The sequence below is a fragment of the Trachypithecus francoisi genome, unplaced genomic scaffold, assembly GCF_009764315.1.
Source record: "Trachypithecus francoisi isolate TF-2019V2 unplaced genomic scaffold, Tfra_2.0 Lachesis_group11, whole genome shotgun sequence".
NCBI lineage: Eukaryota > Metazoa > Chordata > Mammalia > Primates > Cercopithecidae > Trachypithecus > Trachypithecus francoisi.
Genome location: NW_022681456.1, coordinates 11471258 through 11605208, shown reverse-complemented (window position 1 = coordinate 11605208; position 133951 = coordinate 11471258). Strand labels below are relative to the sequence as shown.

Sequence of the window (133951 nt, the reverse complement as noted above, 5' to 3'; positions counted from 1 at the left end):
TTTTTTTTTTTTTTTTTTTTTTTTTTTGAGACGGAGTCTTGCTCTGTCGCCCGGGCTGGAGTGCAGTGGCCGGATCTCAGCTCACTGCAAGCTCCGCCTCCCGAGCTTCTCCGCCATTCTCCTGCCTCAGCCTCCCGAGTAGCTGGGACTACAGGCGCCCGCCACCTCGCCCGGCTAGTTTTTTGTATTTTTTAGTAGAGACGGGGTTTCACCGTGTTCGCCAGGATGGTCTCGATCTCCTGACCTCGTGATTCGCCCGTCTCGGCCTCCCACAGTGCTGGGATTACAGGCTTGAGCCACCGCGCCTGGCCGAGATCAGGAGTTCAACACCAGCCTGGCCAACATGGGGAAACCCTGTCTACTAAAAACACGAAAGTTTTAGCTGGGCATGGTGGCCCACACCTGTAATCCCAGCTACTCGGGAGGCTGAGACAGGAGAATTGCTTGAACCCTGGAGGGCAAGGCTGCAGTGAGCCAAGGTCACCCTGGGCAAAAGAGTGAGACCCTGTCAAAAAAAAGAAGAAGTCAGAGAGAGAGAGAGAGAGGGAGGGAGAGAGGGAGAGAGGGAGAGAGGGAGGGAGGGAGGGAGGGAGGGAGAGAGGGAGAGAGGGAGGGAGAGAGGGAGGGAGGGAGAGGGAGGCAGGGAGAGAGAGGGAGGGAGGGAGAGAGAGAGTAGGGAGAGAGGGAGAGGGAGGGAGAGGGGGAGGGGGAGGGAGAGGGAGAGAGAGAGAAAATAAAGGAAGAGAGAAAGAGGCCAGGCACGGTAGCTCACGCCAGTAATCCCAGCACTTTGGGAGGCCGAGGAGGGCGGATCACGAGGTCAGGAGATTGAGACCATCCTGGCTAACACGGTGAAACCCTGTCTCTACTAAAAATACAAAAAATTAGCTAGGTGCCGTGGCGGGCGCTTGTAGTCCCAGCTACTTGGGAGGCTAAGCCAGGAGAATGGCGTGAACCCGGGAGGCGGAGCTTGCAGTGAGCTGAGATCCGGCCACTGCACTCCAGCCTGGGCGACAGAGCAAAGACTCCGTCTCAAAAAAAAAAAAAGAAAGAAAGAAAGAAGGAAAGAAAGAAAGAGAAAGAAAGAAAAAAAAGAAAAGAAAAAAGAAACCAGAGTCTCCAGGCATGGTTGTGGATATGATACTTTGCCGTGGAGTGCCCAGCTTGCCTCATCTGCTTCCCAAGCTGTGTGCCCACAGGGCTGTGTCCTCCTGGAAGGACCACTTTTTCTACTTGGCACAAAGGTACCATCTAGGCTGGAGACAACCCCTGAGAGGACCTGCTCTTCTGGGGTGGGGATCCCTCTGCTGTACAGAAGCAGCTCTGGCTGCAGCAGACCATTCTGTCCATGCTATCCCAGGCTGCAGCCCCAAAACCGAGCACAGGCCCAGTGCACAGCACACGCTTGGCAAATCTCTGGGGACTACAGAAATGGGTAGGTGTCCTGTCATCCACCCCTTTGTCCTCAGATCCGTTCTTATTATTTTTATTTTTTATTTTTATGTATTTACTTATTTTATTATTTTTTGAGACAGAGTCTTGCTCTGTTACCCAGGCTGGAGTGCAGTGGCACAATCTCAGCTCACTGTAGCCTCTGCCTCATGTGTTTAAGCGATTCTCCCGCCTCAGCCTCCAGAGTAGTTGGGATTACAGATGCTGGTCACCATGCCCGGCTAATTTTTGTATTTTTAATAGAGGCGGGGTTTTACCATGTTGGCCAGGCTGGTCTCCAGCTCCTGACCTTAGGTGATCTTTCCGCCTCGGCCTCCCAAAGTGCTGCGATTATAGGCGTGAGCCACCGCACCCGGCCTTATTATTTTTATTTTTTGTTTTATTTATTTATTTTTATTTTTTGAGACAGAGTCTCACTTTGTCACCCAGGCTGGAATGTAGGTCAGCCGTTACCTGTGGGTCACATGGAGGGTGTCAGTTCTGGGCTCTCCCAGCTCTCTACCCAAACAGGTGAAGTGGCTTCAGTAACTCAGGGACTTACAGTCTACTGGGAGAGAGAAAGGTGCACCCGGCTGGGTGCGGTGGCTCAAGCCTGTAATCCCAGCACTTTGGGAGGCCGAGACGGGCAGATCACGAGGTCAGGAGATCGAGACCATCCTGGCTAACACGGTGAAACCCCGTCTTTACTAAAAAATACAAAAACTAGCCGGGCGAGGTGGCGGGCGCCTGTAGTCCCAGCTACTCGGGAGGCTGAGGCAGGAGAATGGCGTAAACCTGGGAGGCAGAGCTTGCAGTGAGCTGAGATCCGGCCACTGCACTCCAGCCTGGGCGACAGAGCGAGACTCCGTCTCAAAAAAAAAAAGAGAAAGGTGCACCCAATGAATTAAATATAAATAATGCGATAAAGCTGGGTGTGGGGGCTCGTGCCTGTAAACCCAGCACTTTGAGAGGCCTTACTTCAAGGCCACACAGACTTCGAGGTGATGTTTTTCCTTTTTTTTTTTTGGAGATGGAGTCTCGCTCTGTCACCAGGCTGGAGTGCAGTGACGTGATCTCGACTCACTGCAAGCTCCACCTCCTGGGTTCATGCCATTCTCCTGCCTCAGCCTCCCAAGTAGCTGGGACTACAGGCGCCTGCCACCATGCCTAAGTTTTTTGTAATTTTAGTAGAGACAGGGTTTCACCATGTTAGCCAGGATGGTCTCGATCTCCTGACCTCGTGATCCACCTGCCTCAGCCTCCCAAAGTGCTAGGATTACAGGCATGAGCCACCATGCCCGGTCAAAGTTTTTCCTTTTTTTCTTTTTGGTGATTTCTTATTCTGGTAGTATATACATAACATTAAAGTTACATTTTATTTTTGTCCCAGCTACAAACTTATATTTTAATCATTTTTAAGTGCACAGATCAGAGGCATTAAGTACATTGACAATGTTCTACAACCATCACCTCCATCCAGCTCCAGAACTTTTTCATCTTGCCAAACACTCAGTACCTATTCAACACTAACTCCCTGTTCCCCCTTCCTTTTCCTCAGCCCCTGGCACTCACCATTCTGCTTTTTTTTTTTTTTCTGAGACAGTTTCACTCTTGTTGCCCACACCGGAGTGCAGTGGCACATTCTCTGCTCACTGTAACCTCTGCTTCCCAGGTCCAAGCCCTTTTTCTGCCTCAGCCTCCTGGGTAGCTGGGATTATAGGTGACCGCCACCACGCCCAGCCAATTTTTGTATTTTTAGTAGAGATGGGGTTTCACCATGTTGGCCAAGCTGGTCTCGAACTCCTGACCTCAGGTGATCTACCTGCCTTGGCCTCCCAAAGTGCTGGGATAAGAGGCATGAGCCACCGTTCCTGGCCAGTGCTACACATTTTTTAAACAATCAGATCTTATGAGAACTCACTCTCCTGATGACAGCACCAAGAGGGATGGTATTAAACATGAGAAACCGCTCCCATGATCCACTCACCTCCCAGCAAGCCCCACCTCCAGCATTGCGGATTATATTTCAATATAAGATTTGGGCAAGGGCGCAGATCCAAACCATATCATAGAAGTAGGGTCTCATTCTGTTGCCCAGGCTGGAATGTAGTGGCGCGAACATGGCTCACTGCAGCCTCAAACTGGGCTCAAGTGATCTTCCTGCCTTGGCCTCCCGATAGCAGGGATTACAGGCACACACCACCACACCCAGCTAATTATCTTATTTTTTGTAAAGATAGGGGGTCTCACCGTGTTGCCCAGGATGATCTCAAACTCCTGGGCTCAAACGACCCTCCTGCCTTGGCCTCTCAAACTGCTGGGATTACAGGCATGAGCCCCCACACCCAGCCTCATTGCATCATTTATATTTAATTCATTGGGTTTACCTTTCTCTCTCCCAGTAGACTGTAATTGATGCATAGCAAACTTCCTCAGTATATCTTCCTGCTTTATACAAGGTTCTTTGGTTGCCAGTAGAGAAAGCATTTCATATTACCCCAAAAGAGAAATTTATTACTAGGATATAAGAGTCTTTCGTGGAGTCTAATAACAGGAAATTCAGCTGGAGTTTACAAGGAACTGGACTCTAGCGTTGGACACCTGTCTACAACAAAGCCTCTCTCTCTCTCCTCAGTCTTTCTTGTTCTGCGAATCAGTTTCTCATGCTCATGGTGGGAAGCAGCTGCTCCTTTTATCACCTCAGTTCCAATCACTCACAGAAACTAACTGGCTGTTTCTGAATTCCAATTCCTAAACCCTGATTGGCCCAGCTGGGTCTGGAGTCTGCCCCTGGCCAGTCATGCTGCTGCCACTGTGGTTCTTCTCATGAAATTTTCCTCTTCTCCTTAGGTGCCTAGCCAGCAGCCCCCGCCAGTCTTCAACCTGGTACAAACTGTCTCTTGGCTGGTGGCCTGTCCAGAGCCACCCTGCCACCTGTTGACGGGTGTCTCATGGCCTGGAACCTTCTCTCTCCCTTGACCAGGCTAAGACACAACCCCAAGCCTCAGTCCCAGCATGGTAAAGAGCTCGTTCGCAGCCCGTAATCAGACCCTGGCTCAGAGGAAGCCAGGACTGCCCCATTGAGAAGAATCTGGGGCAAATTAGGGCTCATCTGCATCTGCAGGCCAGCTGGAAGAGCAGGTTACACAAATCTATGAGATTATTCTCCCTATGGGGGTCAGAGTTGGGTAACATTAGTCACAACACCTGAGTAGGTGGTTCAGGCTGGCCCCTCCCAGATACTGACATACCAAGAACATCAGGCCTCGGGGCTCCTGTCCCAAATACCCTTCGGATAATCACTTTCAGAGTGGCAAGGATATGGCTGAGCGCCATATTCAAAGACCTTGTTTACAGCTTGGGGTAAGGAGTTGCCCTGTGTAGTCTGGGGCAAGAGGGACTCCCCTCAACGCCCACAGATAAATGTCCCCTCAATCAGCAAGGCATGGCCTTGTTGACCCTCTCCTGGGCACAGAACTTTAGCTCCTTCCTGGATGTTCAGCCTTGGCAGGCAGTCCTAAGATTTCCTTTTTTTTTTTTTTTTTTTCTTTTTTTTTTTTTTTTTTTTTTTTGAGGCAGAGTCTCGCTCTGTCGCCCGGACTGGAGTGCAGTGGCCAGATCTCAGCTCAGCTCACTGCAAGCTCCGCCTCCCGGGTTTACGCCATTCTCCTGCCTCAGGCTCCTGAGTAGCTGGGACTACAGGCGCCCGCCACCTCGCCGGCTCGTTTTTGTATTTTTAGTAGAGATGGGGTTTCACCGTGTTAGCCAGGATGGTCTCGATCTCCTGACCTCGTGATCCGCCCATCTCGGCCTCCCAAAGTGCTGGGATTACAGGCTTGAGCCACCGCGCCCGGCCTCTTTTTTTATACAGAGTCTCACTCTGTCACCCAGGCTGGAATGCAGTGATGTGATCTTGGCTCACTACAATCTCCACCTCCTGGGTTAAAGCAATTCTTGTGCCTTAGCCTCCCAAGTAGCTGGGACTATGGGCACTGCCACCACGCCCGGCTAATTTTGGATTTTTAGTAGAAACAGAGTTTCACCACGTTGGCCAGCCCGGTCTCCAACTCTTGATCTCAAGTGATTCGCCTGTGTCGGTCTCCCAAAGTGCTGGGATTACAGGCATGAGCCACAGCACATAATAGACAAAAGGTGGAAACAATCCAGATATCCATCAATAGATGAGCGGATAAACAGAATACACTCTGTCCATGCCATGGAATCTTATTTGGCTATAAAAAGGAATGAAGTTCTTTTTTTTTTGAGACCGAGTCTGGCTCTGTTGCCCAGGCTGGAGTGCAGTGGCGCCATCTCGGCTCACTGCAAACTCTGCCTCCGGGTTCACGCCATTCTCCTGCCTCAGCCTCCCGAGTAGCCTGGGACAACAGTTGCCCGCCACCACACTCAGCTAAGTTTTTTTTTTTTTTTTTTTTGTATTTTTAGTAGAGACAGGATTTCACCATGCTAGTCAGGCTGGTCTCGATCTCCTGACCTTGTGATCTGCCTGCCTAGGCCTCCCAAAGTGCTGGGAACACCCAGTCTTTTTTTTTTTTTTTTTTTTTTGGAGACGGAGTCTCACTCTGTTGCCCAGGCTGGAGTGCAGTGGCACAATCTCAGCTCACTGCAAGCTCTGCCTCCTGGGTTCACGCCATTCTCCTGCCTCAGCCTCCTGAGTAGCTGAGATTACAGGCACCCGCCACCATGCCTGGCTAATTTCTTTTTGTATTTTTAGTAGAGACGGGGTTTCATCATGTTAGCCAGGATGGTCTCCATCTCTTGACCTCGTGATACACCCGCCTCGGCCTCCCAAAGTGCTGGGATTACAGGCATGAGCCACCACGCCCGGCTTTTTTTTTTTTTTTTTCTAAGACAGAATCTCTCTTGCCCTTGCTGAAGTGCAGTGGTGCAATCTCGGCTCACTGCAACCTCCTCCTACCAGGTTCAAGAGATTCTCCCACTTCAGCCTTCAGAGTAGCTGGGATTACAGGTGTGTGCCACAACACCCAGCTAATTTTGTATTTTTAGTAAAGAGAAGGTTTCACTATGTTGACCAGGCTGGTCTCGAACTCCTAACCTTAAGTCATCTGCCCACCTTGGCCTCCCAAAGTGCTGGGATTACAGGCGTAAGCCACTGCACCCAGCCTAGGAATTAAGTTCTGATAGATGCTACAACATGGTGAACCTTAAAAATGTAATGCTGGGCCAGGCACTACTAAAAATACAAAAAAAAAAAAATTAGCTGGGCGTAGTGGCAGGCGCCTGTAGTCTCCGCTACTCGGGAGGCTGAGACAGAATGGCTTGAACCCGGGAGGCAGAGCTTGCAGATCGCGCCACTGCACTCCAGCCTGGGCAGCAAAGTGAGACTCCAACGCAAACAAAAAAAAAAGTAATGCTGGTGGCCGGGCGTGGTGGCTCACACCTGTGAACCCAGCACTTTGGGAGGCCGAGGCAGGTGGATCACCTGACGTCAGGAGTTTGAGACCAGCCTGGCCAACATGGTGATACCCCATCTCTACTAAAAATACAAAAAATTAGCCGGGTGTGGTGGCAGGCACGTGTAATCCCAGGTGCTCGGGAGGCTGAAGTGGGAGAATCTCTTGAACCCAGGAGGCGGAGGTTGCAATGAGCCAAGATCGCATCCCTGCACTCCAGCCTGGGCAACAAGAGCGAAATTCCGACTCAAACAAAGAAAAAAAAAAAAAACCCATAAAGCTAAGTGCGAGTGCATAAATGCTAAAAGGCCACACGGTATGTGATTCCATTCATTTGAAATGTCTGGCACAGGCGAAGACACAGAGACAGAAGGTAGATTAGTGCTTGTCAGGGACTGGAGAGGGAAGTGATAGCTCAGGAGTACAGGGTTTCTTTTGAAAATGTTCTCAATTTCACCATGCTGATGGTTGTATAACTCTGTGGACAGACTAAAAACCACTGAATTGTATACTTTATTTATTTATTTGAGATGGAGTTTCGCTCTGTCGCCCAGGCTGGAGTGCAGTGACGTGATCTCGGCTCACTACAACCTCTGCCTCCCGGGTTCAAGCGATTCTCCTGTCTCAGCCTCCCGAGTAGCTGGGACTACAGGTGCCAGCCACCACACCCAGCTAATTTTTGTATTTTCGGTAGAGACGGGGTATCACCACATTGGCCAGGCTGGTTGGTCTCAAACTCCTGACTTTGTGATCAGCCCGCCCTCAGCCTCCCAACGTGCTGGGATTACAGGCGTGAGCCACTGTGTCCGGCCAAAATTAACTCATTTACAGTGTACAGCCGGGCACGGTGGCTCACGCCTGTAATCCCAGCACTTTGGGAGGCCAAGGTGGGCGGATCACCTGAGGTCGGGAGTTCGAGACCAGCCTGACTAACATGGAGAAACCCCATCTCTACTAAAAATACAAAATTAGCCAGGCGTGGTGGTGCATGCCTGTAATCCCAGCTACTCCGGAGGCTGAGGCAGGAGAATCGCTTGAACCTGGGAGTCGGAGGTTGCGGTGAGCCGAGATCACGCCATTGCACTCCAGCCTGGGCAAGAAGAGCAAAACTCAGTCTCAAAAAAAAGAAAAAAAACAGAAAAAAAAAGAAAAAGTCTCTCATGCAGAATGGGCGCCCTCTAGGGGCTGTCAGGTGTCCAGAGCGAGTCACAGATCACTTTTTTTTTTTTTTTGGAGACTTCTGCTAAATTGAAAACCAGATAAATGTCAAAAGAAGGTAACATAGAATGGACTACATTTCGTTTAACTTTTTATGGAAGTGTAAAATGCATATAGAACAGTGGGGCCAGACATGGTGGCTCACCCCTGTAATCCCAGCACTTTGGGAGGCCCAAGTAGGAGGATTGCTTGAGGTTAGGAGCTCAGACCAGCCTGGGCAACATAGTGAGACCTCCATCTCAAAAAAAAAAAAAATTTAAAAATAGCCGGATGTGGTAGTGCATGCCTGTAGTCTCAGCTACTCAAGAGGTTGAGGCGAAATATCACTTGAACCCAGTAGGTCGAGAGGCCGAGGCCACAGTGAGTGGTGATCACACCACGGCACTTCAGCCTTGGTGACAGAGCAAGACCCTGTCTCAAAAGAAAAAAAAAAAAAAAAAAAAAAAAGAAAAGGGCCAGGATCAGTGGCTCACACCTCTAATCCCAACACTTTCAGAGGCCAGTGTAGGTGGATTGCTTGAGGCCAGGCATTTGAGACCAGCCTGGGCAACATGGCTAAATCTTGTCTCTATAAAAAAAATTTTTTTAATTAGCTAGGCAATGTGGAGAATGCCTATGGTCCCACCTCATCCAGAGGCTGAGGTGGGAGGATCACCCAAGCTCTAGGAAGTGAGGCTGCAGTGACCAATAATCATGCCTCTGCACACCAGCCTGGGTGGCAAAGTGAGACTCTGTCTCAAAAAAAAAAAAAAAAAAAAGAAAGGCCCGGCACGGTGGCTCAAGCCTGTAATCCCAGCACTTTGGGAGACCGAGACGGGTGGATCACAAGGTCAGGAGATCGAGACCATCCTGGCTAACACAGTGAAACTCCGTCTCTACTAAAAAAAAAAATACAAAAAACTAGCCGGGCGAGGTGGTGGGCGCCTGTAGTCCCAGCTACTCGGGAGGCTGAGGCAGGAGAATGGCGTGAACCCGGGAGGCGGAGCTTGCAGTGAGCTGAGATCCGGCCACTGCACTCCAGCCTGGGCGACAGAGCGAGACTCCGTCTCAACAACAACAACAACAACAAAAATGTGGAAATATCATAAGTGTACAGCTTGATAAATTTTATTTCTTGTTTTTTTTGGCGGGGGGGTGGGGGACAGAGTCTTGCTCTGTTGCCCAGGCTGGAGTGCAGTGGCGCGATCTCGGCTCACTGCAAGCTCCGCCTCCTGGGTTCACAACATTCTCCTGCCTCAGCCTCCCAAGTAGCTGGGACTACAGGTGTCCGCCACCTCACCCTGCTAATTTTTTGTATTTTTAGTGGAGACAGGGTTTCACCGTGTTAGCCAGGATGGTCTCAATCTCCTGACCTCGTGATCCGCCCGCCTCGGCTTCCCAAAGTGCTGGGATTACAGGCGTGAGCCACCGCACCCAGCCAATTAGCTTGATAAATTTTCACAAACTGAACACAGCATTTTGTCAAAACCAATAGTGTCTGGGACCGTCTCTCTTGAGAACAACGCCAAAAGTCTAAATTTGAGTCCTTCTCTATGTGTGAGTCCACTCCTGAGTCGACTTTGTATGCCCCCTTTTTCCCCCTCCTTTCCCCCCTTATTTTTCCAAAGGAAAATGAGGTGCCATCAATGAGGTGGCTATTTTTGTTTACTTATTTATGTATTTATATTATTATTTTTAGAGACAGGGGCTCACTCTGTTGCCCAGGGTGGAGTAAAGTGGCCTGATCATATCTCACTGCAGCTTTGAACTCCTGCCTCAGCCTCCCTTGTATTTATTTATTTATTTATTTGTGAGACAGAGTCTCACTTTGTCACCCAGGCTGGAGTACAGTGGTGTATTCATGGCTCACTGCAGCCTCAACCTCCTGGGCTCAAGTGATCCTCCCACCTCAGCCTCCCAAGGAACTGGGACACACACACTCGGCTAACTTTTGTATTTTTTGTAGAGACCAGGTTTCGTTGCATTGCCCAGGCGGGTCTCGATCTCGTAGGCTAGAGTGATCCTCCTGCCTCAGCCTCCCAAAGTGTTGAGATTACAGGTGTGAGCCATTGTGCCTGTATTTGTATCTCTTCCCTTGTATTTGAATTTAAATTTAAGTTAGATAAATGTAAAAATTCCTCAGTCACAGCAGCCATGTTCCAAGTGTTTTGTGGGCACATGCTGGACCATACAGGACAGACAGATGCAGATACTGTGGCACCCTTGCCAGTTCTACTGGACAGAGCTGCTCTAGGGACAAGTTTTCACTGTAACCTCAATTCCTTCTTTGGAGAGTTTCCTTTTGCTTCTCTCTCTCCCCCAACCCTCTTTCTCCAGAAAGAAAAAAAAAAAAAAAAAGATCAGGCTGGGTGCTGTGGCTCACGCCTATAATCCCAGCACTCCGGCCCGCCTGGTCTTGGCCTCTCAAAGTGCGACTTGAGCTCAGGAATTTGAGACCAGCCTGGCCAATATGGTGAAACCATGTCTCTACTAAAAATACAAAAATTAGCCAGGCATGGTAGCAGGCACCTGTAATCCCAGCTACTCCAGAGGCTGAGGCAGGAGAATTGCTTGAACTCACGAGGCAGAGGTTGTAGCGAGCCGAGATCGCACCATTGCACTCCAGCCTGGGCAACAGAGCAAGGCTCCGTTTCCAAAAAAAAAAAAAAAAAAGGTCAGCAACATGCTCTGGCAGAACCTAACATCACGTCTGCAGGATAAGCCGTGAAAATTACAGTGTTTGAAAATAGTTGTTAGGCAAAGAAATAAAGCTAATAAATCATCCCAAGGAAAAATGCAATGCATGGCCTCACTAGAATTAAATAAATGAAAATTAAAATAACCCTGCCATACTATTACATACTGTCTAGACTAGGAAGAATGTGTAAAAATGATGGCCTGCGATATTGGAAAAAGAGACACCATTACACGTGGCTAGCCATCCTCGCAATTAGGTAAATCTTCCTGAAGAACCATCTGGAACTGTTACAGGAACTATAAAACCATTTTCTGACTGAATAATTCTGCTTAATAACTATTTGTTCAACATATATAGCTGGCATGAGGCACAGTACTTGGCACTTCACATCTTTTTTTGTTTGTTTTTTGTTTTTCTTTGAGATGGAGTCTCGCTCTGTCGCCCAGGCTGGACGTGCAGTGGCACAATCTCAGCTCACTGCAAACGCTGCCTCCTGGGTTCAAGAGATTCTCCTGCCTCAGCTTCCTGACTTCGCACGTACTTTTTAAAGAATTTACTTTTCAGGCCGGGCGCGGTGGCTCAAGCCTGTAATCCCAGCACTTTGGGAGGCCGAGACGGGCGGATCACGAGGTCAGGAGATCGAGACCATCCTGGCTAACACGGTGAAACCCCGTCTCTCCTAAAAATAGAAAAAACTAGCCGGGCGAGGTGGCGGGCGCCTGTAGTCCCAGCTACTCCGGAGGCTGAGGCAGGAGAATGGCGTAAACCTGGGAGGCGGAGCTTGCAGTGAGCTGAGATCCGGCCACTGCACTCCAGCCCAGGCGACAGAGCAAGACTCCGTCTCAAAAAAAAAAAAAAAAAAAAAAGAATTTACTTTTCACAACAATCCTGTGAGATTGTTAGGTATTCTGATTCTTGTTTTAAAAAGCAGCAAACTGTCCAGGCGACGTGGCGCACGCCTGTAATCCCAGCACTTTGGGAGGCTGAGGTGGGAGGATCACTTGAGGTCAGGAGTTCAAGACCAGCCTGGCCAACACAGCAAACCCCATCTCTACTAAAAATACAAAAATTAGCTGGGCGTGGTGGCCGAGGCGGGTGGATCACTTGAGGTCAGGAGTTCACGACCAGTCTGGCCAACATAGTGGAACCTCGTCTCTACTAAAAATACAAAAATTAGTTGGGTGTGGTCGTGCATGCCTGTAATCCCAGCTTCTCAGGAGGTTGAGGCAGGAGAATCGCTTGAACCTGGGAGGTGGAGGTCTCAATGAGCCAAAATCATGCCGCTGCACGCCAGTCTGGGAGACAGAGTGATACCCTGTCTCAAACAATAAAATATAAAAATAAAAAGCAACCAACTGTTAGGTTCACAGAAGTTAGATTACATATCCACAGTAAAAGAGCAAGGAAGTGAAAGAGCCAAAATTCAGTCGCAGGCCTCTTAACCTGGGAAGACCTGCCCAGAATCCCACATTGCTTCCCATTCCAGAGAATTGCCTTCAGGCAGGTCATCCCAGTGCTTTGAGAGGCCAAGGCAGGAAAATCGCTTGAGGCCAGGAGTTCCAGTCTAGCTTGGGCAACAAGACCATGTCTCTATATAGTCCTGGCTACTTGGGAGGCTGAGGTAGGAGGATTGCTCGAGCCCATGAATTAGAGGCTGCAGTGAGCTATGCACTCCAGCCTGGCAGACACAGTGAGACACTATCTCAAAAGAAAAAAAGAAAAGAAAAAGAAAAAAGCCAGATGTGGTGATGTGCACCTGTGGTACAGCTACTCGGGAGGTTGAGGCAGGATCACTTGAGCCCAAGAGATGGAGGCTGCAGTGAGTTATGATCTCACCACTGTATTCCAGTCTGGACGGCAGAGTGAGACTGTCTCTTAAAAAATAATAATAAATAAAAATAATTTTAGAGAGGCCTGGGTCGGGCACAGTGGCTCACGCCTGTAATCCCAGCACTTTGGGAGGCCAAGGCGGGCAGACCATGAGGTCAGGAGTTTGAGACCAGCCTGGCCAACATGGTGAAAACTCGTCTCTACTTAAAAATACAAAAAAAATTAGCCGGGTGTGGTGGCAGGTGTCTGTAATGCCAGCTACTCAGGAGGCTGAGGCAGGAGAGACTCGCTTGAAGGTCTCGCTTGGAGGTGGAGGTGGAGGTTGCAGGGAGCCGAGATCGCGTCATTGCATGCCAGCCTACGCAACAAGAATGAAACTTCCTCTCAAAAAAATAAAAAAGGGGATTGCCACCAAAGGAATAGTACACTGGGGTGAAGGAATAAATTTATGCAAAAATATACATATGAACATAATGATTACATATTATTACAGGAGGCAAAATTGTAAAATGCACACAGCAATGTAAATTTGGTTTACATATAGTAGGTGCTCAATAAATGCTTAATATAAAAAAGCAATTCGGTTGTATCTACAGCTAACAATATACTATATGATACATTTTAAAAACTGTTGAGGGTAGATCTCATGTCAAGTATTCTTACCACAATAAAAGAAAATTATTTTTAGTTTGGGGTTTTAAAAATCCACAATTCGGAGGAAGAGGGCCCTGGCCCTTTAAAAGCCAGAGGCTGGTTATGAGAGAAAAGAGGCGGGTCCTGGAGTTGGTATAATAAACTTCTTGCCTTATTTAAATGAGCATGCGTGAAGGTCTCACCGGTTCCAGAGCCACGTTCCTGCACCCAATGCGCCTGCGCTTCCTGAAGCCAGACTGGGCCCTCGGCTCCGCCCGCCTATTTAGGTGGGCGGAGACAGTCGCGTGACTTCAGTGGACCCACAATCTCCCGCGCAATTAACCAGACACGCCTCTTTACACATGCGCATACGTCACCACTTGACAGCTTGCTGAAGGACGCCTGGAGTTGCGCCTGCGTTGTGGACGCTCCCGCCGGAAGTGGGCGGGATAGTGTTCCAATGCGGAAAGGGCGGTGAGAGCGCCGCGGAGGCGCGGGTGTCCGAGTGTGGGGTGGTAACCGTCCCCAATGTGCCGCAGTAAGGTTACTAGACCTAAAAATGTCACGACTGGGAATATGATCACAGAGGACTTACTCTTCAATTTAAAAAAGATTTGGGCCGGGCGCGGTGGCTCACACCTGTAATCCCAGTACTTTGGGAGGCCGAGGCTGGTGGATCACCTGAGGTCAGCGGTTCGAGACCAGCCTGGCCAACATGGTGAAACCTCCGTCTCTAACTAAACAAAATACAAAAATTAGCTGGGCGTGGTGGCGGGCGCCTGTAATCCTCGCTACTCGGGAGGGTGAGGCAGGAGAATCTCTTGAACCCAGTAGGTGGAGGTTGCAGTGAGCTGAGATTGCACCATTGCACTCCAGGCTGGGCGACAAGAGTGAAACTCCGTCTCAAAAAAAAAAAAAAAAAATCTGGCCGGGCGCAGTAGCTCACGCCTGTAATCCTAGCACTTTGGGAGACCGAGGCGGGCAGATCACCTGCGGTCGGGAGTTGGAGACCAGCCTGATCAACATGAAAAAACCCTGTCTCTACTAAAAATACAAAATTAGCCTGGCGTGGTGGCACATGCCTGTAATCCCAGCTACTCAGGAGGCTGAGGCAGGAGAATCGCTTGAACCCAGGAGACGGAGGTTGTGGTGAACCGAGATCACACCATTGCGCTCATTGCACTACAGCCTGGGCAACGAGAGCAAAACTCTGTCTCAAAAAAATAATAGTAATAATAAAATTTAAAAAAAGAGCCCTAAGCCAAGAATGGACCTGCTTTGAAAAGAATGAACTGCTTCGTATGTCCCTCATAAAAAGCATAGAAAAGTAATGAAAAATCAAACATGGAAGCCCTTTAAATGGACTTAAAATCTACACCTAGTTAATATGATATACCCCACGGGGCCACCTTCATGGGCAGGTGACCTGAGCGGTCACACATGGCCCTGCATTCAGAAGGGCCTTGTGCTTGGGTTAATACCCTCCTGTCACTATTTTGAAATTCTCCTCTGTTGCCCAGCCTGGAGTGCAATGGTGTGATCACGGCTTACTGCAACCTCCAACTTCCAGGTTCAACAGATTCTCTCACCTAAGCCTCTGAGTAGCTGGGATTACATGCATGTGCCACCATGCCTGGCTAATTTTTTTTTTTTTTTTTTTTTTTTTTTTTGAGATGGAGTCTCGCTCTGTCACCCAAGCTGGAGTGCAGTGGCCAGATCTCAGCTCACTGCAAGCTCCGCCTCCCGGGTTCACGCCATTCTCCTCCCTCAGCCTCCCGAGTAGCTGGGACTACAGGCGCCCGCCACCTCGCCCGCTAGTTTTTTGTATTTTTTAGTAGAGATGGGGTTTCACCGTGTTAGCTAGGATGGTCTCGATCTCCTGACCTTGTGATCCGCCCGTCTCGGCCTCCCAAAGTGCTGGGATTACAGGCTTGAGCCACCGCGCCCGGCCGCCTGGCTAATTTTTAATTTTTTAGTAGAAATGGGGTTTCACCATGGCCAGGCTGGTCTTAAACCCCTGACCTTAGGCCTCCTGACCTGATCCACCCGCCTCCGCCTCCCAAAGTGCTAGGATTACAGGTGTGTGCCCTTGCGCCCAGCCCATTTTCAAATTCTTCATAATTTTTTTTTTTCAGACATGGCCTCCCCCTGTTGGCCAGGCTTGAGTGCAGTGGTGCGATCACAGCTCACTGTAGCCTCGACTTTTTAGACTCAAGTGATCCTCTTGCCTCAGCCTCCTGAGTAGCTGGGACCACAGGTGTGTGCCACCATGCCCGTTAATTTTTATTTTTGTAGAGATGGGGTCTCACTATCTTGCCCAGGCTGGCCTTGAACTCCTGGGCTCAAGCGATCCTCCTGCCTCAGCCTCCCAAAGTGCTGGGATTACAGGTATGAGCCACTGTATCCAGCCTCCTGCTCTTAAATAGAGCCTCATGAGAGAAACACTCCCCTTTCCAGCTGTGGACATAGTTATGTGAGGATGTGATTGGGGCTGTGACAGGCTGAGAAATAAAGCCAACCTGCTGCAGATGGCAGAGAAAAAGAACTTGAGTCCTTAATGACATTCCTGAGCCATTCACAACACTATAAGGTCATTGGACCTATTGTTCTGTGACATAATACATTTTCCTTATTGGTTAAGCACTTTTTTTTTTTTTTGAGATGGAGTCTCGCTCTGTCGCCCAGGCTGGAGTGTAGTGGCCGGATCTCAGCTCACTGCAAGCTCTGCCTCCCGGGTTCCCGCCATTCTCCTGCCTCAGCCTCCCGAGTAGCTGGGACTACAGGTACCTGCCACCTTGCCCTGCTAGTTTTTTGTATTTTTTAATAGAGACGGGGTTTCACCAAGTTAGCCAGGATGGTCTCGATCTCCTGACCTCGTGATCCGCCTGTCTCGGCCTCCCAAAGTGCTGGGATTACAGGCTTGAGCCACCGTGCCCGGCCGGTTAAGCACTTTTAATTACATTTCCTTTTACTTGTAGGTGGGCTGATGGTGGAGGCTAAAGCAACTCTACCTTCCAGGCTTATCCATCATGTGGACTTCTAATTAACCTCAGTTCCCGGGATGCCTCTAAGATTTCTATATTATCTACTGTTAAGAGCAAGTAATTACTGCAAATCTGCCCTTGGGTCAAAACAACCTTGATGGCATATTCCTTCTGAAGCACATATACTCTTTCCCTAGGTATATAAGCCTTGGGTCTGGGGGCTAACAGTGCAGGGATCCATCATCTCACAGCCACCCAAGACATGGCTTTTGTTCATAAATCCCTATTAAATGTTTCATTCTGAGGCTGGGTGGGTGGCTCACACCTGTAATCCCAGTGCTTTGGGAGGCCAAGACAGGAGGAATGCTTGAGGCCAGGAGTTTGAGAGCAACCTGGACAAAGTGGTGAGCCGTCATTGCTACAAAAACTGGAAAACCTTAAACAAGTGTGTTGCAGTGTACCTGTAGTCCCAGCTGCTCAGGAGGCCGAGGCAGGAGGATTGCTTGAGCCCAGAAGTCTGAGGCTGCAGTGAGCCATGATTGTGCCACTGCACTCCAGCCTGGACAACAGAGCAAGACTCTGTCTCTAAAAAACAAAAAAGTTTCTTTCTGAGAAACCAGATTTGTCAGCTTCCTTCAGCTCTCTCAGCCCTTGGGAGTAGGTTTACTCATGGTAGAACACTGATACATCACCCCCAAGCTATCCCAAAAAAACATGCTCACTGGCTTGGTAATGTGTTAGCTTGGTTAGTTGAATTGCATTTCCCAGAATTCCTTTTTCTGTGTGTTTCTGGTAGGGTAGGCCATAAAGGGCAATTTTCTGTGGAATGAGATTTGGTGTGTGGAAATAGAGCAGCAGCCATACTCTTACTGATGCCTCGAAGGCTGGGGCAGAGTCACCAGGCACTTCTGCGTCTCCTGAACATTTTCCTTTACCTGCCTGCAGTGGGTCCACCTGCCCCTGGATCCTCCTTTGGCTGCTGTGACCCCTGAGCCAGCTCCCTGCCTAAGGGCACCAGTGTTTCCTGACATCAAAGTTGGGGAGAATGAGGACTGACCTAGGTTTCAGTCTGTGTTTATAGATTTCAGCTCTTGCTCATGGGTTCCAGATTGTTCTTGCTCTTCCCTACTTTACATCCATCTTCTGTTCTCAGCTGCCTGCCCTGCAGACTTCAGTCTCCAGCATCAGACGCAGAGACCCAGCATTATGGAGACTGTCTAACCAGATCTCACAATTGTGGAAGATCCCAACTCCTACAACAAATCTCTTAAAAACCACGTGTGGCTGGGCGCAGTGGCTCATGTCTATAATTCCAGCACTTTGAGAGGCCGAGGTGAGCAGATCTCTTGAGCTCAGAAGTTTGAGACCAGCCTGGAGCAACATGGTGAAACTGCGTCTCTACAAAAGGTACAAAAATTAGCTGGGCATGGTGGCACACGCCTGTAGTCCCAGCTACTCAGGAGGCTGAGGTGGGGGAATTGCTTGAGCCCAGGAGATTGAGGCTGCAGTGAGCTATGATGGCGCCACTGCCCTCCAGCCTGGGCAACAGAGTGAGACCCTGTCTCAAAAAACAACCCCTCGGCCGGGCGCGGTGGCTCAAGCCTGTAATCCCAGCACTTTGGGAGGCCGAGATGGGCGGATCACGAGGTCAGGAGATCGAGACCATCCTGGCTAACACGGTGAAACCCCGTCTCTACTAAAAAATACAAAAACTAGCCAGGCGGGTGGCGGGCGCCTGTAGTCCCAGCTACTCTGGAGGCTGAGGCAGGAGAGAATGGCGTAAACCCGGGAGGCGGAGCTTGCAGTGAGCTGCGATCCGGCCACGCACTCCAGCCTGGGAGAACAGAGTGAGACTCCGTCTCAAAAAAAAAAAAAAAAAACACAACCCCTCCCCACAAAAAAGTCACCTGGATGAGACCGGGCGCGGTGGCTCACGCCTGTAATCCCAGCACTTTGGGAGGCTGAGACAGGCGGATTACGAGGTCAGAAGATCGAGACCATCCTGGCTAACACAATGTAACCCCATCTCTACTAAAAATACAAAAAAATTAGCTGGGCGTGGTGGTGGGCACCTGTAGTCCCAGCTACTCGGAAGGCTGAGGCAGGAGAATAGCGTGAACCTGGGAGGCAGAGCTTGCAGTGAGCTGAGATTGCACTATTGCACTCCAGTCTGGGCAACAGAGCGAGACTCCGTCTCAAAACAAAAGAAAAAAAAAAAAAAAACCTCATCTGGAGGAAGCCTGTGCAGCCATTTCAGCCAAAGATGCTACTGGAGATGGTGCCCAAGACAAAAAGAGGGGAGAAATACCCCAGCTTCTCCTCCTGCCTTCCAGCCTCTCACCAGTCCCTTCCATTGACTGAGCCCAGCAGGAAGGCTGGAAAGCTCAGACTGCGTGTTCATCACCCTGGGAAACAGGGCAGAGCAGGCGGAAGGGTAAGGAGGGGATCGGATGTCATTCAGACAAATAACAAGTACACTAAATATTCATCCACTCGATACATATTTATTGTGTGCCAGGAACCACGCTAAGTGCTGAGGCTACAGCTTTGCTCAAAACAAAGTCCCGTGGTTGGAGACTGGAATTGTTTTAGGATGCCAGTGAGAAGCCTGAACCGCAGGAAGACACAAGGTCTCAACCACATGCCATAGCAATTACTTATATTTAACATTTCCCTAACCAGACAACATGCTGGCATCAGCAGATGTTAAGTGAACCTAACTGAAATACAATACACTTCTCAATTTAACAGCTCTCCAGAAAGAAGCACATGAATTTGGCAGCTCCTTTAAAGATGCTAACAAGTTCGAAGCATCCTTTCTGTTGCCTCATGGCTCTATCAAGGGAAGTACTTGCAGTTCTGGAGTTGCAGTTCATCTGACATCTTTGATATAATTACATTGCTAGGACACCTTTTTTTTTTTTTTTGAGACAGAGTCTCATTCTGTTGCCCAGGCTGGAGTGCAGTGGCGGGATCTCGGCTCACTGCAACCTCTGCCTCCTGAGTTCAAGCGATTCTCCTGCCTCAGCCTCTCAAGTAGCTGGGACTACAGGCGCCATCACCATGCCTGGTTAATTTTTGTATATTTATTAGAGATGGGGTTTCACCATGTTGGCCAGGCTGGTCTTGAACTCCTGACCTCAAGTGGTTCATCTGCTTCAGCCTCCCAAAGGCATGAGCTGTCCCGCCCCGCCATGATATATTCGTGTTTTGTTTTGTTTTGTTTTTTTTTTTTTTTTTTTTTTTTTTGAGACGGAAGTCTTGCTCTGTCGCCCGGTCTGGAGTTGCAGTGGACGGATCTCAGCTCACTGCAAGCTCCCCTCCCGGGTTCCGCCATTTCTCCTGCCTCAGCTCCGAGTAGCTGGGACCACAGGCCGCCCGCCACCTCGCCGGCTAGTTTTTTTTGTATTTTTAGTAGAGCCGGGGTTTCACCGTGTTAGCCAGGATGGTCTCGATCTCCTGACCTCGTGATCCGACCGTCTCGGCCTCCCAAAGTGCTGGGATTGAGGCTTGAGCCACCGCGCCCGGCCGTTTTGTTTTGTTTTGAAACGGAGTTTCACTCTTGTTGCCCAGGCTGGAGTACAGTGGCGCAATCTCGGCTCACTGCAACCTCCACCTCCCGGGTTCAAGTGATTCTCCTGCCTTAGCCTCCCAAGTAGGTGGGATTACAGGAGCCCGCCACCACGCCTGGCTAAGTTTTTTGTATTTTTAGTAAAGACGTGGTTTCACCATGTTGGCCAGGCTGGTCTCAAACTCCTGACCTCAGGTGATCCGCCCGCCTCAGCCTCCCAAAGTGCTGGGATTACAGGCATGAGCCACTGCGCCCAACCATATTCTTTTTTTGTTTGTTTTTTTGTTTTGTTTTGTTTTAAGAGACAGGCTCTTGCTGTGTTGTCCAGGCTGGCCTCAAACTCCTGGGCTGAAGCTGTCCTCCTGCCTCAGCCTACAGAGTAGCTGAGATGACAAAGATACAGGCACCAGGACACACTCATCTTGTAAATTATTTGGGGTGGATCATGCCAGTTCCTAAATCAGAAAACTAACTGGTTTTCTGTAATCTAGAGACAGTAACAAATAATGTGGATCTCACTCATCACTCGAGATGTTAGGCCCTATGGCTGGATTCTGTGGCTCACGCGTGTCATCCCAGTGCTTTGGGAGGCTGAGGTGGGAGGATGGCTTAAGCCCAGGAGGCTGAGGCTGCAGTGAGCCGTGATGGTGCCACTGCACTACAGCCTGGGCGACAGAGCAAGACCCTATCTTTCTTTATTTTTTTTGAGACAGAGTTTTGGTCTGTCGCACAGGCTGGAGTACAGTGGTGTGATCTCGGCTCAGTGCAGCCTCCGCCTCGTGGGTTCAAGTGATTCTCCTGCCTCAGCCTCCCAAGTAGCTGGGACCACAGGCGCGTGCCACCACGCCTGGTTACTTTTTTTGTTGTATTTTTTGTAGAGATGGAGTTACACTATGTTGGCTGGGTGGATGTCAAACTCAAATGACCTCAAGTGATTTGCCTGCCTCGGCCTCCAAAGTGCTGGGATTACAGGCATGAGCCAGGACGCCCAGCCATATCTCATCTCTTTTTTTTTTTTTTTTTTTTTTTTTTGAGACGGAGTCTCGCTCTGTCGCCCAGGCTGGAGTGCAGTGGCGCAATCTCGGCTCACTGCAAGCTCCGCCTCCCGGGTTTACGCCATTCTCCTGCCTCAGCCTCCCGAGTAGCTGGGACTACAGGCGCCCGCTCCACCGCGCCCGGCTAGTTTTTGTACTTTTTAGTAGAGACGGGGTTCACCGTGTTAGCCAGGATGGTCTCGATCTCCTGACCTCGTGATCCACCCGTCTCGGCCTCCCAAAGTACTGGGATACAGGCTTGAGCCACCGCGCCCGGCCCCCATCTCATCTCTTAAAGTAAAATAAAATAAACCAGGCAGGATGGCACACACTTGTAGTTTAGCTCCTCGGGAGGCTGCATTGAAAGGATCGCTTGAGCTCGGGAGATCAAGACTGCACTGAGCCGTGATTGTGCCACTGCACTCTAGACAGGGCGACAGAAAAAAAAAAAAAAAGAATATTACAGCATCGAAATGAATGAGTTATAGTCACATGTAACAATGGCTGAGTCTAATATGGAGCCATAATAGTACAGGAAGACGGACAGACATATATATATGTGTATGTGTGTGTATATAATTTATATTAATAATTATGTTCGCCAGGCGCTGTGGCTCACACTTGTAATCTCAGCACTTTGGAAGGCTGAGGCAGACAGATCACCTGAGGTCAGGAGTTCGAGACCAGCCTGGCCAATATGGGGAAACCCTGTCTCTACTAAAAATACAAAAATTGGTGTGGTGGCAGGTGCCTGTAATCCCAGCTACTCAGGAGGCTGAGGCAGGAGAATCACTTGAACCCAGGAGGCAGAGGTTGCAGTGAACCGAGATTGCACCATTGCACTCCAGCCTAGGCGACAGAACAAGATTGTCTCAATAAATAAATAAATAATTATGTTCATACATAATTAAAAAAATAAAAGATCCAAACCAGGAAAAACAAACATAAGTGGTAAAACTACAAAGAAAAGCAACTAAATGGCCGGGCGCGGTGGCTCAAGCCTGTAATCCTAGCACTTTGAGAGGCCGAGACGGGCGGATCACGAGGTCAGGAGATCGAGACCATCCTGGCTAATACGGTGAAACCCTGTCTCTACTTAAAAAATACAAAAAACTAGCCGGGCGAGGTGGCAGGCGCCTGTAGTCCCAGCTACTCGGGAGGCTGAGGCAGGAGAATGGCGTAAACCCGGGAGGCGGACCTTGCAGTGAGCTGAGATCACGCCACTGCACTCCAGCCTGGGTGGCAGAGCAAGACTCCGTCTCAAAAAAAAAAAAAAAAAAAAAAAAGAAAAGCAATAAATTACCAGAAAAGCAAGGCTGTGGTTATGTCTGGGGGGGAGAAGGAGGCCAAGGCTGAGAGTCTGCATATTCCAGGCTTCTGGGCACTGGCAATGACTAATTTCATGACCTGGGTGGTAGGTACCTAGGTGTTCAGCTTACTATTACTTGACAAACTGTACATATGGTTTTTGTGCTTTCCTCTATGCTTATTTCATGAGAAAATGTAAATGTAAAGAAAAGCTGGCCGGGCGCGGTGGCTCAAGCCTGTAATCCCAGCACTTTGGGAGGCCGAGACGGGCAGATCACGAGGTCAGGAGAGATCGAGACCATCCTGGCTAACACGTGTGATGAACACCCGTCTTACTAAAAAAATACAAAAAACTAGCCGGGCGAGGTGGCGGGGGGGGCGCCTGTTAGTCCCAGTACTCAGGAGGCTGAGGCAGGAGAATGGCGTGAACCCGGGAGGCGGAGCTGCAGTGAGCTGAGATCCGGCCACTGCACTCCAGCCTGGGGGACACAGTGAGACCGCCTCAAAAAAAAAAAAAAAAAAAAAGCTGACAAAAGCAAGTCTCAGTACGCGTTGTTTAAATGTAATAGATTAGTATTACAATTTATTTACAAGGTGAAAAGTTACACAACATAATAAGTTATAAAGGAACATAAATTGAACTAGAATGATATACCCCAACTTCACAATAGTGGTTGCTTCTGGAGAGTGAGAAAGGGGGGATTAATATATAATTATATGCCAGGTGCAGTAGCTCACGCCTGTAATCCCAGCACTTTGGGAGGCCGAGACAGGAGGATCGCTTTGAGCTCAGGAGTTTGAGACCAGCCTGGCCAACATAGTGAGACCCCTGTCTCTACAGAAAATGTAAAAAATTAGCCAGGTGTGGTGGCATGCAGTTGTAGTCCCAGCTACTCAGGAAGTTGAGGTAAAAGGATCACTTGAGCCTGGGTCGTCAAGGTTATAGTGAGCCGAGATCATGTCACTGTGCTCCAGCCTGGGCAACAGAGACAGACCTTGTCTCGAATTAATGAATGAATAAATAAATAAATAAAATATATTTTTAAAAAAGGCCAGGCCTGGTGGCTCATGCCCAGCACTTTGGGAGACCGAGGTGGGTGGATCACAGGGTCAAGAGATTGAGACCATCCTGGCCAACATGGTGAAACCCTGTCTCTACTAAAAATACAAAATTTAGCTGGGCATGGTGGTGCACACCTGTAGTCCCATTTATTCAGGAGGCTGAGGCACAGGAATCGCTTGAACCCAGGAGGCAGAGGTTGCAGTGAGCCGAGATCGTGCCACTGCACTCCAGGCTGGGTGACAGAGTGAGACTCTGTCTCAAAAAAAGAAAAAAAAAAAAATGGCCAAGCGCGGTGGCTCACATCTGTAATCCCAGCACTTAGGGAGGCCAAGGCAGGCGGATCATGAGGTCAGGAGATCGAGACCATCCTGGCTAACACGGTGAAACCCCCATCTCTACTAAAAATACAAAAAAAAAAAAAATTTAACCAAGCATGGTAGCAGGCGCCTGTAGTCCTAGCTACTCAGGAAGCTGAGGCAGTAGAATGGCATAAACCTGGGAGGTGGAGCTTGCAGTGAGCGAACATCGCCCACTGCACTCCAGCCTGGTGACAGAGCGAGACTCCGTCTCAAAAGAAGAAAAAAAAAAAAAAAAAAGGCTGGGCGCGGTGGCTCAAGTAGTCTGTAATCCAGCACTTTGGGAGGCCGAGACGGGCGGATCACGAGGTCAGCAGATTGAGACCATCCTGCTAACACGGTGAACCCCGTCTCTACTAAAAATACACAAAAAAAACCCAACTAGCCGGGTGAGTGTCTGGCGCCCGTAGTCCCAGCTACTCGGAGCTGAGGCAGGAGAATGGCGTAACCCGGAGGCCGGAGCTTGCAGTGAGCTGCGATCCGGCCACTGCACTCCAGCCTGGGCGACAGAGCGAGACTTCGTCTCAAAAAAAAAAAAAAAAAAAAAGCCGGGCGCAGTGGCTCAAGCCTGTAATCCAGCACTTTGGGAGGCCGAGACGGGCGGATCACGAGTCAGGAGATCGAGACCATCCTGGCTGACACGGTGAAACCTCGTCTGTACTAAAAAAATACAAAAACTAGCCGGCGAGTGGCGGGCGCCTGTAGTCCCAGCTACTCGGGCTGAGGCAGGAAAATGGCGTTAAATCCGGGAGGCGGAGCTTGCAGTGAGCTGAGGTCCGGCCACTGCACTCCACCCGGGCGACAGAGCAGACTCCGCCTCAAAAAAAAAAAAAAGAAAAAGAAAAAAAATATATGTATATATATCTGTGTTATCTAATTATAATTTTAATAATATGTTAATTCTAATCTAGTGGTTTTTAAGGTTTTCACAGGGTTGTGCGACCACCATCACTCTCTACTTTCAGAATATTTTCATCACTTCATAAGGAACCTCATACCCATTAGCTGCCACTCTTCCTTTCCCCGCTCCCCCCCGCCCCGGCAAGCACTCTCTGCTTTCTGTCTCTCTGAATTTGCCTGTTCTGGACATTTCCTATAAGTGGAATCATACATTATGTAGTCTTTTGTGATAGATGACCTTCACTTCCCACGATGTTTCAAGGTTTTTCCATGTGATAACCTGTGTCAATACATCATTCTGTTGCATGGATGAATCACATTCCATTGTATGGCAGATCATATTTTGTTTGTTCATTCATCAGTGGATGGACACTTGCGTTGTTTCCATTTTTTAGCTTTTAGGAATAATGCTAGTATAAACATTTGTGTACAAGTTTTTGTGTGGACATAATGTTTCATTTCTTTTGGTGCTACACCCAGAAGTGGAATTGCTCTGTCCTGTCATATGGTAACTTGGTGTTTCATATTTTGAGGAACTGCCAAACTGTCTTCCAAAGTGGCTGCACCATTTCACATTCCCATTAGTAATACGTGAGGGTCTTAATTTCTCCACATCTTTAACATTTATGATTGCCTTTTTTTTTTTTTTTTTTGAGACGGAGTCTCGCTCTGTCGCCCGGCTGGAGTGCAGTGGCCGGATCTCAGCTCACTGCAAGCTCGCCTCCTGGGTTTGCGCCATTCTCCTGCCTCAGCCTCCCGAGTAGCTGGGACTACAGGCGCCCACCACCTGCGCCGGCTAGTTTTTGATTTTTTTTTTTTAGTAGAGGCGGGGTTTCACAGTGTTAGCCAGGATGGTCTCGATCTCCTGACCTCGTGATCCGCCCGTCTCGGCCTCCCAAAGTGCTGGGATTACAGGCTTGAGCCACCGCGCCCGGCCATGATTGTCTTTTTAACTTTAGCTATTCTAGTGAGTGAGAAGTGGTATCTCACTCTGATCTGATTTGCATTTCCCTAATAATTAATGATGTTGAACTCAATGTCTTTGTTAAATGCAGAAATAACCATGTAAATTTCCAGATTAAATCACCACATCAACATTTTTATATTATTAATTTGAGCAATTAATATTTTAGTTATTTTCTGATTACAGAAGCAGTATATACTAAAATGATTATTCCCCAAATCAGGGTAATCCTTTGAGGGGAAGAGAGAGAAAGCCAGGATCGGAGAAGAGGGACACTGGTCATTTAGAGCGATGGCATGGCCAGGCCCAGTGGCTCACGCCTTTAATCCCAGCACCTTGGGAGGCCAAGATGGGAGGATCACTTGAGGTCAGGAGTTTGAGACCAGCCTAGCCAATATGATGAAACACTGTCTCTACAAAAATACAAAAATGGCCGGGCGCGGTGGCTCAAGCCTGTAATCCCAGCACTTGGGAGGCCGAGACAGGGGATCACGAGGTCAGGAGATCGAGACATCCTGGCTAATACGGTGAACCCTGTCTCTACTTAAAAATACAAAAACTAGCCGGGCGACGAGGCGGGCGCCTGTAGTCCCGCTACTCGGGAGGATGAGGCAGGGAATGGCATAAACACGGGAGGCGGAGCTTGCAGTGAGCTGAGATCCGGCCACTGTACTCCAGCCTGGGTGGCAGAGCAAGACTCCGTCTCAAAAAAAAAAAAAAAAAAAAATACAAAAATTAGCTGGGCATGGTGGTGGGCGCCTGTAATCTCGGCTACTTGGGAGGCTGGCAGGAGAATCCTTTGAACCCTGGAGGCAGAGGTTGCAGAGAACCAAGATCACAACCACTGCACTCCAGACTGGGGAACAAGGGTAAAACTCCATCTTAAAAAAAAAAAAAAAAAAAAAAAAGCCAGGCACCGTGGCTCATGCCTGTCATCCCAGCACTTTGGGAGGCCGAGGAGGGCAGATTATGAGGTCAGGAGTTCAAGACCAGCCTGGCCACCATGGTGAAACCCCGTCTCTACTAATAATACAAAAATTGGCTGAGTGTAGTGGCGCGTGCCTGTAATCCTAGCTACTCAGGAGGCTGAGGCAGGAGAACTGCTTGGACTGGGACCCAGGAGGCAGAGGATGCAGTGAGCCAAGATCATGCCATTGTACTCCAGCCTGGACAACAAGAGTGAAACTCTGTCTCAAAAAAAAAAAAGAAAAAAAAAGAACGATGGCAATGTCTTCTTCTTGATCTGGGTGGGTCAGTTACACAGATTGACTTTGTAATTATTACTTAAATTACATCTGTACATTTTATGCACAAAAGATTTTTACTGTTTCATATGTATTACTGTGGAAAATTTTGAAAGCAAATATTTTGCCTTATTAAAAATGAATAAGGATGAATGTTTATACCATCTAATCATATCAGTGAGTTTTTCTTTGAGTGGTAGGTTTTCAGATTGTGAGAAAAGTGGAAAAATACTATGTGTTAATGAATCTTTGTTGAACAAACCTTTCACCTTTTGTTGGATGAAAGAAATTTCAAGATGTTGCCAGCAGGGGGCGGAATAAAATAAGATTTAATCTTGTAGCCCAAAAAGCAAATCAAAACAAAAACCTGGTCATTGGAAAACACTTCTTGTAAATTTCCCAACCATATCTGCCATAATAGAAAATAACCTGGTAAATAGGACCTCATTGGAAAACTTCAATTTTATTTTTTTTTGAGATGGATCTTGCTCTGTTGCCCAGGCTGGAGTGCAGTGGTGTGATCTTGGCTCACCGCAACCTCTGCCTCCTGGGGTCAAGCAATTCTCCTGCCTCAACCTCCTGAGTAGCTGGGATTACAGGCACCCGCCACCACACCCGGCTAATTTTGGTATTTTTAGTAGAGACAGGGTTTCACCATGTTGGCCAGAACTTTAAATTTGGACACCAAGCCAAAAAAATCATTCTCATCATCCCTTTCATTAAGATACATTTATTTCAGGCAGGAGGGAGGATGCAAAAACTGGGAAGAGGGTGGTGGTGGTGATAGGAGATGGGTTATGTATCAGGTGTGATGATTGGATAAATAAATACACTAAGGAGGCCGGGTGCGGTGGCTCATGCCTGTAATCCCAGCACTTCGGAGGCCGAGGGCGTGGATCACCTGAGATCAGGAGTTTGAGACCAGCCTCAAGAACATGGTGAAACCATGAGCAACCAACAGGCTGCCCACTGTTGGGGAAGGAAGTAGCAAATATGGAAAAGGGAAGAAACTAGAAGGAACCCTGTAGATTAGAATTGAAATTGGATAGTAGTAGTGTGGTTTTCTTTTTTTTTTTTTTTTTTTGAGACGGAGTCTCGCTCTGTCGCCCAGGCTGGAGTGCCGTGGCCGGATCTCAGCTCACTGCAAGCTCCGCCTCCCGGGTTTACGCCATTCTCTCGCCTCAGCCTCCCGAGTAGCTGGGACTACAGGCGCCCGCCATCTCGCCCGGCTAATTTTTTGTATATTTTAGTAGAGACGGGGTTTCACCGTGTTAGCCAGGATGGTCTCGATCTCCTGACCTCGTGATCCGCCCGTCTCGGCCTCCCAAAGTGCTGGGATTACAGGCTTGAGCCACCGCGCCCGGCCGTAGTGTGGTTTTCAATATTTATAGAGACATATAAATAAAGGTGTAAATGTATGTATATATATATATATATATACATACACACACATATGTAGAGTCCCAAGATCTGTCCCCTGAGAGCAGTTACAGGACACAGTAGCTGGGTTTGTAATGAACGTACACATCTCATATCGGGAACTTGGTTTCTAAATACCATTCTCCTCTAAAAAGAGCCGCAGGCTAGGTGCAGTGGCTCATGCCTATAATCCCAGCACTTAGGGAGGCCGAGGTGGGCAGATCACCTGAGGTCAGGAGTTCAAGACCAGCCTGACCAATATGGAGAAATCCCGTCTCTACTAAAAATACGAAATTAGGCCGGGCACAGTGGCTCATGCCTATAATCCCAGAACTTTGGGAGGCCGAGGCAGGCAGATCACGAGGCCAGGAGTTCAAGACCAGCCCGGCCAGCATGATGAAACCCCGTCTCTATTAAAAATACAGAAATTAGCCAGGCATGGTGGTGCATGCCTGTAATCCCAGCTACTTGGGAGCCTGAGGCAGGAGAATCACTTGAACTCAGGAGGCAGAGGTTGCAGTGAGCCAAGATCGTACCACTGCACTCCAGCCTGGGCAATAGAGTGAGACTCTGTCTCAAAAAAATGATAATAAATAAATAAATAAATAGCCGGGCATGGTGGCACATGCCTGTAATCCCAGCTACTTGGGAGGCTGAGGCAGCAGACTCGTTTGAGCCCAGGGGGCGGAGGTTGTGGTGAGCCGAGATCGCACCATTGCATCCAGCCTGGGCAACAAGAGTGAAACTCTGGCTCAAAAAAAAAAAAAAAAAAAAAAAGGAGTGGCTCACAGCAATACTTAGGGAAATGGGTGACTCCGGAGTTAGAGCAGGCAAAGTGCAAGATGTGCATAATCATCTTTTTGTGCCAAAGAGTACCAGACATGAAATGCTCAAAAGATGAAGGGGATACCTCAGAGGGGCAGAGGAATCAGCTTCATGTGAATCCTAGTGACCAAGTCTTAGAGAACTTGAGTGTGGAAACACAGAGGAGCCAAGTGTGGTGGTGCGTGCCTGTGGTCCCAGCTACTTGGGAGGCTGAGATGGGGGGACCCCTTGAGCATAGGACTTGAAGGCTGCAGTGAGCTCTGATTGCAGGACTGCACTCCAGCCTGGGTGACAGAGAAAGACCTTGTCTCTAACAAAGTTAAAAAAAAAAAAAAAAAAATCCAGGCATGATGGTTCATGCCTGTAATCCCAACACTTTGGGAGGATGAGGTGGGTGGATCACTTGAGCTCAGGAGTTCGAGACCAGCCTGAGCAACATAGTGAGACATCTGTCTCCACAAAAAATACAAAAATTAGCCAGGCGTGGTGGCCGTGCCTGTGGTCCCAGCTACAGGTTCAAGAGGCTGAGGTAGGAGGATCATTGAAGCCCAGGGGGTCAAGGCTTCAGTGAGCCATGATTGAGCCATTGTACTCTACCCTGGGTGACAGAGTGAGACTCTGTCTCAAAAAAAAAAAGAAAAAAGAAAGAAAAGTAAATAAATAATACAGTAATAGTAATAAATTATAACTCATCAACTAAAGTAGGACAAGTCATGCTGATATAAATAGATGACAAATGAATATTTACATAGTTGAAGTGCCTCCCCATAAAATACTTTATTTTTATTTTTATTTTTATTTTATTTATTTATTTATTTTTGAGACAGAGTCTCGCCCTGTCGCCCAGGCAGGAGTGCAGTGGACCAATTTCAGCTCACCGCAACCTCCACCTCCTGGGTTCAAGCAATTCTCCTGCCTCCCCCATGTAGCTGGGACTACAGGTGCATGCCACCACATCCAGCTAATTTTTTACATTTTTATTTTATTTTATTTTATTTATTATTATTATTTTTTGAGATGGAGTTTCGCTCCTTTTGCCCAGGCTGGAGTGCAATGGTGCGATCTCGGCTCACTGCAACCTCTGCCTCCCAGGTTCAAGTGGTTCTCCTGCCTTAACCTACCATGTGGCTGGGATTACAGGCACGTGCCACCACGCCTGGCTGATTTTGTATTTTTAGTAGAGACTGAGTTTCACCACGTTGGCCAGGCTGGTCTTGAATGCCTGACCTCAGGTGATTAGCCCGCCTTGGCCTCCCAAAGTGCTGGGATTACAGGCGTGAGCCACTGTGCCCGGCCCAATTTTTATTTGTTTTTAATTTTTTTTTTTTTTTTGAGATGGAGTCTCACTCTGTCGCCCAGGCTGGAGTGCAGTGGCACGATCTCAGCTCACTGTATCCTCTGTCTCCTTGGTTCACGCCATTCTCCTGCCTCAGCCTCCCGAGTAGCTGGGACTACAGGTGCCCGCCACCATGCCCAGGTAATTTTTTGTATTTTCAGTAGAGACGGGGTTTCACCGTGTTAGCCAGGATGGTCTCAATCTTCTGTCCTCGTGATCCGCTCGCCTCGTCCTCCCAAAGTGCTGGGATTACAGGCGTAAGCCACTGTGCCCGGCCAATTTTTAAAAATTTTTATTTTTTGAGATGGAGTTTTGTTCTTGTTGCCCAGGCTGGAGTCCAGCGGCGTGATCTTGGCTCACCGCAACCTCCACTTCCCAGGTTTAAGTGATTCTCCTGCCTCAGCCTCCCAAGTAGCTGGGATTACAGACATGTGCCACCACGCCTGGCTAATTGTGTATTTTTAGTAGAGATGGGGTTTCTCCATGTTGGTTAGGCTAGTCTCGAACTCCTAACCTTAGGTGATCTGCCTGCCTCGAACTCCCAAAGTGCTGGAATTACAGGTATGAGCCACTGCGCCCAGCTTTTTATATTTTTAGTAGAGACAGGGTTTTGCCATGTTATCCAGGCTGTCTCAAACTCCTGACCTTAGGTGATCTGCCCATTTCAGCCTCCCAAAGTGCTGGGGTTACAGATGTGAGCCACCCCGCCTGGCCCATAAAATAATTTAAAAGTACATAGGGAATAAGAGTAACTACGGGCTGAGTGTGGTGGCTCATACCTGTAATCCCAGCAATTTGAGAGGCCAAGGCAGGTGGATCACCTGAGGTCAGGAGTTGGAGACCAGCCTGGCCAATATGGTGAAACCCTGTCTCTATCAGAAAAGGAAAAAATTAGCTGGGTGAGGTGGTGGGTGCCTGTAATCTCAGCTATTCAGGAGTCTGAGGCATGAGAATCTCTTGAACCCGGGAGGCGGAGGTTGCAGTGAGCCAAGATCATGGAATGCCATTGCATTCCATCCTGTCCATCCTGGGCAACAGAGTGAGACTCCGTCTAAAAACGAAAAAAAAAAAAAAAGATCAAAGAACCATTTCATATTACAGGCAGCCAAAGAGACATGACACCTGAATGTGATGGAAAATCGTGGATGGGATCCTTTTGCTATAAAGGATGCCAGCCGGTCACGGTGGCTCACATCTGTAATCCCAGCACTTTGGGAGGCCGAGACGGGCAGATCACCTGAGGTCAGGAGATCGAGACCATCCTGGCTAACACAGTGAAACCTCGTCTCTACTAAAAAATACAAAATTAGCTGGGCGTGGTGGCGGGCGCCTGTAGTCCCAGCTACTCGGGAGGCTGAGGCAGGAGAATGGCGTAAACCTGGGAGGCGGAGCTTGCAGTGAGCTGAGATCTAGCCACTGCACTCCAGCCTGGGCGACACAGTGAGACTCCGTCTCAAAAAAAAAAAAAAAAAAAGAGTGAAACTCTGTCTCAAAAATAATAAATAAAAAATAAAAATATAAAGGATGCCATTGGAGGGTGGGCATGGTGGTTCATGCCTGTAATCCCAGCACTTTGGGAAGCTGAGGCTGGAGGATTGTTTGAGCCCAGTAGTTTGAGACCAGGCTAGGCAACATGGTGAGATTCGTCTCTACAAAAGTCACCAAAGACCATACACAGTAAGACTCCATTCATATGAAATGTCCAGAATAGGCAAATCTATAGAGAGAAAGTAGATTAGTGGCTTCTAGGAGCTGATGGTAAAGGAGTGACCATTAATGGGTATGAGGTTTTTTGGGGGAGCATGATGAAAATGTCCTGGAGTTAGGTAGTGGCAGTGGCTGTATAACCTATGAATTAATGAAAAAACCACTGAAACTGAATTATTGCTTTTAAAACCAACTTAAAGGCGTAAATTTATGGTATGTAAATGATATCTTAGTACAAGTGTTATTTTATTGCTTCCTTTTTTTTTTTTTTTTTTTTTTTGCAGACAGAGTCTCGCTGTATCACCCAGGCTGGTGTGTAGTGTGTGAGATCTTGGCTCACTGCAACCTCCACCTCCTGGTTCAAGCGATTCTCCTGCCTCAGGCTCCCAAGTAGCTGGGATTACAGGCATGCACCACCACACCTGCCTAATTGTTTTTTTTTCTTTTTTTTTTTTTTTTTTTTTTTTTGAGGCGGAGTCTCGCTCTGTGGCCCGGACTGGAGTGCAGTGGCCAGATCTCAGCTCACTGCAAGCTCCGCCTCCCGGGTTTACGCCATTCTCCTGCTCAGCCTCCCAAGTAGCTGGGACTACAGGCGCCTGCCACCTCGCCCGGCTAGTTTTTTTGTATTTTTTTAGTAGAGACGGGGTTTCACCGTGTTAGCCAGGATGGTCTCGATCTCCTGACCTCGTGATCCGCCCGTCTCGGCCTCCCAAAGTGCTGGGATTACAGGCTTGAGCCACCGTGCCCGGCCTTTTTTCTTTTTTTTTTTGAGACGGAGTCTCGCTCTGTCGCCCGGACTGGAGTGCAGTGGCCAGATCTCAGCTCACTGCAAGCTCCGCCTCCCGGGTTTACGCCATTCTCCTGCCTCATCCTCCCAAGTAGCTGGGACTACAGGCGCCTGCCACCTCGCCCGGCTAGTTTTTTTGTATTTTTTTAGTAGAGACGGGGTTTCACCGTGTTAGCCAGGATGGTCTCGATCTCCTGACCTCGTGATCCGCCCGTCTCGGCCTCCAAAGTGCTGGGATTACAGGCTTGAGCCACCGTGCCCGGCCTTTTTTCTTTTTTTTTTTGAGACGGAGTCTCGCTCTGTCGCCCAGGCTGGAATGTGCAGTGGTGCAATCTTGGCTCACTGCAAGCTCTGCCTCCCAGGTTCACGCCATTCTCCTGCTTCTGCCTACCGAGTAGTTGGGACTACAGGCACCCGCCACCACACTTGGCTAATTTTTTTGTATTTTTTTTTTTAGTAGAGACGGGGTTTCACCAGGTTAGCCAGGGTGATCTCGATCTCCTGACCTTGTGATCCACCTGCCTCGGCCTCCCAAAGTGCTGGGATTACAGGCAGGAGCCACCGCACCCAGCCAGTCCCAGAACTTTGAGAGGCTGAGGCAGGAGGATCACTTGAGCCCAGAAGTTTGAGATTAGCCTGGGCAACATAGCAAGACCCCATCTCTATGAAAAATAAAAGAATCAGCTGGGCATGGTGGCACACCTGTAGTCCCAGTTACTCAGGAAGCTGAGGGGAAAGAATTGCTCAAGCCTGGGAGGTGGGCTGCATTGAGCTGTGATCGCACCACTGCACTGCAGCTTGGATGACAGAGAGAGACCTTGTCTCAAAAGAAAAAAGAAAAAAAAAAAAACCCAAAAAACAGTTGGAGAGGCCGGGCGTGGTGGCTCAAGCCTGTAATCCCAGCACTTTGGGAGGCCGAGACGGGCGGATCATGAGGTCAGGAGATCGAGACCATCCTGGCTAACCCGGTGAAATGCCGTCTCTACTAAAAAAAAAAAAATACAAAAAAACTAGCCGGGCGAGGTGACGGGCGCCTGTAGTCCCAGGTACTCGGGAGGCTGAGGCAGGAGAATGGCATGAACCCAGGAGGCGGAGCTTGCAGTGAGCTGAGATCCGGCCACTGCACTCCAGCCTGGGCGACAGAGCGAGACTCCGTCTCAAAAAAAAAAAAAAAACAAAAAAAACAGTTGGAGAAATCATGCCTTAGAGTACTTACCTGTAAAATAGGTATAATAAAGGTCTTACGTCATAAGACTGTTATGAAAATAATGTATACACACACACTGTAGAGAAGAGTGCCAGGCACATAGTGAGTGTGTGTTTGCTACTTTTGTGACTCTCCCCAGCTGGTTGACCAAATTCACAGGCCGGTGGTCCGTAAGTTGAGTGTCTCAAAGACAACAGAAGGTGAGGTTCCCCATGGGGGTGGGGGTGAGGGTGAGGAGGATAGTCTCCCACCACTTTTCACCTAGCATAATCACAGTCCCCAGGGAGCCAGGTCCAGCCTCAGGTTGCTGATGAATGCATCTGAAAGCACTTTGGGGGCCAGGTGCGGTGGTTCACGCCTATAATCCCAGCACTTTGGCAAGCCAAGGCAGGTGGATCACCTGAGGTCAGTATTTCGAGACCAGCGTGGCCAACGTGGTGAATCCCCATCTCTACTAAAAATACAAAAATTAGCCAGGCGAGGTGGTGCACACCTGTAATTCCAGCTACTTGGGAGGTTGAGGCAGGAGAATTGCTTGAACCCAGGAGGTGGAGGTTGCAGTGAGCTGAGATCGTGCCACTGCACTCCAGCCTGGGCGACAGAGCGAGACTGGGTCTTTAAAAAATAAAAAAATAGGCCGGGCGCGGTGGCTCAAGCCTGTAATCCCAGCACTTTGGGAGGCCGAGACGGGCGGATCACGAGGTCAGGAGATCGAGACCATCCTGGCTAACATTGTGAAACCCCGTCTCTACTAAAACAAATACAAAAAACTAGCCGGGTGAGGTGGCAGGCGCCTGTAGTCCCAGCCACTCGGGAGGCTGAGGCAGGAGAATGGTGTAAACCCAGGAGGCGGAGCTTGCAGTCAGCTGAGATCATGCTACTGCACTCCAGCCTGGGCGACAGAGCGAGACTCCGTCTCAAAAATAAATAAATAAATAAAGGAAGTGCTTTGGGCAAGAACTGGTACAGGGCAGCAGCCAAGTCAAACCTGATACTTGACACCTGAGTGGCTGCTCAGATCCGGGTGGCTGGCAGGTGCCATCTACAGAAGGGCTGATAAATAATGCACATGGAGTCCTGACCGCACAGACAGAAGAGTCCCTCTGATTCGCAGCCTGACTGCCTGGCTGACCTGCTCATGGCACCTGCCTGGATCTCGCTGGGAGGCAGGGCCAGCCTCCCCTGTCCAGGGACAGCTTGGGGCTGAAGGACCTGTTTGGATTGCAAGCTGCAAGCAGAGGTGAAGTGGTATCTGCTTGCCAAATCCTCTGCTTGGTAACCCTATATTCTTCCTTCAAGGCCCTGTGTTTTTGTAGCCCCAGTGAAATGAACTGTTTTCTGTTTTTTCACCATTCAAGTAATTTAGCTGCTTTTAGAATCTTCGCAACAACATTGGTTCATTCTCTTCATGACACATTGTATTGGGAGTCTTAAATGTCTCCAGAGACCAGCAGGTAACATAAACCCATGATGGAGTTTATGTTATGGAGGCCTGGGCAAGACAACTGGGAATGGTGGGGACTGCGCAACGGGCAGGCCATGCAATGCTGCTAGCTGTTCCTGTGTGCCAGCCAATCGCCATGCAGGAATGTGAATCCAGTATGACCAGATCCTCCCATTTTGATCTTTTTTTTTTTTTTTTTTTGAGACGCAGTCTCGCTCTGTCACCCAGGCTGGAGTGCAGTGGCATGATCTCAGCTCACTGCACGCTCCGCCTCCCAGGTTCACATCATTCTCCTGCCTCAGCCTCCTGAGTAGCTGGGACTACAGGCGCCCGCCACCTCGCCCGGCTAGTTTTTTTGTATTTTTTAGTAGAGACGGGGTTTCACCGTGTTAGCCAGGCTGGTCTCGATCTCCTGACCTCGTGATCCACCCACCTTGGCCTCCTAAAGCTCTGGGATTACAGGCGTGAGCCACCGCGCCCAGCCCCATTTTTCAAAAGAAAGTACCAGTCTTGATTTTTATGTGAAATCTTCCTCCTCCTCTTTCTTCTCTCCCTCTTTCTTTCCCTCCTTCCTTTCTTCCTTCCTTTCATCCTTCCTTCCTTCCCTCCCTCCCTCCTCCCTCCTTCCTTCCCTCCCTCCCTCCTTCCTTCCTTCCCTCCCTCCGTCCTTCCCTCCCTCCCTCCCTCTTCCCTCCCTCCCTCTCTCCTTCCTTCCTTCCTTCCTTCCTTCCTTCCTTCTTCTTCTCCTTCCTTCCTTCCTTCTTCTCCTTTTTCTGAATGAGGTCTTGCTATGTTTCCTAGGCTATTCTCAAATTCCTGTACTCAAGTGATTCTCCTGCCTGGCCCTCCCAAAGTGCTGGGATTACAGGCGTGAAACACCACACCCAGCCGTTTTTTTTTTTTTTTTTTTAAGAGGGAGTCTCACTCTGTCACCCATGCCAGAGTGCAGTGACACGATCTTGGCTCACTGCAACCTCTGCCTCCCAGATTCAAGCAATTCTCCTGCCTTAGCATCCTGAGTAGCTGGGACTACAGGCGCTCATCACCACACCCGGCTAATTATTGTATTTTTAGTAGAGACGAGGTTTCACCATGTTGACCAGGCTGGTCTCAAATTCCTGACCACAGCTGATCTGCCCCCCTTGGCCTCCCAAAGTGCTGGGATTACAGGCATGAGCCATTGCACCTGGCCTCAACATGAGTGAGTCTCAAATGCATTTGGCTGATCGAGATGCAGTAACAGTGTAGATTTACTTTCTCACCTGAAAGAACAAAACAAAATAGATAAAATGTGTATGAAACCATGTTTTTCAAGACTTTGGACATCAGTCAACAGAGGACAGTGATCCCTGAGGGACAGGGAACAAACAGGGTGGACCCAGTGATTGCTCCCGCAATGTTACTGTCTTGGGAATTTCCAGGCCGTGATGCAGAGAGGGGGAACCCAGGTGGAGTCTGGCAGATCCCCTGAGTTGAGCAAACAGAGCTAAGAGTCCAGGGGGACCAGGGAGGTTCAAGTTCTGGAGAGGATACAGCTGCGCACAGAGAATCCCAGTGGTCTGCAGCAAGCGCTTCTCCAGTCGTCCTCTGAGTGATGCTCAGCCCACACATGACATGAAAGGGCTGACCCGAGGCCAGAGAAAGAACCACCTGAAATGATTAGAGGTACAAGTGCATTCCACTCACACAAACCCAGGAATAATGCTTGTGCCACCAACCAGCCTCGAAAACCTCAGGGTTCTTGGGGCATTGTTCTTGCCTCAGTAGTGGGGAAAAGTTAGTTCTAGAGTAAGTTGCACCTTTTTATGTTGTTGTTGTTGTTGTTGTTTTTGAGACAGAGGCTTGCTCTGTCACCCAGGCTGGAGTGCAGTGGCGTGGTCTCCGCTCACTGCAACCTCTGTCTCCTGGGTTCAAGCAGTTCTCCTGCCTCAGCCTCCTGAGTAGCTGGGATTACAGGCGCACGCCACCACACCGGACTAATTTTTGTATTTTTAGTAGAGACGGGGTTTCTTTTTCTTTTTTTTTTTTGAGATGGGGTCTTACTCTGTCGCCCAGGCTGGAGTGTAGTGGCCGGATCTCAGCTCACTGCAAGCTCCGCCTCCCCGGTTCCCGTCATTCTCCTGCCTCAGCCTCCTGAGTAGCTGGGACTACAGGCGCCCGCCACCTCGCCCGGCTAGTTTTTTGTATTTTTTAGTAGAGACGGGGTTTCACTGTGTTAGCCAGGATGGTCTTGATCTCCTGACCTCGTGATTCGCCCGTCTCGGCCTCCCAAAGTGCTGGGATTACAGGCTTGAGCCACCGCGCCTGGCCTAACATTGTTTTAATCAATAAATATGCACACACACACACACACACACACACACACACACATATTTTTTTTTTTAAAACGGAGTCTTGCTATTGTTGCCCAGGCTGGAGTGCAATGGAGTCATCTTGGCTCACTGCAACCTCTGCCTCCTGGGTTCAAGTGATTCTCCTGTCTCAGCCTCTGGAGTAGCTGGGATTACAGGCGTGCACCACCATGCCTGGCTAATTTTGTATTTTTAGTAGAAACGAAGTTTCACTATGTTGGTCAGGCTGGTCTCAAACTCCTGACCTCAAGCGATCCACTCACCTTGGCCTTCTAAAGTGCTGGGATTACAGGTATAAGCCACCACGCCTGGCGTATATACATATATATTTTTTTCTTTTGAGACAGAGTCTCTGTCATCCAGGCTGGAGTGCAGTGACACGATCTTAGCTTACTGCAACCTCTGCCTCCTGAATTCAAGCAATTTCCTGCCTCAGCCGCCTCTAGAGTAGCTGGGATTATAGGCGCCCACCACCACACCCAGCTAATTTTTGTATTTTTAGTGGAGACAGGGTTTCATCATGTTGGCCAGGCCGGTCTCGAACTCCTGACCTCAGGTAATCTCCCCACCTTGGCCTCCCAAAGTGCTGGGATTACAAGCGTGAGCCACTGTGCCCAGCCATGTTTTAGTAAATATTTTAAAAATAGATGAGTGATTTCTCCTTTTCAATTTGCAGTTCCAGCATTAGACCCTGGAAACTACTGATCTGAAGACAGAAACCAAACTTTATGCACCTGAATGTTCCCACCCCCAGGGGCTGATACTTGCAATGCCACAGACAATTTTTAAACTTGACTGCCCCACAGTCTACCAGTGAGCTTGGGAACCTCTGATTTATTAATTAATTAATAGGGCTCTGGTGTAGGAGTCAGCGATGAGAACTTTAATTCAAGGTGAGCCATTAATAAGCTGGGAATCGTGGGCAGGTCACACCCCTCTTCAGGTCTCAGTTAAGACCTGCAAATATTTCTCTGTGTGCTTATGTGCACATTTCCCATTACAAATCCTCAGAGGGGTTTTTGAACCCCAAAAGTTGGGGACCTCTGCAAAGTAGATGGTCTTTAAAGTTCATTCCTTTGACAAATATTTATTGAGGGCCTACTATGTGCCAAGCCCTGGGGATCCAACAAAGCCTGAGACACAGACAAGTTCCCTGAGATCTCGTGGAGGTTACATTCCAGTAGAGGAAACAACCAGCCACCATGGGAACACACAACGACAGATGATGGTAACTCACGGGAAGGAAATGAAGCAGGTGATAGGGAAGTGATGGAGTGATGGGGGGAGGCCGGCTCTTCAGGTGTTCAGGAAGGGTGTTTTTTCAGAGGTGGTATTATGGTTTTGAACTGTGTCCCCCCAAAAAACATGTTCATGTTCTCTCTCTCTCTCTTTCTTTCTTTTTTTGAGATAGGGTCTCACTCCGTCATCCAGGCTGGGGTGTAGTGGCGTTATCTTGGCTCACTGCAACCTCTGCCTTCCAAGTTCAAGCGATTCTCCTGCCTCAGACTCCTGAGTAGCTGGGATTACAGGTGCCCGCCACCATGCCTGGCTTATTTTTGATTTTTAGTAGAGATGCGGTTTCACTATGTTGGTCAGACTGGTTTTGAACTCCTGGCCTCAAGTGATCCACCTGCCCTGGCCTCCCAAAGTGCTGGGATTACAGGTGTGAGCCAGTGGGAGGCCAGAACTTCAAGTGATCTGCCTGCCTCAGCCTTCCAAAATGCTGGGATGACAGGTGTAAATCACCGTGCCTGGCCTCATTCCTATGTCTTTTTTTTTTTTTTTTTTTTTTTGAGACGGAGTCTTGCTCTGTCGCCCAGGCTGGAGTGCAGTGGCCGGATCTCAGCTCACTGCAAGCTCCGCCTCCCGAGCTTCTCCGCCATTCTCCTGCCTCAGCCTCCCGAGTAGCTGGGACTACAGGCGCCCGCCACCTCGCCCGGCTAGTTTTTTGTATTTTTTAGTAGAGACGGGGTTTCACCCTGTTAGCCAGGATGGTCTCGGCCTCCCACAGTGCTGGGATTACAGGCTTGAGCCACCGCGCCCGGCCTTTTCCTATGTCTTTAATGCCTAGAACAATGTCTGACACATAGTAGATACTCAAACTTTTTTTTTTTTTTTTTAAAGACAGGGTCTTGCTATATTGCCCAGGCAACTCAACATTTACTCAACAATTAAGTATCCACTATGTGGTTGCTTCCCTCCACGGGAATGTAACCTCCACAAGATCTCAGGGAACTTGTCTGTGTCTCAGGCTTTGTTGGAACTCCAGGGCTTGGCACATAATAGACCCTCAATAAATACTTGTTAAAGGAATGAACTTTAGCACTTAGTGGCCAGGCGCGGTGGCTCACGCCTGTAATCCCAGCACTTTGGGAGGCCGAGATGGGCGGATCACGAGGTCAGGAGATCGAGACCATCCTGGCTAACACGGTGAAACCCCCGTCTCTACTAAAAAACACAAAAAACTAGCCGGGTGAGGTGGCAGGTGCCTGTAGTCCCAGCTACTCCGGAGGCTGAGGCAGGAGAATGGTGTGAACCCGGGAGGCGGGACTTGCAGTCAGCTGAGATCCAGCCACTGCATTCCAGCCTGGGCGAGAGAGCGAGACTCCTGTCTCAAAAAAAAAAAAAAAAAAAACCACTTAGTACCACTTAACACTTAGTATCACTTTCTAACACTTAATGTGACCCTATTTGGAAATAGGGTCTTTCCAGATATAGTTGAGATGCACTCATACTAGGAAAGTGTGTTTTTTTGTTACTTTTATTTATTTTTTTGACAGAGGCTCTTGCCCTGTCAGGCAGGCTGGTTTGCAGTGGTATGATGACAGCTCACTACTGGAGGCTGTGAAGGCCCCGAGCTCTGGGAGCCCATGCTATTTATTGGTAATCCAACAGAGAAACAGGTGGTGAGAATGTGGAGGTCAAAAGGGCACGTTGCATTAAGCATATGATTTACAACTGTGATGGTTTAGTATTTCCTCTGCTACTTGCCCTAAAGGATAGCAAGTTCTTTTCACTCAAGATAACAATTGATCCTGGATGAGCAAGGAGCAAGGAGCCATCAAGTCTAGACACATTCCACAGCCAAGAGCCCTGGATTCTATCCAAGCCACGAGGGATTTTATGCCCTGGGCCTAGACTATGGTGCATCAGGGTAGCCTTCCACCTTCGCACAGAGCTTGGTGTTCCAAAGGCCACAAGGGGTATTAGACCCTGGATCCTGGACATGTTCCAAGACTCTTTTACATTGTGTCAGACATGCAAGCCCTGCCTCAGCTTCTCCCAACACATTACAGCCTCGACCTCTGCAGCTCAAGTGATCCTCCCATCTCAGCCTCCCAAGCAGCAGGGAATATAGGCTTGCACCACAATGCCTGGCTAATTTTTGTATTTTTAGTAGAAGTGGGGTCTCACTATGTTGGTCAGGCTGGTCTCCAACTCCTGGCCTCTAGTGATCTGCCCAACTCAGCCTCCCAAAGTGCTGGGATTACAGGCGTGAGCCACCATGCCTGACCAGAAAGGGTGTCTTTTTAAGAGAGGACACACAGGGAAGAAGACAGTGCAACAGGGTAGAGATTGGGGTGATGCAGCTGTGAGCTAAGGAACGCCAGAGAGTGAAGGACTCCCCCTACACACATCCACAAGCTATGAGGAGGGAAGGATTCTGCCCAGAGCCTCAGAGGGAGTACTGCTTTGCTGACGCCTTCCTCTCAGATTTCTAGATGCCAGAACTGTGAGACAATACACTTCTTTCTTTCCTTTTTTTATTTCCTCCTCTCTCTCTTTTCCTTCCTTCTTTCCTCTTTCCTTCCTTCCTTCTTCTTTCTTTCTTCCTTTTCTCTCTCTCTCTCTCTCTCCTCTCTCTTTTTTTTTTTTTTTTTTTTGAAGCGGAGTCTCGCTCTGTCGCCCGGACTGGAGTGCAGTGGCCGGATCTCAGCTCACTGCAAGCTCCGCCTCCCGGTTTTACGCCATTCTCCTGCCTCAGCCTCCCGAGGAGCTGGGACTACAGGCGCCCGCCACCTCGCCCGGCTAGTTTTTGTATTTTTAGTAGAGACGGGGTTTCACTGTGTTAGCCAGGATGGTCTCGATCTCCTGACCTCGTGATCCGCCCGTCTCGGCCTCCCAAAGTGCTGGGATTACAGGCTTGAGCCACCGCGCCCGGCCACCTCTCTCTTTTTTTGAGACGGAGTTTCACTCTTGTTGCCCAGGCTGGAGTGCAATGGCACGATCTCGGCTCACTGCAACCTCTGCCTCCCTGGTTCAAGCAATTCTCCTGCATCAGCCTCTGGAGTAGCTGGGATTACAGGCATGCACCACCACACCCGGCTAATTTTGTCTTTTTGATAGAGACAGGGTTTCTCCACATTGGTCAGGCTGGTCTCGAACTCCTGACCTCAGGTGATCCGCCTGCTTCAGCCTCCCAGTGCTGGGATTATAAGTGTGAGCCACCATGCCCGGCCTCTTTCTTTTTGAGACTGGGTCTCGCTCTGTTACCCAGGCTGGGGTGCAGCGGTGCAATCATAGGTCAGTGCAGCCTTGACCTCCCAGGCCCAAGGAATTCTCAGACCTCAGCCTCCGGAGTAGCTGGGACCACAGGTACATGCCACCCCACCCAGCTAATCTGTAACTTTTTTGTAGAAACAGGGTCACCTTATGTTGCCCCAGGTGGTGAGAATACATTTCTATTGTTTAAACTACCCAGGTTGTGGTTATGGCAGCCCTAGCAACAAACACAGGTGGCTGGGCGCAGTGGCTCGGTGCCTGTAATCCTAGCACAAGTCGGGCAGATTACTTAAGGTCATGAGTTCGAGGGTAGCCTGGCCAACATTGGAAAACCCCGCCTCTACTAAAAATACAAAAATTAGCTAGGTGTGATGTAATCTGGCTACTCCAGAGGCTGAGGCATGAGACTCACTTGAATCTGGGAGGTGGAGGTTGCAGTGAGCTGAGATCACAGCACTGCACTCCAATCCAGCCTAGGCGACACACACACACAACCCATAAAAATAGAAGAATAAAGAAAGATAAAATAAAAGTAACACAGGTGTCGTTTGAAACTGAGGCCTGAATGATGAAAAAAGGCACATCGTATGAAGATTTAGAGGGAAGAAAGTTCTATGCAAGGTCAGGAAGAGAAAAAGCAATGACTGGAGGGTACGGGTCCAGGGCGGTGAGATAGAAGGGACTGGAAAGCTAGGCAGGGGCAGTTCTTGCAGGACTTGGCAGAGGAGGGGACAGAACTGGATTTAATCAGCTTGGAGGCGGTTGTGTCTCTTGAGCGACAGAAACAGCTGTTAAGATGTCACCTAGAGCGTTAGAGGGCAGGAATCCAGGATGTATTAGCTGCAGCACATAATAATGACAACGAGAGATGACCGCGCCCTCTCTGCTGCGCCGCCTGGCCCCAGACCTTGCTGGATGGTCGACGTCAGCTCCAGCATTCCGGGGCGCTGGCCTGGGCTCAGGTCACGCAATGACCAGGGGCGGGTCAGCTTTCATTTCACCTCCCCCAAATCTCCTTTCTTTCCCCAAACTCTAGACACCCCCAAAACACACCATCTAACTCAAATAAGCTCGGCAAATGCAACCTGCAGACAAGTCCCCCAACTCTTCCTGGAAGAGAGAAATTCTGGAGGCGCAGAGGCACTGGCACGGGCGCCACAACAGACCCCGCAACAAGCCTGCACAGTTGGGGTCCGGAACACAGCACGCGGGGCGGGGTGGGGCGGGGGATGCGCATGCGCCGCCCCGCCTCCCGGGGCGGGGCGTGGGGCGCGGGCGCCGGGGCGGGCCATGACGTTTGTTGCGCGCGTGGCTCCGGCTGCGCAGGAACAGCTGGTGCCTCCGAGGGCGGCCGGCGAGCGCGCGGGCGTGGGGCGCTGGGGGGCCAGCCGGGCAGCGCTGCGGGAGCAGCCGCCGCCGCCGCCTTGCACCATCATGTCCGGGCAGCTCGAGCGTTGCGAGCGCGAATGGCACGAGCTGGAGGGAGAATTTCAAGAACTGCAGGTAGGGCCAGGCCACCTGGTCCCGCAACTCTGCTGCCCGCGGTGCAGCTCCTTCCCCTTCCTGAGCCCCCGGCCCGGGCGGTGGGGACAGTCAGGGCCTAGGGAGTGCCCCGGCGAGGCCCTGGGGGCAGACGGGCGGCGTGGACCAGCCCCTTCCCATCACCCGGCGCTTCAGCTCTTCGTCCACGTGGGGCGCCGGGTCGCAGCCCCCCCTTCCGCCGCCCTCCCACTGCCTCTGTGCTCCACGCACCCACTCCGCTGCAGAAAGTTGGTCTGTGGCCTCTGAGGCAAGTTCCAGGCGTGTTTATCTGTGGGGGTGGTTCAAAGAGAACAGCCCAGCCCCCACCTCGTTAGGGTCTCCCCAAATCTCACCCCGCCCCCTCCCATCTGCTTTTGGTAGCTCAGTTCCCACCCCGTACTCTGGCGGGGCAGCATTGTCCTGCCGCTCTGTTCTGGGAGGGGTGCTTACGAACTGTTCACCTTGAACCTCTAGGCTGTGATTGGGGATTAGGGACCCATATTTCCTGTCTCTGGGGGCTCTGACGCTGCTGCAGGCTGAGTTTGGCGTGGAGAGCATCTGTCAGTTTGGACAGCTGGGTCGCCTCACCCAGTGATAGGGGAAACTCCCAGCCCTATCCTTCTGGCGCGGAGCCTTACATGGGGTGGAGTCGAAGGCGAGTGTAAGGAGGGGTCCCCTGAGAGAATGGCATTGCTGCTGGGGTGGGGAGCGGTCCTGGCAGCAGTCGTTCCTGCCAAGAGGTTCAGAGAGGCCCCAGCTACCTACCGTGTTGACTAGAGACGCCTCAGGAAACCTTGGGGTTGACCAAGAGGGACTCGGTGACTATTTTTGAAGACAGGGCTGTTCCTTCTCCAGTCATGGGATTGTTTTTTTGGGGGTTGGCTTTGCCTGAAATTACATTACACACCTTCACCCCAGTCCTCTCATTTGGAGCAGTGATATTGCCCCGTCCATGTAGCTCTTGTCTGCGGTTCAGTTGGTCTCCTACAGTGTGCAGAGAGGAGAGGAGGCTGCCAGGGGTGTTTCTGATGGGTCTTTCTAGACACGTGGCTGTAGATTCTGATCAATAGACCCAGGGTTGCTGTAGAGCTGGGGCAGGAACGGGGGTGCCCTTTCAGTCATGAACAGAGGGGAAGGGACCTAGACTCATCTCGGCCTGTCCAGCATGTGTAAGTTGATGCCTTCTCTAGGGCCTGGGTCCCATCCAGTTCTCAGGGGACCGTTTTGGCTCCACTTCCATGGAGAAGACTCAGCCACTTCTTGTTTTGTTTTGTTTTTGAGAGGGAGTCTCACTGTCGCCCAAACTGGAGTGCAGTGGTGTGATCTGGGCTCACTGCAGCCTCCGCCTCCCAGTTTCAAGCCATTCTCCGCCTCAGCCTCCTGAGTAGCTGGGATTACAGGCACGCACCACCATGCCTGGCTAATTTTTTTGTATTTTAGTAGAGATGGGGTTTCACCATGTTGGCCAGGCTCCTGACCTCAGGTGATTCACCTACCTCAGCCTCCCAGAGTGCTGGGATTACAGGCATGAGCCACCGTGCCTGGCCCTCAGCCACTTCTTCTTTTTTTTTTTTTGAGACAGTCTTGCTCTGTTGCCAGACTTGAGTGCAGTGGCACGATCACAGCTCACTGCAACCTCCGCCTCCCGGGTTCAAGCGATTCTCCTGTCTCAGTCTCCCAAGTAGCTGGGATTATAGGTGCCTGCCACCACGCCCAGCTAATTTTTGTATTTTTAGTAGAGATGGGGTTTCACCGTGTTGGCCAGGATGGTCTCGATCTCTTGACCTTGTGATCTGCCCGCCTCAGCCTCCCAAAGTGCCGGGATTACAGTTGTGAACCACCATGCCTGGTCCTTATCCGCTTGTTAATGCTTTGTCCTACTGGGCTCTGAGGTCATGGTCGGCTGTGGAACCACCGAGTGGGTGTTAGGGTTGGGAATGGGAGAAGAGAAGAGGTTTGCTGTGTGACGCTTGTGTTGTTCATAATTCCTGTTCCTTGCCTTGCCTTAGACAAGGAGGAGGAGAGGGGAAGAGTCTTAACACTTCAGAGTGAGGCCCGGCACGGTGGCTCACTCCTGTAATTCCAGCACTTTGGGAGGCCGAGGCAGGCGGATCACAAGGTTAGGAGTTTGAGACCAGCCTGGCCAACATAGTGAGAGCCCGTCTCTACTAAAAATACAAAATTAGCTGGGTGTGGTGGCATGTGTCTATAATCCCAGATACTAAAGTGGCTGAGGCAGGATAATTGCTTGAACCTGGGAGGGGGAGGTTGCAGTGAGATAAGACTGCGCCACTACCCTCCACACTCCAGCCTGGGCGACAGAGCAAGACGCTGTCTCAAAAAAACAAAAACAAAAACAAAAAAAAACCCCAGAAAACAACAGCAACAACACTTCAGAGCTATGCAATTAACAGCAATTAGATAGCAAGTCTTGGCAGGCAGAGGTTGCAAAGGAGTTGTTTGACTCTGTCTTACTTGGTTCTCGGATGCTCAGGTGTGTTAGGGGCAAAGGGATTGGGAATCAGTTCTGGATTTTGTCCCCTGTTGCACAGCAAGGGTTGTAGAAGAAGGTCTGAGTGAGTGGAAACTGATGCCTCCTGCTGGGTTCATGATGGGGGAACTGGAAGGGACTGCATCCTGCTTAGGGGAAGAGCGACCCTGCTGGCTGCAGGCTTTGGTGGTCAGTGGCTGGGTCAGGGATCAGTTAGGGATGGCTCCTGGTGTCAAGATCATAGACTGGAGCAGAAACTGCCGTCTACATCTTCAATTCACAGATGAGGAAACTGAAGCTTGGGCTTGCTGATTGGCTGGACGGGGGCCACACAGCTACTTAGTGGTAAAGTTGGGGCTAGAATTTAGTTCTCTGAATTTTGGGAGACCTCTCTCTGCCTTCTCGCTCTCCCCTTCATGTTAAATGTGAGAGCTGTGAACTCTCAAGGTGCAAGGCTCTGAAAGTCTGTATATGGTAAGTAGGATGACCACTGTGTATGTGCTGGGCAGTTTTGGATATGAGATATTTGTTGGGAGCTCGGTGCATTGGCTCATACCTGTAATCCCAGCACTTTGGGAGGACAAGTTGGGAGGACCATTCCCAGCAGGATTGCCCAGCAGTTTGAGACCAGCCTGGGAAATATAGGGAAGCCCCTCTCTCTACAAACATGCATGCTTGTGGTCCCAGCTACTAGGGAGGCTGAAGTAGGAGGGCTGTTTGAGCCCCAGATGTCAAGGCTGCAGTGAGCCATGATTGTACCACTGTACTGTAGCCTGGGTGACAGAGTTAGACCCTCTCTCAAAAAAAAAGAGAGAGAAAGATTTGTTGGGGAACAAGCAGGTAACAGCAGGTAGGTAGGTGGGCACACTGAACTAGAACATTTAACAATAGAAAGGATTTTTTTTCTACCATAAAATCCTGGTCTATTTTAATTTTCCTATGTCTTCCTTAGAATCTGGGTTGAGGGTTTCATGTTTGTATCTCATTGATTCTGGGGTGATGTGTAACGATGTGTAATATCTCTATGTCTTACCTCTTTTTCTCTTTTTTTTTTTTTTGAGATGGAGTCTTGCTCTGTCGTCCAGGCTAGAGTGCAGTGGCACGATCTTGGCTCACTGCAACCTCTGCCTCCCGGGTTCAAGCTATTCTCCTGCCTCCTGAGTAGCTGGGATTACAGGCACCCGCCACCATGCCCAGCTAATTTTTATATTTTTAGCAGAGACGGGGTTTCACCATCTTGGCTAGGTTGGTCTTGAACTCCTGACCTTGTGATCCACCCTCCTTAGCCTCTCAAAGTGTTGGGATTACAGGCGTGAGCCACCACACCTGGCTTCCCTTTTTTAAATGAAGGAAAAAAAGAGCAAACCTAATTATCAGACCCCAGAGGATTTGAAAGGTCTTTGGAATTTCCCTCCTCTCCACCCCAAGAAAACCCAACGTAATCTCTGGGACTGTAGAGGAAAGGATCAGCTTTCTTTGGATGATGATTTGCATGTGTCAGGGCCTTCCTGAACCCTGGGGCACAGTTGAGTGTCCATGAGGACTTAGTTTTTGGGTGGTTGGGGTTTCAGGCATGCAGGTGAGTTGAGTGCTAGTCTGAGACCAGTGTGCTCCTGGTCTCCTGGCTTGTGGTGTGACCGCAGAAGGTCACTTACAGACACAAGGGCAAGTAATTTAATGAGCATTTCCTGCCTTGCATCACTGGAAAGCTGATCTTGTTCCTCCCGGCCAAGGAAGAAGGGGGCCCAAAGCAGCTTTTCCCTAAGTCTGACCTCACAGTGATGCAAGGGCCTTGAAGGCCATTGTAAAGATTTTAACTTTTACTGCTAATGACATGTATGTCCGTCTGGCTGCTGTGTATAGAACAGGCATCAGGGAGACAGGCTCGAAGCAAGAAGATCAGCATTATTTCATTAATAAGCCTATGAAATAGATCCTAGACTCTCCATTTTACAGTGATGAAGTCACTTATCCAAGGTCCCATGGCCTGTCAGCGCTGGAGCCAGGGTTCGAACCCAGGCTGTTGAACACCAGTGTCTGTGCTCTTTTTTTTTTTTTTTTTTTTTTTTTAGAGACAGAGTCTCACTCTGTCACCCAGGCTGGAGTGCAGTAGCACAATCTCAGCTCACTGCAAGCTCCGCCTCCCGGGTTCACGCCATTCTCCTGCCTCAGCCTCCCGAGTAGCTGGGACTACAGGCGCCCGCCACCTCGCCCGGCTAGGTTTTTTTTTTTAGTAGAGACGGGGTTTCACCGTGTTAGCCAGGATGGTCTCGATCTCCTGACCTCGTGATCCGCCCGTCTCGGCCTCCCAAAGTGCTGGGATTACAGGCTTGAGCCACCGCGCCCGGCCGTGTCTGTGCTCTTAACTACTGCCTAAGGCTGATCTGTGTGCCCTGAGTAGTCCTGTTAGCTTTTGTTTCTCTTCTATCTTGGCTTGGCTTGTGGGAAGTCTTTTTCTTTTTTTTACGGAGTCTCACTCTGTTGCCCAGGCTGGAGTGCAGTGGCAACAACCACAACCTCCGTCTTCCAGGTTCAAGCGATTCTCCTGCCTCAGCCTCCTGAGTAGCTGGGATTATAGGTGCGTGCCACCATGCCCAGCTAATTTTTGTATTTTTAGTAGAGACAGGGTTTCACTGTGTTGGCCAGGCTGGTCTCGAACTCCTGACCTCGTGATCCGCCTGCCTCAGCCTCCCAAAGTGCTGGGATTACAAGCGTGAGCCACCATGTCCAGCCGGGCATCTTTAGTAGCAGATTGTGTGGAAAAAAACACTGCACAGGGAATCAGTATTCTTGAGTTCAGGTCCTAGCTTTGCCATTGTCTAGTATCTGAATTTGGTGAGCCACCTCTCTCAGCTTGAGTTTATCTAAAAACAAAGGCTGACAATAATAATAATCATAACAACAACAATAACAATAATAACTAACTGTGAAACATAGATTATCCCATTTAATCTAAATGTCAACCCAAGGCCTGGTGCAGTGGCTCACGCCTGTAATCCCAGCACTTTGGGAGGCTAAGGTGGGCAGATCACTTTGAGCTTAGGTGTTCAAGACCAGCCTGGGCAACATGGTGGAACCCCATCACTACAAAAAAAAAAAAAAACTTAGCTGGACATTGGTGGCTTGCTCCTGTAATCCCAGCTACTCTGGAGGCTGAGGCTGGAGAATCACTTGAACCCAGGAGGCGGAGGTTGTAGTGAGCCGAGATCGTGCCAGGGCATTCTAGCCTGGGTGACAGAGTGAGATCCTGTCTCAAAAATAAATGAATGAATGAGTGAATGAATGAATGACAAACCTGTTTTTTTAGATGAGGAGATTGAAGCTAAGAGATACTAAGTAACTGGAAAGTCATGGAGCCAGAATTTGAAGCCACGCCTGCTCTATAACTCACATACTTTTTGAGTTCCCAATACAGTGGGCTCCAAAAGCATCCCGAGACTCTTAGCTCCAGAAGAAAAGTTTTGAACTCGCTCGGTCCCTTCTCATTTACATAGTCCTTTCACACAGTGCATTTTCAGGACTCTTAGTTGCAAATGAAAAAAACCCAGTCTGACTGGTTTTAAGCCAAAAGGGGGTTTATTGAGTCAAGCTAGTGACAAATGGCATCAGGCAAGGCTGGATCCGGGAGCTCAGGTGATGCCTGTGTGTGGATGTCTCTGTCTCCTCTGTGTCAGCGTTATTCTCAGGCAGTCCCTCCCATGTTGTGGCAAAGATGGCCAGGTGGCCCTCAGCTGACATCTATCAGCTTAGCAGCTCTGGCAGAAACAGAGCATCCTTTCTCCCTTAGATTCAGCAAGCGCGCCAGGGCTGACTCCCATTTGCCCAGCTTGGGTCATGTGACTGTGCCTTACTTAACCGGTCACTATGGCACTGATTGGCCAGGTCACGGTCACATATCTGTTCCTGAAGCCTAAAAGTGGGATCAGTGCCACTATACTACATGAAATGAGTTGGGGAGGGATGGTCCCATGAAGGAAAATCAAAATGCTGGTAGTTAAAAAAAAAAAAAAAAAAGAGGGATGCTGGACAGGCATCTTTTGGGGGGTAATAGAAATTGTTGGCTGGGTGTAGTGGCTTACGCCTGTAATCTCAGCACTTTGGGAGGCTGAGGCAGATAGATCGCTTAAGCCCAGGAGTTTGAGACCAGCCTGGGCAATGTGGTAACACCCTGACTCTACAAAAAGACACAAAAATTAGCTAGGCATGGTGGTGTACACCCATGGTCCCACCTACTTGGGAAGCTGAAGCAGGAGGATTACCTAAGTTCAGGAAGTGGAGGTTGCAGTGAGCTGAAATCATGCCACTGCTCTCCAGCCTGGGTGACAGAGTGAGACCATGTCTCAAAAAAAAATGTTTTTTTCAATGTGAACAGTGACATCTGTTGGATACTGCTTAAACTGCTAATGGGGGTAGTTTAAGGGGGTGGTCCCCAGTTGCATGTTAGGCTACACTGCATTCTTTTTTTATTGAGATGGAGTTTTGCTGTTGTTGCCCAGGCTAGAGTGCAATGACTCCGTCTCGGCCCACTGCAACCTCTGCCTCCTGGGTTCAAGTGATTCTCCTGCCTCAGCCTCCTGAGTAGCTGTAGCTGGGACTATAGGCACAGGCCACCACACCTGGCTAATTTTTGTATTTTTAGTAGAGACGGTTTCACCATGTTGGCCAGGCTGGTCTCGAACTCCTGACCACAGGTGATCTGCCCACCTTGGCCTCCTAAAGTGCTGGGATTACAGGCGTGAGCCACCGTACCCGTCTTATACCACATTCTTGATGATGTCGTATCTTTGTGACAGTGCCTAGCTTGCTGCATGCACCTCATCTCCCAGCTCTTTCACAGCTGACGAAACCGAGCCTCAGAGGGATTACATAACTCAGCTAATAAGTGGCAGGCTCTGGATCTGAACTCAGGCAACCTGATGGCAGCATCAAATCACTTAACCGTTGTGTTTTCTTGCCACCCAAATGCCTGCCTCCTACGCACAGACCCCCACTGCCTCCCACACATGGACCCCCACTTACCGCTTCCATAACATACCGTTCATGGATTCTGACACATGACTCAATCTGTCCCGGCGTAGGACTCTTACACGTTAGGTGAAGTCATCCTTGGTGGTGTTTCTATGGTGATGAGTCCTGGTTAAGTATAGGCAGTGTCTGAAAGTCTATTTGAAGTTGATTTCTTAGAGCTATATAAAAGTAATCTCTTGTCTGGGCACAGTGGCTCTTGCCTGTAATCCTAGCACCTTGAGAGGCCAAGATAGGCAGGTCATTTGAGCTCAGAAGTTTGAGACCAGCCTAGGTAACATGGCAAAACCCCTGTCTCTACAAAAAATACAGAAACTAGCCAGGCATGGTGGCACAGGCCTGTAGTTTCAGCTACTTGGGAGGTTGAGAGAGGAGGATCGCCTGAGCCCGGGGAGGTGAAGGCAGTGGTGAGCAGCCGTGATTGCATCACTGCACTCCAGACTGGACGACAGAGTAAGACCCCATCTCAAAAAAAAAAAAAAAGTAATCTCTTGAAAGTTTACCACCAGCAAGAGGCACAGCTCCAAGGCACCGCACTTAAGTGGCGGTATGGCCCTGTTGCAATCCACTGGACTGCCCAGCGACTTCTGATGCTCCTGGGCCAGAACCCTGTCTGTAAATACCATGAGATTCCTCTGGCAATTACTGCAACAAATGTTGACTCCCCAGTCCCGGATCTTCTGACAGCCAAGGTGTGTTAAGGAGGTGTCTCCAGATGTTTCACATCTGTGCTGGGAACAAGAGTCATTAACCTCATCTTCCCACTGGGGCAGAGCTTGGGCCTCAGAGGACAGCAGAGGTGGCAGAGATCCTGAATCTTCCAAAGGAAATTTGCTTGTGTCTTCTACATGCGGAGGATGGTAATTAGACAAGTAGAGAAGACACTCTGGGCATGCCAGCTCACAGAGCTCGTGTCAGCACTTCTTTTTGTTGTTGTTGTTGTTGTTGTTTTTGAGACGGAGTCTCGCTCTGTCGCCCAGGCTGGAGTGCAGTGGCCGGATCTCAGCTCACTGCAAGCTCCGCCTCCCAGGTTTACACCATTCACCTGCCTCAGCCTCCCGAGTAGCTGGGACTACAGGCGCCCGCCACCACACCTGGCTAGTTTTTTGTATTTTTTTTTTTAGCAGAGACGGGGTTTCACCGGGTTAGCCAGGATGGTCTCAATCTCCTGACCTCGTGATCCACCTGTCTCGGCCTCCCAAAGTGCTGAGATTACAGGCTTAAGCCACCGCGCCTGGGCTTTCGTTGTTGTTTTGTTTTATTTTATTTTATTTTATTTTATTTTATTTATTTATTTATTTATTTATTTATTTATTTATTTTGAGACTGAGTCTGGCTCTGTCCACCAGGCTGGAGTGCAGTGGCGCTATCTCGGCTCACTGCAAGCTCCGCCTCCCGGGTTCCTACCATTCTCCTGCCTCAGCCTCCCGAGTAGCTGGGACTACAGGTGCCCGCCACGGCGCCCGGCTAACTTTTTTTTTTGTATTTTTAGTAGAGATGGGGTTTCACCGTGGTCTCGATCTCCTGACCTTGTGATCCGCCTGCCTCGGCCTCCCAAAGTGCTGGGATTACAGGCGTGAGCCACCGCGCCCGGCCCATTGTTGTTTTATAAGAGGGGGTCTCACTTTGTTGCCCAGACTGGAATGCAGTGGTCCGATCATGGATCACTACAGCTTCAACTTACTGGGTTCAAGCGATTCTCCCTCTTCAGCCTCCTGAGTAGCTGGGACTACAGGCACACACTGCTACACTTATCTAATTTTTGTAATTTTTATAGAGGTGGGGTTTTGTCATGTTTCCCAGGCTGGTCTTGAACTTCTGGCCTCAAACATTCCTCCCATCTCAGCCTCCCAAAGTGCTGAGACTATAGGTATGAGTGCCCAGACCTCCTTTTTTTTTTTCTTTCAACCAAGAGTTTCACTCTTATTGCCCAGGCTGGAGTGCAGTGGTGCCATCTTGGCTCACTGCAACTTCCGCCTTCCGGTTTCAAGCAATTCTTCTGCCCCAGCCTCCTGAGTAGCTGGGATTACAGGCAGGCGCCACTATACCCAGCTAATTTTTGTAATTTTAGTACACGGGGTTTCACCATGTTGGCCAGGCTGGTCTTGAACTCCTGACCTCGTGATCTGCCCGCCTCAGCCTCCCAAAGTGCTGGGATTACAGGTGTGAGTCCCTGCGCCCAGCCCTGGCCCTCCTTTTTTTTTTTTGAATGGAATCCATTCTACTTTTTTTTTTTTTTGAGACAGTCTTGCTCTGTCGCCCAGGCTGGAGTGCAGTGGCTCAGTCTCGGCTCATTGCAACCTCTGCCTCCCGGGTTCAAGTGATTTTCCTGCCTCAGCCTCCTGAGTAGCTGGGACTACAGGCGCACACCACCATGCCCAGCTAATTTTTATATTTTTAGTAGAGACGGGGTTTCACCATGTTGGCCAGAATGGTCTTGATCTCTTTACGTCGTGATCTGCCTGCCTCGGCCTCCCAAAGTGCTAGGATTACAGGTGTGAGCCACCACACCTGGCCTTTTTTTAAAAAATTTTTTAAATTTTTTTTTTTTTGAGATGGGAGTCTCACTCTGTTGCCCAGGCTGGAGTGCAGTGGCACGATCTCGGTTCTGCAACCTCTGCCTCCCGGATTCAAGCAATTCTCCTGCCTCAGCCTCCTGAGTAGCTGGGATTACAGGCGTGTGCTACCACACTAGGCTAATTTTTTTCTTTGTAGTAGAGATGGGGTTTCACCATGTTGGTCAGGCTGGTGTCCAACTCCTGACCTTGTGATCTGTCCACGTCGACCTCCCATAGTGCTGGGATTAGAGGCGTAAGCCACTGCACCCAGCCTCCATTCTACATTTTTATAAGTAATACATATTCACACAGTTAAAAATTCACATAGCAGCCATGTACAGTAGTTCTTGTAACACAACTAAAAACTGGCAACCTGAATGTCCGTGGGAATGGATCATTACACCGAGCACCCAGAGAGAGGTGAAGCAGGAGAATGAATAAACTGAACTACCTGTGTTAACATCCATCTGAAAGTTGCAGAGGGGTATATACAATGTGACACTTGTAATAAAGGCAAAAACTTTCAAAACAACACGGTATATCACTTAATGATACCTTGTATGTAGTCCAAGTATAAAGACTTGCAAAGGAGTGATAAAGACCATAGTTGGTGCTATCATGGAAATTCAGACAGGGCCTAAGCAAGAAGTCAAGGCTGTCTCAAGAAGGTCTCGCTGAAAATAAGGGGCTGTTTACAAAGGTGTGGGCAGCTTTTTAAATTTACTTTTTTTTTTTTTTTAAGACAGAGAGGGGGTCTAACTCCATCACTCAGGCTGAAGTGCAGTGGCAGTATTATAGCTCACTGCAGCCTTGAACTCCTAGGCTCAAGCTATCTTCCCACCTCAGCCTCCTGAGTAGCTGGGACTACGGGCAGGTGCCACTGTGCTCAGCTAATGTTTTAATCTTTTGTGGAGATAGGGTCTTGCTGTGTTGCCCAGGCTCTGGTATGGGCAGTTTAATGATGGGAGCTGGCCACAGCAGGGAGCTGTTACTAGTCCTGATCCTAAAAGGTGAGGAGTCACCAGAGCTTGGCACAAGCTTGTGCTGGGGGGGCAGGAGCTGCCAGTCAGGAGCTGTAGTGGATGAAGGGGGGCAGTAGAACTGGGAGGAGGCAGGAGGAACAGATACCCTCGCCTCTCTCTCCTCCCGCCCTCCAGTCTTCTGGTGACTTCCACTGACCAAACCCAACTGGAGGGCAGTTCCTAGGGATCAGCCTCCCAGGGCATAGAGCAAGCCAGGACTGATCTGGGGTGGGAGCGGGTTGAGGAAATTGCCACAGTCCACCTCTTTGGCAAGGGCAGAGGATGCACACTGCAGTATTTTTTGGCAAGGGAATACCATGTAGGAGGGATCCATGAGGCCATTCAATTCTGTGTGCACTATTCCTTCTTTCTTTTCTTTTTTCTTTTTCTTTTGAGACAAGGTCTCACTCTGACACTCGGACTAGAGTGCAGGGGTGTGATCATGACTCACAGCAGCCTTCACCTCCTGGCTCAAGTGATCCTCCTGTCTCAGTCTCATAAGTAACTGTAACTATAGGCACATACCACCATGCCAGCTATAATTAAAAAAAAATTTTTTTTTTTGAGATACGGGATCTTGCTGTGTTGTCCAGGCTGACCTCAAGTGATCCTTTTTTTTTTTTTTTGGGATGGAGTCTTGCACTGTCACCAGGCTGGAGTGCAGTGGTGCAATCTCCACTCACTGCAACCTCCGCCTCCCAGGTTCAAGCGATTTTGCTGCTTCAGCCTCCAGAGTAGCAGGGATTACAGGCACCCACCACCAGGCCCAGCTAATTTTTTATATTTTTAGTAGAGACAGAGTTTCACTAGGTTGGCCAGGCTGGTCTTGAACTCCTGACCTCGTGATCCATCCGCCTCGGCCTCCTAAAGTGCTGGAATTACAGGCGTGAGCCACCGCACCCAGCCAACATACTAAAAGTTTTATAAAGAGAAACAGCTCTGTAGGCTCCATGTCAGTTATTTACGTGGTTAGGACTATGCAAATATCACTTACAGCAGAATCAAGTAGTGTACTATGATTGTATTTTTCTCTCGGAAAAATAAGTGTCTTGGTATTTGATTCCTTACTGCCAATGTTTTCCTTATAATTACCCTTTTTCCCCTTTGTCCGGATTTGGGTATTCCATGAAGTGTGCTTTATTTGTTTGGATTGGCCTTGAACAAGGCAGCTGAGGAGTTGGGGTTTGCCTTGTGCTGCAGAATGGATTTTCTTCTTCCACAGCTGCCTGTCTGTGCCCCCAGCACTTTTGAGTCAAATTTTTAGAGCCAGGGACTTGATGGTGGGAGGCAATCATGTTTAATGTGCTGGTGGTCCCTGGCCGGGCACGGTGGCTCACGCCTGTAATCCCAGCACTTTGGGAGGCCGAGACGGGCGGATCACGAGGTCAGGAGATCGAGACCATCCTGGCTAACACGGTGAAACCCCATCTCTACTAAAAATACAGAAAAAGGCCGGGTGCGGTGGCTCAAGCCTGTAATCCCAGCACTTTGGGAGGCCGAGACGGGTGGATCACGAGGTCAGGAGATCGAGACTATCCTGGCTAACACGGTGAAAACCCATCTCTACTAAAAAAAATACAAAAAACTAGCCGGACGAGGTGGTGGGTGCCTGTAGTCCTAGCTACTCCGGAGGCTGAGGCAGGAGAATGGCGTGAACTCAGGAGGCAGAGCTTGCAGTGAGCCGAGATTGCGCCACTGCACTTTAGCCTGGGGGACAGAGCGAGACTCAGTCTCAAAAAAAAAAAAAAAATGCTGATGGTCCCTGCACTGTCTGCAGAGAGCTGCCTCCCATTTTGGCATGAGTGTCTCCCGTGTTCGAATCTACTGCTGCCAAGGTTAGAAAGAAAAATAGCAGTTTGGCATCTTCTTTAAAAGTTAGACAGAAATTTACCATATGACCCAGCAATTCCATTCCTAGCTATCAACCCAAGAGAAATGAAAAGACAGGTCCACACAGACTTATATGACATTGGATCTTCATAGCAGCAGCATTCACAATGCAGTAGCCAAAAAGTCAAAACAACCCAAACAACTGGTTTATCTGGGCCACATTTTTATTGCTGACTAGCAATAAAAGGAAACAAAACAAAACAGATCCATGCTACAAAAACATGATGCTAGGTGAGGCCAGATGCAAAAACCCCATGCTGTATGATTCCATTTATATGAAATATGCAGAAAAGACAGAACTATAGAGACATAGCCAGGCATGGTGGCTCACGCCTGTAATCCCAACACTCAGGGAGGCCAAGGAGGGCAGATCACCTGAGGTCAGGAGTTCGAGACTAGCCTGGCCAACATGGTGAAACCGCGTCTCTACTATAAATACAAGAATTAGCTGGGCGTGTTGATGCGCACCTGTAGTTCCAGCTACTCGGGAGGCTGAGGCAGGAGAACGGCTTGAACCTGAGAGGCGGAGGTTGCAGTGAGCAGAGATCACGCCACTGCACTCCAGCCTGGGCAACAGCAAGACTGTCTCAAAAACAAAACCAAAAAAACAACAGAAAAGCCTCTAGAGACAGCAAGCCGGTTAAAGGTTGCTGTGGGTTAGGAAGAAGGGGAGATGGAGAGTGACTGTGAAGAGATACCAGGGATCTCACTGGGTCATAGAAGGTTCTAACACAAGATGTGGTGATGGTTGTACAACCTGGTAAACGTATAAAAATCACTGAATTATATTCTTACAATGGGTGAATTGTATGGCATGTAAATTATATATCAATGAAGTTGTTAAAAATGATGCTTCAGGCCAGGTGCAGTGGCTCATTCATGCCTATAATCCCACCACTTGGGAAGGCCGAGGTAGGTGGATCACCTGAGGTCAGGAGTTTGAGACCAACCTGACCAATATGGTGAAACTCCATCTCTACTAAAAAAAGACAAAAATTAGCTGGGCGTGGTGGTACGTGCCTATAATCCCAGCTACTCGGGAGGCTGAGGCAGGGAGAATTGCTTGAACCCAGGAGACGGAGGTTGCAGTGAACTGAGGTTGTGCCATTGCACTCCAGCCTGGGCAACAGATTGAGACTTCGTCTCAAAAAAAAAAAAAAAAAAAAAAGCTTCAGGCTGGGCACAGTGACTTGTGCCTGTAATCCCAGCACTTTGGGAGGCCAAGGCAGGTAGATGAGCCTGGGCAACATGGCAAAACCCATCTCTACTACAAATACAAAAATTAGTCAGTTTCATAACCCGGTCTCAAAATAAATAGATAAAAATAATTTTAAAATGCTTTAGTTTCTCAGTTCGGTAGAAAAACACCCAATGTGGGTGTTCAGAGGTATGCATTTTTGGGGGTGCTGCTTAGTTCCTGGCTTGATGAATCATTCAAGCAGCCTCCAAGTCCCTGGTTTTTCACATCTTTAGGATGACATCCAGGGGCCATGGCTCAGTACTTTGGGAGGCCAAGGCAAGAGGATTGCTTGAACCCAGGAGTTTGAGATCAGCCTGGACAGCATAATGAGACCCTGTCCCTGCAAAAAAATAAAAAATGAGCCAGGTGTGGTGGTGTGTGCCCATGGTCCCAGCTTCTCGGGAGGCTGAGGCAGGAGGATCACTTGAGTTGGGCAGGTTGAGGCTGTGGTGAGCTGTGATTGCACCACTGCCCTTCCAGCCTGCATGACAGAGAGAGACCTTGTCTCAAAAAAAAAAAAGACTGTGCCCTGGTTAAGAGATCGGTAACAATGAGTCCAAGGTTCAGAGCTTCTTTTCTTAACTAAGTGTAGTTAACTTTGCCCAGAAGGAAAGTTCTGTTCTTTGCCATATTAATCTGGTTTTTGACATTCACTTTTTTTTTTTTTTCTAAGACAGAGTCTCCCTCTGTCACCCAGGCTGGAGCACAGTGGTATGATCTCAGCTCACTGCAACCTCTGCTTTCTGGGTTCAAGTGATTCTCCTGCCTCAGCCTCCTGAGTAGCTGGGATTACAGGCGAGTGCCACAATGCCTGGCTAAGTTTTGTATTTTTAGTAGAGACGGGGTTTCACCATGTTGGCCAGGCTTGTGTCGAACTCCTGACCTCAGATGATCCACCCACCTCAGCTTCCCAAAGTGCTGGGATTACAGGCATGAGCCACCGTGCCCGGCCAACACTCACTCCTGAAATGGGGATGCTCAGCCCCAACTGGCAAAGTAAAACAAAACAGCGCAGAATGTGTTTGCTTATGTAATTAGGAAGTCGGAAGCGTGCTGCCTTCAGGTGTGAGCAGTTCCAGGCGCTCAAAAGCAATCACTAGGGCTCTGCTTTCATCTACCTCTCTGCCCTGTTTTCCCAAACTGGGTTCATTCTCAGGCTAGGTCCTCCAGAGACTGGCAAGACAGCCCTATGAGCTCTGGGTCCCCATCTTGCTACCTTCAAAACTGGGGGGAGGAGTTTCTCTTTCTCAGCAGTTCTTACAAAAGCTCTTCCACTGAGTTTTGCCGATTCCAGATGCCCATCCCTGAATTACCTGCTGGGTCGGGAGGCCGATGTTCTGATTGGCCAGGCCTGGGCCATGTGCTCTCTCCTGGAGCCTGTGGGCAGGCCTAACCCCACTTCTAGCCACATTTCATGGACTGAGTGTGGCAGAGGGATGGGTCCCTAAAAACACTATGGGGACATTAACCAGAAGGGGAATGGCTGCCTGATTGGCAAAAACAACAGCCTTCATCTGGCCAGCTGGTTCCATTCAAGGCCACAGGGCCAAGGTTGCTTGGAGGCTTGCAGTGCCTCCGTTGGCTCACCCTGCTCCCAGAAAGAGCATCTTAAAGCACAACCCTGCTCCCAGAAAAAGCACCTCAAAGCACAGGTCTAACTGAGGGCCTGCTGGAGACACCCTGATGTGCAAAGAGTAGCCAGGGACTCCAAGGGAAGACTGGGATTGTATCTCCTCTGCCTGGCAGAAGTGCCCCGTGCATGGTGCATCAAGACAGCCACGTAGAAAACAGTATGGCGGTTCCTCAAAAAATTAAACATAGAATTACCATATGGTCCAGCAATTCCACTTCGGGGGTATATACCTGAAACAACTGAAAGCAGGTGGGATGTGGTTGCTCACACCTGTAATCCCAGCACTTTGGGAGGCTGAAGTGGGAGAATAGTGGTGTCAGCCCAGGAGTTGGAGATCAGCCTGGGCAACATAGTGAGACCATCTCTACAAGAAAAAAAAAAAAAGCTAGCCTGGTGGCACATGCCTGTAGTTCCAGCTACTCAGGAGGCTGAGGTGGGAGGATCATTTGAGTTTGAGGCTGCAGTGAGCCATGATTGTGCCACTGCACTGCAGCCTGGGCGACAGAGAGAGATCCCATCTTTTGAAATATTGAGGCCGGGCGTGGTGGTTCAAGCCTGTAATCCCAGCACTTTGGGAGGCCGAAGTGGGAGAATAGTGGTGTCAGCCCAGGAGTTGGAGATCAGCCTGGGCAACATAGTGAGACCATCTCTACAAGAAAAAAAAAAAAGCTAGCCTGGTGGCACATGCCTGTAGTTCCAGCTACTCAGGAGGCTGAGGTGGGAGGATCATTTGAGTTTGAGGCTGCAGTGAGCCATGATTGTGCCACTGCACTGCAGCCTGGGCGACAGAGAGAGATCCCATCTTTTGAAATATTGAGGCCGGGCGTGGTGGTTCAAGCCTGTAATCCCAGCACTTTGGGAGGCCGAGACGGGCGGATCACGAGGTCAGGAGATCGAGACCATCCTGGCTAACACGGTGAAACCCCGTCTCTACTAAAAAATACAAAAAAAAAACTAGCCGGCGAGGTGGCGGTGCCTGTAGTCCCAGCTACTCGGGAGGCTGAGGCAGGAGAATGGCGTAAACCCGGGAGGCGGAGCTTGCAGTGAGCTGAGATCTGGCCACTGCACTCCAGTCTGGGCGACAGAGCGAGACTCCGCCTCAAAAAAAAAAAAAAAAAGAAATATTGAAAGCAGGGTCTTAGAAAGATATGTGTACACCCATGCTCACAGCAGCATTATTCACAACAGCCAAATGATGGAGGCAACCCACCTTCCATCCATCAGTGGAGGCGTGGATAAATACAGTGTGGCTCGTCCATACAGTGGACTGCTAGCCTTAAAAAGGAAGGACATTCTGGCCAGGCACGGTGGCTCACGCCTGTAATCCCAGCACTTTGGGGGGCCGAGGCGGGCGGATCATGAGGTCAGGAGATTGAGACCATCCTGGCCAACATGGTGAAACCCCATCTCTACTTAAAAAAAGTACAAAAATTAGCTGGGCATGGTACTGGATGCTTGTAGCCTCAGCTACTTGGAAGGCTGAGGTAGGAGAATCACTAAAAACCAGGAGGCAGAGGTTTCAGTGAGCTGAGATCGCAGCACTACAGCCTGGTGACAGAGCGAGACACTGTCAAAAAGAAAAAGACTAGGCGCAGTGGCTCATGCCTGTAATCCCAGCACTTTGGGAGGCCAAGGTGGGCAGATCACCTGAGGTCGGAGTTTGAGACCAGTCTGACTAACATGGAGAAACCCCATCTCTACTAAAAATATAAAAATTAGCTGGGTGTGGTGGCGCATGTCTGTAATCCTAGCTACTTGGGAGGCGGAGGCAGAAGAATTGCTTGAACCCAGGAGGTGGAGGTTTCGGTGAGCCGGGATCACACCATTGCACTCCAGCCTAGGCAGCAAGAGCAAAACTGTCTCAAAAAAAAAAAAAAAAGACATACTGTGTGATTCCACTTATAGGTGGTACTTAGAGTAGTCATATTCATAGAGTTGGGAGACAGAGTAATGGCTGCCAGGGGCTGAAGGGAAGGTGAACTGGGGAATTATTTGATGGGTTCATAGTTTCTGTTTGGCATGATGAAAAAGTTCTGGAAATGGATGGTGGTATAGTCACACATCACATACTGACATGTCTGTCAAAGATAGTGGTCCCATAAGATTATGATGCTGTGTGTGTTTTTCTTTTTTTTTTTTTTTTGAGGCGGAGTCTCGCTCTGTCGCCCGGACTGGAGTGCAGTGGCCGGATCTCAGCTCACTGCAAGCTCCGCCTCCCGGGTTTACGCCATTCTCCTGCCTCAGCCTCCCGAGTAGCTGGGACTACAGGTGCCCGCCACCTCGTCCGGCTAGTTTTTGTATTTTTAGTAGAGACGGGGTTTCACCGTGTTAGCCAGGATGGTCTCGATCTCCTGACCTGGTGATCCGCCCGTCTCGGCCTCCCAAAGTGCTGGGATTACAGGCTTGAGCCACCGCGCCCGGCCGATGCTGTGTTTTTACTGTACCTTTTTCTATGTTTCAATACATTTATTTTATTTTTTCAGATGGAGTCTTGCTCTGTCGCCCAGGCTGGAGTGCAGTGGTGCAGTCTAGGCTCACTGCAACCTCTGCCTCCCCAGCTCAAGCGATTCTTTAGCCTCAGCCTCCTGAGTAGCTGAGATTACAGGCGGGTACCACCATGCCTGGCTAATTTTTGTAGTATTTTTAGCAGAGAAGGGTTTTGCCATACTGGCCAGGCTGGTCTCAAACTCCTGGCCTCAAGTGATCTGCCCTTGGCCCTGTTTAGATACATTTAGATACATGAATACTTACCACTGTGTTACAGTCTGCTACAGTTTTGAGTACAGTAGCATGCTGTGTAGGTTGGTAGCCTGGGAGCGGTAGGTTAGACCATCCAGGTTTCTGTGGGTGTGCTCTGACGTCTGCATAATGACATCGCCTAATGATGCATTTCTTAGAACGATCCTGTTTGTTAAGCGACACATGACTGTACCACAGTGTGATTGTAATGCCATCACATTGTACACTTAAAATGATTAAGATGGTAAATGTCTTGTGCATTTTATCATAATTTAAAACATTTACAAATGGTTAAGAGTTATGTATATTTTACCACAATTAAAAAACGAAAGAGAGGCTGGGCATGGTGGTTCGTGCCTATAATCCCAGCACTTTGGGAGGCCGAGGCGGGTGGATCACCTGAGGTCAGGAGTTTGAGACCAGCCTGGCTAACATGGTGAAACCCTGTCTCTACTAAAAATACAAAAATTCGCTGGGTGTGGTGGCAGGCGCCTATAGTCCCAGCTACTTGGGAGGCTGAGGCAGTAGAATCACTTGAACCCAAAAGACAGGTTGCAGTGAGCTGAGATCGGGCCACTGCTCTCCAGCCTGGGCAACAGAGCGAGACTCCATCTCAAAAAGAAAGAAAGTCTGGAAAAGAGTAAGGATACAAGAAATGAATTGATGACCTTTCCCACTGCTTGTGAGGCTGGCACAAGGGTGGAATCCATGAAGACTTGATGTGGGCGTGGAATGTCTTGGGGGTGGAGAATGTGTCACACTAAGGTCCTTGTTTGTGGCTCCCCTCACTCCATGTTGTCCTCCTCGTGGCTGGCAAATCCTGAGCCTAGAGCTAAGGCTGGGGGTGGACTAGGTGTGTGTGACCTCCAGTGAGGGATCCCTCCCCACCACCCACCACCCCCCACCCCCCACCCCTGAAATGACTCTGGCCAATGACAGAGCGAGAGAATTGCAGGGGAGTAGGAATGACCCGTTATATCAGGGGACAGTATTGTGGGAACGCCCACAGATTAACCATCCTTATTCAGTCACCATCACCCGTGGAACATTAGAAAAGTACCTGGAAAAAATTAAATGTTTATATCGTGGAGTGTTGCTCAGATGTGGACAGCTGTTCTATGCTGTGGGTGGGAGTATACATTGGTATAGCTACTCTGAAGGGCAGTTTGCCAAGACTCATTAAATCTAATAACAAGGCTGGACGCGGTGGCTCACACCTGTAATCCCAGCACTTTGGGAGGCCGAGGCGGGTGGGTCACAGAGTCAGGAGATCGAGACCATACTGGTTAATACAGTGAAACCCGTCTCTATTAAAAATACAAAAAATTAGCTGGGTATGGTGGCGGGCGCCTGTAGTCCCAGCTACTTGGGAGGCTGAGGCAGGAGAATCACTTGAACCTGGGAGGCGGAGGTTACAGTGAGCTGAGATCACGCCACTGTGCCCCAGCCTGGGCAACAGAGGGAGACTCCGTCTCAGAAAAAAAAAAAAAATCTAATAAAAAGCCTGTACCCTCTGACCCACAATTTTACCTCTCTTGCCCCAGAGAAATCTGCTCTAGAGACACACCTGCCTGTGCCCAGAGAGGCCGTGCAAGGATATTATTCAATATTGTATTGTTGGTTATAGTCAGACACAGGAAGCAACATAAATATCCAGCACTAGGGGAAGGACTAAAGAAACTGGAGTAGGCCGGACGCCGTGGCTCAAGCCTGTAATCCCAGCACTTTGGGAGGCCGAGGCGGGCGGATCACGAGGTCAGGAGATCGAGACCATCCTGGCTAACATGGTGAAACCCCGTCTCTACTAAAAAATACAAAAATCTAGCCGGGCGAGGTGGCGGTGCCTGTAGTCCCAGCTACTTGGGAGGCTGAGGCAGGAGAATGGCGTAAACCCAGGAGGCAGAGCTTGTAGTGAGCTGAGATCTGGCCACTGCATTCCAGCCTCGGTGACAGAGCGAGACTCCGTCTCAAAAAAAAAAAAAGAAACTGGAGTATATCTGCAGCACAAAATATGCACAGCACTAAAGAGTGGAGTGCATCCATATGTTTTTTTTTTTTTTTTTTTTTTTTGAGACAGAGTCTCACTCTGTTGCCCAGGCTGGAGTGCAGTGGTGTGACTTTGGCTCACTGCAACCTCTGCCTTGGGTTCAAGCAACTCTCATGTCTCAGCCTCCCAAGTAACTGGGATTACAGGTATGCACCATTACACCTGGTTAATTTTTGTATTTTTAGTAGAGACGAGATTTCGCCATGTTGGCCGGTATGGTCTCCAACTCCTGACCTCAAGTGATCAGCCCACTTCGGCCTCCCAAAGTGCTAGGATTACAGGTGTGAGCCTCCACACCTGGCCTCATTATATTGTGCGTAGATCTCCAAGACATATTACTCAGTGAGAAAAGCAAGTTATGGAATCTAATGTATATTCTGATACTGTTAATATACTTTTAAAAAACCCAAAGAATGTGTTTAGGGTATAAGCTACGCTGCTGTCACAAAGAGACCTGAAAGTAAAATGCCAGGAATGAAGTAGTTTCTTTGTCACGTGACAGTCCAGAGGGCGGCGTGGCCCAGGGTGAGTGGTGTTTGTTATCTCCGGTGCGTAAAACAACTGTTGCCTGATATTTGGGGATTCTGTGGGTCAGGAATGTAGACAGAGTGTAGAAGGAGGCTTGACTGTGCTCTATGATGTCTGGTGCCTTTTCTGGGAAGATTCGAGTAGCGAGGGGTAACTCATGTGGCTGGGGCTGGAATCTTCTGGGAGTTTCTTTTCTTTCTTTTTTTTTTTTGAGATGGAGTTTTGCTCTTGTTGCCCAGGCTGGAGTGCGGTGACGTGATCTTGGCTCACCGCAACCTCCGCCTCCTGGGTTCAAGCAATTCTCCTGCTTCAGCTTCCCGAGTAGCTGGGATTATAGACATGAACCACCACCACGCCTGGCTAGTTTTGTACTTTTAGCAGAGATGGGGTTTCTCCATTTTGGTCAGGCTGGTCTCGAACTCCTGACCTCAGATGATCCACCCACCTCGGCCTCCCAATCACACCTATGCTGGGATTACAGATGTGAGCCACCACGCCTGGCCATGAAAGTTTCTTTTTCTTTCTTTCTTGTTTTTTAGTTTGCAAAATAAGTTTTATTTTTACTTCTTTTAAAAAATGGACAGGCTGGGTGCGGTGGCTCACACCTGTAATCCCAGCACTTTGCGAGGCTGAGATGGGTGGATCACCTTAGGTCACGAGTTTGATCAGCCTGGCCAACATGGCGAAACCCGTCTCTACTAAAAATACAAAAATTAGCCAGGCGTGATGGCAGGTGCCTGTAATCCCAGGTGCTCGGGAGGCTGAGGCAGGAGAATCACTTGAACCCAGGAGGTGGAGGTTGCAGCAAGCTGAGATACTGCCATTGCACTCCAGCCTGGGTGACAAGAGCAAAACTACATCTCAAAAAAAAGAGGGAAAAAAAGACATTAATATTCAATAAATATGTACATAACTTCACCCAGGCTACGTGGACATGCTGTCTATGGGTTAGCCCTGCTCTTCAAGGAGCAGTAAAATACAAAAAATTAGTTGGGCGTGGTGGCATGCACCTGTAGTCCCAGCTACTTGGGAGGCTGAGGCAGGAGAATCCCTTGAACCCAGGAAGCAGAGGTTGCAGTGATCCCAGATTGCGCCACTGCACTCCAGCCTGGGCGACAGAACAAGACTCCATCTCAAAAACAAACAAACAAACCCCAGAAACAAAACCTCCCAACTTAGTGAAAACAAGGCATTCAATGAGAGACCAGCAGCAGAAACTGCTTATTACCAGTTTATACTAGTCATTTTATGAAGTCGTATCTGTATAAAAACAAACACTAAAGAGAATAAATAAATAGATTTAAATAAAGTGACAAGCATAACTACAAATAAATACCATATTACCAGATTTTTTTTGAGACAGAGTCTCACTCTGTCGCCAGCCGGAGTGCAGTGGTGCGATCTTGGCTCACTGCAACCTCCACATCCTGGGATCAAGCAGTTCTCCTGCCTCAGCCTCTCGAGTAGCTGGGACTACAGGTGCATGCCACCATGTGCAGCTAAGTTTTGTATTTTTAGTAGAGATAGGGTTGTACCATGTTGGCCAGGATGGCCTCTATCTGTTGACTTCGTGATCTACCCGCCTCAGCCTCCCAAAGTGCTGGGATTACAGGCATGAGCCACCGCGCCCGGCCTTTTTTGTTTTGTTTTGTTTGAGACCAAGTCTCGCTCTGTCGCCCAGGCTGGAGTGCAGTGGTGCGATCTTGATCTCAGCTCACTGCAACCTCCATCTCCTGCGTTCAAGTGATTCTTCTGCCTCAGCCTCCTGAGTAGCTGGGATTATAGGCGCATACCACCATGCCTGGCTAATTTTTTTTTTTTTTGAGACGGAGTCTCACTCTGTCGCCCGGGCTGGAGTGCAGTGGCCGGATCTCAGCTCACTGCAAGCTCCGCCTCCCGGGTCACGCCATTCTCCTGCCTCAGCCTCCCGAGTAGCTGGGACTACAGGCGCCCGCCACCTCGCCCGGCTAGTTTTTTGTATTTTTTTTTAGTAGAGACGGGGTTTCACAGTGTTAGCCAGGATGGTCTCGATCTCCTGACCTCATGATCCGCCCGTCTCGGCCTCCCAAAGTGCTGGGATTACAGGCTTGAGCCACCGCGCCCGGCTGCCTGGCTAATTTTTATATTTTTAGTAGAGATGGGGTTTCACCATGTTAGTCAGGCTGGTCTTGAACTCCTGACCTCGTGATCCACCCGCATTGGCCTCCCAAAGTGTTGGGATTACAGTGGGCCCCGCCAGATTACCAGATTTTAAACAAGAATCTATAAAAGTTTTACTACCTAAGGACTTTTATTCAAAGAAGAAAAAATACATAGTAACACCAGGCTTGCAGGGTGGTGAGTTAACAGATACATTTTCTCTTAATGGAAACTTACCTAGCTTCAGTAACATTTCCGGATGAAGCATCAAGTTACTGTTGCACATTTTAAAAAGACTGGTCCAGCAGTGTTTCCTCTAATTTTAATTACCCCTCTTCATTTAAACCATTAGCAAGACCATTGTTACATGGATTGTCTAGAATGTCTTCGTTTAATCCATTTGACTTCTTTTTTTTTTTTTTTTTTTTTTTTTTTTTTGAGACGGAGTCTCGTTCTGCCGCCCAGGCTGGAGTGCAGTGGCCGGATCTCAGCTCACTGCAAGCTCCGCCTCCCGGGTTTACGCCATTCTTCTGCCTCAGCCTCCCGAGTAGCTTGGACTACAGGCGCCCGCCACCTCGCCCAGCTAGTATTTTGTATTTTTTAGTAGAGACGGGGTTTCACCGTGATAGCCAGGATGGTCTCGATCTCCTGACCTGGTGATCCGCCCGTCTCGGCCTCCCAAAGTGCTGGGATTACAGGCTTGAGCCACTGCGCCCGGCCGACTTCTCCTTTTGATCCTCATCAGTATTAACCTCTTCGACTGTCTGTGCCCCTTGTGTGTTCATTAACATATCATTTCCTAGGGACTATTACTCAGCAGCTTTGCCTTACTTCTTTCCGAGGCCGGTTGTTTATTTCTCTCAATTCTTTGTTGTTGCTCTTCTGTTAGGCTTCTACTTGACTCAGAAGCAAACATCTCACTTTCAGATGAATTTGTCAGAAAGGGATCTCATTCAGTAGCAGATACATCATGTCCATTATTTTCCACAACTTCATCATTATTGCTAACAAAATCTTCATGTAAAATAGGGAGATCAAGTTGAATTCGTTTTAAACAGGTTTGAACTTACTTTTTATTTCCCAGGTATTCGTCTGTCAATAAAATCCTCAAACTGCAGTTTAGGGACTATCCTGTGTGCCCAGTGCTCCATGTGTCTGATGAGAGTCTTCAAGTCTTCAGCCTCATGACCTTTACCTTTGGATTCTGCCTTATCTAATACATGCCTTAGGGCTGGAAGTCCTCTCTCTGAAATTAATCTGAGTCAGCCTGAATATATTTCTTTTAATTCTTCTCTTTGGAGGTACGGGAAGAGGTGCCCCACTTCCTGACTCTTCATCAGGTTCAGCTCCTTCACCCTCTTGTCTTTCTGGAGAGGCTTACACAGAAAGCAGGGGCCACAGCGTGGAAGTTGGCGTGAAGACTAAACGCACTTCTCTCGAGACTTGGGAACTTCCCCCCGCCATCCCCCCCTCCTTTTTTTTTGTTTTGGAGATAGAGTCTCGCTCAGTCGCCCAGGCTGGAGTGCAGTGGTGCGATCTCGGCTCACTGCATCCTTTGCCTCTTGGGTTCAAGCGATTCTCCTGCCTCAGTCTCCCCGAGTAGCTGGGACTATAGGTGCCCACCACCATGTCCAGCTAATTTTTTTGTATTTTTAGTAGGGACGACATTTCACCATGTTGGCCGTGCTGGTCTCAAACTCTTGACCTCAGGTGATCCGCCTGTCTCGGCCTCCCAAAGTGCTGGAATTACAGGCATGAGCCACCGCGCGTGGCCTTCTTTTTCTTTTTGAGACAGTCTCCCTCTGTCGACTGGGCTGGAGCGCAGTGGCACGATCTCAGCACACTGCAACCTCCACCTCCCGGGCTCAAGCAATCCTGCCTCAGCCTCCCGAGTAGCTGGGATTATGGGCATGCAACACCATGCTGTCTAATTTTTGTAATTTTAGTAGAGATGAGGTTTCATCATGTTGGCAAGGCTGGTCTCAAACTCCTAACCTCAGGTGATCCTCCTGCTTCAGCCTCCCAAAGTGCTGGGATTACAGGGGCGAGCCACTGCACCCCGTCTGGGTGTTTCTTTTTATAGGTGTCTGGAACCTATGTAGGACTAACAAGATTTGTCTTAGTTGGGACTATTGATTGGAGTGACTATACGGGACTTCTCTGTGTGGCTAAAGCTTCCATATAGCATGGTTGCCTCAGGATAGCTGGACTTTTTGCTCCAAGAGCAACCAGTTCCACTTACTTAGTTGCTCCAGGAACTTAGGTGGAAGCCACAGGGCCTTCCGTGACTTTTTCTCAGAAGTTGTGTAGTGTCAATTCTGCCATATTCTGTTGTCAGACTAGTCACAAGCGTACCTAGATTTAAGGGGAGTGAACAGAGACACTGCCTCTCTATGTGAGGCATGATAAAGAATAGGTGGCCATGTTTTAAAACCATCACAGTGGGCAGGGCACAGTGGCTCACGCCTATAAACCCAGCACTTTGGGAGGCCGAGGTGGTTGGATTACCCCAGGTCATGAGTTTGATACCAGCCTGGCCAACATGATGAAACCCTGTTTCTACTAAAACTACAAAAATTAGCTGGGTGTGGTTGTATGCGCCCTTAATCCCAGCTGTTCGGGAGTCTGAGGCAGGAGAATCACTTGAACCCAGGAGGTGGAGGTTGCAGTAAACCGAGATTGTGCCACTGCACTGCAGCGTAGGTGACAGCAAGACTCTGTCTCAAAAAAGAAAAAAATCACAGTTGGGAAGCTGTGTCCCATGAGGTTGCATTGGGACTCAGGTTAGTTTGGTTGGGGAGGGGCAATGGGCTCTGCCACTTCTGGCTTCAAGGTAACTGAGCCCTTTGTTGCATTTCCTAGCCAGGAAAGAGAGAGTGGAGGACAAGCAGTTCCTGATAAAATATGTGGTTCAGAACTTGCAGAAGTTGCCGGGTGCAGTGGCTTACATCTGTAACCCCAGCACTTTGGGAGGCCAAGATGGACAGATCACTTGAGACCAGGAGTTCAAGACCAGCCTAATCAACATGGTGAAACCCCATCTCTACTAAAAATACAAAAATTCGCTGGGCATGGTGGTGCATGCCTGTAGTCCCAGCTATGTGGGAGGCTGAGGCACAATAATTACTTGAACCCAGGAGGTGGAGGTTACAGTGACCCGAGATCAAGCCACTGTACTCCAGTCTGGGTGATAGAGTGAGACCCTGTCTCCAAAAAAAAAAAATCTGGGCACCGTGGCTCACACCTATAATCTATTCTACTAAAAATCTACAAAAAAAAAAAAAAAAAAAAAGCAGACCTCAGCCATAGCTATAGTGTTTTAATTTTTGTTTTCTTGTTTTTCTTTTTTTTTTTTTTTTTTTTGAGACGGAGTCTCGCTCTGTCTCCCAGGCTGGAGTATAGTGGCCGGATCTCAGCTCACTGCAAGCTCCGCCTCCCGGGTTCCCGCCATTCTCCTGCCTCAGCCTCCCGAGTAGCTGGGACTACAGGCGCCCGCCACCTCGCCCGGCTAGTTTTTTGTATTTTTTTAGTAGAGACAGGGTTTCACTGTGTTAGCCAGGATAGTCTCGATCTCCTGACCTCGTGTGATCCGCCCATCTTGGCCTCCCAAAGTGCTGGGATTACAGGCTTGAGCCACCGTGTCCGGCCAGTGTTTTAATTTTTAACAAGGATGATGTCTTCATGTTTTACTTGTGACATTAAATATTAATTGAAAAAGATGAGGTCCTGATGAGCATCTGGCAGCTGATTTTGTAGCCCTGGTCTTATCTCTCCATGGCAGGACCCAGCACCAAAGGCCACCAGGAGGGGTGCAGGCCCCTGATCTCCCAGCAGCCTCTCAGGCCAGGGCCCTGTCTTCCCTAAGGCTGCATTTTCTGGGCAGAATCTCTCCACCTCTGTCCTCGTCTGCTTTCGTTACCAGCAGGTATTTGTTGGACATAGAGGGCTGTTTAGCACTGAAGAATTCAAAAGTGATTAAAACACAGCCTTTCTCCACACAGATAACTTATTAATTGCCAATGGAAAGTTGGAGACTACATAGTGCAGAAGCTGGGTGGGCATCCTGGCTGCCTTTACCCAACAAAGTTAGCATCATGGATATGGTGTTCCTCCTGGCAGGAGCCACTAATAAGGGCACAACATCCTTTTAGTAACATGCTAGTACCTATGCATACCCCAAATCATGAGGAAACATCCGCAAACCTCCACTGGGGGACATTCTTCCAGAAAACTGGACCAAATGCTTTAAAAACTTAAATTCGGCCAGGCACGGTGGCTCATGCCTGTAATCCCAGCACTTTGGGAGGCCGAGGTGGGAGGATCATTTGAGGTCAGGAGTTCCAGACCAGCCTGGTCAACATGGTGAAACCCCATCCATCTCTACTAAAAATACAGAAATTAGCTGGGTATGGTGGCACCTGTAATCCCAGCTACTTGGGAGGCTGAGGCAGGAGAATCGCTTGAACCTGGGAGGCAGAGGTTGCAGTGAGCCAAGATCACACCACTGTACTCTGGCCTGGGCGACAAGAGTCAAACTCTGTCTCAAAAAACAAAAAACAATAACAAACTTAAATTCATGAAAGACAGAGATTGAGAGATTGTTCTAGATTAAAGGAGAGTAAAGAGACGTGAATAGTACCAGAAGGCATGAGACTGAATTGGATCCAAGATCTGAAGGAAAATTGCCATAAAAGAGACAGTCAGCAAAATTTGAATTTGAGTGGTATGTGAGGCCATAGCATTGTGTTATATCAGCGTTACATTTTCTAGACAATTGACCCTTGAACAAGGTGTGGTTAGGGGTGCCAATCAGTCGAAAAGCCAAGTATATAACTTTTTTAAAAATATTTTTGGAACAGAGTCTCCCTCTGTTACCGAGGCTGGAGTGCAGTGACATGATCTCAGCTTACTACAGCCTCCACCTCCTGGGTTCAAGTAATCTTCTCACCTCTGCCTCCTGAGTATCTGGAACTACAGGCGCCCGCACCACACCTGGCTAATTTTTGTATTTTTAGTAGAGATGGGGTTTCACCATGTTGACCAGGCTGGTCTTGAACACCTGGCCTCAAGTGATCCACCCACCACAGCCTCCCAAAGTGCAGGGATTGCAGGTGTGAACCACCCAGCCTGGCCAGAAACTTTCGACTCCTCCAAAACTACTACTTTTTTTTTTTTTTTTTGAGACGGAGTGCAGTGGTGTGATCTCAGCTCACTGCAATCTCCGCCTCCCAGGTTGAAGTGATTCTCCTGCCTCAGCCTCCTGAGTACCTAGGATTACAGGTGCCCTCCACCATGTCTGGCTAATTTTTGCACTTTTAGTAGAGACAGGGTTTCACCATGTTGGTCAGGCTGGTCTCAAACTCCTGACCTCAGGCGATTCACCCACCTTGGCCTCCCAAAGTGTTGGGATTACAGACGTGAGTCAATGCGCCCGGCGACTCCCACAAAACTTCTATCAGCCTAATGTTGAGCAGAGTCTCACTGATAACAGAGACAGTCGATTAACACACATTTTATATATGCATTATACATTGTATTCTTACAATAAAGAAAGCTAGAGAGGCCCCGCACGGTGGCTCACGCCTGTAATCCCAGCACTTTGGGAGGCTGAGGCAGGTGAATCACCAGAGGTCCGGAGTTCGAGACCAGCCTGACCAACGTGGAGAAACCCTGTCTCTATTAAAAATACAAAATTAGCCAGGCGTGGTGGTACATGTCTGTAATCCCTCAGGAGGCTGAGGCAGGAGAATCGCTTGAACCTGGGAGGTGAAGGTTGTGGTGATTTGAGATCATGCCACTGCACTCCAGCATAGGCAACAAGAGTGAGAGTCTGTCTTAAAAAAAAAAAAAAAAAAAAAAAGCTAGAGAAAAGAAAATGTTATTAAGAAAATCATAAGGAAGAGAAAATATATTTACTCTTCAGTAAGTGGAAGTGGACCATTGTAAAGGTCTTCATCCTTTGTGTCTTTACATTGAGGAGTAGCAGGAGGAGGAAGAGGAGGGCTTGGTCTTGCTGTCTCACAGGTAGCAGAGGTGGAAGAAAATCTGTGTGTAAGTGGACATGCAGTTGAAACCCATGTCATTTAAGGGTCAGTTGCGTTTGATAATTGTACTATGGGCCGGGCGCGGTGGCTCAAGCCTGTAATCCCAGCACTTTGGGAGGCCGAGACGGGTGGATCACGAGGTCAGCAGATTGAGACCATCCTGGCTAACACGGTGAAACCCCGTCTCTACTAAAAAAAATACAAAAAACGAGCCGGGCGAGGTGGCGGGCGCCTGTAGTCCCAGCTACTCGGGAGGCTGAGGCAGAAGAATGGCGTAAACCCGGGAGGCGGAGCTTGCAGTGAGCTGAGATCAGGCCACTGCAATCCAGCCCGGGAGACAGAGCGAGACTCCAGCTCAAAAAAAAAAAAAAAAAGAAAAGATAATTGTACTATGGATATTTGAGAGAATATTGCTGTTCTTACTAGATACACACTGTACTATTTAGGAGAAAAGAGGTGTGTTGTCTACAACTAACTCCCAAATGGGTTAGCACAGGAGTGGGCAAATCTTTTTGGTAAAAAGCCAAATAGTGAAAATTTTGAGCTTTATGGGCCATATGGTCTCTGTCACAACTACTTGTTTTGCTGTTAGAGTCCCAGCACAGCCACACGGAATATTTAAATGGGTGGGCGTGGCTGTGTTCCCATAAAACTTTATTTATGGATACTGCAATGCCAATTTATATAATTTTCACACACCATGAAAGATTCTTGTGATTTTTTTTCAACCCTGCAAAACCCATTTCTGTCTTACTGAGCATACAAAATTAGGTAGCCAGACTTGGCCTGTGGCTGTGGTTTACGATTGCCTGCCTGATATAGAAAAAGAACACACAGGCAGGCATGCACATGTGTGCACATGCAGGCACGCATATATGGGGGATAAAGCAAATACAGAATGAAGGAACAGCTGGTGAATCTGGGTGAAGAGTAGAAACGAGTTCTTTGTATTGTTTTTGTAATTCTGCAAGCTTGAAATTATTATTATTATCATTATTATTTTGAGACGGAGTTTCACTCTTGTTGCCCAGGCTGGAGTGCAATGGTGCCATCTTGGCTCACCACAACCTACGCCTCCCGGGTTCAAGCGATTCTCCTGCCTCAGCCTCCTGAGTAGCTGGGAGTACAGGCATGCGTGCTAATTTTGTGTTTTTAGTAGAGACGGGGTTTCTCCACATTGGTCAGGCTGGTTTCAAACTTCCGACTTCAGGTGATCCATCTACCTTGGCCTCCCAAAGTGCTGGGATTACAGGCATGAGCCCCTGTGTCTGAAATTATTACTATTATTATTATTCATTTATATATGTATTTGAGACGGAGTCTCACTCTGGAGTGCAATGGCATAATCTCAGCTTACTGCAACCTCTGCCTCCTGGGTTCAAGCAATTCTCATGCCTTAGCCTCCCGAGTAGCTGGAATTACAGGCGTGAGCCACCATGCCCAATTTGAAATTATTTTAAAATAAAAACACTAAATAAAAGCATTGATTTTTCCTTCCGGGGGGCCCAGGAAGGAGAGAGGGAGTCACCCTTTTATCTTCCTAGTGGGTGGGCCAAGGTGACTCTATTCAAGGTGATTCACGGCCGGGCGCGGTGGCTCACGCCTGTAATCCCAGCACTTTGGGAGGCCGAGGCGGGTGGATCGCAAGGTCAGGAGATCGAGACTATCCTGGCTAAGACAGTGAAACCCCGTCTCTGCTAAAAATACAAAAAATTAGCCGGGCGCGTTGGCAGGCGCCTGTAGTCCCAGCTACTCGGGAGGCTGAGGCAGGAGAATGGTGTGAACCTGGGAGGCGGAGCTTGCAGTGAGCCGAGATCACGCCACTGCACTCCAGCCTGGGTGATGAGCAAGACTCCATCTCAAAAAAAAAAAAAAAAGGTGATTCACAGCATTCTTGGATGTCTCTCCTAATTGTCATCTAGTCACTTGTCATTTGTATTGTCATCTAGTTAATTCTTAGCCTTTGCCTCTTCCTTATTTCCGGCCTCCTTTTTTTTTTTTTTGAGATGGTGTCTTGCTCTGTCACCCAGGCTGGAGTGCAGTGGCAGACCTCAGCTCGCTGCAACCTCCGACTCCCAGATTCAAACGATTCTCCTGTCTTAGCCTCCTGAGTAGCTGGGACTACAGGCATCTGCCACCATGCCCGGCTAATTTTTGTATTTTTAGTAGAGACAGGGTTTCACCAGGTTGGTCAGGCTGGTCTCAAACTTCTGACCTCAAATGATCTGCCTGCCTCGGCCTCCCAAAGTGCTGGGATTACAGGCATGAGCCACCATGCCTGGCCTCACTTAACTTTCATACCTAGGTGCCTTGGTTGGCAGGCGGGGGAGTTTAGCCTCTGTGCTCACCGTTGGACCATCTGCTTTTGCTCTGCCTCTGTTAAATCCATCTCTCCAACCGCTAAAAAAAAAAAAAAAAAAAGTCACTTTAAATATGTTTGTTGGTTTATTGTTGCTTTGTTTTTCAATGTTTTTTAATTTCTCAGGGCCCATGTTAACCTTGTCTGTATCTCCAATTTTAGTACACGTGCTGCCAAAGCGAGCAGTGGCTTATTCTTTTTGTTTTTATTTTTATTGAGAAGGAGTTTCGCACTTTCACCCTGGCTGGAGTGAAGTGGCGTGGTCTTAGCTCACTGCAACCTCCACCCGCTGGGTTAAAGTGATTCTCCTGCCTCAGCCTCCCAAGTAGTTGGGGTTACAGATGCCCGCCACCATGCCTGACTAATTTTTGCATTTTTAGTAGAGATGGGGTTTCACCATGGGAAAATACAAGAGACTTTGCCCCAGTGCTGGGGGAACAGAACACAGTAACTTCTTGACTTGGCCACCATCACACACCTCCCAATAAATAACACCACAGGCAGGGAAACAACCCGTTATCTCTGGACTTCTAAGACAAACACCAACAATTTAGGGAAACCAACACAGGAGATGAAGACCATGACATTAAAAACAATAAGCTGGCTGGGCGCCCTGGCTCATGCCTGTAATCCCAGAACTTTGGGAGGCCCAGGCAGGTGGATCACAAGGTCAGGAGTTCGAGACCAGCCTGGCCAATATGCTGAAACCCTGTCTCTACTAAAAATCCAAAAAAAAAACAAAAAACCAGCCAGGCGTGGTGGTGGGCACCTGTACTTGGGATGCTGAAGCAGGAGAATCGCTCGAACCCAGGAGACGGAGCTTACAGTGAGCTGAGATCATGCCACTGCATTCCAGCCTGGGTGACAGAGCGAGACTCTCTCAAAAAGAAAAGAAAAGAAAATGACCTGTTCACATTCTCCCGCACACCTTTCCCCGGGGTCCCCTATCGTTCAGGAGACGCACAGGATCTACAAGCAGAAGCTGGAGGAGCTGGCTGCGCTGCAGACGCTGTGTAGCAGTTCCATCAGTAAGCAGAAGAAGCACCTCAAGGACTTGAAGCTCACACTCCAGAGGTAGGTGCGGCTGCAGCCCGTGGGCTGCCCTGGTTCTGAGGGACAGAAGCCCAACTCAAAACAGGCTGAAGCAGAGAATGGCAATCTCAGTGGAAAAAGACAGGACTGGGAGTTGCTTCCGGCATCACTGGATCCAGGGATCAAAGGGTGTTTTGGGGCATCTGTTTTTTTCCAAATTCTGCCTTCCTCTGGATTGGTGTCACTCTCAGGGTGACTGTCCCCTCCACCAACAGTGCCAGGCTTATATTCTCCAACCTTGCTTCCTACTGGCTGTGCCACCCTGGCTGAAGGAGAGTTTCTCTTTTTTTTCTTTTTTTCTCGAAATGGAATCTTTCATTCTGTCACCCAGGCTGGAAAGCAATGGCGTGATTTCGGCTCACTGCAACCTCTGTCTCCTGGGTTCAAGTGATTCTCCTGCCGCAGCCTCCCAAGTAGCTGTGATTACAGGCGTGCGCCACTGTGCCTGGCCAAGAGTTTATTTTTCCCAGTACTTCAGCCAACATTCTGGGTTCAGTCCTCATTGGCTGGGATTGGTTGAATGCCCATTTGTGAACCAATCACTGAGAAGCTGCTTGGACAGTCCCATGCCGTGTGCTCAGTCTGTGGCCCTGGGAAGTGGAGGGACAGCCATGTGTGTGGTGGGAGAAGAAGATGAGTAGTTCCCAGGGGAAAGGTGGGTGCTGTTATAGGAAGGTGCCCTGCTGGACAAGTAAACAGGCAGTGTCCTTTCGTGGGTGTGGAGTGTCCTCCCTGCTGGGGTCTCTGGTGTAGTGGCCACTAGGTTACCATCCCTGGTGGAGATGTGCTTGAGCTCATAGCTTAGTTTGGTTCCCCAGGCCTGGATCGTGTTCATTTCCTGACTTCTCCAGGTCTGGGAAGTCCTTCCTGCCTGGTATGTGAAGGGGCCCAGTGGATGCAGTGACCCCCTTGTCAGGCAGGGAAACTGAGGCTCCGAGTGACTTGTCCTAGGTCACTTAGCTAGGCCTCTATTTTAGAATCTGGGACTCCTGGTCACCTCTTTCCTTGTGGACAATTTTGGAGGAAGGTCCTGATGATAGCTCTCAGTGTGGCTGGCCATTTTGAAAATGGAGGCCTGCAACTAAGGGGTAGAGAGTGTGGATGGCCCCATGCAAACACATCACGAGACGTGGCTTTGGAAAAACACGTCTTGGTAATGGCAGGACTCAGAGTCTAGAGTTTTTTCAGTCTAGAGTTTTTCAGATTCTCAGTGATTGCTTCACAGATGGGCACATGGCTAACCCCAGCACTATTGATGGGTCTGTGGGGGCTGTGCAGTGCACGGTGGGATAGTGAGTAGCATCCCTGGCCTCTGCCCACCGATGCTAGTAGCACTTCCGCCCCAGGTGTGACCACCAGGATGTCTCCAGGCATTCCCGGTGTTCCCAGTTGAGAAGTGCTGGGTTAGAAGGTTGACCTGTGAGTTAGGGTCTTAGACTAAGGACCCCTGCCATTCTGAGATGTCTCTGCTGACTTGTTTTCTAGTTTTGAGAGTTCCATGTTACCAAAGAATAACACCTTGACTGGTCGACTGCTTATGCTTTCAGGGGCTTCTGTCTGTCTGTCCTCTTGGTAATCTGTAGGTTATTCCTTTATTTCTATTTTTAAAATTATATTCATTCATTCATTCATTCAGAGATGGAGTCTCACTCTGTCACCCAGGCTGGAGTGCAGCGGCACAATCTGAGCTCACTGCAGCCTCTGCCTCCTGGGTTCAAGCAATTCTCCTTCCTGTCTTAGCCTCCCGAGTATCTGGAATTACGGGTGCCCACCACCACGCCCAGCTAATTTTTGTACTTTTATTAGAGACAGAGTTTCACCATGTTGGCCAGGCTGGTCTCAAACTCCTGACCTCAAGTGATCCTCCTGCCTTGGCCTCCCAAAGTGCTGGGATTACAGGCGTGAGCCACTGTGCCTGGTCTAATTTTTTTTTTGAGATAGGGTCTTGCTCTGTCACCCAGGCTGGAGTGCAGTCGCGCAATCATGGCTCACCACAGCCTTGATCTCCTGGGCTCAAGCAATCCTCCCACCTTAGCCTCATGAATACTAGGACTACAGGCGTGCACCACCATGCTTGGTTGTTGTCTTTTGTTACTGTTGTTGTTTTTGAGTCAGAGTCTCGCTGTGTTGCCCAGGCTGGAGTGCAGTGGCGTGATCTCGGCTCACTGCAACCTCCGCCTCCTGGGTTCAAGCGATTTTCCTGCCTCAGCCTCCCAAGTAGTTGGGATTACAGGGGCCCACCACCACGCCCAGCTAATTTTTATATTTTCAGTAGAGACAGGGTTTTGCCATGTTGGCTGGGCTGATCTCGAACTCCTGACTTCAGGTGATCCGCCCACTTGTTTCCCAAAGTGCTGGGATTACAGGCATGAGCTACCACATCCAGCCCCTAGTTGTTTTCTTAACCACCCCCCCCTTTTTTTTTTTGAGATAGAGTTTCGCTGTTGTTGCTCAGGCTGGAGTGCAATGGTGCGATCTTGGCTCACTGCAACTTCTGCCTCCCAGGTTCAAGTGATTCTCCTGCCTCAGCCTCCCAAGTAGGTGGGATTACAGGCATGCGCCACCATGCCCAGCTAATTTTGTATTTTTAGTAGAGATGGGGTTTCTCCATGTTGGTCATGCTGGTCTCGAACTCCTGACCTCAGGTGATCGGCCTTCCTCAGCCTCCCAAAGTGCTGGGATTACAGGCGTGAGCCACCGCATCTGGCCTTGGTTGTTTTCTTTGATTAATTTTTTGTAGAGACTGGGTCTTGTTATGTTGGTCAGGCTGGCCTCAAACTCCTGGCCTCAAGTGATCTTCCCGCCCTGGCCTTCCCAAGTGCTGAGATCATAGGCGTATGTGCTGGGACTATAACATCATGCCTGCTAGCTATTTCTTTAGAAAAATGAGAGGAAGGCCGGGCGTGGTGGCTCACGCCTATAATCCCGGCACTTTGGGAGGCCGAGGCAGGCAGATCATGAGGTCAGGAGATCAAAACCATCCTGGCTAACACAGTGAAACCCCGTCTCTACTAAAAATACAAAAAAATTAGCCGGGTGTGGTGGCAGGAGCCTGTAATCCCAGCTACTCGGGAGGCTGAGGCAGAAGAATGGCATGAACGCAGGAGGCAGAGCTTGCAGTGAGCCAAGATGGCGCCACTGCACTCCAGCCTGGGCGACAGAGCAAGACTCTGTCTCATAAAAAAAAAAAAAAGAAAGAAAAATGAGAAGAAAAATAGTATTGTCAGTAATTATCCCTTGAGCTCATACTATCAAGTATTATTCTGGATGCTCTATACTGTACTTACTCATTTAATCCTCACCAGGCTATTGTCTATGAGGTAGGCTTGAGGTTATCCTGGTTTTTCAGGTATGGAAAATAAGGCAGAGAGGTTTAAGGACTTACCGAAAGTCACAAGACTACCTGGGAGGCAGCATCACTCCCCCAACCCAGAGAGTTGAGATAGGGAACTGTGGTTGCAAGAGGCACTGGGGTAGAAGGTGGAGGCACGGGGTAGAAGGTGGGAGGCTGGGGTAGAAGGTGGGAGGCTGGGACTGGGGGAGTCCATAGCCCTCCTCCCTCTGAGTGACGCCCCTTCCCCTGTGCGTGCATCTCTGTCCACAGGTGCAAACGCCATACCAGTCAGGAGGAGGCGGAGCTTGTTCAGCAGATGGCGGCAAATATCAAGGAGCGGCAGGACGTCTTCTTCGACATGGAGGCCTACCTGCCCAAGAAGAACGGGTAGGAGTTGGCAACCTCCCCACCCCTAGCACAGGCCCGTGCCCAGGCCTAGCACAGCTGGTCCATATAACTCTCACCTTCCTGCTGGTGCTCAGATTGAAGGGGAAAGAGGGAAGAAAGGGCAGGAGACGTAAGAAGGCTTCCTTACGCATTCCTCCATGAGCCCAGGAGAGAACCTTAGCCACACCGTGTGACAGCAGTATTCCTGGGAGGGCCGTTGCAAGGAACCAGCACCTACTGCATGCCTGGTGCCACCTGGGGTTAAGAGGGAGGTGTTCTCTCCCAGGAGAACAAACATGCATTGAGTGCCTCCTGTACGCTCAGAGCTGTGCCAGGAACTCCTGTGATGTCACTCGTTTTGTCCTCAACAACCTGTGCGTCAGACCAAGAGATCCCCATTTTTACAAGATTCAGAGACATCAGCGAATGTTTGGCCACACCAGGATGTGAACAGCAGACATTCTGACTCCAAAGCCCACGTTCTTTCTATTTTCCCCCTTCAGAGAAGTCCCCGTTCCCTCCCTCAAGTGATGTCATTGCCACCTTGTTCTGGAGAGAGCTGCTTACAGCCTGGTATCATCGTGACCCGGCATACGCTGCTGAGCCCAGTCAGTTCACCCTGACCCTGTTTTCCGGATCAGCCTAGCGCTGAGTCAGAGCCCGCGCTAGGAGGCGGGGCTCCTTTCAGGCCTGTAGCAGGTGGGAGGGAGCTGGTTAGCCCTGTTACGTTTTAACCCATTCCTCTGAGCTTCTCCTTTTTTACTATGTTTGGGTAAAGACTCCCTGAGTTAAGTGATGATCATTTTCTGCAGAATGAACAGCAGCCTAGCATTCGTGACCCTCTTACAGTGTTGTGCGCGTCTGCCTCCTGCCCCTCTGTGCCTAGGCCTCTGTGCCTCTTACCTCAGTTGGGAATCGTTGGATTGCAAATGATAGAAAACCCAGCTCAAGGGGGGCCGGGCGCGGTGGCTCAAGCCTGTAATCCCAGCACTTTGGGAGGCCGAGACGGGCGGATCACGAGGTCAGGAGATCGAGACCATCCTGGCTAATACGGTGAAACCCTGTCTCTACTTAAAAATACAAAAAACTAGCCGGGCGACGAGGCGGGCGCCTGTAGTCCCAGCTACTCGGGAGGCTGAGGCAGGAGAATGGCGTAAACCCGGGAGGCGGAGCTTGCAGTGAGCTGAGATCCGGCCATTGTACTCCAGCCTGGGTGGCAGAGCAAGACTCCGTCTCAAAAAAAAAAAAAAAAAAAAAAAAAAAAAACCCAGCTCAAGGCTGGGTGTGGTGGCTTGTGCCTGTCATCCCAGCACTTCGGGAGGCCAAGGTGGGAGGATCACTTGAGCCCAGGAATTCAAGACCAGCCTGGACAACATCATGAGACCTCATCTCTAAAAAACTTTAACAAAATTGGCATGGTGGTGTGTACCCGTAATCCCAGCTACTTTGGCGACTGAGGTAGGAGGACTACTTGAGCCTAGAGGTTCAAGACTGCAGTGAGGCTGAGCACAGTGGCTCACACCTATAATCCCAGCACCTTGGGAGACCGAGGCAGGTTAAGGTTAGGAGTTCGAGACCAGCCTGGCCAACATGGTGAAACCCCTAAACCTACTAAAAATACAAAAATTAGCTGGGCGTGGTGGCAGGTGCCTGTAATCCCAGCTACTTGGGAGGCTGAGGCAGGAGAATCTCTTGAACCCAGGAGGTGGAGGTTACAACGAGTCCTGATCATGACACTGCAGTCCAGTCTGGGGGACAGAGCGAGACTCTGTCAAAAAAACAACACTGCAGTGAGCTATGATCATGCCATTGCACTCTAGCCTGGGCAACAGAGTGAGACCCTGTCTCTAAAAATAATAACAATGATGATAATAATAATGAAAAATAAATAAAATCCTTTTTTTTTTTTTTTTTTGAGATGGAGTCTCCATCGCCCAGGCTGGAGTGCAGTGGCACGATCTCGGCTCACTGCAAGGTCCGCCTCCTGGGTTCACTCCATTCTCCTGCCTCAGCGTCCTGAGTAGCTGGGACTACAAGGCGTCTGCCACCACGCCCGGCTAATTTTTTTGTATTTTTAGTAGAGACGGGGTTTCACCATGTTCGGCAGGATGGTCTTGAACTCCTGACCTTGTGATCCACCCGCCTTGACCTCCCAAAGTGCTGGGATTACAGGCGTGAGCCACCGCGCCCGGTCCAGAAAATTCTTTCAAAATTGACCTAGAGGTTGTACCTATGCCTCCACCTCATTGGCTATGCTTAGTCACCTGCTCACATCTGGCTGCAAGGCAGGCTGAGAAATATGGTCTTTAAGGCAGCATGGAGGGGAAATCGACTCCTCACACTCTCCTGTCACAGGTGTAATGTCCTTTGGTCAATCATTATTCTCACTCGATGTGGGGGTCCATTTGCCCGCAGAGCTTAGGCCCCCTATCTTCTAACATCACTACTTGGGATGTGCTCGTTAGGTGTGTTGAGTTTGAGTGTAGTTAATTCGCACCCACCTGCTAAGGATCATGCCCTCACAGGTGTTTCCTTCCAGGCTCTACTTGAACCTGGTCCTCGGCAATGTGAATGTGACCCTCCTCAGCAACCAGGCCAAGTAAGTGTCCCCCACCCACAACCCAGATCCCATACCTCACATCCCACCCACACCCCGAATCCCACACCCCACACCCACACCCCATACCACACACCACACACCCACACCCCACTCCCACACCACATACCCATACCCCACACACCATACCCCACACCCCATATTCACACCCCACTCTCACCCCACACCTTATCTTGCACCCCAACCCACACCCCACCCCACACTTCCCGCTTGGCTCAGAGACCTCCGGCGTTCTGCTCCTTCAGCTCGGGGAAGATGCATCCAAGCTAGAATTTTTGCATAAATAAAAACCTGTTCACAGGTGAGGCTCTGGCTTTTGGAGTTTCTGACGCTCTCCTCCTCGTACCTGGGAGAGGCGTTCCTTCCTTCCTTCCTTTTTCAGAGCTAGTATGTTGGGTGGACGGCACTTCCCATTTCCCGCAAGAAATAGCCCTGCTCTGTTCCATGCCCTGTCACGCACACACTTCTGGGAGATGGGCAGTCCTGTCTACCCTGAGTCTACCCCATTTCCAGACAGCTGCAAACCCTGGCCTTTCAGCAGCAGCAGTTGGTTGAGGGAAAAGGCCCTGTCTCTGCCCCCTGCCTGTCTCCAACGTGGGCCCAGAGCCCCAGACCAGAGTCCAGGGACATGGGCCTTCTGCGTACTTAGCCCTCTTCCCCTCATTGGTCACCACCAATCTGTCAAGGCCAGGTCTCTCCTTTAGTGGGATGGAAAGGTCCTTATGGGCCATGGCAGTGGCTGCAGGACAAGGGTCTGATGGGGCTGAGGGCCATGCCCAGGTGCTGGAATAGTCACGGTAAGGGGCACTGTCTGTCGTGGCAGGTTTGCCTACAAGGACGAGTATGAGAAATTCAAGCTCTACCTGACCATCATCCTGCTCCTGGGTGCCGTGGCATGTCGATTTGTCCTTCACTACAGGTAGTGGGTATGGCCATGTGCGCCTGGGCCTGGGCATGCAGACATCAGGTGGGGGCCAAGAGAGAAGGATCCAGGGGACCCAGGGCCTCTCCTGCTTCTGTGTTGTTTGGCATGATGAGGTGTAAGGGAGAGAGGGGCCATTTCCCATGGGAAATGTCAGCCCTGTCTGTCCCACCTCCATCCAACAAGTATCTGTTAAACGGCTGCTGAAAAGGCCTTGTACTAGTTAAGAAAGAGTTCGTTACCAGGTGCGATGACTCACACCTGTAATCCCAGTACTGTGGGAGGCCAAGGCAGGCAGATCGTTTGAGGTCAGGAGTTCAAGACTAGCCTGACCAACATGGTGAAACACCATCTCTACTAAAAATATAAAAATTAGCTGGGCATGGTGGAGTATGCCTTTAGTCCTAGCTACTTGGGAGGGTGAGACAAGGAGAATCGCTTGAACCCAGGAGGCAGAGGTTGCAGTGAGTTGAGATCGCTGCACTCCAGCCTGGGTGACAGAGCGAGACTCTGTCCCCTGCCCGCCACAAAAAAAAAAGGAGTTCATTGTGGTCTGTCCGGACAGTGGCATATCGTTCAGCTATAAAGGGAAATGAAAAGTTGGGCGTGGTGGCTCACACCTGTAATCCCAGTACTTTGGGCAGGAGGACTACTCGAGGTCAGGAGTTTGAGCCTAGCCTGGGCAACACAGCAAGACCCCCGTCTCTACAAAGATAAAAAATGAAATTATTTGGCTGGGTGCAGTGGCTCACACCTATAATCCCAGCACTTTGGGAGGCTAAGGTGGGAGGATTGCTTAAGCCTAGGAGTTTGAGGCTGCAGTGAGCCGTGATCACACCACTGCACTTTAGCCTTGGGGACAGAGGGAGACTTGGTCTGAACAAAAGAGAGAGAGAAATGAAGCCGTGTCATTGACCCAGGGTGCAGCATGGATGAACCTTGGAAACACAATGCTGAGTAAAAGAACCAGTCACAAAAAGATACACAGTAGGATTCCATTGCTGAGAACTGCCCAGAACAGGCAAATAGAGACAGGGAGTAGGTGAGTGGTGGCCAGGGGCTGCGGGAGGCAGGAATGAAGGCATGACTGCTACTGGGTACAAGGTTTCTTTTTAGAGTAATAAGAATGTTCTCCCAGCCTGGGCAACATGGTCAAACCCTGTCTGTACTAAAAATACAAAAATCAGCCAGGTGTGGTGGTGGGTGCGTGTAATCCCAGCTAAGAGGTTGAGGCAGGAGAATCACTTGAACCTGGGAGGCAGAGGTTGCAGTGAGCCAAGATTGTGCCACTGCACTCCAGTCTGGATGACAGAGCGAGACCTTATGTCCAAAAAAAAAAAAAAATTAGGTAATTGTCGTCCAACTCTGAATATACTAAAAATCACTAAATTATATACTTTAAAAGAACAAATTTTATGGTATGTGAATTATATCCCAATTATTAAAAAAAAAAGAGAAGAAGAAAAGGAAAGAAGGTGGGGTGAGGTGGCTCACGCCTGTAATCCCAACACTTTGGGAGGCTGAGGCGGGCGGATCACAAGGTCAGGAGATCAAGACCATCCTGGCTAACACGGTGAAACCCCATCTCTACTAAAAATAAAAAAAAATTAGCTGGGCGTAGTGGCAGGCGCCTGTAGTCCCAGCTACTTGGGAGGCTGAGGCAGGAGGACGCCGTGAACCTGGGAGGCGGACCTTTCAGTGAGCCGAGATTGCGCCAGTGTACTCCAGCCTGGGCAACAGAGCGAGACTCCATCTCATAAAAGAAAAGAAAAAGATGGTTTTGAGACCAACTGGCTGTTACTATGGGCAGGTTCCCTCTGGGAGCCTCAGTCTCTCCATCTGTAAAACAAGGGTGACGGAGTCTCTGCCTCACAAGGCTGTGACAATTCAGGGAGCTGGCACTGTGCGTGGAAGCTCCACCCTGGCTGGCATGTAGAGGCGCTGCTGGGGGGCTCCACAGCTGCTGGTGCCATCCGAGTGGGGCACAGCCATGCCGTGAGGCTGTGGGCTGCTGCTGCCCTGCCTGAGGGGTTTTCCTTTCTCTGCAACAAAACCCAGGGGAAGCGGCCAAGTACGTCTTGGGCATTTGGCCCACGTGCCAAGCGTTTATTGCCTGGCAGACGCTTGACTGGGCGTCTGGCTGCTGGTCTGGCCACTTGAATGCCCAAACAAAGGCTCTTTTAGGCCCTGGGCCCATGCTCGCCTGCTGCCCAGAGCCTGGCCTGTTTCCACGAGGGCAAAGGCTGCGCACATCTGTAACACCCCTCACGTACCCCCCTCAAAGAGGGTAAACGTTGTCAATGTGCAGCCAGAGTCCCTTGCACAGGGACCTCCAGGGCCTTCCGAAGGCAAACCTGCGCTATCCAGAGGCCCAGGGTTCCCCGAGGGCCTGGGAGTCTCCTTTTCTCCCACCTGCTTTTGTGTTCATCTCCCAGGGCCACCGTAACTAAGTACCGTAGACTGGGGGCTTAAAACAGCAGATATATTTCCTACAGTTCTGGAGGCCGGGTCTGTCGCCTTCAAGGCTGGATCGGCCCAGCCCCACTCCATGGTCACCATGGAGGAGGACGGCCCAGCCCTGTGCTTTGGTCACTATGGAGGTGGACGGTCCAGCCCCGTGCTGTGGTTACCATGGAGGAGGGAAAGGAGGGCGTGGCAGGGCTGTGCTGCTCCACAGTTCTGGAGGCCGGCGGTCTGAAAGCAGGGCGTGGCAGGGCCGTGCTGCTCCACAGGCTTCACGGAGGGAGGACTCTTCCTCACCTCTCCAGCTTCTGGGAATTGCCAGCAAGCCCTGATATTGCTCAGCCTAAAGCTGTGTTTCACTTGTCTCTGTCTCTGTCACCACGCCACACGGTCTCCTTCCCTAGTGTAAGGAAGCTAGACGCTGGATTTAGAGCCCATCCTAACACAGTATGACCTCATTTTAACTAATTGCATCTACAAAGACCCCGTTTCCAAATAAGGTCACATTCTGAGGTCCCAGTGGACATGAATTTTGGAAGGATGCTATTCAACCCAGTATACCTTCCATAGGCTAAAAATGGGGCAGAGGAGGGGGATTGGACGGGCGGTTCATCTCTGTGCTGGTGCCCCTGGGAAGCCTGCCCTGCTGTTTAACCTTAGGCAAGTGACTAACCTCTCCCAGTCTTAGTTTCTTGACAGATACAGTGAGGGCGACAGGAGCTACTAGGCAGGGCAGCTTGGAGGGCAGAAGCTGTGTCTGGAGACTGGTTTGACTGGTGCCTGTTTATTAGCACTGGTTAGCGTCACTGTTTTGTGCTAAGACTGGGTACACATGAAAAGGCTCACAGCTTCATAGCCATTGCATCCATGGAGCAGGATTCTCTTTTCTTCCTCTTGCCCCCCTTGGAATGGTTTCCTGGCTAGGCTCCCCCCCCAGAGGCCCTTCTTGGTACCACTAAGCCCGCAGCTGGGCATGGCCAGCAACCTGCAGGGTTCTGGGTCCAGTTCTGCCACTCATGAGCTGTGTGACCTGAAGTGGAGTCCTGAGCCTCTCTGTGTCTGCCTCCTCAACTTTTCCGCAGGCTCCCGGACATCTTCCACCAGTACTACCTACTTAGGCGTTTGGAGGCTTTGGTGAGGCGGCAGGAGAGTTGGAAGCCTCCTTCTACTGCCTTCAGGCCAAGAGGCTGTGCCTGGTTAGGACTGTGCTCTATCGGGTTTGACCCAGGCTAGGAAAGAGGTAGTCAGAGTTAAGTTTGGCTTGAGTGGGCTTGGGTTTGGACCTCACTCCAGTGCTTGCCATCTGCATGATCTGTAAAATGGGAAGTAGTACTGTCTTAGTGTGGGGTGGCCTAGAAGAGACCCCCAAGACAAGCATTTTAGTGCCAGTCGTTTATTCAGGAGGTGATCTCGGGAGACACTGGTATGGGAATAGGAAGTGAGATGAGAAAGCATCCTGCGGGCAGCTGGGGCTCAATACTGCTAGGGAATGAGGGGACAGCGTAGAACATGCCTCAGAGTTATCCCACCTGAGGGGGAGGGAGCTGGGGTAGTTATCCACCAATTGCTATCAGCTGGGGCAGTTGAGGACTGTCCCCAGAGGGTGTTAATTGCTCCACCCTTCTGATCTGCACCTGGCACCAGCAGAATAGATGCTGGTGGCTTGATAAAGCCCCCAGGAACACCCAGAGTGGCGGGTTCTGGCAGTTGGAAGTCGTGCCGACAGGGATGTGGTAAGTGCACCTGCTTTAAGAACCAGTTCTGTGGTGTCCAAGGATCTAGAGTGATCGTCTATGCAAAATGCCTGCAAGGTTGTAAGTTCCCAATAATTAGTCCCTGCCTAGTGCTGAATAATGGTCCCCAAAGATGTTCATGTCCTGGTCTCCAGAGCCTGTGAATAAGTTACCTTATAGAAGGGACTCTGCAGATGTGATTAAGACTCTTGAGATGGGCTGGGTGTGGTGGTTCATGCCTGTAATCCCAGCCCTTTGGAAGGCTGAGGTTGGAGGATCGCTTGAGCCCGGGAGTTCAAGACCAGCCTGGGCAACATGGCAAAATCCCGTCTCTACAAAAAATACACAAATTAGTTGGGCGTGATGGCATGCGTCTGTAATCCCAGCTACTTGGGAGGCCAAGGCAGGAGAATCACTTGAACATCAGAGCAAAAACTCTGTCTCAAAGGTGGAGGTGGAGTCTTGCTACGACCAGTCCAAGCTAGTCTCAAACTCCTAAAGTCTTTGTCCTTGACCCCAACAGGGAAGGTACCATGTACCTCCCAGTGTCACACAGACTTATCCAGTATGGGAACAGAAATGGCTGTTGGGTGCAGTCTGTCTGCATAAAAGGGAAGGAGGGAAGCCCCCCCCCATCTCCTGTATTTCTCTCCCTAAAGTGGGAGATGCTTTTCACCAACTATAAGGACCCTGGGGGCAAAATGAAAGGAGGATGCAACTGCTTTGAAGCTTTGTGACCCTACTTTGTGGTTGCAGACAACAGACACTCTGCCCACACCTTGCTGAGCCATTGCTCACAAAGTTCGTCTCAAGAGAGTTAGGCACAGACCCTGGAATCTCAGGGCCTTGGTTCAAATCTGGCTCTGCCTCTTCCCGGCTGTGGGACTGTGGGTGAGTCAGTTCTCCTGAGCTGGCACCCCCCACCTGGAGAGCAGGGAGAAGACATGTACCTCCTGCGCAGGCTGCTGAGGACACTAGCTGAGGACGGTGCCTGAGAGTAACAGGGCAGTACATGGTGCCCGTCATGACTTTGGAAGCACCACAGAGCGTCCACAGTCTCAGAAGCACAGCTCTGAAGACATCAGAGGCCAATATGACTTGAACAGGAAATGAGTGTGGCAAGGGAGGGAGCTGGGCCTCCCCGGGGCGGGGTCACTTATTTATTTTTATTTATTTATTTATTTTTGAGACGGAGTCTCGCTCTGTTGCCCAGGCTGGAGTGCAGTGGTGCGATCTCGGCTCACTGCAAGCTCCACCTCCTGGGTTCATGCCATTCTCCTGCCTCAGCCTCCCGAGTAGCTGGGACTACAGGCGCCCACCACCACGCCCGGCTAATTTTTTGTGTTTTTGGTAGAGACGGGGTTTCATCATGTTAGCCAGGATGGTCTTGATCTCCTGACCTTGTGATCCGCCCGCCTTGGCCTCCCAAAGTGCTGGGATTATAGGCGTGAGCCACCGCGCCCGGCCACTTATTTATTATTTATTTATATTTTTGGGATAGAGTCTCACTCTGTTACCAGGCTGGAGTGCAGTGGGGTGATCTCAGCTCACTACAACTTCTGTCTCCTGGGTTCAAGCGATTCTCCTGCCTCAGCCTCCTGAGTAGCTGAGATCACAGGAGCGCACCATCACGCCCACATAATTTTTTGTATTTTTAATAAAGACGGGGTTTCACCATGGTGGCCGGGCTGGTCTTGAACTCCTGACCTCAAGTGATCCACCTGCCTCAGCCTCCCAGAGTGCTAGAATGATAGGCATGAGCCACTGCACCCAGCCCAAAAAAAAATTTTTAAATTAGCCTGATGCGGCACTGTGCACCTGCATTCCCACTTACTTAGGACCCTGACTGAGGCAAGAGGATCGCTTGAGCCCAGTAGGTTAAGGGCTACAAAAGGCCATGATCACGTCACCGCACCCTAGCCTGGGTGACAGAGTGAGACTGTGTGTCTAAAAACAAAAAAAATTGCCAAAAACAAACCTTTGTCAGCGCCTCATTAAAGAGACTGGCAGTGGTGGGGAGGCCCTCAGAGGGGCGTCTGTCATTGGCTGTCTCCCAGAGTTCTTTTCCCCAGGGATGCTCATGGTGGGTGGGCCTCCCCACCTCACAGATTGCAGGGCTGAGGCTGGTGGGGCTCTGATAATCCCCACACAGCGGTTTGCCAGCCCTTCATGCTGACCAGGTACAGCAGGCTCCACAGCCTGGATCTGTCGCCTTCAAGGCTGGATCGGCCCAGCCCCACTCCGTGGTCACTATGGAGGAGGATGGCCCAGCCCTATGCTTTGGTCACTATGGAGGTGGACGGTCCAGCCCCGTGCTGTGGTTACCATGGAGGAGGAAAAGGTGTTCTTCAGTTAGTGTTACAGACAATGTGGCACACTGGGATTTTTTTGTGTATGTAACAAAGTTTACAGATGGTTTAAGGGGACAGAGGGAGTTTATAGCTTAACACTGCAGACAACCTAAAATGGAACATCTAGTCTCCTGGCTTTGTTTGTTTGTTTGTTTTTTGTTTTGAGATGGAGTCTCGTTCACCCACCTCGGCCTCCCAAAGTGCTGGGATTACAGGTGTGAGCCACCGCACCCAGCCAAGTCTCCTGTTCTTTTTTTTTTTTTTTTTTTTGAGGCGGAGTCTCGCTCTGTCGCCCAGGCTGGAGTGCAGTGGCCAGATCTCAGCTCACTGCAAGCTCCGCCTCCGGGTTTACGCCATTCTCCTGCCTCAGCCTCCCGAGTGGCTGGGACTACAGGCGCCCGCCACCTCGCCCGGCTAGTTTTTTGTATTTTTTAGTAGAGACGGGGTTTCACCGTGTTAGCCAGGATGGTCTTGATCTCCTGACCTCGTGATCCGCCCATCTCGGCCTCCCAAAGTGCTGGGATTACAGGCTTGAGACACCACGCCCGGCCCAAGTCTCCTGTTCTTTTTTTTTTTTTTATTTTTTTTTGAGGCGGAGTCTCGCTCTGTCGCCCAGGCTGGATGGAGTGCAGTGGCCAGATCTCAGCTCACTGCAAGCTCCGCCTCCCGGGTTTTCGCCATTCTCCTGCCTCAGCCTCCCGAGTGGCTGGGACTACAGGCACCTGCCACCTCGCCCGGCTAGTTTTTTGTATTTTTTAGTAGAGACGGGGTTTCACCGTGTTAGCCAGGATGGTCTTGATCTCCTGACCTCGTGATCCGCCCATCTCGGCCTCCCAAAGTGCTGGGATTACAGGCTTGAGACACCGCGCCCGGCCCAAGTCTCCTGTTCTTAAAGTCCTCCCGTTAGTGTTAGTGGTGGTGGTATTCACGTTCCCTGCAGCCAATCCGAACGGGTCTGCAGCGATCTCCATTCTTGCCTCCTCAGAAGAAAGAATTTGACTGAGGGACATAAGGCAGAAGAAGAAACAAGTTTTACAGCAGGAATGAAAGTCTATTAAAAAGCTTGGCCGGGTGCGGTGGCTCACGCTGTAATCCCGGCACTTTGGGAGGCTGAGGCAAGTGGATCACCTGAGGTCAGGAGTTTGAGACCAACCTGGCCAACGTGGTGAAACCCTGTCTCTACTACAAATACAAAGGTTATCTGGGCGTGGTGGCAGGCGCCCGTAATCCCAGCTACTCTGGAGGTTGAGGCAAGAAAATCGCCTGAACCCGGGAGGTAGAGAGGTTCAGTGAGCCAAGACTGCACCATTGCACTCCACCCTGGGCGAAAGAGCAAAACTCCGTCTCAAACAAACAAAATGCTTTAAAGCAGGAATGAAAAGCCACTGGGCATGGTGGCTCATGCCTGTAATCCCAGCACTTCGGGAGGCTGAGTTGGGTGAATCACTTGTGGTCAGGAGTTCGATACCAGCCTGGCCAACATGGTGAAACCCCATCTCTACTAAAAATTCAAAAATCAGGTCAGGTGCAGTAACTCACGCCTGTAATCCCAGTACTTTGGGAAGCAGAGGCAGGTGGATCACGAGGTCAAGAGATCGCGACCATCCTGACCAACATGGTGAAACCTCGTCTCTACTAAAAATACAAAAATTAGCTGGGCATCGTGGCGTGCACCCATAGTCCCAGCTACTCAGGAGGCTGAGGCAGGAGAATCACTTGAACCCAGGAGGCGGAGGTTGCAGTGAGCTGAGATCGCGCCACTGTACTCCAGTACTCCAGCCTGGCAACAGAGTGAAACTATGTCTCAAAAAAAAAAAAAAAAAAAAAAGCTGGGTGTGGTGGAGCATGCCTGTAGTCCCACCTACTCGGGAGGCTGAGGCAGGAGAATTGGTTGAAACCGGGAGGCGGAGGTTGCAGTGAGCCGAGATTGCACCACTGCACTCCAGCCTGGGTGAGACTCTGTCTCCAAAAAAAAAAGTAAAGTACATTTGGAAGAGGGCCAAGCGGGCATCTTGGAGGACAAGTGTGCGGTGTGCCCTTTGACCTGGAGTTTGATATGCTGGCAGACTTCCGGGGATTGGCGACCCTCCTTCTGATTCTTCCCTTGGGGTGGGCTGTCTGCATGCGCAGTGGCCTGTGAGTTGGGAGGGGCGCGTGCACCGTGTGTTTCCTGGAGTTGCGCACATGCTCACTTGAGGCGTTCTTCCGTTTGTCGGTGGCATGTCCCTGAAAGGTCATGTACCTGTCATTTTGCCTCCTAGTGCACGTGCTTGAGCCCACTTGCCCAGCTCCTGAGATCTTACCAGGAGGCTGCTGATCACCAACTTCATGCTTTTCCTATCTACAGGAAGACTGCCTTTCCCTGGCACTGAGTGCGGCCAATTATTATTTTAGAGAGACAGTTAACAACCACTTGACCATTACCTGATGGTCGCCTGACATTCCTGGGTGGAGGGGGCCCTGCTTTTGTCTGACTAGCTACCTACTCTAACACTGTAGCATCACAGACGGTGGGGCCCATAGGTAATTTTTGTGTTAAATACGTGTAACAATTTACAGATGCTTTAAGGGGACAGAGGGAGTTTATATCTTAACACTGCGGGCAACCTAAAATAGAACATTCAGTCTCTCATTCTTTTGTGTTTTTTTGGGACACAGTCTCGCTCTGTTGCTCAGGCTGGATTGCAGTGGCACAATCTCAGCTCACTGCAACCTCCACCTCCCGGGTTCAAGCAATTCTCCTGCCTCAGCCTCCTAAGCAGCTGAGACTACAGATGTGAGCCACCACACCCTGGTAATTTTTGTATTTTTAGTAGAGATGGGGTTTCACCATGTTGGCCAAGCTGGTCTTGAACTCCTGGCCTCAAGTGATCCATCCATCTCGGCCTCCCAAAGTGCTGGGATTACAGGCAGGAGCCACCACGCCTGGCCAGGTCTCCCATTCTTAAAGTCCTTCTGTTAACATCCCACCAGAAATTTCACATCACACGGGAAGAGTTGAGAAGACAGACAGGTTGCCCTGGGCTGAGTGGTCAGGGAAGGAGGGGAAGACTCAGCTAGAGCTTGAAGCACAGGTGGGACTCAGGGAGAAAGATGAGGAGGTGCAGAGGCATTTGCAGGGTTGGGACAAGATGCCCGAGAGACCAAGCTCCCCCTGCCTCCCTGGTGTCATAAGGGCTTCCAGAGGCAGTGTGTGCTGTGGGCAGCCCTCCGCCTGGTTTGCTGCTCTGTGAGGTGAGGGTGGGATGGCTGTGCCTGGTTCTTATGCCCGCACCCCTCCGGGGGGCTGTTTCCTTGCACAGGGTGACTGATGAAGTCTTCAACTTCCTGCTGGTGTGGTATTACTGCACCCTGACCATTCGGGAGAGTATTCTCATCAGCAACGGCTCAAGGTACCTGGGGGCCTGGCTTTGTGGGGAGCACAAGAGGAGTCAAAGGGAAATGTCACGAGGGGCATCAGATGGGGGCCGGCACCCTCAGGCTGTATTCCTCTCCTCCTTGGGGGGTTGCTCTGTAACTGTTCAGATCCAGGAAGGTGGAAAGCTGATGCTGCTGATGCAGCAACTCTTGTTTCTGATCAGCCTCTTGCTTATGAGCAACAGAAGACCTAACTCAGACTGGCTTAACACAATAAGAAACATATTTTCTCATAAAAAGAAGTGACTGGGACAGGCGCGGTGGCTCACGCCTGTAATCCCAGCACTTTGGGAGGCCGAAGTGGGCGGGTCACGAGGTCAGGAGATGGAGATCAGTCTGGCCAACATAGTGAAACCCCATATCTACTAAAAATACAAAAAATTAGCTGGGTATGGTCCCAGCTACTCAGGAGGCTGAGGCAGAGTAGTGTGAACCCGGGAGGTGGAGGTTGCAGTGAGCTGAGATAGCACCATTGCACGACAGCCTGGGGACAGTGCAAGACTCTGTCTCAAAAAAAAAAGAGGTGACCCATTGTTCTGCCTTCAGGTAAGGCTTGATCCAGGTGCTCTCCATCTCTCACTTCTGCCTTCTGTGTTGCATTTATCTCAGGCTGCAAGTGGGGCACCCAGCAACTCCAGACTCATGTCACTATAGCATTCCCAGCAAACGGAGCATATTCCTCTCTTCCAAGACTCTCACTGGGTCGCAATGCCTATGTCCAGGTGCAGAATGGATCATGTACCTATCCCTGAACCAGTCACTGTTACCAGGGATTGCAGTGCTGTGACTGGCCAGACTTGAGCCTCACACCCACCCTGATAGCTGTTCCTGGGAGTGGAGAAGCTGAGTGTCAAGAGAGGAATGGTTCCCCAGAGGACAACTGGGAGACCATTACTCAGAGGATGGATGGGTTTTGGTGAGAAGAGTAGATGGGTGGTCTTCCACGGGGAGATATAGGGGAGAGTGGACAGGTGAAGAGGGTATTAGGCCAAACCTGCCCCACCAGAGAGATGATGCTGGGGAGGACAGAGGCCAGGCTAGGAGTGTGGACTCCTGGGTTCTGGTCCCAGTGCCGTCACTGAGCAGCCGTGTTATCCTGGGCAAGCCATGTCTCCTCTTTGGACTGTTTCAGAGTCCCATGGGGGAGTGGACATGTCATAGTGGCGCTGAGTGAGTCCAGGGAAGACTGGGCATTCCCTTGGTCCCCATCTCTGAAGGGCTCTGAGTGCGAGAAGCCCTGTTGTTTTCTCTCAGTCTCCTTCCTGCCCTGCCTGCCTCTAAGCTGAGTCTTGAGACCCAGTTAAAACCCATGACTTGCCACCTGGAGGACCTATTTTCCAAACGTCTAATTCCTTCTGGGGGGCCACTAGAACCTTGGCATGCCATTCTTTTTTTTTTTTTTTTTTTTTTTTTGGAAACAGAGTCTTGCTCTGTCGCCCAGGCTGGAGTGCAGTGGTGCAATCTTGGCTTACTGCAACCTCCGCCTCCCAGGTTCACACCATTCTCCTGCCTCAGCCTCTGGAGTAGCTGGGACTATAGGCGCCCGCCACCATGCCCAGTTAATTTTTTGTATTTTTAGTAGTGACGGGATTTCACTGTGTTAGCCAGGATGGTCTCTATCTCCTGACCTTGTGGTCCGCCCACCTCGGCCTCCCAAAGTGCTGGGATTACAGGTGTGACCACTGTGCCTGGCCAAGATGGAGTCTTGTTCTGTGGCCTAGGCTGGAGTGCAGTTGGTGCCATCTCAGCTCACTGCAACCTCTGCCTCCTGGTTCAAGCAATTCTCCTGCCTCAGCTTCCCGAGTAGCTAGGATTACAGGTGTGTGCCACCACGCCCAGCTAATTTTTATATTTTTAGTAGAGACTGGGTTTCACCATGTTGGCCAGGCTGGTCTCGAACTCCTGACCTCAAGTGATCCGCTCGCCTCAGCCTTCCAAAGTGTTGGGATTACAGGCGTGAGCCACTGCGCCCGGCCAGCATGCCATTCTGGTTCCTGTTCTTTCCTGAAATAAAAAGTAACAAGCTCCTGCTTCCTCCTTCCTCCTGGGAACTAGTGAGGAACGCCCAGGAGCTGCACAGCCCCCACCACCTAATGTGCCACCTTCCCGCTTGTTTGCCTTGTGGTCTTTTATGGCAGGTCCCTGCCCTATCGTGAACATAGAGCCTGGAGGTAGGGACAGGAGCCCCCCTCCTGCCTAGCCTCCTGAGGGCAACAGGAAGTCTCAGGAATGCAGCCTTGTAGCACACAGCCATTTAGAAAACATCAGTGTGTAGGCCGGGCATGGTGGCTCATGCCTATAATCACAGCATTTTTGGGAGGCAGAGGTGGGCGGATCACCTGAGCCCAGGAGTTCGAGACCAGTCTGGGCAACAAAATGAGACTTCATCTTTACCAAAAAAAAAAAAAAAAAATTACCTGGGCATGGTGGTGTGTGCCTATAGTCCCAGCTAATTGAGAGGCTGAGGCAAGAGAATCACTTGAGCCTGGGAGCTTGAGACCAGCCTGGGCAACATGGCAAGACCCTGTCTTAATTTAAAAATTAAAAAATTAACCAGGCATGGGCCGGGCGCGGTGACTCACGCCTGTAATCCCAGCACTTTGGGAGGCCAAGCCGGGTGGATCACCTGAGGTTGGGAGTTCGAGACCAGCCTGACCAACATGGGGAAACCCCATCTCTCCTAAAAATACAAAATTAGCTGGGCGTGGTGGTGCATGCCTGTAATCCCAGCTACTCAGGAAGGCTGAGGCAGGAGAATCGCTGCAACCTGGTGGGCTGAGGTTGCGGTGAGCCAAGATCGTGCCACTGCACTCCAGCCTGGGCAACAAGAGTGAAACTCAGTCTAAAAAAAAAAATTAGCCAGGCATGGTGGTGCACACCTGTGGTCCTAGCTACTCAGGAGGCTGAGGTGGGAGGATTGTATGTGCCCAGGAGGTTGAGGCCGCTGTAGTCTAGCCTAGGCAAGTGAGATCCTGTCTCAAAAAAGAGAGTTCTCCCCAGCACTTTGGGAGGCCGAGACGGGCGGATCACGAGGTCAGGAGATCAAGACCATCCTGGCTAACATGGTGAAACCCCGTCTCTACGAAAAAATACAAAAACTAGCCAGGCGAGGTGGCGCGCGCCTGTAGTCCCAGCTACTCGGGAGGCTGAGGCAGGAGAATGGCATAAACCCGGGAGGCAGAGCTTGCAGTGAGCTGAGATCCGGCCACTGCACTCCAGCCTGGGCGACAGAGCAAGACTCCGTCTCAAAAAAAAAAAAAAAAAAAAAGAGAGTTCTCCGGGGCATGTGATGCCTCTGGCAATCATTAACACGTTAGTAAGAGTTACTCTGGGCAGCTTTTTATTCTAACGTGATGCTGTGGATGGGGGATGACCAGAGAGATGAGAGCAGCACCGAGCGGAGGTCTCTGCAGGCGTGGGGCTCTCCAGCAAAACAGAGAGGGCCATTAATGAGGCAAAAACGAGTTCCAAAGCCAGCCTCCCTTGCCTAACAGTTTAGCAGGAGCTTTTCAGCGTTCCTGGAGTTCACTCTCTGACAGGAGAGCAGGGATGGTTGTCTCTGAGCTTGTAATTCAACGTTTCGTGTGAGTCTGCTCTACCCTCCGTCTGCCATTCATCAGACATTTATTGAGCGTCTCCTAAGTACCGAACACTGAACTAAGGACTCCAAGATAACTCACACACTGCCTTCTGGGAGCACCCACAGAGGTTTTTTTTTTTCTTTTCTTTTTTTTTTTTTTGAGACAGGGTCTTGCTCTGTCACCCAGGCTGGAGTGCAGTGGTGCGATCTCAGCTCAGTGCAACCTCTGCCTCCTGGGTTCAAGCAATTTTCCTGCTTCAGCCTCCCGAGTAGCTGGGATTAGAGGTGCCCACCACCATGCCCAGCTAATTTTTGTATTTTTAGTAGAGATGAGGTTTCACCATGTTGGCCAGGCTGATCTTGAACTCCTGACCTCAGGTGATCTGCTCACCTTGGCCTTCTGAAGTGCTGGGATGACAGGCGTGAGCCACCGCACCCAGCCCAGAGTTTTTTTTACTGAAGACCTTTTCATGGCAGATATGATTCAAGGAACTTGAGGTTGCAATGGAACGTTTCCTCCAGGCCTGTCTCCCCTTGGTGGTCTGAGGAAGGGGTTTGAAGGGGCGAGTGGAGTCTGGAATAGGGCCTCTGGGCCCGAATAGATGCAAACAGATGCGTTATCTTCTATTTAGGGTGGTCTAAAAGTATTTGTGTTTTGCAGTCATTTTTCGCACCAACCTAATAGAATGACTACAGGAGCTGGGGCCAGCTTGTGGGGGAGGGGGCAAGGCAGCTTGTGGGGGAGGGCGCGAGTCATTAAATCCTAGTGACTCAAACTTGTGACTCATCTTCCACATCTGTTGGAGATTTAGCCTCCGCCCTCCCCCAGCTCCTCCTCAGGGCTGATTGATCCTGGGGGCAGGCAAGGGAGATGCCTTGGAGGCCTCCCCTCCCGCTCTTTACCAGGGAGTAGCTCAGAAGCCCTTGCAGGAGAGCCTGTGTGGAGGCGTGGGAGGTGAGACTGGGATGAACTCTAGTTTCTCATCCCGAAGCATCCGCTCAGGGCTGGTGCGCGCCGTCAACACCCCACGGTCTTTGTTGAAGTGACCCAAACCCAAGTTCTGCCATGAGGAAGGGTCCTGGGGCCACCACGGCATTCCAGAGACAGCATCGCTGAACCCTATGGGCCTTCTGGGTGCTTGCTGCCCTCTTTTGGTCTGATGGAGGCGCTTTTGTCCAGTTCTGGCTGTACCTGAGATTTGAATTGGGACAGGAGATGTGGCCAGGGGAGCAGGTAGGGGTGGGGACTTCCGCACCGGGAGATGCAGCCACCCTCGGTTTGTGTCTGGTGCCTGCCAAGTGAGATGCCACTCATCAGCTCAGCACAATAAGCAAGTCCGCTTCTCCTGTAAACTTGAAAATGATGGAAACTCATCCCATAGGGACTAAACCTGAAGGGGTCTCATGGGCCCATGTCACTGGGAATTTCCGTTCAAGGAGGTCAGAAGGGCTCAGGCAGTGTTCGTGGCCTGGTTCCAGCTCCCTGTTCCGTTTTCCCCTGCAATGACTCCCAGCGGCCCCCAGGTGGGCCTCCCGCCACAAGTAACCCCTGGGCTGACAGACCTCCCTCCACCCCAGTTGGAATCTTGACACAGACTTCTGATTGGCCAGGCTCGGGTGACCTACTGATCTCTGAGAGCCAGTCACTGTTGCCAGAGGGCCGCAGAGGGTCCTGATTGGTTGGCTGGGGGGTCATGTGCTTGGGTATAAGACTGAGCTCTATCCCAGTGGCCCGGACTGAGTGTGGGGGTGAGGTGGTTCCCCACAGGGGCAAAGCAGATCTGCAACTGGGCAAAACAGCTGATGTCTATTACAGTTAGTTCTGGGCCAGAATGAGTAATGACTTGGTGATCATGTTTGCTTTTCTAGGGAGCCAGCCTAGGGTGCCTGCCTCTAACTGGCTTTGTTTGTTTTGAGAGAGAGTCGCTCTGTTGCCCAGGCTGGAGTGCAGTGGTGCGATCTTGGCTCACTGCAAGCTCCGCCTCCCGGGTTCAGGAGATTCTCCTGCCTCCGGCCTCCCGAGTAGCTGGGACTACAGGCGCCCACCACCATGCCCGGCTAATTTTTTGTATTTTTAGTGGAGATGGGGTTTCACTGTGTTAGCCAGGATGATCTCGATCTCCTGACCTCATGATCTGCCCGCCTCAGCCTCCCAAAGTGCTGGGATTACAGGCTTGAGCCACCGCGCCCAGCCTCCCCTGCAAGCTTTAACTAATGTGGTGAAATGGGCCCAGAGAGTGACTGCAAATGGGTGTAGGTTTCTTTCTGTGTTGATAAAAAGGTTTTAAGATAGATTCTGGTGACAGTTGCACAACTCTGTGAATATACTAAAAACCACTCAGTTGTACGCATTCAATGAGTGAATTGTATAGTATCTGAATTACATCACAATAAAACGGCTATATAAGCACATGTGCACACAACCAGCCCAGAGCCCTGGGGTGTGCAGATGGACGCCTGGGCTTGTGACTGCCGGGCCAGGGAAGCAGCGATTTCTAGCCTCACCCGATGTCACTGAGCTGTGTTTATTGGTGGCATCTGTCAGAGCGGGGCTCTGGGCAGGGCAAGCTGTGAAATGAAAAGCTGCTGCTCAGTCAGCCTTGTTGCCTGGAGTCTGTGTCTGCCTCAGGCTGCTCCTAGACAGAGGGCATTTCTCAGGGGAGCTCTGGGAGCAGGACAAAGGAGTGTGGCGCCAGCCAAGCGCTGACGGCTGACATGTGGCTCTGCAGAGCTCTGGGAGGTTGCAGAGAGACTTCCTGGTTGCTCGTCAAGCTGGAAGTCGGGGAGTCTGGCCAACTGCCTTTGCTGTCCGAAATTTGGGGGCTTCTTAGACTCTGACAGGCGAGACTAGGATACATGGGTGGAAGTGGGGGTTTTCTGGGCACAAAGAAGTAGATGGACATCTCACCCTGTCCCCATGACCTCATGTGGCACCTGCAGCAATCTCCTGTCACCTCTATGCTGGTGGCATCCAGATTAGCTACTGCTTTCACCAGTCACACCTCCCGGACATCATTCATGTCAACATTTATTGAGTGCCTGTTGTTTACCTGGTGCTGTTAGTGCTATGAACACAGAGCTGCATAAAACCTTGCCCCTCACCATAACTCCTGGGGAACACACAGGCCGTTGCTTGAAAAGCCAATTTATGCCCAGAACTTTTGCACGGGCCGACAAGGGAAGAGCGATGGTTTAGATCCAGTTGCGTTCTTACAATGTGTGTATTCTGGTTGGAAGGTTTTAAGATGGTTCCAGCCCACTTATTAGGGAAATACATACTGAAACCTCAATGACATGCCAGTTTTCACCTAGTAAGTTTGGTAACAATTTTATTTTATTTATTTATTTTTTGAGACACGGGCTCCCTCTGTCGCCCAAGCTGGAGTGCAGTGACGCGATCTCAGCTCACTGCAATCTCTCGCCTTCCAGGCTCAAGCCATTCTCCCACCTCAGCCTCCCGAGTAGCTGAGGACTACAAGTGTGCAGCCCCACGCCCAGTGAATTTTTTTAGATATTTTTTGTTTTTGTAGAGATGAGGTTTTGCCATGTTGTCCATGCTGGTCTCCAACTCCAGGGCTCAAGCAGTTGTCCCGCCTCAGCCTCCCAGAATGCTAGGATTACAGGCGTGAGCTACGGCGCCCGGCCGGTTTAGTAACAGTTTTAAAATATGGCATCCACTGTTGGTATGGGTTCGGGGACCCAGATTCTCTCTTCCGCTGCGGATGGGAGTGTAAATTGGGATGGCTGTTTGGAGGGTAGTTGGACAAGGAGCAGCACACACTCCTTGACCCATCCACCCTGCCTCTGGTAGCCACTGTGGAGAAACAGTGTCTTTGCATTTAGGGGACTTCCACAAGGACATCGTGACAGCGTTGAGAGCAATAGTGACGGTTGAGAAACAGCCAGAGGCCGGGCACAGTGGCTCACACCTGTAATCCCAGCATTTTGGGAGCTGAGGTGGGAGGATCACTTGAGGTCAGGAGTTTGAGACCAGTCTGGGCAACATAGCAAGACCCTGTCTCTACAAAAATAAACAAAAGAAACAGCCAAGTAGACCATGGCAGAGCCACACCTTGGAATGTCATTTGCCATTTAAGAAGCTGTGACATGTCTGTAGGTCCTAGTCTAGGTGTCAAGAAAGCAGGTGCCAAGATGATTTTAATGAAAAAGAAAGCCTAATCCAGCTTCTCCTGTGAACCAACTCAGCCCCGAGCACATCCTCAGAGTTCCGCCTTTTGTGAGTGGACCCATTTCCCTGCCCAGACCCAAGAGAGTTCTGGAGGGATGAAGGTTAATGACTGTCTCCATGAGCATCCCCAGGCTCCACTGCCCAGTCCTGGCGAGGAGGGAGTTGGCTGCTCCCGGGTACATTTGGCAAGTTGCTGCCATGTGTTTGGACAAGAGGAGCCCGGGGAGGCCAACCAAGGCCTGAGACACACTCTGGGACGTCGAAGGGTACAGGGTTGAGGGTCCAACTCCTTCCTAGGCTGCTCCTGATGCTGGGGGTAGGAGGTGACAACCAGGCTCTACCCAACTGTGGATCAAGAGCCCCCGGCTGGGCCGGGTGCGGTGGCTCATGCCTATAATCCCAGCACTTTGGGAGTCCAAGGCAGGTGGAACCCCTGAAGTCAGGAGTTCAAGACCAGCCTGGCCAACCTACTGAAATCCCGTCTCTACTAAAAATACAAAAATTAGCCAGATGTGGTGGCAGGCACCTGTAATCCCAGCTATTCAGGAGACTGAGGCAGGAGAATCACTTGAACCCGGTAGGCGGAGGTTGCAGTGAGCTGAGACTGTACCTTTGCACTCCAACCTGGGTGATAAAGCAAGACTCTGTCTCAAAAAAAAAAAAAAAAAGGCCCCAGCTGGGGGAGCGCTGCATTCTGGAAACAGGGTCCCCACAGCCTCTGGACTGGATAGATGAAGTCCAGGGCTGGCCAAGGGCCTCCTGTCACTGAGATGGCAGGAGATGGGCCTGGGGTGTGTGGCTTCTGGGGATAAGCTGCCTCTGAGATGGTGTGAGGTGCTGCATGTGGCGTCCATCAGCCTCTGCTTCTGTACAGCACAATGTCATAGCTGCAGTCCTGTGTAAGAGTGTATGGCCAGGCACAGTGGCTCACGACTATAATCCCAGAACTTTGGAAGGCCAAGGCAGGAGGATTGCTTGAGCCCAGGAGTTTGAGACCAGTCGGGCAATATAGCAAGACCCTGTCTCTGAAAAAAAAAATATTAGCTGGACTTAGTGGCGCAGGCCTGTGATCCCAGCTACTCAGGAGGCTGAGGTGGGAGAATCGCTTGACCTGGGAGGTCAGGGCTGCAGTGAGCCATGATTGCACCACTGCACCCCAGACTGGGTGACAGAGCAAGACCCCGCCTGGAAAAAAAAGAGTGTGTGTGTGTGTGTGTGTGTACATGTACATGTGTGCTTATTCAACACATTTATTGAGCAGCTGCTTGGAACCTGCCACAAATAGATTGTTGAACAACAGAGACAAGACCCTGCTCAATCTAGAGGTGACATGGGGTGGGAAAGGGGGCAGATCACAGGAAGAAAGGCACATAATTGCAGACAGCGGTCCGTGCCATCAAGGAGATGAAGCGGGGCAGTGTGATCTGAGCGGGGCCATCGGGCTGGTTCAGATAAGGCGGTCAGGAGGCCTTTGTGAGGTGACAGCTAGTCTGAAGCTTGAACTTGGACCAGGAGCCAGACAGGGCAAGGTCTTGGAGCAGAGAGAGCAGCAAGTCCGAAGGCCCTGGACGAGCCCGCTGGGTGTAGCTGTAGGAGATACCGCTTGCTGGGCGTCCTAAGCCACAGAGTGTATTTCCTCGCAGTTCGGCGGCCGGAAGTCTAGGATGGAGGTGCTGGCGGGGCTGGTTTCTCCTGAGACCACCTCCGTGGCTCACAGATGGCATCTCCCTGTGTGTCCTCATGTGGCCTTCTCTGTGCACGAACAGCCCTGGCGTCTCTCCCCTTCTTGCAGACACACCAGGCACACTGGACTAGGGCCCACCTGTGTGACCTTGTTTTACCTCAGTCCCCTCTTCAAAGGCCCTGTCTTCAAATACAGTCACGGACGTTCTAAGGTGCTGGGGGGCTCAGCTTCAGCGCAGGAACTGGGGCCAGTGTTCAGTCCGTAGCAGGCCCTGAGGTGGCAGCAGGCAGGCTTGGTGGGTTCTAGGAGAGCCCACATGCCTGGATCGCCTGCGTGCTGGGGAGAGGACCTAGTGGGGAGGACAGGGGCCATGCCTGGAGTACCCACGTGCTGGGGAGAAGACCAAGTAGGGAGGACAGGAGTGAGGCTTGAAGGAAGGTGAGGCTAGGGGTGTGCTCTGAGGGTTGCTGGAAACCACTGGAAGCCCAAGTGGCAGTCTGGGCTAATCTGCAGCTGGTTTGTGTGGGATGGTGCAGCCCTGTGGGACAGAGAGAAGGGCAAGGTCAGGGTTCCAGTCCGTTTCTTACTCTAAGAAGTCTCTGAGTGCAGAGTAGCCCCTGATGCATAGGCGGGGCCTCAGCGAGACACACGCCTGCCTTGCTCTCCCCTCCTGAGCACACTTCCGTTCTCTCCCTCTCCGAGAATTAAAGGCTGGTGGGTGTCTCACCACTACGTGTCCACGTTCCTGTCCGGAGTGATGCTGACCTGGTGAGTAGCCCCTCGCTGGGCCCCTCCAGGCCTCCCAGGGAGTAGAGCCTGGGGCCCGGGAATGGGAAGGGGTCTGATCCTGACGGCGGTGGTGGGGGGCTCCAGGGCCACATTGGGAAAGTATGAGCCTGCAGCTGGGCCAGGCTGCTGTGCCAGCCCCACCCAGCCCGTGAGGAGTTTCTCCAGGGAATGGTTTCAGGTGTCCCTGACCAGGGCAGAGGTAGCGGGGCTGCAAGGCTGGAGGGAGCAAGTGAGGCTGGGCACTGAAGGAGACCGCGGAGGACAGAGGGGTCACAGGGAGTTAGCGCTTCTGCACGGCCATGTGGACTCCTGTGCTTCTAGAAAAGAAGATGGGATGACCTTGCCCAGCCCCAGGGATGGAAGGGCGGAAGTTGGGACCTCAGTTTGACTTTATACACCTTTTCCCCTCTCCTGGTTGGAATGGAGTCGGGGCGGAGAGGAATGTCTCATTTCACAGTGGGCCCACCTTTGTTTTCTCCTACCTTCTCTCCAGGCCTAATGGACCCATTTATCAGAAGTTTCGCAACCAGTTCTTAGCATTTTCCATTTTTCAGAGTGAGTGACTGTTGCCTGGATTTGGGGGAAGGGGCATGGTTTTCTGAGACTTTCACCAAGGGAGGGCCCCAGCTGACATCAGTGCTTGCCTGTGTGGCAGGGAGACCAGACTGGGGGAGAGGGTCCCAGAAATCCAGAAAGAGCTGTCCCCGCCCCAGGTCAGCTCCACCCACCTTCCAGCCCCCAGCACTGCCTGCTCCTTCCCCAGGCTGGAACCCTGCCAACTGTGACCTTCGGGAACTGAGTAGCACTGGGGGCACCAGCCTTTTTTCCAGTCCTAAATAAGTCCTCCAAATGGAAATAGACGTTATTTTTCTCATCTGAAAATCGCTCTGAATTTGTATACAATGAGCTGGTTCTAAGGGTTGCCTCTGGGGAGGGGGGCTTGGATGGTTTGGGACAGGGAGAGAGTTTTACTCTTCACCAACCTGTTTGTTCCCTTTGAATTTTATCCCATGTGTGTATTGCCTTTTTTTTTTTTTTTTTTTTTGAGATGGAGTCTCGCTCTGTTGCCCAGGCTGGAGTGCAGTGGTGCCATCTTGGTTCACTGCAACCTCTGCCTCCCAGGTTCAAATGATTCTTCTGCCCCAGCCTCCCGAGTAGTTGGGACTACAGGTACGTGCCACCATGCCCGGCTGATTTTTTTATTTTTAACAAAGATGAGATTTCACCATGTTGGCCAGGGTGGTCTGGAACTCCTGACCTCAGGTGATATACCCGCCTCTGCCACCCAAAATGTTGGGATTACAGCCATGAGCCACCGCACCCTGCCATTTCTTTTTTTTTTTTTTTTTGAGATAGGGTTTCTCTCTGTCACCCAGGCTGCAGTGCAGTGGTGTGATCTCGGCTCACTGCAACCTCCGCCTCCTGGTTCAAGCGATTCTCCTGCCTCAGTCTCCCAAGTAGCTGGGATTACAGGTGCCTGCCACCATGCCCGGTTAGTTTTTGTATTTTAGTAGAGATGGGATTTCACCGTGTTGGCCGGGCTGGTCTTGAACTCCTGGCCTCAAGTGATCTGCCTGCCTTGGCTTCCCAAAGTGTTGGGATTACAGGCATGAGCCACCATGCCTGGCTGTATTGATTTTTCAGATACCACAACCTACATTTTAAATTAAAACCTGCTTGCAAACAAATACAAACATATAAAGCCAAGAATGGAAATTCTATGTCAGCCCACCCAAGGGGTGATCAATGTTAATTAAGATCTGTGTCCTCTCAGAAGTTTTTATTCATAAATATGTATATACATGTGCGTATTGCATTACATATATTTTACAAGTATGGGATCTTTCTGTACATAGAGCTTTACTATTATAACCTGCCTTTTGAATTTTTAAGTTTATCATAGCTATTTTTCATGTCATTATCACCTCATTTTTAGCAACAACGAAGTATCCCATTGGATGGAACTCTCTCTTGTGTCTTAGCATTGCACACAGCTCCCAACATAGCACTGGCATAGCTTGCATTCCAGCAAGCATCTATTGTCTACTGCATGGAAAATTCCAGAAGTTTCGATTCTTGTTGGGGCTTAGATGGGTCCTCACATACCTGAGTTCTGTCTATGTTCTCGATAAGGCCTAAAGCAGGTTCAGACCAAAGGGGGTGTGTGTGTGTGTGGTGTGTTGGGCGTGGGAGAGGGTTGTAACCAGGGCACCCTCTCTGCCTCTGCCCAGTAAAGACCCACCAGCCTTCTCTTGGGGGCAGAGAGGAGGTGTTGCCCTGTCTTCTGGGGACACCATGCCCTGAGCCCGGGCGCTGTGTTCCCCCTGCAGGCTGCGTACAGTTCCTGCAATATTATTACCAGAGGGGCTGCCTCTACCGGCTGCGGGCCCTGGGGGAGAGGAACCACCTGGATCTCACAGTGGGTGAGTAACTGGGCCTGGGTTGGAGCGGGGGCAGGTGCTGGACCCGCCAGCACCCCCACACCGGGAGTGTGGCCCAGCGAGCACCTCCCATACAGTGGAGCCAGGCCACTGCCCTTTATCCCGAAGCGCCTTCCAGAATTCATCCTGGATTCTGTTTCAGCTGCCAAGTGCCAGGCCAGCTGCATACCAGGCCCTGAGGGCAGGGCCTCTGTGTCAGCCTCTGGAAGTATCTATTTTTGTGTGTGTGTTTTAGAATGTATACACACATACACACACAAAATTAGCCATTTGTCTATAACATGTCTACATACCAACATGTATGGTACATAAAGGCACGTACACGGGGGAGACATGCTTCATTCTTAAGCCACAGGGGTGCCGGTCAGAAAATTGAGGAGACCCCCTCATTGAGAATTTCAGGGGAAAATGTTTTTAATACAACTCTGCTATCTTTTTTGTGTTTTTTTTTTGAGATGGCGTCTCACTCTGTTGCCCAGGCTGCATTGCAGTGACATCATCTCTGCTCACTGCAACCTCCTCCCGGGTTCAAGCGATTCTCCTGCCTCAGCCTCCCAAGTAGCTGGGATTACAGGTGCCCGCCACCACACCCAGCTAATTTTTGTATTTTTAGTAGAGACGGGGTTTCACCATGTTGGCCAGGCTGGTCTCAAACTCCTGGCCTCAAGTGATCTGCCTGCCTTGGCCTCCCAAAGTGCTGAGATTTCAGGCGTGAGCCACTGCACCTGGCCAACTCTGCTGTCTTTTGACATGGTCATTTCCATCAAATTACTCTGCTAAGTAGCTCCTCCTGTCTCAAGACTCAGTAGAAGTGATGCATGTGAGAATTCATGATAAAATGCAAAGCCCTGTGCAGATTAAAGAAATTAGTAACAACGTAGCGCCCGGCACCTGTGCGTGCTGTCGGGACCACCTGGCTCTTGGTGACTTGAGGAGTGAGAGCAGTCGGGCTGGGTGACAGGGCTGCTATTGCCATAGTGAATGCCCACCCAGCTATGACAGGTGAGGGCTGACTCTCCGCATGTGTGCCTGGCTCAACTTAGGGTGACTGGCGTGGCTGGGGGTGGGTGTCTGGTGGGGCTTTGGGGGCAGCAGAGCCCCTCAGTGGGTCCTTCTTCTTCCCTCCTCTCCACAGAAGGGTTCCAGTCCTGGATGTGGCGGGGCCTCACCTTTCTCCTGCCCTTCCTCTTCTGTGGCCATGTGAGTTCCTCTGGAGTTTGTGGGTATCGCCTATCTGGGCTGACCCCCAGGAACAGAAGGTCTTCAGGCCTTGCCCTCTTTCTCCATCCGTCCCCATGCTGGGCCCCATGGCATCCTGGGGCCTGGGCAGCCTCTGAGCCCAGGGATGCCAAGGCAGGAGCCAGAAGTGGCCCAGCCCTGCCCTGGCCTCGGGTGCCTGCTCATTTTGGGGGGTGTCTGACAGTGCTGTGGGTAGTTGATACCCAAAGTTGGGTGTGGGGCCTGGGCATCTCCCTGGCTTTCTATGTGGCTGGCCAGGGGAGCCTGGTGGGTGAGCAGCGCCTGCCTTCCTCTCTCTAGTTCTGGCAGCTCTATAATGCCGTCACGCTGTTTGAGCTCTCCAGCCACGAGGAATGCAGAGAATGGCAGGTATGGAGGGTGGGGGCATGCTCGGGGGAGGTTCCCCGGAGGGCTGGGGTAGCAGGGATAAGGTGTATGTGTGGCATGCTGGGGTGCAGATTGCTGGGGAGGGCTGGGATGGCAGATGTGGGGGTGGGGTGTGTGCATGTGTGTGGTGTGCTGGGGAGGTTCCTGGGGCGGGCTGGGCTCGTAGGTATGGGGTGTGTGTGTGTGTGTGTGTGTGTGTGTGTGATGTGCTTGGGGGGAGGCTCCTGGAAGGGCTAGGGGTGGAGCCTCTCCCAATCTATGGATCCAAGGAGGTTCACCCCATAGAGCCCTTCCCAGGCCTTGCCCAAGCCTGAGGCCTCACCCCTTCACCCAGGTCTCCTGAATCTCTGCCTTCAATGGCAAAACCCTGCAGTTTGGGAGTAGCTGTGCTGTAGATTCTGGGGTGCTGGGGGCAGGGGTTCAGCAGGGCAGATGCCCCAGCCTGGCCCTCCTCTCTGGACTCCCCCAGGTGTTCGTGCTGGCGCTCACCTTCCTCATCCTCTTCCTCGGCAACTTCCTGACCACGCTCAAAGTCGTGCATGCCAAGCTCCAGAAGAACAGAGGCAAGACAAAGCAGCCGTGAGCCTCAGGCTCCCGTGCCCTCGGCCCAGACTTCAGACTGCAGGGGGCTCTGGGCTTCTTCCCAGTCGCCATCTCAGGCACGTGGCGTCGCTGGGAGAGGGCCCAGGCCCTGGTCCCCCAACGGACTAGGGGAATGTGAGCCCCGCCTGTCCGCCCACCTATTTATGACATATTTAATGCTGGGTCCCCCATCGTCCCTGGAACCCGAGGCCTCCCCTCTGTGCTTGAAGGTGGCCGAGGCCAGGCCAGTCTTCCTGGGGATGGGGCCTGAAGCCTCAGGGAGCCCCTCTGTTCCCACTCCTGTCATTTGAACCCCTCTGGGTGGGGTTTGGATGTGCCTCTCGGGGTTGGATTTATGCTGACCTGCTACTTACCAGGCCCAGGCTGGGGTGGTGTGAACCCTCAGTGTCCTGTGGCGCCCCCACCCCGGGGCCACTCTGCTTCTGCTGTGAGCCCCCTCCTCGCCCACCCCGTCAAGTGGAGAGGGTTATTTAAGTTCTCAGAGACCCACTGTGTCTGCCTCGTGCTCTTCTTGCCGCTGGGAGCGCTGGGGGTGTCCTGAGTCAGGCTGTGAGCAGAGTCGCCACCAGAGGGCGCCCCGGGCCCTGGGTAGTCCAAGGGGACAAGGACATTCCCGCCTGCACTTCAGGGTTCCCTGACCCCCATCTTGCAGCCTACCTTCCTGCAGTCTCGCGGCAGGTACCTGGGGAGTGGGACCAAGACCCTTGGCCCCTGTGGAGGGGACCCACCTCCCCTCTCCTTCCCGGAGGTTCTGGATGTTGTGGGAGGGAGGTGGGGATGCCTGGCAGGCTCACCCCCACGGGCCGCACCCTGAGGCGGGGCCAGAGCCACTGGGCACCGCTTGGGTGAGACTCTGCGTTCGACAGGAGGTGGAGAGGCCAGCAGGTTCGGCTCAGTGCTCTGCCCCGCCATTCATATATGGGCCTCAGCTCCCGCTAACCAGGGCCCTACAAATCCCTAGGCCAGACCTCACAGCAGTGCCCACAGGCATGCCTTGTGGAAATTCCCTCCCCAAGGCATTTTAAATTTTTAATGTTTTTTTTGGGGGGGTGGCGGGGACAGGGTCTCTGTTGCCTAGACGATCATAGCTCACTGCAGCCTCCGTCTCCAGGGCTCAAGAGATCCTCCCACCTCACCCTCTGGAGCAGCTGGGACCACAAGCGTGCACCACCATGCCCTGCTTTTTTTTTTTTTTTTTTTTGTGAGACAGAGTCTCGATCTGTCACCCAGCTGGAGTGCAGTGACACGATCTGAGCTCATTGCAACCTCTGCCTCCCGGGTTCAAGTGATTCTCCTGCCTCAGCCTCCTGAGTAGCTGGGACTACAGGCGCATGCCACCACACCCGGCTTTTTTTTTTTGTATTTTTAGTAGAGACAGGGTTTCACCATGTTTGCCAGGATGGTCTCAATCTCTTGACCTAGTGATCTGCCTGCTTCGGCCTCCCAAAGTGCTGGAATTACATGCGTGAGCCACCACGCCTGGCCACCCTGCCACTTTTTAATGTTTTTTTTTAGTAGAGATGGGGTCTCGCTATGTTGCCCAGGCTGGTCTCCAACTCATGGGCTCAACTGATCCTCCTATCTTGGCCTCCCAAAGTGCTGGGATTACAGGTGTGAGCCACTGTGCCTGACCTGATTACAATTTTAAAATGAGATTTCCCCTCTCCTACAGTGAGATTCCACATAAAAATCCAGATTTCTGCTTTCCCTAGAAAAATGAACCTGGCAACATCCCCATAGCACGGGATGCCTGCTCTCCAGTCGCCACAGGCCACGCCACTCCCAAATGCCTGCCCTTCATTCTGGTCTCCTTTCTGACCCTTTTTAGACACCTGCGTGTGCCGTCAGCTAGCTGTCTATAAAGGGTCAGATGGCAGCTATTTTGAGCTTTATGGGCCAGGTGGTCTGTGTGGCAGCTACTCTTGCCTGCAGCCACAGAGAACAAGGCAATGCACAAAGGAATGGGTGTGGCTGTGTTCCAATAAAACTTTATTTACAAATCAGGCTGTGGTCAGATGTGGCCCACAGGCTGTAGTTTTCGGACCTCTACCTTAGACCATCACGAGGCCATGGGTTCTTCGAGAACAAGAGCTCCTTGGTTGATCCCCCAGGGGACAGCAGGGCCATGGGAACCTGGGTGGGGTGGGGAGGGTCTCAGAAGGCTTCTTCCTTTGGTGACCTGACTTCTTGGAAGCTCAGGCTTAGTTGACACTCCAGCATTGGGCCAGGGGAGCCGAGGCAACAGATACCGGGAAGGCTAGGAGTCGCCTGAAGCTGTTATCCCATCTTAGGCAGCACCCAATCCTAGGTGCACTCCAGAGCCAAGCAGCTTGTGACCTCTGGTAGGCACTGGAATCCCCTGGGATACTTGCTTTAAAAGTCCTGGGCCGGGCGCGGTGGCTCACGCCTGTAATCCCAGCACTTGGGAGGCCAAGGCGGGTGGATCACGAGGTCAGGAGTTCGAGACTAGCCTGGCCAATATGGTGAAACCCCGTCTCTACTAAAAATACAAAAAAATTAGCTGGATGTGGTGGTGAGCGCCTGTAATCCCAGCTACTCAGGAGGCTGAGGCCGGAGAATCGCTTGAACCCAGGAGGTGGAGCTTGCAGTGAGCCAAGACCGTGCCACTGGACTCCAACCTGGGTGACAGAATGAGACTCTGTCCCCCCCCCCAAAAAAACAAAAATTCCCAGACCCTCGACCCCAGACCTTCCCAAAGGAGACTCGGGGATTAGGTATCTGGCTGTTGGTGACGCAGGTGGTCTGTGAACCAGTTCTGAGAAACTGTCCTATGTGGACAGGGGGTGGATCCCATCAGTTCTCATAGGAGGCCGGGGTGTCTCGCCTCCTGAACTCCACAGGCTGGTAGAAGCGGGGCTTGAGGACTAAATGGGCCAGTCCTGTCCTGGTGATGAGACCTTGAAGAGATGGTCAGATGGGTGGTCCAGGGTATACTTTTAACAACTGAGAAGCTGTTTTTTCTGCCCCCTGGGCACATGTGCCCAGCTCTGCAAAGACAGTGGCCAAGCTGAAGACCAGTCTTCCATGTGGGGTGGAGATGGGAGGGGTGGGTGCCAGCCCCTCCACCAGGCTGCGGCCTGTGTTCTCCTGATAGGCCCGTCCCCCTCGGTGGCCCCCGTGTTCCTGGGGGAAGGAAGGAAGGAGCTGGAGGATACAGCGGTGCCTATCGCGGGAGCCCAGGGAGGTGGGGATACAGGAGTGGCCAGCTTGGGGCGCCTGCGTGGAACAGTGCCAGGTCCACGTTTACCCTCCTCCAGATGGACTTTGTCATTTCAAGCATAACTTGAGTCTGCACTGGGGAGACACTCATGGTGGGGGTGGCTGTGATGAGGGCCCTTCCGAGTCCTGAGAACAGACACTGGCTCCTGCACCCACATCACCACCCCGTCCCAGGGTTAGCCTGGAGGGGAGTTTGTGGTCAGAGCCCCAGTCAGGAAAGGAGAGAATTCCAGAATGTTCCAAGAGTCTAGCTGCAGGCCCCAGACACCGTGAGCTGGAGGGTCGGGATAGGGCAGCCTCCCTGGTGCAGTCAGCACCTGGGGCCCCTGTCAGTGCTGTCGTGAGGTCTGTCTGCCCTGGGTCAGAGCAGCAGGCAGAGCCGGTGCTTCTTGTGCCGCTGCGCCTTCTTCAGAGCGCTGAGAGCCACCTTGGCGGCCTCCCGGAAGATGTCCTCCACGTTCTCACGAAACTTGGCGGAACATTCCAGGTAGAGAGCAGCTCGGATCTGTTCGCAGGCGCTCAGGCCCTGGGTGGGAGGAGGAGCCAGCATTAGGGGAGGGGCCCCTGGAGGTCTCCTGGAACCACCTGGTAGGTTTGGGACTGGTTCTGAGGACTCTCCAGGGGTGGTTTGGGCCTGTCTCCTCCATCCTGGCTGGCCCTCACAGTGTGTGGGTGGAATGGAGGGACAGTACAGTGCATCCCCCAGGTTGGAAGAAGCCCTGTCCAGGCCCCCACCCTGGCCTCTCTCCAGCGCCAGGCAGGGAGGGGCTGAATCCTGAGACCCGGGGCTGGTTCCCCCAGGTGTGTCTCCCAGGCCTGTGAGACAAGCTGGAGGCCTCAAGACAGGACTTCCAGCCACCTCTCTCTTCTCTGAAAGTACAACTTAGGCAAATGAATTTGCCCTTTTATTTATTTATTTATTTTTGAGGCAGAGTTTTGCTCTTGTTGCCCAGGCTGGAGTGCAGTGGCACGATCTTCGTTCATCACAACCTCCGTCTCCCAGGTTCAAGCGATTCTCCTGCCTCAGCCTCCCAAGTAGCTGGGATTACAGGCATGCACCACCATGCCCAGCTGATGTATTTTTAGTAGAGATGGGGTTTCTCCATGTTGGTCAGGCTGGTCTTGAACTCCTGACCTCAGGTGGTTCGCCTGCCTTGGCCTCCCAAAGTGCTGGGATTACAGGCGTGAGCCACTATGCCCGGCCGAATTTGCCCTTATTAATGGTTATTTCTTGTGAAAGTTTCTTTTTGCCTTTACATTCCTTTTATTCTGTTTATTCCCCCATGCCTCACCCAAAGAGTTGCACGGTCAATTGGCCCTTTCAAACAAGGCGGATAGCACAGCACAGGACAGGACAGCGGCTCTCTGCACAGAATTTGGAGCGCAGTGCATGGGACCAGATCCTGGCTCCACTTCTGGCTAGCTCTGTGACCCTGGGCAAGCTGCTTAACCTCTCTGGGCCTCATTGTCTCCCCTGTAAACTGGGGGATGTGAACAGCACCTGCCTGAGTCCTACGGATTGAGAGTAGTCACGTAAAGTGCTCAGGTTCACAGGCCATCAATACTAATATTTAAAAATTATTCTTAGAATCCTGCTTCCCTCAGCTCCCTGAAAGGCCGCTAAGGCACCCCGGTTGCAGAGGCCAAAGGTCTGGGAGGCTTTACAGCCACGGCTGCACCCCAGGGTCTTGGCCCCTGGCCCACCTGCATGTAGGTGATGGGCTCCAGCTGGGCGGCCCGGAGCTTCCGCAGCTGCTCCTTGTCCTTCCTCAGGTCTGTCTTGCAGCCAATGAGCACCATGGGGATCCCGCGGCAGAAGTGCGTGACCTCAGGGAACCACTGTAGAGGGAGGAGGCAGGGGATCAGGGGTGCGGCCGGACCCAGATGTGGGGCCGCCACCCAGGAGACCAGCCTCACCTTGATGAGGACGTTGTCGTAGCTGGTGGGGTTCATGACGTCATAGCAGATGAGCACGAGGTGGGTGTTCTGGTAGGACAGGGGCCGCAGCCGGTCATAGTCTTCCTGCCCTGAAAGCAGAGAGCAGGGTGGGTCAGGGGACATCCCCTCCCTGTCTGGACTCTGATGGGTGAAGGGGAAGGGGCCAGGCAAGTGACCCTGCCTTAAGGCCTCAATTTCCTCATCTCTACAATGGGCAGCAAGCCAGGAGTGGTGGCACAGGCCTGTGGTCCCAGCTACTCGGGAGGCTGAGGCTGGAGGATCGCTTGAGCCCAGGAGGTCGAGGCTACAGTGAGCTGTGATCATGCCACTGCACTCCAGCCTGGGTGACAGAGCAAGACTCTGTCTCTTAACAACAGAACCCATGAGTGGCAGCCCCCCAGTTCTGGATGGTGGTAAAGAATCCTCGAGATCAAACCCACGCAGTGCTGAGAGCTTGGCTTGATTCTAGGGCTGGGGCTGGAGAAACTGCTAGCGATGGTGCCGACAGCCAGTGTGAGCCCCCTGCCCTGACGCTTAGGGGCAGAGCGCAGACTGGAACCCTCCCCTTCCCAAAGATTCAGACCCGTGGGGCTGGGTGGGCTCACAGTGTCCCCAAGTCCTGAGAGGCTGGTGTCTGGCTTCAACCTCCAGCTTCTCGGGTTCTGATGCAGTCGGCTGAGTTCCCTGCCCATTCTTGCAAGCACTAGGAGGCAGGTGGTGGGTTGCTGGGAACAGCACCTAAGCGCCCTCCCCACCCAGATTCACAGAGCATACTCCTGGGGGGATACTTTAATCCTGATGCCTGGCCCTGCCCCAGCACGAGCTGAATCCAAACACTGATCTAGGCTTGAGCTTGGTTGGGTTTGCTTTGTTTTCCCCCTTCTTCTTTATAAGCAATTCTTTGTAACTTTTTTATATTGACAGTTTCAAACTTACAGTAAAATTGCAACAAAGAGTGTGAAGAGCTCTGACTGTGATTCACCACCTGTTTGCATCGGCCCCTCTGGCTTTATCTGGAGACAGACACTTCTGTTTCTCCCTATCAGGGCACGGTAACTGCAGACACCTGCCTCTTCACCCCTTAGCTCGGCGCCTATCTGCTGAGAACAAGGGCATTCTCTCCCCTGCCCCAAGCCCAGGAAACCGCATGGACTCTGCATTCTAATCCGATCCACAGGCCATAGTCAGATTTTGACCATTTCACCAATATCGTCCTTTATTTTTTTCCCCGTTGAGGAGCCGGCCCAGCCCAGGGTTCTGCACTACACTTAGTCATCATGCCCCGGTATTTTTTAAAAATCCCCAGTGAGAACTGAGAGCTTTTCAGGCTCATTGGTGACCAGCCCCCCACCCCTCGACTTCCTTCCACTGAACAAGGGACTTGGAGGCCCAGGAATCCCCCTACCCCGTCCCCAGCTGCTGCAGGTGCTGGGCGGTGCCAGCCTGCCCTCCGCTCCTTCCCTGCCAAACACCTCTTAGGACAAGTGGCCTCTCCACGGAGCACCACCAGGCCATGTCTGCTCCTGCCCCTTTGCTGGTGACAGGGTATGGCTACCCGCTCCCCACTGGCTCCCCCTCAACCCAGGGACCTCCAGAAGTCCTTGGCCAGCTCCACCATGGAACAGTGCTTAAGGGTGAGGTCACACGAGGTCATGTGAGACACGTGTTCAAATCCCAGCTCTGCCCCCACTGGCTGTGTGACCTTGACTTAGATAGGACAGCGGTGGGAGTCTTGGCTTCCCCACCTGGAACATGAAAACCGTAAAATCTACCTCATGGGGCTGTCACCAGCCAAGGCAGGCCATTGCACTCCAGCCTGGGTGACAAGAGCAAAACTCTGTCTCAAAAAAAATAAAAATAAAAAATGAATGAACATGAAGCATTCAACTCTTCAGTTGCACAAACCACATTTCAGGTGATGAACTGCCACCCGGGGCCATAAAAGAGTGTGCAGTGAACAGAAGCCACCAGGACAGCAACAGCTGGGCCAGGAGGGCTGTCCATGCCAGTGTCCCCTGACACTGGGCAGAGCAAGGTCTCAGACCTGAACCACCCTCCCAACAAAGCTAGAGACGTCCTTGTAAGACACTGGGAAACTGACCTGCATGCTATTCAAGCCCCTTTCCTGTCCCCAGCTGTCCCTTCTCGGTAACCTCTGTCCACATCTTCCTAGATCTGTGCTGTCCAACAGGGTAGCCACTAGCTCCATTAATTAACTTGAGTTAATGAATTAACATTGGCTGGGCACAGTGGCTCACGCCTGTAATCCCAACACTTTGGGAGGCCAAGGCGGGCAGATCACCTGAGGTCAGGAGTTCAAGACCGTCCTAGCGAACATGGTGAAACCCCCGTATCTACTAAAATACAAAAATTAGCCAGGTGTGGTGGTGGGTGCCTGTAGTTCCAGCTACTTGGGAGGCTGAAGCTGGAGAACCACTTGAACCCAGGAGGCAGAGGTTGCAGTGACTGGAGATCACACCATTGCACTCCAGCCTGGGTGACAAGAGTGAAACTCTATCTCACAAAAAAATTAAATTAAAAAAAATGAATGGGCTGGGCGCAGTGGCTCAAGCCTGTAATCCCAGCACTTTGGGAGGCCGAGATGGGCGGATCATGAGGTCAGGAGATCGAGACCATCCTGGCTAACACGGTGAAACCCCGTTTCTACTAAAAAAAATACAAAAAACTAGCCAGGCGTGGTGGCGGGCGCCTGTAGTCCCAGCTACTCAGGAGGCTGAGGCAGGAGAATGGCGTGAACCCAGGACGCGGAGCTTGCAGTGAGCTGAGATCCGGCCACTGCACTCCAGCCTGGGCGACAAAGCAAGACTCCGTCTCAAAAAAAAAAAAAAAAGAATGAACATGAAGCATTCAGCTCCTCAGTTGCACAAGCCACATTTCAGGTGATGAACTGCCACCCGGGGCTCATGGCTAATACAATGATTGATGCAGGTGCACGGCATTTCCTCCACTGCAGAAAGTTCTACTGGACAGCAGGGCCCTGTCCACTGCTGGCCACCGTCCCCCCCCACCCCGCCCCATCCCTACACCATCCTTATCTAAGCCCTCATCTGTCCCTCTTCCCTGGCCTGCAGCCCTTCGATAAATCCATTATCCACCTGACAGCTGGATGGATCTTAAAACACAAGTCCTATCCTGCCCCCCACTCCACAACAGAAGCATCTTCAATGACTCCCTATTGCTCCCCCATTTTTTTTTTTTTTTTTGACAAGAGTCTCGCTCTGTCACCCAGGCTGGAGTGCAGTGTCCCAATCTCAGCTCACTGCAACCTGCCACAGGTTCAAGCAATTCTGCCACAGCCTCCCAAGTAGCTGAGATTACAGGCGCTTGCCACCACGCCTGGCTAATTTTTGTTTGTTTTGTTTTGTTTTTGAGACAGTTTTGTTCTTGTTACCCAGGCTGGAGTACAATGGTACGATCTCGGCTCACGACAACCTCCACCTCCCAGGTTCAAGTGATTCTCCTGCCTCAGCCTCCTGAGTAGCTAGGACTACAGGCGTGTACCACCACACCCAGCTAATTTTGTATTTTTAGTAGAGACGGGTTTCTCCATGTTGGTCAGGCTGGTCTCGAACTCCTGACCTCTGGTAATCTGCTCCCCGCAACCTCCCAAAGTGCTGGGATTACAGGAATGAAATTTTTGTAGTTTTTTTTTAGTAGAGACAGGGTTTTACCATCTTGGCCAGGCTGGTCTTGAACTCCTGACCTCTGGTGATGTGCCTGCCTCAGCCTCCCAGAGTGCTGAGTTTATAGGCATGAACCACCGTGCCTGGCCCCTATTGCTCTTTGTATAAAATCCAAACATCTCCCCTGGTTCACATGACTTCATCTTCTGCCACACCCACTTGCTCACTGCAGTCCAGCCAAAGCGCCACCTCACTGTTTCTCAAACCCACGAAGCTCTCATGCCCTGGCCTTTGTGCTTGCTGTTCCACAGGACTGGAAGGTCCTTCCGCCATTGCTCTTTTCACCATTTTCTCCCTAGCATTTTATTCTTTTTCTTTTTTTTTGTTTGAGACGGAGTCTCGCTCTGTCGCCCGGGCTGGAGTGCAGTGGCCGGATCTCAGCTCACTGCAAGCTCCGCCTCCCAGGTCTGGAAGGTCCTTCCCCCATTGCTCTTTTCACCATTTTCTCCCTAGCATTTTATTCTTAAACATCCAGAGTAAACAGCTACATTTTTTCCCTTTTCAGGATAACTGCCTGCCCTCTGCATCTGCCTTTATAATAATACATCCTATACTCTATGCAGTTTTCAGGGTGCTTTAGTCTAGAAATGATTAAGAAATCCTTGGTGGCCGGGCGCGGTGGCTCAAGCCTGTAATCCCAGCACTTTGGGAGGCCGAGACGGGCGGATCACGAGGTCAGGAGATCGAGACCATCCTGGCTAACATGGTGAAACCCCGTCTCTACTAAAAATACAAAAAACTAGCCGGGCGAGGTGGCGGGCGCCTGTAGTCCCAGCTACTCGGGAGGCTGAGGCAGGAGAATGGCGTGAACCCGGGAGGCGGAGCTTGCAGTGAGCCGAGATTGCGCCACTGCACTCCAGCCCGGGCGACAGAGCGAGACTCTGCCTCAAAAAAAAAAAAAAAAAAAAAAAAAAAAAAAGAAATCCTTGGCAAGACATGATGGCTCATGCCTGTAATCCCAGCACTTTGGGAGGCCGATGCAGGGGGATCACGAGGTCAGGAGTTCGAGACCAGCCTAACCAAGATGGCAAGACCCCATCTCTACTAAAAATACAAAAATTAGCTGGGCGTGGTGGCAGGTGCCTGTAATCCCAGCTACTCCAGAGGCTGAGGCAGGAGAATGGCTTGAACCTGGGAGGCGGAGGTTGCAGTGAGCCCCAAGATCATGCCACTGTACTCCAGCCTGGGTGACACAGCGAGACTTCGTCTCAAAAAAAACGAAAAAAAAAAAAAAAGAAATCCTTACATGACAGCCAGATGTGGCAGGGAAATGATGAACACTCGCACTGCATAGGAAGAGCCTGAGAGTCACAGCAATGAAGTGACTTGCTTGAGGTCAGTGACTCAGTGACTGGGCCAGGAGTTAACCCCAGCTCATGAAATTCCAAGTGGGATGTTCCTTCTGCTGATACACACTAACGTGCTATTTTGTTTTGTATTGTGCAAAAATAGGTTCTGGTCCTTTAAGATGTAACAATGGGGTTCATAGTTCTGGCATAACATATTCCCTTCTACAACTATGGCAGGAGTGAACAGGTACAGTAGTCCCCCCAACCCACAAGGGTGGATTCCAAGACCCCCAGTGGATGTATGAAACAACGGACAGTCTAGAACCCTAGATAATGCTGGTTTTTTCTACATGTACACACCTATAAGACAGCTTAGTTTATGACTTAGGCACAGTAAGAGATTAACAACAACAATAATAAAATACAACGGGGCCAGGCACCGTGGCTCACACCTGTAATCCCAGCACTCTGGGAAGCCAAGGCGGGCGGATCACTTGAACTCAGGAGTTCAAGACCAGCCTGGCTTGTTACCCAGCCAGCTGCTGACTGACTCATGGGCAGGTGGTGTCTCCAGCAGGGATACACAGATGAAGGGGCGAATCACATCCCGGTGGGATACAGCGGGACAGCGCGCAATCTCATCACGCTACTCAGAGCCTTGCATGATCTCAAATTTATGAATTATTTCTGGAATTTTCCATTTAATATTTTCAGACCTCAGGTAACTGAAACTACAGAAAGGGAAACCTCGGATAAGTTTGTAAAATGGACCCCCCTTGGATGGCTTCTCTCATTTCTTTTTTTCTTTTCTTTTCTTCTTTACTTTTTTTTTTTTTTGGAGACAGGGTCTTGCTCTGTTGCCCAGGCTGGAGTGCAGTGGCACGACCTCGGCTCACTGTAAGCTCTGCCTCCTGGGTTCAAATAGTTCTCCTGCCTCAGCCTCTTGAGTAGCTGGGACTAAGGCAGGTGCCACCATGCCTGGCTAATTGTTTTTGTATTTTTATTTTATTTTATTTTATTTTTGAGACAGAGTCTCACCCTGTCACCCAGGCTGGAGTGCAGTGGTGCGATCTCGGCTCACTACAACCTCCGCCTTCCAGGTTCAAGCGATTCTCCTGCCTCAGCCTCCCAAGTAACTGGGACTACAGGTGCCTGCCACTACGCCAAGCTAATTTTCTGTATTTTTAGTAGAGGCAGGGTTTCACCATGTTAGCCAGGATGGTCTTGATCGCCTGACCTCGTGATCCACCTGCCTCAGCCTCCCAAAGTGCTGGGATTACAGGTGTGAGCCACCACGTCCAGCACTTTGTTTATTTGTTTGTTTGTTTTGAGACCGAGTCTCACTCTGTCACCCAGGCTGGAGTGCAGTGCCGTGATCTCGGCTCTCCGCAAACTCCACCTCTTGAGTTCACGCCATTCTCCTGCTTCAGCCTCTAGAGTAGCTGGGACTACAGGTGCCCGCCACCAGGCCCGGCTAAATTTTTTTGTATTTTTTTAAGTAAAGATGGAGTTTCACCATGTTAGCCAGGATGGTCTCGATCTCCTGACCTCGCGATCCACCCGCCTCAGCCTCCCAAAGTGCTGGGATTACAGGTGTGAGCCACAGCACCCGGCTTTCTTTTGTATTTTTAGTAGAGACGGGGTTTCACCATGTTGGCCAGGCTAGTCTCAAACTCCTGACCTGAGGTGATCCACCCGCCTCAGCCTCCCGAAGTGCTGGGGTTACAGGTATGAGCTGCCACGTCTGTCAAGGTTGTTCCACTCTTGTCACACACAGTAGAGATAAGGGTTGAGACTTGCCCACTGGGTTTGGCAACTACAGACTGCAGTGACATCAGGACAGGAGGTGGCGGGGCAGGCATCAGGCTGCAGCGGGTGAAGGAAGAAGTCAGCCCGGAGCGCTGGAGGCAATCACACCCTGCCTGCCTCTCCTGGGGCCTCTGCCCTTGCTGTTCACTCCTGCAGGAGGTTCTTTCAACAGGGAGCAGTGTGGCTCCTTCCCTCCTCTCCTTCAGGGCTCTGTGGAATGTCGTCTCCTCCCGGAGACCTTTCCTGACTGCTCTGAAACAACCTCCTTGGCAGTCTGCCACGTGATGATGGCTTTACTCACGCCTCTCACCCCTACCTGATTTCACAATACTTCTCTGCGGCTAGGCGGGGTGATTCACACCTGTAATCCCAGCACTTCGGGAGGTGGAGGCAGGTGGATCACTTGAGGTCAGGAGTTCGAGACCAGCCTGGCCAACAATGGTGAAACCTCGTTTCTACCAAAAATACAAAAACTAGCCGGGTGTGGTGGTGGGCACCTGTAGTCCCAGCTACTTGGGAGGCTGAGGCTGGAGAATCGCCTGAACCTGGGAGGCTGAGGTTGTGGTGAGCTGGGTTTGTGCCATTTCACTACAGCCTGGGGGACAGAGCGAAACTCTGCCTCAAAACAAAAACAAAAATAAAAAACAAAAAAAAAAAACAGTAATTCTCTGGGTGTTTCTGTTTGCCTCTCCTGCGGGCAGGAACCACCTTTGTGCTGTTCACTGTTGTGCCCCTCGGGAACACAGGTGAGTGCAATACACATTTGGTGAAGGAAGGCTCAAAGGAAGGAGTGGGTGAAGAGGGTTAAAGGAAGGATTGGGTGAAGAGGGTTAATAGTCATCTCTCCAGCTTTAGGTGCCCCTGCAGCCTTGGCAAGGGCATTCCACTTCCCGACCTGTGTTCATTCAAGTAGTCCCCCCGGGAGGTACGCTGGGCGGGGACAGTTCTTCCTGTTAAGAGCCCAAGTGGTGGAGGGGCCCTTTGTCAAGGTCAGAGACAAGCACCCTGTGAGCCAGAGGCCAACCAGTCCCCAAGGTCAGCTGCCTGCCAGGTCATTCTAAAAGCACCAGTTCTTCCAGGAAGCTGTCCCCAGCCTTCCCAGCTGGGAATTAACCTCTGGGCCTCAGTTTCCTCATCTGTGAAATGGAGATGCGAAAAGTGAGTGATTTTAATATCGACTCTCTCTCTCTCATATAAAAGTCACGGTCTAGACCGGGCGCCGTGGCTCACGCTTGTAATCCCAGCACTTTGGGAGGCTGAGGAGGGCGGATCACTTGAGGTCAAGAGTTCAAGACCAGCCTGGGCAACATGATGAAACGCTGTCTCTACTGAAAATACAAAAATTAGCCGGGTGTGGTGGCACATGCCTGTAATCCTAGCTACTTGGGAGGCTGAGGCAGGAGAAGCACTTGAGCTAGGGAGGCAGAGGTTGCAGTGAGCTGAGATCAAACCACTACACTCCAGTCTGGGCAACAGAGTGAGACTCTGCCTCGGAAAAAAAAAAAAAAAAAAAAAAGGGTTTTGCTCTGTTGCCCAGGCTGGAGCGCAGTGGTGTGATCACAGCTCACTCCAGCCTCAATCTCCTGGACTCAAGTCATCCTCCTGCCTCAGCCTCCCAAGAAGCTGGGGCTGCAGGAGTGGACCACTGTGATTCTGGCAGCACCTATCTATGAAGGCTTCTGTGTTACATGCCAGGTCTAGCTCGAAGCCATTCACCTGGATTAACTCATCTTTCCCCAAAAATCCCTACAAAGTAGACACTATTGTTGGCCCCATTTTACAGGCTGAGAAGCGGAAGCATAGAGAGCTGGAGTGACTTGCCCCAGGCCACACAGTTAAGGGGAAGCTTTGTAAATAACAGAGGACCCTACTGGGGTAGTTTTTTTTCTTAGCCTACCCCAGAAAACAGGAAGGAATCCTCACCCTACTTGTCCCAGTCCTGACCAGGTGAGGAAAAATGTCAGCCCTCTCAAGAAAGAGGGCCTCTGGGAAGGGAGAGGCAGCCAACTCTGACTCCAGCGCCTCCTCTGGGTTGCCGTCCTGGCTTGACTCTGCCCAGCCCAGCCTTCCCTAGAATTCAGTGTGGGCCTTTGGGGCATGGGGGGTTGGGGAGACCAGGCCTGCAGAGGATGTACTTCCGTGTGCACCAATCCCATGCCCACTTGGGGATGGGGGAGTGTACTGTTAATAAATACCTTCTCATATGAGTGGGGGCGTCAGGTTCCACTCACTCATGCACATTCTGGGCGGGACTGTTCAGGGCAGCTTCCACATCTCGAATTGACACCCACATTTCCCTCTCTGGGTGTCAATTTCCTTATCTGGGAGAGGGGGTGATAATAGTGATAACCCCACCCCTAATCTGGAAGGTGAAAGCCCCGGAGAAGGGAGGCAATGCTTGGAGCTTGGAGCGGGAGCGGTGCCGGGACGGGGGCGGGGGCAGAGTGGGGGGCAGTGATGGGAGGCAGGAAGACAGCTATTGGGTTACTCTTGAAATAGAAACTTCCAGGAGAAGTTAATAGCCTGGCATGGCAGGGGTCAGAACCTCCAGAATCTTTGGACCCAGAAGCTTTAGGGTCCTCCCAGCCACCAGGTGATACCATCACCCTCTACATTCTACCAAAAACGATACTGGGGCTGAAAGGGTCCATGTCACCTGCCCGTAGTCACAGGGGACCCATCCAGCCACTGCAGATGGGCTTAGAGGTTAAAACAGCCCAGGAGACCAGGCACAGTGGCTCACACCTGTAATCCCAGCACTTCGGAGGCTGAGGTGAGAGGATCACTTGAGCCCAAGAGGCTGAGGCTGCAGTGAGTTATGATCATGCTATAGACTCCAGCCTGGGTGACTGAGTGAGACCCTGTCTCTAACCACAGCCCCCAACCACCAAAAAAAAACAAAAACCAAAAAACAAAAAAACCCAGGAATTATACGCAAAGGATGCACGTGCTTCTGGTGGAAAAGTCTCTAGGCCCGTGAAGCCGCCCATCGTCCTGACGTACACTTGGGCGGTGCGGCAGGGCTGGGGGGATGGGAGGCTCATGCCACACACAGGGCTATTTTCTTGGTGGGATGAGGCTTTGCCAAGGCAGTCCTGCATCCAGGGACAGGGGTCTCTAAGGCCCAGGGCAGAGTTAAGGAGAGAAGACCTCAAATCTTCAGGAGGACACGCAGGGCAGGTGGCCCCCAGCTCCAGCTGGGGCGTTGGTCAGGGAGGGGTACTGGCAGCGTGAGAAGGGAAGCTGCCAGAAGAGGAACCCACTTTTACTCACTCTGCTGGGGGCCCACCTGTGCTTCCCCAGGAAGACAGGGGCTGTGCAGCTCCAGCTGGGAGTTGAGACCACCTTCTGGGTGACCCCAGCCTTGGCTCAGCCCAGGCCTCCGGTGCTTCTGGGGCTCACGAGGCCCACCTGTCCCTGGTTCCTTGTCTTAGCAACTCCTACTCCATTGCCTGCCAATTTTCTTTCTGTTCCCATCTCAGGCTGAGAAGGGGACCACTGCTCCCAGGGCAACCCCCACCCCATTCTGTGCCCCTCCAACCCTGGACCCCACACCTTGGCCCTGATAAGCTCAGTCTCCCATCTGTGTCTTCACAGCCCACCTCACCCCGCCTCTCCCTGCCCAGGAAACTTCAGACTTCACCGCAGCTTCCTGCCTCAGAGGATGTCGGGGCCCGGGTGAGGCCAACAGCGCAGTGGGTGCCACGGCCCCCGCCCCTTCCCCTCTGAGCCCTGAGAGCCCTGTCACCCCATCTGCCCACCCTCCACTGTGGTGTCCGTAACTACTTCCTCAGGATGGAGACAGCCAGACAGGCCTTCCACGAGGGCTCCTGTGGGCAGGGTCTGGGTGTGGAGAAATTCAGCCTCCGAGAGCCACCCCTGTCTCACAGCTCTGGTGGCCACCAGTTGGGAAGACGCCCCTTCCGCCACTGGGTGTAGCCCATTGGGTTCTAGAACTTTCTACAACTACGTTTACTAGACTCATTTCTTGCTTGGCCATTCCCTCACCCTCTTGGCCTTTTGCCTCTCTCTATGTGACCTCCTGGCCATGGCTTTCTGTCATGTTCTCCTGAGAGCCGTCCACCTGCAGGCAGAGAGAAATCATCTCCGGCATTCAGATCTATTACCCATTCATTCCATCACCTTCCAAGCCTTGCTCCATGACAAGCACTGGGACCTGGGCTCTCCCTGGTGGCACTCACTGACCAGGGGATTTCCTCCTATGAGCAGGCCTTCCCCGGTCACGGGGGGACACCCCCTACAGGGAGCAGCCAGATTTCTTCTCCCTGGGTACCCCTCCTTGGTCTGTCAGACTGTGAGGCCAATCTCCTCCCATGAGCCCTGCTTCTCTGCTGCTTGGAAGAGACTTGCCAGGGAAGACAGATCTCCCCACCGCAGCAGGGGCTGGGGGCCAGCTCGGAGCATGGCACTGTAGATTCCAAAGCACAGGATCGAGCTAGGGCTGGGCAGGGATGGTAGGAGGGTCTTTTTAATTTTGTTTTATTTTTATTTTTTGAAACAGGGTCACGCTGTGGTGCCCAGGGGAATGCAGTGGCGTGATCTCGACTCACTGCAACCTCTGCCTCCTGGGTTCAAGCAATTCTCCTGCCTCAGCCTTCTAAGTAGCTGGGACTATAGGCGTGTGCCACTATGCCTGGCTAATTTTTGTATTTTTTGTATTTTTAGTAGAGACAGGATTTTGTCATGTTGCTCAGGCTGGTCTTGAACTCCTGGCTTCAAGCAATCCTCCTGCCTCAGCCTCCCAAAGTGCTGGGAGACGGAGTCTCGCCCTGTCGCCCAGGCTGGAGTGCCATGGCACAATCTCGGCTCACTGCAACCTCCCCCTCCTGGGTTCAAATGATTCTCCTGCCTCAGCCTCCCGAGTAGCTGGGATTACAGGTGCCCGCCACCATGCCCAGCTAATTTTTGGATTTTTAGTAGAGATGGGGTTTCACCATGTCGGGCAGGTTGGTGGACATAATATATTAATCTGATTTAATCCTCATGACCCTCTTAGTGCTCATGACAGATCAGGAAACTGAGGCCTAGACATCCCCAATGATACGTAGCCAATAGATCTGGGTTCAAAGCCCAGATCTGACTCCAAAGAGGGTGGCAGGAACAGGATGGGACCATGGATGGGATCCCCATAGTGCCGGTGGTCGCGTGCTTCTGGTAACTGTAGCAGGGGATGCTCCTCCATCCCTCCGGTAGCAGCTCTTTGCACAAATTCTTCCTACATCACCTTGCAGCTTTCCAGAATCTCCACACCACAATCTACTCGGACATGTTCCTTGAGCATCGCTCTCTGGGCAAGGCCAGAAAGGCCATCCCTGTTCTCATGATGTGGAGGCTGCCCTGAACAGTGAACCCCGGGACCTGATAGGGGAGGCCCTGAGGGCAGAGGAGGAGGAAAGAAAAAATCTCCTGGCCTCTTGCAGGGCAGTGGGTTGCTGTAAATGTCTCCACCCAGCAGCACTTGACTCAAAAAGTGGGGTTGCCCCTCCCTGGCTCCTGGACAAGAAACATGAAAGTAAAAGTGTCCCAGACCATGACTCTTACTACGCTCTGGGCCACACATCGGGAATTCCTCTGACGTCTCAGCTCTTCTAGCTCACCAGGGGCTAGAGACAGGCCGTTTTGGGGGTGGCCCTACAGGGCCCACATCCCACAAAGACAGGTTCCTCAGAGGCCACGGTAGGACCTGCTGAAGTCGGAATGGAGGGGGCTCTGAGCTAGGACAGCCCCTTTTCGGGTCCTCTCCAAGGTCTACCTGGGGGTGGAGGTGTCTGGATTTTGGTTCTATCCTAGGTCAGTGTCTGACCTCACCTCAAACATAACAAGGCTTGGCTGGCAGGAGAGGGCCACCTGGTGACGTGGTTCCCTGCAGGTCACTAAACACTGAGTCACAGAGGTGGGGTGAGGCCCCACCTGGGGATGTCAACCTTTGGTCCCCAATGTTGATGAAGCCCAGATGGGAGTCAGGGTCCTCCCACTGACTGTGTTTCTCCTGTCCCCACCCCTCACAACACCGACTCCCAAGCAATTGCACATAAATCCGTAGACCACCCATGAGGGCCTGCGGGTGGCAGGCAGAGCCTGGTGTGGGGCCCCTGCCCACAGTGCTCTGTTCCTTCCTCAGTTCATTTTCTACACTGTCTGGTTTTGTCCCAGGGAACTAGGAAAGCACAGAAATAACTGTAGCCACACAATTCCAGAACCACCAACTGCAAGCCGTGGAATCCTGGGAGCTGCAGACACAGAACTCGCATCCACAGGACCCCAGAGCCTCAGGCTGCAGAGCGCAGGCCACAGAGCCCTGGAGCCACAGGCTGATTTGCAGCCAGGAGCATCCCAGAACCACAGGACCCAGACACACAGCCCAGGCAATCCGAGCACCAGGGGGCTCAAATCTGCAGCCCACAGAGTCTGCAGAGACCACAGCAGGCAGCGCAGCAATCCTAGAACCATGGGAGGCCCAAGAGCAGCCCACTGCTTTCTAGAACCACAAGAGAGGAACGAGCTGTGGGCTCTCAGCAGAGCTGGGAGGGTGGCCCCGGAGTTCACCTCCTCCTCCACACTCTCCACTTACATATAGGGCTTGGTGTCTAGGGTCGCGCAGCCAGCGCCCCTGAGCGGCCTCCAGGAGTGAAGAGCCGGCCAGGACCCTGGCAAGGCTGCTGAGGGGGGACGCCCGGGAGGGGAAACCCTTCGGGCGGGCGGACCCCCGGGGACCTGGGGGGCGCAGGCGCACTCACCGGCCGTGTCGTAGAGATTCAGGGTCACCTCCTTGCTGCCAACGGTCACGCTGGCCGTGTACTTCTCGAACACCGACGGGGCGTAGTGCTGCGGGAGAGGGGGTCAGCTGGTCCTTAGTGGGGCCTGCGGGGGCCAAGGTCCCAGCTAAACCCACTGTCCACCCCCCTCACTCGTCCCGGATCAGCACCCCGCTGGGCTCTGGAATTCCCGAGGGGCGCCCCGGGGTGGCGGCCGCCTCTCCGTACTCGCGACGCCGGGGACCGAGGGTCGGGGCTCTGGGCTCAGGCTGAGGGGCGTCCATCGCCCCCACCCCAGCCCCGCTGCGGGCCTCACCTCGGGGAAGGAGCCCTGGCTGTACACCATGAGCAGCGAGGTCTTGCCGCAGCCACCGTCACCCACGATCACGATCTTCAGCTCCTTCCTGCTCGGACGGGGGGCGGCGGTCGAGGCTCGGGCCCCGGGGGCATCCATAGCCCAGAGCCCGCAGCACTGGCGGCTGCGCGCCGGGCACTAGCGGAGCCAAGAGGTCGGGGGCGGGGCGGGGCCGGAACTAGCCCCGCCCACTCAGAGCGGCGCCACCTCCGCCAGGCAGCCTCCCGGCCGACCTCCCAGCCTCAGTTTGCTTTCTGCTAAGGTCCCAGCCCTGGGTGTGGGTATTCAGCTCTCAGTCCCAGGGATACTGCGGCACCGGAGAAACGGGGCTCAGCTGCGAGCGAAGCTCCCACCCCCATCCCACCGCCACCCTCTGCGCGTCAGGGCGCGCCCCTCGCTGGCGAGACCCGATCGTGGCTGCCCAGCGACTCCAGGTGCCCCTGATTGGCAGGCTCCGCCTACGGCAGGGACCCTCTGATTGGCCGGCGAGGCCAGAGAGGGCCTCCCGGATTGGCTGGCTGTGCACCTGGTTCGAGGAGCCCCCGGCCTCGAGCTCCGGGAAGAGCCTAACTTTGCACTGCCCCAGCGGCGTGGCTTGGCGCATGTCCACCTCTGGCCTCAGTTTCCCCACAGGAGGTAGCTGCGGTGGCACTAGGGAAGATGCTGACGCGAGGGTCGTGTCTGTCCACCTCGCCTGGGTAGGGACGCCTGCGTGTACGCGAGTTCGGGGTGTGGGACTGGGCTCCGCTTACCCGCAACCCGACCCCGGGCTGCAGGGTGGACGTCCAGCGCCCTCTGCCGGGCAATCGTCTCGGCGCCGGCCGCAGGTTGGCCCCAAACCACGAAGGGCTGGCGCCTCCTTCCAACAGGAGCCAGAGGCGTGAACCACGCAAGACGCTGTCAGGGAGGCAGGTTGGAGTAGCTCTAGTTGAGGTCAGCTTGATCCCTCTCCTTGAGCTTTGGAGACTAATCCCACAACCATCAAGAAATTTAAGAAAATGCGTTTCCTTGCCAGCAGCCACATGTCCTTCATCTCAGGAATCCCCCCAACTCTCCCATGCCATGATCAAAACAGCTTTTGTTGAGCACTTACTGTAGGCAGTGGTATCAGGGCTGCTGGCTGAATCACCCGTAACCCCCACCCCTCGTCTTACCCCTCACCCCGGGCAGGATGACTGCCCTCTGCACCAGCCAGGTGAGTGGACAGGGTGGCAGAGGGACCTCCCTGACGCTGCTCCCCGGCAGATAGGCACGGGAGCATGGCCGAGAGTGGGATCCTACCAGCTGGGGTGGAAGAGCCCATTTCTAACAAAACCTCAACAGCAGCATAGTTGGGGGCAAGTGACCTTCCGTAGTTTCCTCAGATAGGGGCTGGCAGTACTCAAGATCTTTTTGCTGGCGATCCCACCCCAAAGACTCCCAGTTTTCAAGACTCGGCAAGGCTCATGTAAACCTCACTTCGTGGAGGAAAACGGCCAACCTGGCAGTTCCATGGTCAAGGTTCTCAGCCGCTGCAAGGAAGGCACGGTCTGACCACCAGAGGGCAGCAGCGACCGCCCATAGAATCCCAAGACCACAGCAGAGCTGGGAAGGGGAGGCCAGAAGGCACCCCAGGTTCTCAGTGGACGCCCTCTCCGGGCACTGGGCAAAAGGGAGTCTCCTGGGTCAAGCACCCCCTAGACAAATGCACAGCAACTCATCCACTCCTTTTTCACAACACATTTATTGAGAGGCAGTTATGCTCCAGCTTTCCAGGTCAGTCTTGGGGGGAAGTGGTGCAATGGAGGCTGGAAGAGGGGAACCCTTTACAGAAGGCTGAGCGCTGGCTGGCACACTGGGCTTGGCAGCACTGGAGGGCAGGCAGGAAAAGCAGGGTGGGGAACCCGGCCTGACAAATGCACGGCAGCTAGAAAACCTCTTCAGGCTCTGGGGTGGCTGGGCCATGAGACGGGAGGCCAGGCAGGGCTATCAAGGTAATGGGGTTCAGATCATGGAGGAGTTGCCTGCCAGGCTCCATGGGACTGGAGGACAGGAGGAGCACAGCCACCAGCCGGGCGCTGAGCTCCCCAGGGTGACCAGGGAGGAGCTGTGACTGGCTGGGGAGGCAGGGCTGGGGCCGAGGTTCCCTAGGACCCAGGAGGTAGCCAAGACACTCCAGGAGGTGGAGGAAGAGGACCAGAAGCTGGTGAGTGCATCACTCGAGCCCACAGGGGGGCTCCTGATTGTCCTCAAAAGCCTCAGACCTCAGTGTCCACTTTTTGCATCCAAGAAATGGGGCTGTGAATCTCTGCTTATGACAGCACAAGCTGGCACGAAAGTGGAGGCGGGAAATGAGAACAAGTGTGCCTTCCCAGCCCGGCCTGGGCCCAGGCAGAACAGCTGATACTGGCCCCAGTCTGCCCACCCACCCCTGCTGGCCAGGAGGCTGGCAGAACCCCAGTCCCACCTGCCTGGAGTGCATTTGATGTGGACTTGACTGTTGTGGTGATGGAGGGGCTGAATCTGTAGCTAAAAATACCTCGGAGCTAAGCCAGCTGCTTCGGAGCTTCCTCGGAGGCTGGGCCCGCTGAGGAACTGGGCACGCCCACCCAGGAGGCAGCTCCCTTACCTGCTAGAGGTTGAGGACCCGTGTCACTCCCCTTCCAGTCACTAGGAACTCCTGGAGAGTTGGAGAAGGCAAGAAAGACTCTTTAAGCTGCTTCTTCACACAAGGGTTCCTGGGTCACTGACGCCCGGGGGAGCGGCCGAGTGGTATTTGTAGGGGGTCAGCTCATCGGTGTCCACACCGGGGCCTACGCCATAGTGCAGTCAACCGGGAAACCGAGCCCCGGAGAGCTGCAGGGGCCCAGCCACTGCTGTGTTGTCAGAGCAAAGCCCAGCCAGCTCCAGCGAGGCTGGAGTCAACACTGTGGCACCCACTTCCCTGGGTGCCTGAGAACCCTGCAGAAGGGCCACCCACATGAGGCAGGAGACACTGAGCCTTCAGGGATGAAGCTACTCCCTGAGGTCCCAGGGATGGGAGCTGGCCTGGCAAGTACATCTACCAAGCCCGAGCAGTCCCCAGGCCTTGGCTGCCCATGAGCACTCGGGGACGGGCCAGGGGCAAGGCCACTCCTTGAGTGCTAAAAGTTCCCCTCACAAAAGCCAGACTCAGCAACAGCTCAGAACATTATTGTCTGCCGGGCGCAGCGGCTCACGCCTGGAACCCAGCACTTCGGGAGGCCGAGGTGGGCGGATCACCTGAGGTCAGTTCGAGACCAGCCTGACCAACATAGACAAACCCTGTCTCTACTAAAAATATAAAATTAGCCAGGCATGGTGATGCATGCCTGTAATCCCAGCTACTCGGAGGCTGAGGCTGAGGATCGCTTGAACCCTGGAGGCGGAGGCTGCGGTGAGCCGAGATGCACTACTGCCTGGTCAACAAGAGCGAAACTCTATCTCAAAAAAAAACAGAAAAAAATTATTGCCTATTGCCGGACCTGCTCCTCCCAGCGCTCAGGTGCAGGAGTTTGCTGGAGGTCACATGCCAGCTAGAGACGCACTGGGCCAGGCGACTTGAGATGGTGGGGCCGCCTCACTGCACAGCCTAGGCAGAGGCTGTGTCTCCACCCAAAGGGTCCGAAAGGTCATGCTCCGCACTAGGGTTCCGGGACGAGGAGCCGGAAGAGGCGGGGACGCCAGCGACTCAGTAGTAAGGCAAGTCCTGCCACCTCCTGGCCGGCCCTTCCGCTGGCGTGGCCCTCTCTCTGCAGGCCTCAGGGCCAGGCGCCAGGAGCAGCCCCGCCCCACGTTCGCTGGGTGACCGGTGGGCGGGGCGCCCTCAAGGGACCAACAGGAACAGCAGCAAGAGGACAAACTGCCCCACCCTCCCTGCCCCAGGAGGTGATGGTGGGGGGACAAAGAAAAGGGACCAAAGCACAGAGAGAGGGTACAGGGAGAGAGGTACAGTCCAGCCAGGTGGGTTCCGACACCGCGCTGAGAACCACATCCAGACCACAGCTGAGCACCTAACAGCTCCCTGATTGGATCCAGGCAGGGAAGAAACTGGCTGGAGCCCTCCAGGGTGCAGCTGGGGAGACTTACATCAATTACTTAATTATCCAAAGCAGGTGGGGAGTAAAGACCCCACCAGGAGAGCAGCGAAGACTCTGCAGAGCCAAATTTAAAACAGGTTTTGGCCGGGTGAGGTGGCTCAAGCCTGTAATCCCAGCACTTTGGGAGGCCGAGGCGGGCGGATCACAAGGTCAGGAGATCGAGACCATCCTGGCTAACACGGTGAAACCACATCTCTACTAAAAAATACAAAAAACTAGCCGGGCGAGGTGGCGGCGCCTGTAGTCCCAGCTACTCGGGAGGCTGAGGCAGGAGAATGGCGTGAACCCAGGAGGCAGAGCTTGCAGTGAGCTGAGATCTGGCCAGTGCACTCCAGCTTGGGTGACAGAGCGAGACTCCGTCTCAAAAAAAAAACAAAAAACAAAAACAGGTTTCAGGGAGTACAGAAGAGACTTTTGGGACATTAACAATGTGAACCTCAATTTTTATCAGGTGCTTTCGCCCTCTTGCTGTACTTGGGCAGAGGGGAGTCTGGGCAGGAACACCCTTCCCTCCCAGCAAAGGAGCTGGACCCAGGACAGCTCACCCGGGATTGAAGACCCAGCCCTGGCCCTCACAGGAGGAGCCAACAGCACCACGCCGGTTACTTCCAACCACACAGTCCTGGGCACGGATGCCAGCAGACAGCTGGCACGGGAGGAAGCCCAAAATAACCCAGACAGCTGGGGTGAGGGGTGCCATGGGCACAGGCGCTGGCTGCCAAGTCAAGCCACCTGGAACCCCATCCTGGCTCTGCTGGTGGTGGCCTTGTGACCTTGGGCGAGTCACTTCTCCCCGGATCATGGGTGTGTGACCCAAATCTTGACCCCACCATGGAACAGCCTGTGCGGCTGGGGAAAGGCCTCTACCTCCAGCTGGACTCAACCACTCCAGAGAACCGCGTTGGCTGCCTTCCCAGGGAGCGGGAGCGCTAGATTCCCCTTTGCCCTGAGGCAGGGACACGTGCTTCCGCAGGTGGACTGGTGGAGGGGGGAGCTCTGAGGCAGCCCAGTGCCCACCCCCTGCAGCCACTCCCAGCAATAACCACGATCACAAGGAAGGCCAACTAACAGTTTGGGAGGAGGGCCTCCTTAAGGCACTTAATCTTTCCCACCCACCCTTTCCAGCAGGCATCCTTATCACTTTAAAGGGGGACACTCACCCAAGGTCACCAGCACTATCGAGATCCTAGCCCACGGCGAACTATCTCCCTTAGCACCAAGATACCTTTAGCAAGGTCTCCCTGTTTATCCCCACAGGTCCCCAGAGCTCAGTGTAGCCCTCACAGCGGGAGTGGGGCACACCTCCCAAATAGGGGAGTGGTGTGATCTGGAGCACCTGGACACAAATGGTTCATCAACGCAATCACAAAGCAGAGATCACATGGGGGGTCTGAGACCAAGGGCCGCCATCTCCAGCTGTGGAGCTTCTCAAACACTGAGATGGGAAACTACTCAGTACGTAAAGTCAGCTAGTGTTAAAATGAAATCAATTACTATGTGCCAAGCGTGGAACTTGGCAATTCTGCGTCAAAACCCCAGGTGTTACCAGGCTGGGGGCTGGGGTCTCAAAACGTGTTCTGAGCACAGCATCAGCCTCACCTGGAACTTGTTAGAAATGCCAGTCCTCAGGACCCACCCACTGAATCAGACACTCGGGCACCAGGCCCCGTGGTCCATTTTCAATGAGTTCCCTCTTCGGGTGTGATTCTGAAGGCGGTTCCAGACTAAGAATCACTGATCTAGCCTTGTTTTTGGAGATGGAGAAACAGGCTTGGAGGCTATGCCGCTTACGCAAGGCCATAGCTGTTCAATGGCTCGCCAGGTTTCAAATCCAGCTTTGTCTGGTTCTAAAAACAAGGCTTATATACAGGCCTGCCCATTTGGGGACTGGAGAAGAAAACAAGAATCCCAGGAAGGTGGAGAAGCGTCAAGGAAGGCCCTTTCATAAAGAAAGCTGGCTAGGACCCCGGGTCTCTGTTCTTTGCCTCCCTAGCAGCCAGACATCCGAGGATGGCTCACACTGTCACCCCACATGCCCCACGGGGACGGCTGAAG

General features: G+C 51.4%; 2 protein-coding genes and 2 pseudogenes across 9 annotated transcripts; 1 reads left to right on the top strand and 3 right to left on the bottom strand.

Annotated features, from left to right (window-relative positions):
- Positions 1–43490: 43490 nt before the first annotated feature.
- TMEM120B (transmembrane protein 120B) lies at positions 43491–109173 on the top strand. 7 transcript variants are annotated; one of them, XM_033220338.1, is made up of 12 exons: positions 43496–43727; positions 76416–76534; positions 80157–80273; positions 82813–82872; positions 83714–83809; positions 93662–93751; positions 103932–103997; positions 104512–104573; positions 106250–106441; positions 107595–107659; positions 107999–108067; positions 108555–109173. In XM_033220338.1, exons 1-12 carry the CDS (start codon positions 43515–43517, stop codon positions 108666–108668), a joined length of 1263 nt encoding a protein of 420 aa, XP_033076229.1. In that variant the 5' UTR covers positions 43496–43514; the 3' UTR covers positions 108669–109173. The 7 variants fall into 7 exon arrangements, with proteins under 7 accessions (XP_033076225.1, XP_033076226.1, XP_033076227.1 ...); XM_033220339.1 differs by having other exon boundaries at positions 43498–43727; positions 106349–106441; XM_033220335.1 differs by having other exon boundaries at positions 43492–43727; positions 107999–109173.
- On the bottom strand, positions 67750–70997 carry LOC117089125 (annotated as a pseudogene).
- A 1485-nt stretch (positions 109174–110658) lies between the features above and the next one.
- RHOF (ras homolog family member F, filopodia associated) lies at positions 110659–129053 on the bottom strand. Its single transcript, XM_033220333.1, has 5 exons — positions 127761–129053; positions 127427–127514; positions 113846–113955; positions 113633–113767; positions 110659–112454 (listed from the first exon to the last, which is right to left on the bottom strand). Exons 1-5 carry the CDS (start codon positions 127896–127898, stop codon positions 112290–112292), a joined length of 636 nt encoding a protein of 211 aa, XP_033076224.1. The 5' UTR covers positions 127899–129053; the 3' UTR covers positions 110659–112289.
- A 460-nt stretch (positions 129054–129513) lies between these two features.
- On the bottom strand, positions 129514–130796 carry LOC117089267 (annotated as a pseudogene). Its single transcript, XR_004439532.1, has one exon. The product of XR_004439532.1 is annotated as an uncharacterized LOC117089267 (transcript).
- Positions 130797–133951: the final 3155 nt, after the last annotated feature.

Coding starts and splice junctions, on each gene's coding strand:
- TMEM120B (XM_033220334.1), top strand. CDS start 43,515: ATGACGTTTGTTGCGCGCGTGGCTCCGGCTGCGCAGGAACAGCTGGTG. Junction 82,873..83,713: donor CTCCTCAGCAACCAGGCCAA/GTAAGTGTCCCC, acceptor CTGTCGTGGCAG/GTTTGCCTACAAGGACGAGT. Junction 103,998..104,511: donor TCCGGAGTGATGCTGACCTG/GTGAGTAGCCCC, acceptor CCTTCTCTCCAG/GCCTAATGGACCCATTTATC.
- RHOF (XM_033220333.1), bottom strand. CDS start 127,898: ATGGATGCCCCCGGGGCCCGAGCCTCGACCGCCGCCCCCCGTCCGAGC. Junction 113,956..127,426: donor GAATCTCTACGACACGGCCG/GTGAGTGCGCCT, acceptor CTCTGCTTTCAG/GGCAGGAAGACTATGACCGG. Junction 113,768..113,845: donor ACGACAACGTCCTCATCAAG/GTGAGGCTGGTC, acceptor CTCCCTCTACAG/TGGTTCCCTGAGGTCACGCA.